This window comes from Ziziphus jujuba, chromosome 10 (assembly GCF_031755915.1).
Source record: "Ziziphus jujuba cultivar Dongzao chromosome 10, ASM3175591v1".
Classification (NCBI taxonomy): Eukaryota; Viridiplantae; Streptophyta; class Magnoliopsida; order Rosales; family Rhamnaceae; genus Ziziphus; species Ziziphus jujuba.
In genome coordinates this window covers 8018241-8139078 of record NC_083388.1, presented here as the reverse complement: position 1 = coordinate 8139078, position 120838 = coordinate 8018241, and the positions used below count along the sequence as shown (strand labels likewise).

The 120838-nt window shown below is 33.3% G+C and overlaps 15 protein-coding genes and 2 long non-coding RNA genes across 40 annotated transcripts; 14 read left to right on the top strand and 3 right to left on the bottom strand.

Annotated features, from left to right (window-relative positions):
* The first annotated feature begins 2059 nt into the window (after positions 1 to 2059).
* Positions 2060 to 2834, top strand: LOC125420772 (18.5 kDa class I heat shock protein). Its single transcript, XM_048467829.2, has one exon. It carries the CDS (start codon positions 2189 to 2191, stop codon positions 2669 to 2671), a length of 483 nt encoding a protein of 160 aa, XP_048323786.2. The 5' UTR covers positions 2060 to 2188; the 3' UTR covers positions 2672 to 2834.
* Positions 2835 to 4048: 1214 nt separating this feature from the next.
* LOC125421170 (uncharacterized) lies at positions 4049 to 7048 on the top strand. Of its 2 annotated transcripts, XM_048469142.2 has the most exons (4): positions 4049 to 5451; positions 5545 to 5688; positions 5949 to 6204; positions 6275 to 7046. In XM_048469142.2, exons 3-4 carry the CDS (start codon positions 6058 to 6060, stop codon positions 6740 to 6742), a joined length of 615 nt encoding a protein of 204 aa, XP_048325099.2. In that variant the 5' UTR covers positions 4049 to 5451; positions 5545 to 5688; positions 5949 to 6057; the 3' UTR covers positions 6743 to 7046. The 2 variants fall into 2 exon arrangements, with proteins under 2 accessions (XP_048325099.2, XP_048325098.2); XM_048469141.2 differs by lacking the exons at positions 4049 to 5451; positions 5545 to 5688 and having other exon boundaries at positions 5738 to 6204; positions 6275 to 7048.
* A 5435-nt stretch (positions 7049 to 12483) lies between these two features.
* Positions 12484 to 13346, top strand: LOC107410913 (18.5 kDa class I heat shock protein). The gene has a single exon (XM_060812271.1). The coding sequence runs from the start codon at positions 12680 to 12682 to the stop codon at positions 13157 to 13159; it is 480 nt and encodes a 159-aa protein (XP_060668254.1). The 5' UTR covers positions 12484 to 12679; the 3' UTR covers positions 13160 to 13346.
* Positions 13347 to 22785: 9439 nt separating this feature from the next.
* On the top strand, positions 22786 to 23786 carry LOC107410934 (18.5 kDa class I heat shock protein). The gene has a single exon (XM_048467845.2). The coding sequence runs from the start codon at positions 23009 to 23011 to the stop codon at positions 23486 to 23488; it is 480 nt and encodes a 159-aa protein (XP_048323802.2). The 5' UTR covers positions 22786 to 23008; the 3' UTR covers positions 23489 to 23786.
* A 3419-nt stretch (positions 23787 to 27205) lies between these two features.
* On the top strand, positions 27206 to 27972 carry LOC107410933 (18.5 kDa class I heat shock protein-like). Its single transcript, XM_016018419.4, has one exon. It carries the CDS (start codon positions 27327 to 27329, stop codon positions 27807 to 27809), a length of 483 nt encoding a protein of 160 aa, XP_015873905.2. The 5' UTR covers positions 27206 to 27326; the 3' UTR covers positions 27810 to 27972.
* A 3391-nt stretch (positions 27973 to 31363) lies between these two features.
* Positions 31364 to 32197, top strand: LOC107410965 (18.5 kDa class I heat shock protein). Its single transcript, XM_016018467.4, has one exon. The coding sequence runs from the start codon at positions 31536 to 31538 to the stop codon at positions 32013 to 32015; it is 480 nt and encodes a 159-aa protein (XP_015873953.2). The 5' UTR covers positions 31364 to 31535; the 3' UTR covers positions 32016 to 32197.
* Positions 32198 to 33673: 1476 nt separating this feature from the next.
* Positions 33674 to 34926, bottom strand: LOC132799760 (uncharacterized). Its single transcript, XR_009634597.1, has 3 exons — positions 34368 to 34926; positions 34174 to 34231; positions 33674 to 34027 (listed from the first exon to the last, which is right to left on the bottom strand). It is a non-coding gene; the product is annotated as an uncharacterized LOC132799760 (long non-coding RNA).
* A 3232-nt stretch (positions 34927 to 38158) lies between these two features.
* Positions 38159 to 39258, top strand: LOC132799796 (uncharacterized). The gene is made up of 3 exons (XR_009634669.1): positions 38159 to 38289; positions 38428 to 38529; positions 38912 to 39258. It is a non-coding gene; the product is annotated as an uncharacterized LOC132799796 (long non-coding RNA).
* Positions 39259 to 44934: 5676 nt separating this feature from the next.
* Positions 44935 to 45748, top strand: LOC107410963 (18.5 kDa class I heat shock protein). Its single transcript, XM_016018465.4, has one exon. It carries the CDS (start codon positions 45075 to 45077, stop codon positions 45558 to 45560), a length of 486 nt encoding a protein of 161 aa, XP_015873951.2. The 5' UTR covers positions 44935 to 45074; the 3' UTR covers positions 45561 to 45748.
* A 15686-nt stretch (positions 45749 to 61434) lies between these two features.
* Positions 61435 to 62215, top strand: LOC107410945 (18.5 kDa class I heat shock protein). The gene has a single exon (XM_048469097.2). The coding sequence runs from the start codon at positions 61567 to 61569 to the stop codon at positions 62044 to 62046; it is 480 nt and encodes a 159-aa protein (XP_048325054.2). The 5' UTR covers positions 61435 to 61566; the 3' UTR covers positions 62047 to 62215.
* A 2887-nt stretch (positions 62216 to 65102) lies between these two features.
* LOC107410940 (18.5 kDa class I heat shock protein) lies at positions 65103 to 66085 on the top strand. Its single transcript, XM_016018430.4, has one exon. It carries the CDS (start codon positions 65430 to 65432, stop codon positions 65913 to 65915), a length of 486 nt encoding a protein of 161 aa, XP_015873916.3. The 5' UTR covers positions 65103 to 65429; the 3' UTR covers positions 65916 to 66085.
* Positions 66086 to 70193: 4108 nt separating this feature from the next.
* Positions 70194 to 75924, top strand: LOC107410954 (uncharacterized). Of its 3 annotated transcripts, none has more exons than XM_016018452.4 (3): positions 70194 to 70688; positions 72680 to 75269; positions 75367 to 75924. In XM_016018452.4, exons 2-3 carry the CDS (start codon positions 72849 to 72851, stop codon positions 75658 to 75660), a joined length of 2715 nt encoding a protein of 904 aa, XP_015873938.1. In that variant the 5' UTR covers positions 70194 to 70688; positions 72680 to 72848; the 3' UTR covers positions 75661 to 75924. The 3 variants fall into 3 exon arrangements, with proteins under 3 accessions (XP_015873938.1, XP_024926489.1, XP_015873940.1); XM_025070721.3 differs by lacking the exon at positions 70194 to 70688 and adding an exon at positions 71519 to 71801; XM_016018454.4 differs by lacking the exon at positions 70194 to 70688 and adding an exon at positions 71809 to 72064.
* Positions 75925 to 77572: 1648 nt separating this feature from the next.
* Positions 77573 to 85021, top strand: LOC107410944 (phosphatidylinositol:ceramide inositolphosphotransferase 1). 3 transcript variants are annotated; one of them, XM_048468988.2, is made up of 12 exons: positions 77573 to 78217; positions 78385 to 78474; positions 78946 to 79032; positions 79124 to 79192; positions 80021 to 80101; positions 81485 to 81556; positions 81710 to 81770; positions 81865 to 81967; positions 82180 to 82275; positions 82366 to 82412; positions 82643 to 82780; positions 83302 to 85021. In XM_048468988.2, the coding sequence occupies exons 1-11, from the start codon at positions 78185 to 78187 to the stop codon at positions 82765 to 82767; spliced, it is 864 nt and encodes a 287-aa protein (XP_048324945.2). In that variant the 5' UTR covers positions 77573 to 78184; the 3' UTR covers positions 82768 to 82780; positions 83302 to 85021. The 3 variants fall into 3 exon arrangements, 2 of the variants coding, with proteins under 2 accessions (XP_048324945.2, XP_015873922.2); XR_007239304.2 differs by having other exon boundaries at positions 77580 to 78217; positions 82643 to 82968; positions 83302 to 84276; XM_016018436.4 differs by lacking the exon at positions 83302 to 85021 and having other exon boundaries at positions 77580 to 78217; positions 82643 to 83073.
* Positions 85022 to 87346: 2325 nt separating this feature from the next.
* LOC107410949 (serine/threonine-protein kinase BSK5) lies at positions 87347 to 91885 on the top strand. Of its 2 annotated transcripts, none has more exons than XM_016018441.4 (10): positions 87347 to 87833; positions 87982 to 88202; positions 88372 to 88507; positions 89080 to 89213; positions 89315 to 89420; positions 89781 to 89866; positions 90109 to 90297; positions 90450 to 90614; positions 90902 to 91015; positions 91344 to 91885. In XM_016018441.4, exons 1-10 carry the CDS (start codon positions 87752 to 87754, stop codon positions 91584 to 91586), a joined length of 1476 nt encoding a protein of 491 aa, XP_015873927.1. In that variant the 5' UTR covers positions 87347 to 87751; the 3' UTR covers positions 91587 to 91885. The 2 variants fall into 2 exon arrangements, with proteins under 2 accessions (XP_015873927.1, XP_015873928.1); XM_016018442.4 differs by having other exon boundaries at positions 87349 to 87833; positions 90453 to 90614.
* LOC107410951 (mitochondrial import inner membrane translocase subunit TIM10) lies at positions 91840 to 95279 on the bottom strand. Of its 8 annotated transcripts, none has more exons than XR_007239032.2 (8): positions 95131 to 95279; positions 94919 to 94969; positions 94489 to 94541; positions 93621 to 93659; positions 93382 to 93451; positions 92811 to 92901; positions 92248 to 92374; positions 91840 to 92141 (listed from the first exon to the last, which is right to left on the bottom strand). XR_007239032.2 is itself a non-coding variant. In XM_016018444.4 (7 exons), the coding sequence occupies exons 2-6, from the start codon at positions 94961 to 94963 to the stop codon at positions 92851 to 92853; spliced, it is 258 nt and encodes an 85-aa protein (XP_015873930.1). In that variant the 5' UTR covers positions 94964 to 94969; positions 95131 to 95279; the 3' UTR covers positions 91840 to 92141; positions 92811 to 92850. The 8 variants fall into 8 exon arrangements, 4 of the variants coding, with proteins under 4 accessions (XP_015873930.1, XP_015873931.1, XP_015873929.1 ...); XR_003054839.3 differs by having other exon boundaries at positions 91840 to 92130; XR_007239033.2 differs by having other exon boundaries at positions 92248 to 92306.
* A 146-nt stretch (positions 95280 to 95425) lies between these two features.
* Positions 95426 to 97146, top strand: LOC107410946 (DNA-directed RNA polymerases I and III subunit RPAC2). Its single transcript, XM_016018438.4, has 4 exons — positions 95426 to 95585; positions 95914 to 96033; positions 96656 to 96732; positions 96896 to 97146. Exons 2-4 carry the CDS (start codon positions 95933 to 95935, stop codon positions 97030 to 97032), a joined length of 315 nt encoding a protein of 104 aa, XP_015873924.1. The 5' UTR covers positions 95426 to 95585; positions 95914 to 95932; the 3' UTR covers positions 97033 to 97146.
* Positions 97147 to 97650: 504 nt separating this feature from the next.
* LOC107410952 (uncharacterized) lies at positions 97651 to 110482 on the bottom strand. Of its 11 annotated transcripts, none has more exons than XR_007239027.2 (9): positions 110335 to 110482; positions 110133 to 110198; positions 109301 to 109696; positions 108995 to 109210; positions 105032 to 108865; positions 104596 to 104777; positions 104162 to 104448; positions 101824 to 101920; positions 97651 to 100360 (listed from the first exon to the last, which is right to left on the bottom strand). XR_007239027.2 is itself a non-coding variant. In XM_048467886.2 (7 exons), exons 3-7 carry the CDS (start codon positions 109505 to 109507, stop codon positions 104367 to 104369), a joined length of 4521 nt encoding a protein of 1506 aa, XP_048323843.2. In that variant the 5' UTR covers positions 109508 to 109696; positions 110133 to 110198; positions 110335 to 110482; the 3' UTR covers positions 103915 to 104366. The 11 variants fall into 11 exon arrangements, 4 of the variants coding, with proteins under 4 accessions (XP_048323843.2, XP_048323847.2, XP_048323845.2 ...); XR_007239026.2 differs by having other exon boundaries at positions 97651 to 100302; XR_007239028.2 differs by having other exon boundaries at positions 97651 to 101920; positions 104162 to 104211; positions 104279 to 104448.
* Positions 110483 to 120838: the final 10356 nt, after the last annotated feature.

Here is a 120838-nt window from a genome sequence, read left to right as displayed (position 1 = left end):
GGTTGCAAATTGTTATTGAATAGCTTTTGGAGGTTTCCATCTATCCCATTTGATATATCTACAACTTGTTTCCATCTATCCCATTTGGTATATCTACAACTTGTTTTTTCATCGTAGCTTCGATAACATCCAAATGTCGTACTGTGCCATTCAATAATAGTAAATCTGATATTATATCTTCTTGTGAACATTTGCATTTCTTCGGTTCATATAGCCTCGCTAAGCAAAGCAACTCCTTCCATTTGGAATATTACTAAAGTACCTTAGAGCTCATCTGAATTTTTTTCCTTTTTCCCCATACACTTCGTATTATTACAATACCATAGTGGTTGAATTACATAATCTGTTTCCAATATACAAAATCTACAAATACAATCTTTATTACTCTTTTTATAATGTCATTTTCTGTGGCCGATATATATATATATATATATATATATATATATATATATGCATGCATAGTTTTTGAAAAACATAAATTTCATGGAAATGGACAACCTATCGGGACATTATTAAAATTTCCATTTATATTGGTCAAAGAAAATTTTTAATCTTATTTGAAACTTTTAATTGCTAAATAGGTTTCTCTCTAACTTTTTTTCTTTCATGAGTCTTAAATACCGTCTAATATCTAAATTTTACTAAATAAACTTTAGAATTTGTATAAATCAAGCTCAAAAATTGAGTTTCACAATTTATTCACATGGGGTATCTAAGTTTGAAACTCTCAAATATTTATGTAACATAAATACGTTGTTGTTGTTGTTGTTTTTTTTTTTTTTTTTTTTCATAACTGATGTAAATATGATTTTGAAATTTATATAGGAAGTTATTGCATTACGGTAACAAATTAACTAAATTTTGAAACAATGAAGGTAACTTATGGATTAAAAAACACATATCATTCCTTTCAGATGACAAATTGTCATAATTAAAAAAAAAATTTAATTTTAATAACTAAATAATATTGTTGTACCCGCATGAGCATTTATTTTATACTTTCCAGCTCTTGGAGTTTTATTTTCTTTTTTCCTTTAATTATTTTTTTAATTTTTATGTGAATAGCTGTTGAAGGTTTCCACACTTTCTCATCTGTCCTATTTGGTATCTCTACAATTTGTTTTTTCGTTGTAGCTTCAATAAAATCCAAATGAAGTGCAGTTCAATAATGGTAAATCTGATTTTATATCTTTCAATGTTCAGAAAAAATTAGTGTAAATTAGTGTGTATAAAAGTAAGTACTAAATTAAATATAAATGTGATTAAATTTTTATTTAAGACGCTTGCAAATAAAATAATAGTATATAGTAAGTAGAACTTATAGAAAAATCAGTATTAGATTGACTTCATTGGCATTTATGCTACTTGTAGGAGCATTTTCTAGTAATTTTGGGTCTTTTTTCTTCCTTTTTTTTTTGGGGGGGGGGGGACTAATTTTCAATTTTCACGCTGGGGACGAACATTCTGATAATTTAATTCCAAGAATATTTTAGGGACTTCATGAAACATCCATTTTTGCGCCCCTGTGGTCGACAAATCCCTGTATTTTCGCGAATTTTATAGGGACCTACTTCTCTTGTGGGCTTGAATAGGTCAAACAAATCCTGGTAAGATTATGGGCTACTGGTTTTGTTTAATGTTTAACCAACCGAAATTAAAATATGTTAAAAGACTCATGTAGTCACCACTTGTGTAACAAATTATATTTCTTGTGCATTGATTATTTTCCAAATTAATAAAAATGGGCCAAATTTTATATCCTTCATTTTTTTATTTTGTGAAAGAAAATGATATAATAGTGTTAATTTTTTTTACCTTCTTAATATAAATTTTGACTCTAAAATATCAATCAAAATAATATAAAATAATTATTCCGTGAGTAGAATGTAATTAAAATGTATATTTCTTGAAGAAACTTAAATGGGCCACATATTTTCACTTCAATGCCCATAGGAAAGTTCTAAACAAGCCTGGAAGCGTCCTCACCTTAATCACAAAACCAACTATGGGCCTATATCCGAAGAAGAGTCTGGAACATTCATGCACCATCATAAATACCCAAGCCATCCTTGTCTTGCCTCCAACGAAAAACTAAGCGATTATCGGCGGTCCGCAAAATCTTTAGACGAGCACTTGAATTTACGAAGTTCGAATTATTCAATCACAGTCCAAGCAAAAGCAAAAGAAGATGTCGTTGATTCCAAGCTTCTTCGGTGGCAGACGAAGCAGTGGGGTCGATCCCTTCTCTCTCGACATTTGGGACCCCTTCAAGAATCTTCCTTCTTCTTCCTTGATTTCTTCAAATTTCCCTGAGTTTTCCCGGGAAAACTCTGCCTTCGTCAGCACTCGGATCGATTGGAAGGAGACCCCAGAAGCCCATGTGTTCAAGGCCGATGTTCCAGGGCTCAGGAAAGAAGAAGTGAAGGTGGAGGTTGAAGATGATCGCGTGCTCCAGATCAGCGGTGAGAGGAACGTGGAGAAGGAGGACAAGAACGATACTTGGCATCGAGTTGAGCGCAGCAGCGGGAAGTTCTTGAGGAGGTTTAGGCTTCCAGAGAATGCCAAATTGGATCAGATTAAGGCTGCTATGGAGAATGGGGTTCTTACTGTGACTGTACCTAAAGAGGAGGTCAAAAAGCCTGACATCAAGTCCATTGAAATCTCTGGTTAAATCCTTATCCGCTTTGCTTAATTGAGAGTGGTCTTCTGGTTGTCTTGTGGGAGTGTGAATAAGATAGCGTTTTGTAATTGTTTGTGGTTCTTTGTTCTTTCATGTATAAATGGTGTTTGTGGTAATGTAAAGCTGAACGTCGTTTCGCATTGTTGTTACTAAATTGTCTGATTGAATTTTCTAACGTAAAGATTTAAAGAGTAGTAGTTTCATACAAAGCTTAAATATATGAAGTTTCATATTTGATAGAACATTTTAAATTATGAATGATAAGAATTGATAAAATATGGTTTAGAAATTTAGATAGGAAATTATTTCATTATAATAACAAATGAATTAAATTTTGAAACAGCAGAAGTGACATAAAATTGTGTTATAAATTGTCATAATTGAAAAAATTAATTATTATAATAACTAAATATTATTGTTGTACCTGCATCAGCATTTGTATTATACTTTCCCGCTGTTGGAGGTTTTATTTTGATTTTGATTTTTGTTTTTGAATAGCTCTTTGGAGGTTTCCATCTATCACTTGGTATTTCTACAATTTGTTTTTTCATTGTAGCTTCAAAAAATATCCAAATGTAGTGCTGGTGTACCATCCAATAATAGTAAATCTGATTTTATATTTTCCCATGAACATTTGCATTTCTTCGGCTTCATATAGCCCTGCTGAGCAGAGCAAATCCTTCCATTTAGAATGCTAGTCAAGTACCTTAGAGTCCAACCTATGAGATTCGCAAGAGATCTGAAGTTTATTCCATTATCAGAAAATCCATCTCTTTCCATGTACGTTTTGTATATTACAATAGCATAATCCATACACACATGTATGTGCACGTATAGTTTTTGGAAAACATAAATTTTCATGGTCAAATAGATCATCTGAAAATTTGAAGTTATTGAAAATTTGATTTTATATTTTATTAAAGAAAAATTTTAATTTTATTTGAAATTTTCACTTACCAAATAGGCTTCTCTCCGAAAATTTTTCTCCTATGAGTTTTCAGTACAATCTAATATCTAGATTGTACTAAATAAACTTTAAATTCAAGCTTAATAATTAAAGTGCACAGTCTATTTACATGGGATATTTTGATTGCAATTCTCAAATATTTATATGAGTAGTATACCTTATATTTTTCATTTTTATAAAATACAAGCTCGACGATTCAGGTTCACAATCTATCCACATAGAATATTCTGATTAATACTCTCAAATATTTATATGAGTAACATAAATACATTTTCATCGTTTTTATGTTATATTTTCACTTTTAAATTTTGTGTTATTTGGTGCGACAGAAATGTTTGTGTTGCATGGTAAGAATGTGAAATGTGAAATTAAAACTATTATGAAGTTGTGTTTTTGTTTGAATTTAATGAGAGGTTTAAATGTGAAACCATAATGATTAATATGTGTTAGAACCATAGGTTATCCTTAGGAAGCAATGTTATATGCGCATGGTTGGTTTGTTGCCTAATGTATAATGTACACTAATATATAGAAAATATTGTAGGTTTTAAATCCACGTATGTGCTGGTTCGAAAAGTTTTTTTAGCCATTTTCATTCTAATTTTGCACAAACCCCATTAGGTATATGTCATTTGTAGGTTCTGGAAAAATTTTCCTCCAGTCGGAAAATTTTTCCTTCAGGCGAAATTTTTTTTCCTCCAGGCGGAAAATTTTGCCTCTAGGCGGAAAAAAGTTTCTCGTGTCGAAAAAAATGTTTCCTCCTATTTGAAAGAAATTTCCTCCTGACAGAAAGCGTTTCCTCGTGTCGGAAAGAAATTTCCTCCTGGCAGAAAGCGTTTTCCTCCTGTTGGAAATTATTTTCCTCCTGTCGGAAAGAAAATTTTCTCTCGTCGGAAAACAGATTCCTCTAGTTCAAAAATTGTTTCCAATAGATGCATAAATATCTTTTTGTTCTAAACTTTCAAATTGTAATTGTTTGGCGGAATTTTTGTTAGATTTTTATTTTTTACTATTTAATATGTTTTTGGTCATTTTGATTTTGCTGTCCATAAGCAAGCCATATGTTATGATTTGTTATTCTTATTTGATTTGCAGATAAATGGATTTAGAATACCAAAGAAGGTTTTGGGACTCTAAGATATCTAAAGCAAAGGTTAATTGTAAATCGAACTTCTGGAAAGCCGTGTCGGATATTAAGTTCAAGCTGATTCTATCCCAAATAAAGAAGTTCGAGGATAGCTGTTTTGGCCACTTTTTGAAGGCCAACAATATACAATTTAGTGGCCACATCGTCAACAGCATGTTGTATAGGCAGTGTGTTTGCAATGACAAGGATTTTATGGTATTCCATTTTGGACGGTGTGGTGCTAGATTTACACGGAGAGACTTCGCCATAATTATAGGTCTACGGTTTGGTTACCAACCAAATAGGCGAGTTAACATCTTTACACGTATTAGTGACACATTTTTTGGTGGAAAGCAAAAGGTCACTAACTCGGAGATAATCGAAGCTTTCATGACCGCACAGTGTCAAGATGATGATGAAGCCGATGATGATAGATTGAAGTTGGCTTTATTATATTTCCTAGAGACGGTTCTTCTAGGCAAAGAAAGCATGGCCACCGCACCCCATAATCACTTGGAGATGGTGGACGATTTATAGTACTTCAATAACTATCCATGGGGTACTTTATCATACACCACCACCATTAGATCGTTGAAGAGTGCTTTTGAGCATAGAGAATCCATGGCTTTAAACAAGTCAAAGAGTTACAGTGTTTGTGGGTTTCCTTTGGCTTTCATGGTAAGTTTATTACACTATTATTTAAAGTTTGTTACAGTTGTATTTATGGTGTGTATTTCTTTACTTATTCATTATTAATTTATTGTTTGACAGATTTGGGGTTTTGAGACAATTCCTTCATTAGGTCAAGCATTTGGAAAGAAATTGCCGAACATGGCATTCCCTCAAATTCTCAATTGACATATTTCACAAGTGCCAAGATTTGAGAAGGCCACTAAACTCTTCGATCATCGTGATGTAGGTATATGAGTTCTTCCACTTATATATACATATATATTTATATATATATATATAAATATACATTCCAACTTAGTAATATTATTTATAGACTTTTGCAGTATTTGTAGTAATATTAGTATTACTTAATAATCACTTCATGATAATCTCTTTTGGCTTTTGCAATATCCCGTTTATGGCTTAATGAATGTAACTGAATTTGAGCGTGCATATATTGGCAAAATTGCATGGGATGTACATCATGACCGTACTCTATACAGTGTTGTACCTGCTGTCAGAGACAAGCTACCACAGGGAAGTCATGGTGAAAGAGATGAAGGTGTTCCACTTACAAGTAGTGGAAGAAGTAAGAAAAGAAAACAGGCGTCTATGGAATGTAAGGGTAAAGGAGGGAGGCGGCGAATGGGAGATAAGCAGACAGATCGGCCTTCATCATCGACTGCAGAAGTTGCTGCTCATGTTCATGTTAAACCATCGACTCCATCCCAACCTCCAACAACTCCATCTTATGATGAGGTTTGAATAAATTGTATGAATGTTTATCTTTTTTATTATTGCAAGTACTAATCATTATTGTTTCTTTTAGGTACCTTTGAGAGAGAGATTAACTATCCTTGAAGGTGAAGTGACTAATGTACAGCAAGACGTTAAGGATTTAAGAATCGCCATGCTTAGAAAGTTTGCAAGTTTGGAGACCAAGCTTGATAAGTTAATGAAGCACCAAGGAGTGGAAGTTGGTGCTGACGGTTTGGGAGATGGGATGGAAGCGGACTTTGAAGGGGATGAAAAGAAAGAAGAATTTGGTCCCGATGCAACCCTTGTTGATAGACAGTCATGTCCATCCGTTGTAGACGATGCAGGACCAAATGTTAAGATTATCGAGAAAGTATCTCCATCAAAGTTTCCGGCCGGGAGACGTGCAAGAAAGGTAGCAGCTGCTAAGCAAAGTATAGATATTGGGAGGTGGGATAGGAAGGCGGTAGTAGCTATTACAGTGTTGGAGGCTTGCGGAAAAAACTACAACGCACTTTACCCGGTGCATCTTCTACTTTGAAGTTCGATCCATACAAACCAGTACCCACTCGACTTGTAAAAAATTTTGACCAATTTATGAAGTCCGATTGGGCAACAAAGGTTGATATGGTCATTTTGTCCGCGAGTAAAAAAATTTTCCAATTGCTTATAACCAGTGAGAGGTGGCTGAATCACGATGTAAATATTTTTTGATCAAGATTTTTATTTTATAATTTGATAAATTCCATAGATTGTCGTTCAACTGCATGGATGTAATTTAAAATTAACTCGTCTTTCAATGCAGCATATGGAAGTCCTGCCTTACTTATTTTGTGTATGTGCCAATCGATTCCCTAATATTTTTTATCCTAGTTTTGAGGTGATAGATGGAGGATTTTGGATAAGTAAAGAAGTTTTAAAGGACAGGTATCCTATATGTGGCTATTGTGATTTTGGGTAACTAATAATTTATTTTGTTGTAGGTATACATTGAGCAGGTTATGAAAAGTTCCGCGCCAATCCATCTAATTTCCAATTCTCATATGCAATGCATGAATATGTATTGGGGATTCGAATGAAGAAGTCGGATCCATGGAAATGCGTAAATCATGTACAATATACATGTCCAAATTGTGTAATGTAAACTATTCATTTATTTATGTGCCTTCCTTTATTTGTTATGCTAACTGAAATTCTGTAATGTACTAACAGTTGTTGATTCTACTAAACAAGTGCAACATACATTGGCTTCTAGGGCATGTGGACTTAAAAGAGTGTCGTATGACTGTATATGACTCAGATAAGACTAGCAACCGAAACAGGAGAGAAACGTATTTCAAGAAATTATGCATTTTGTTACCTTATTTACTGAGGTCTGCATCCTTTTATGAGTAGCGGACGAATCTTGTAAACTCCGTTAATGAGTTTACATGTGAATTGGCACAAAATTCCCCTCGGCAAAGTAACAGGTAAAGCCCCTTAATACGTATTTGTTTGTTAAATAAATATTAACTATTTAATATGGTTCCAATAATGTTATTGTCTCGTTATAATAATTGTTTTTTTGTAGTGGTGACTGTGGTATGTTTACATTCAAGACCATCGAGTTTTTACATGCTAGATTACCAGTGACATTCACACAAGATGACATAGAGTTCTTTAGGATGAAGTATGCATATGAGTCTTACAACAAAGAACTAAGCATATGAGCTGGGTGGTAATGTATTTTTCTTTTCTTTTGTCATTTTATAGATGCCTATTCTTTATTATATTAGACTTTTAATTGTAAATATAATGGTGACTTATAATATTCATTTAACAAAGATAACGATGTGTTATTAATGTAAGGATAACTTATTGACCTTATAGAAAATGTGTCATGTTTATTTATTAGAATTCCATTATGCACAAATATCTTACGAGCTCAATTGCAGATTCTAAAAAATTTTCCGCTTGTTGGAAAATATTTCCTCTAGGCGGAAAACTTTTCCTCCTGGAGGAAAAATTTTCCTCCAATTGGAAATTCCATATGGAAATCAATCGAAGCTTCTGGATAATTTTCCGCCAGGCGGAAAAATTTTTCCTGCAAGTGGAAATCGTTTTTCTCCGATTGGAAATTTTTCCTCCAAGCGGAAATCGTTTTCCTCCTGTTGGAAAAAATTTCCTCCAAGCGGAAATTGTTGAATAGTTTTTACTCCTATCAGAAACTAATTTCCTATACTTGAAAAATCAATTTCTAATAGATTATTTAAGTTAATAGTGGGGTAAAAAAATTGAGAGTGGAGACAAATATTATATAAGATGAAGATGGATTTAACAAAAAATGTATTGACATTTAAAATCAATAACCATTTTAAAGAAAAGAAAAAATGATATATATTTGTTTTTCTTTTCAAAATCATTTTGGACATTTCATAAAATGAGATGTAAACTAAAGATTTAAAATCAACTTCAGAAAGCTTCTTTTCATTTGGGACTAAATTAAAAAAAAAAATAATTGCTAATAATCTTCCACCGTCGAGTAGAAAATATAATATCCAATATATGAAATAATTATCAAAACATATTAAACCATAACACTAAATTAAAACTTCCTAATTCGAAGCATAAGAAAATGGATTTGTATATCTCTGCCTATAATGTCCAACACCACCGCATCGACACAATCTACATCCAATAACATCTTCACCTTCGGATGGTATGCGTTGCATCCTCGGCCTACCGGCTTGCCTACATGTCCATCTTAGTGGAAGAACAATACGACTTGCCACGTCATCCAGGGCATGCCATTGTTTTCATCTAACACAGGGTAAATAGACTCAGCATAAGTTGCACGATATGCATCCGCGGTGTAGTAATGAAAACACATGTCATAAGGAGCAATTTTGCGATCTCTGCAAACGGCAATACAATGATCACAAGGATATTGATCAAGATCGAAGACTTTGCATAAGCATATTTTTTATTGGAGATTAACTATACCCCTCAATCTTCCATTCCACAAGAAATTCATGCATATTAATGGCTTTAACACGTAGTCCGATGGACTCCAAATTTCATAGTTTGAGTTGCTCTTCCATATGGTCAGTCACATGCTTTGTCAATTTTGCACCTGCAGTACATCCCTTATAAAACCACATTTACAGTAAATCCCGTATATACTCAATTAATGCTACTATTGGCATCTCTTTAGCATCTAGCAAAATACCATTTAAGCTTTCTGCAAAATTAGTGGTCATGATAGTGTACCTTCTACATGGAGAAAGAGAACGTGCCTACCTTGTAGGGTCATATGATCGAATGTACTGGGTAGTCCTACTGTTTTTTACCTCAATTTGCCTCATATAAAACTCAAAATCTTCAACCAAGTATGCACTAGCTGTTGGCATGAAACATTATATTATTGTTTCATCTTTCGCATGTCCATTTGTTTTAATATTTTTGCTTATATGGTACGTGCACAGTGCATGGTATGCATTGAGAAAAACTTTGTGTAATGCCCTTTCAATAGCGGGATATCTATCACTCACAAACACCAAATCTGGAAAATCTCCAATGGCATCCTTGAGGTTTTGGAAAAACTATGTATATGCTTGCTCGTTCTCTCCATCTCTAATGCCGAAAGCCAAAGGATATATTTGCTTATTGCCATCCATGGCCAATGCAATATACATGTACCATTTGTATTTTTCTTTCAATGTAGTCCCATCAACAGCCAACACGGGTCTTATGTGGGATATAAATCCCCTAATGCTTGCTTCAATCGCCATAATTAAATATACAAAATTGTTATTATCGTCTGTTTTGATACATATAAGAGTCCTAGGGTTCTTTGACACTAACTCATAACAGTAAGCAGGCAACTTAGCAAAATTCTCCTCTGGAGATCCCCTAACACTGTTAAGTGCATACTTTTTACCTCTCCATGCTTTGTCGTAGCTTATATTCACCCCATATTTTTGCAAAAAATCATGTTGAATTTCTTTGGGTGTGTAAACACGTGCAATACCTTCATATTTAGATTTGATACATTGCCTGATAACCCGGCTACTGGCCTGCTTATGTTCTCGATGCACGATATCTAACGAGCAACTGTGTACATTATCAAAAATTCTCATAACAAATATTTCTCCATTTTTAAATGTGGTTGCACGTAGTCACCATTTACAAGTATTTTCCAAGCATACAACCTCATACCGTTATGTAGTTGACCATGTCACCTTGAACTCCTTATTTTCACACATGCAATAAATACTCAGTTTATTCTATAAGTCACATTTGTTGCGAAATAATTATCCAACTACTATGCTCTCACAGCCAGTGAACTTTGATGAAAATATGGCCATAGAACCACTTCTATTGCTCGATGATATGTTGTCACTTGCAACACGATGAACCCTAACATCATCAACTCCTTCATTGCTCATTTCAGGATGCATATCATTATCATTGTCATGCAACTTACGATCAAAATCTACATCACTATGATCAACATCATCCCCTGCTGCATTGTAATTCTCATCATGATCAATATTATACAACTGCTCATACTCCTCATCGTTAGGAAACTGTTCAACATAGTCACCTCGAACATCAACTACTTTGTGGATGTTAAATGATGTCCAAGCCCCACGAACATCAACTTGATCTCTAGACTGAGTTTCTTGAACCATAATTTCTTGAGATGTAGCCTGAATAGGTTCAGTACCGGAAACTTATGGTAGACGAGCGCCAATTGGAGGACAAGAAAAAGAATGAAGATTACTCCCCCTATCCGAAGCAAAGGCTGTTTGATGAATATTTCTAGATACATGTTCAACTTTCAAAATCACCTCAACATACAATGGAGGCTGCATCATTGTCATCCCTCAATTCCTCACTTCTTGAAGAAAGCATTTCACATCCCTATTACAATGTATTTCTGTAGGATCCAACTTTTCTGCACATCATCCATATATCCATTTTAACTTTAGCAAATATTCATTTCGATTTATCTCAATAGAATTGAAAATCTCATCCTCTAACTCTGATTTTGTGCATCTCTTGCCGACGAAAACCATTATATTTTTACCATTTCGATATTCCCAATTACTACCATCAGTTTGTACTAATATTCCATTATATAAAACCGCAATTACAATATCATCATCTTCCAATTTATTACAAAATTAAATGAATAACGTTAAACTAAATCAATAAATATATAAAAATTTGAATAATACTAAACAAACATATTAACTGTATTAAAAAAGTTGATTCTATTTTTTTTTCCGCCACATATAGCTTTTTTTTACTGGCAGAAAACTAGCGGAAAACTTGCGAAAACTGACAAACTAGAAGAAAATAACGGAAGTTCATCTTTTTAGTCAAATTTCCTTCGTTTTTACTGTTTTTTGCAAATTTTCCCCTATTTTCAAACCATATGCCACCTAAGTATCTGTAAACTCACATACAACAGCTCATAAATTAATTTCTTGCATACCCATATTAAATAAAAAGCTTAAAAATTCCAAAACTAACAAAAAATACAAGAAAAAAGAGAAAGAAAAAAAACACATATTTTCTCAGTTGCATCTAATAAGAAAAAAGATAAATTTTTTATCTGAATTTAGTTTCAGATATGAGAAAATACAAAAAAATAAGAATGAGAGGAGATGAGATGCAAAAAATGTTTGTGGCCTGTTAGAGAAACTCTTGCACAAAACATGAATGGGTGTGTAAAAGAAGAAAGAAATGGTAAAAAAATCATATTGCGTAATTTTCAATTTTGTCAAAAATATTTTTGTTCCAAAATGACTAGTTGTTTTTTTTTTAAAAAAATTGATATTGTTCAAAAAAACCATTTACGCATAACCTGGTAAGATTATGGGCTCCTGGTTTTGGTTGATAATTGACAAACCCAAATTAAATTATGATGACTCATGCGGTCACCAGTTGAAATAAATCATAATTTTTGTGCATGGATGATATTCATACGGAAATTCATGAAAGTGGGACAGATTTTATATGTTAATTTTTTATTTTCTAAAATTAAATGATATGATGGTATTAATTCTTTTTACCATCTTAGTATAAATTTTAATTCTAAAATATCAATTCAAATTATTCCATGTGTACAATGAAGTAACTAAAATGCATATTTCTTGACCAGAAAAAAATGGTAAATGGGAGTACTTGTCTTTACCTTAAAGAAACTTGAATGGGCCATACATTTTCCCATCAAGGCCCATAGGAAGGTTCTAAACATGTCTAAGAGCGTCCTCAAACCAAACCAGAAACCACAAAACCGACTACGGGCCTAAAGCCCCAGAAGATACTGGAACATTCATCCACTACATAAATTCTCAACCCATTCCCTCCTTTCCTCCAACGAAAAGTTAAGCGGTAATCAGCAATCATCAAAATCTTAAATCTCTACGCCCATTTGCATTGACGAAGCTCGAATTCAATCGCTGTCCAAAGCAAAAACGAAAGAAAGATGTCGTTGATTCCAAGCTTCTTCGGTGGCCGACGAAGCAGCGTCTTCGATCCTTTCTCTCTCGACATTTGGGACCCCTTCAAGGATTTTCCTTCCTCCTCGCTCTCTGCAAATTTCCCAGAGTTTTCTAGGGAAAATTCTGCCTTCTTGAGCACCCAAATCGATTGGAAGGAGACACCAGAAGCCCATGTGTTCAAGGCCGATGTTCCAGGTCTCAGGAAGGAAGAAGTGAAGGTGGAGGTTGAAGATGATCGGGTGCTACAGATCAGCGGTGAGAGGAACGTGGAGAAGGAAGACAAGAACGATACTTGGCATCGGGTTGAGCGCAGCAGCGGGAAGTTCTTGAGGAGTTTTAGGCTTCCAGAGAATGCCAAGTTGGATCAGATTAGAGCTGCCATGGAGAATGGGGTTCTGACTGTTACTGTTCCTAAAGAGGATGTCAAAAAGCCCGACATCAAGTCCATTGAAGTCTCTGGTTAAAACTTTGTCCGCTTTGATTAACTGAGAGTAGTCTACAGGGTATATTTGTGGGACTATAAATTAGATAGCGTTTTGTAACTGTTTGTGGTTCATTGTTGTACAGATGGTGTTTGTGGTAGTGTCAAGCTCTACTACTTTCCTATTGTTATTATGAAAAACAAAGTTTGACCAAAGAAAAAAAATCACATTTGAGAAATTGTATGAAGCTATCAGTCTAGCTAGCTATGTAAATATTAATAGCCAAGTGTCCTTTATGGCAAATCAAAATACAAGTTTTCCCTCCAGTAAATGAACTATTTATTTTGCTCCGGTTAAATTTCGGAATTTGGTATATAAGAATTGAACAAAGTTTCTATTCTTCAATAAATGCATTAAATTATTGACCCATCAAAATATTAATTAGAAAAATAAGTAGGCAAAATGTATAATGTGGGTCTGGAGGGTTCTATATGGCTACCGGGTTTTATTTTGAAGTACAGCTGTCAGGATATATTATGCCTGTTCTGTGTCTAGGTAACACGTACGATACATGTGTCTATGAGAAGCAGACTATATATGATTCTCAATTTTAAGCAGGAATTTTTAAGCTTATTTAGATGTCTGAAGTAGATTATATATGATTCTCAGTTTTAAGTAGTAATTCTTAAGTTTATTTAGATGTTAGAAACCTTAAAAAAATAAAAAAGAGAAGAGGAATATAAAAATATATATTTATATTAATGGAATTAGGATGCGAATTGTATTAAAATTGATTTTTTTGTTTTTTAAAAAAAATTGATTTTGCTGTTATATATGTAAAGTTGATTCTTTTTCTTAAAAATATCGGTTATGATGTGGATTTATATGCGAACGGATGGTATCATAAAATTTACATACAAATGAAACTCTGTTGTGTCTCCTTGTATATATATATATATATATTTTTTTTTTTTCCATCCCAATTTTCCTTTAAGCCAAACACTACTAGAATTATTCTTTTTTCCCTTTAGTTTCCTCACTAAAATCCTAGCTCCAAACATACATTACGTGAAAATTGATATCCACTGACACTCACTTAGCGATGCCACAAAATAAACACATTTGAAAAAATAAAACCGGCACTCTAAGGTTAAGGTTAATGCGTCAGTAAAAATTTAATAAATTAATAATGCATCCCAAAACATTCGATGTCAAACAGTCGCTAAAAACAACAACACGAGACACATCCGTTAAGAATCGTTGAATATGAGGCTGAATAGAATCGTTTTTAATACTGTGCATATATTTTATCTGAATTATATTATTTAAATGCTACACTTATGAAAAATGATTAACCATCAACTTATCTATGTTTGCATAATAACAAAATTTAATTATATAAGGTTGTTGTTCATTTATATAATTTTTCATGTACAGTTTATTCTTGCAAATCTCTTAAATAACATTCTTTTTTTTTTTTTTTAAGATATTGGTAACAGGCGACGCACAAAAGTCATTCCGAGTTGGCTGTTCCCCCTTTTTTTTTAAAAAAAAAAAATCAACTTGATTTTCTTGAAAACTGCAAATAACCAGTGAAAATATTTAAACTATATAATTGAACTGGTTTTTTTTTTTCTTTTAAATATAGGTAATAGGCGACGCACAGTCTTCATTATGCATCACTTGTTCTTTTTTTTTTTTTTTTGGTTTTTTTAATCAATCTAATGTTATTTCAACTTCAAATAACCAGTGAAAATATTATAGCAATATAACTAAAGCAACATAATTGAGTTGGTTTTTTTTGTTTTTTTTTGTTTTTAAATATAGGCAACAGGCGACCCACATTCTCCTTTATGCATCGCTTGTTATCTTTTTTTTTTTTTTTTTGTTCTTTTGATCAATATAATTTTATTTCAACTACAAATAACCAGTGAAAATATTAGAGCAACATAACTGAGCTGATTTTTTTTCTTCTTTTTTTTAAAAGATTTTGGTAGCAGGCAATGCACAATGAAGATTGTGCATCGCCTGTTTCCCTTTTTTTTTTTTTGTTCTTTTAGTCAATCTAATTTTATTTCAACTACAAATAACCAGTGACTCAGTTATGTTGCTTTAATATTTTCACTGGTTATTTGTAGTTGAAATAAAATTAAATTGACTAAAAAAATTGAAAAAAAAAAACAGGCGAAACACAATCTTCATTGAGCGTTGCCTGTTAACAAAATTTATAAAATAAAAAAAATAAAAAACAAGCTCAGTTATGTTACTTTAATATTTTCACTGATTATTTGTAATTGAAATAAAATTAGATTAACTAAAAGAACAAAAAAAAAAAAAAGGAGAATAGGCAACGCACAATGAAGATTGTGCGTCACCTGTTAACAAAATTTAAAAAAGAAAGAAAGAAAAACCAGCTCAGTTATATTATTCTAATATTTTCATTGGTTATTTGTAGTTGAAATGAAATTAGATTGACTTAAAGAACCAAAAAAAAAAAAAAGAGAACAGGCGACGCATAATGCCTGTTAACAAAATAAATAAAAAAAAAACCAGCTTAGTTATGTTGCTCTGATATTTTCACTGGTTATTTGTAATTGAAATAAAATTAGATTGACTAAAAGAACAAAAAAAAAAAAAAAAAGAACAGGCGACGCACAATCTTCATTGTGCGTTGCCTGTTACCAAAATCTTTAAAAAAAAAAAAAAAGGCTCAATTATGTTGCTCTAATATTTTCACTTGTTATTTATAGTTGAAAAAAAAAAATTAGATTGATTAAAAGAAAAAAAAAAAAAAAAAAGGCAACGCACAATGGAGCCTGTGAGTCGCCTATTACCAAAATCTAAAAAAAAAACAAAAAAAAAAACACCTTAGTTATGTTGCTATAATATTTTCACTGGTTATTTGTAGTTGAAATAAAATTAGATTGACTAAAAAAACCAAAAAAAAAAAAAAATTTGAACCCAAGACCTCTTACACTCTGAAGGAATCACCACACTACCAGACCAAATGACTTGGATGTAATAATACAACAAGAACTAGCTTAATATAGTTTTACACGATGCATTCTTTTAACAAAAAATCGCCAAATAGATGAAAAGGCGACTCATTTGCAACAACTGCGTCGCCTTTTCAATTAACCAATTTTTAACTTTTTTTTGAATTTGAAAATTGTTTTTAGTAATTTTTTAATTTTACAAATATGTTTTTTTTTTTAATTTGTAGATGAGCAATCAACAAAACTAATTAAAGATCAAAAAAATAATAATAAAACATGAAATAGGTGACGTGTTTTAATGGAATTGCATCGCCTGTTCCTTCAATTTTTTTTTATTTTTTATTTTTAAGCAAAAATAATTTAATAAACTTTCAATTTTTAAAAACAAGTAAGCTATCATTGACCATAAACACATGAAAATTAAGCTCATTTAACATACTTATGTAGATAAATTGGTCAATAAATGCTTGTTGAATTAGAATTCTATATTCGGTACTCTATCTCAAATTAGATCTTGAGATATTTTGTGTCTCGTCTATACACATATATGTGAATAATTGAGAAAAGCATTGACAAAACTATTTTCTATTTTTAGAACAATGGAATTTATGTTCATTGAATTGCTACATGAATATATTTGTAGATGAACAATTAAAAAATTATTTAAAAATTACAAAGAAAATATAAAAATTGGAACAGGCGACGCTTTTCGACCATAATTCGTCGCTTGATCCCACAATTCAAGAACAGGCGACTCTTCTTGAAGAGAATGTGTCGCCTGTTCTCTCAATTAAAAAAATAAAAATTTTAAAAGACATGTAAATTTTATAAAGAATAAAGGTGTACTTGAAAAACAAAAAAATAAACAGCAATCTTTGATATTTTGCTTCTCATTTTTAAGAAATATTTTCAGTTTTTATTTGTAAATGAAAACTAAAAAATTAATCAAAGAAAAAGAAATGAAATTGAGAGAAAAGGTGCATTTTTGCCATTTTTTGAAAATTTTTGACGCGTTTTGAAATTTTTACCATTACTTTTGAATCCCTTTTCTTTTTTAAGACTACATCAAGTACACTATCTAATAGATATTAGATTTGGAAGCAATCTAAGAAAGACTTAAAGAGTGGGATATTTCGGATTTCATTTTTCATTTGCCTATATTGTAGTCGGCAGAGAAGCTGGATTTTTCTGTGTTACGTGATTTTTTGGGTTTTTTCTTTCTACGTCTCCATCGTTTAGGTGAGTTTCTTTTTTCTTTATGGTTGGCGGAGACATGTGGTGGGTTGAATTTTTTTTTTCCAATTTTAACTACAGGTTAGATTCGTTGGGTTTTATTAATCTTGCTTTTGTAGAAATTTTGTTTGTGATATTGCTTGACATTTTGCTAAGTTCAACAAGTATTTTATGTTGAAGATCAACTTGATTCGAGATGGTTTGTTGTTTTAACTTCACCACGACATCGTACTTTTGTTGAAGAAGATGTTCTTGGGGATACTATGCTGGCTCACAATCCATTTGTCATATAGTTGTCAAGTATCAATAAAAATGATAATGAGGATGAATGTGAGAGTTACTATATTTGTAATGATTGTAAGGGGATATGGAGAAACAATATCTTCTAAATAAATTGGTACTTATATTTATTAACTTATGTTTTAACTAATATTTATAACATTTATTATTATTCATTTAATTATTTTTTTGATCCGCTTCATTATGTGTTTTCCACTTTTAATTAAGAGAAATGCACCTTGCCAAATCTTAAGAACGATGGTAATATTCTTTAAATTTTTATTTACTAAATTACAAATTTAATAATGATTAATATTTTATTTATTCTGCATAAGTGTTAATAACTTTTTTAATTTTTCCATATTCAGTATGAGGGTGTAATATTGTCAACAAGAGGACGTCAACTTCCATTTCAATGAGTATGCATTCACGAAAGTTTAATTAATATTAAATTTGTTATGAAAAAATACAATAGTTTACAAATTATGTCAAAATATGTCAATGAGTTAATATTCAATTTATTTGATAAGTAATTTGTCATGAAAAAATATGTATTTTAAATTTTTGTATTCTAATTATTTTGGATGAAGCTCATTTTAGTTTTTTTGTATTTTAATTATTTTTATATTTTTACTATTTTAATAATATTCACAAAATTAAAAATTAAAAAACGAATGGGTGACGCATAAAAAAGAAACAAGATCGCCTAAAATATTTGGCAACCTTTACTTGCCTATCTTTAGTGACTAACAAATCTAGCGATGCTTAAAACAGAGTTGCTAATATCTATTTTAGCGATTTTTCTAAAGATAAATACAGAGTCGCTATAAGTAATGAAAACTACGTCACTAAAATCCTTCATGGTTGCTAAAAAGGCAACTCTACTTATAAGTCGCTTGTAATATCTTTATTTAGCAACTCTATACAAAACAGTCGCTCGAAAATACATCGCTATAAGTGGATCGAAAATAATGAGTCGTTAAAGTTTAGATGCGTCGCTAAAAACTCATATATAGGTGACTTATATAATGCGTCGTTAAAATAAATAAATGTCGCTAAAAACCCAAATAAAGATACTCTCATAAAGAATCGCTAAAAGTCGATCTATGTCGCTAAAAATTCTAAGTCAATGACTCAAATAATGCGTCACGAAAAGCGTATATTGTCGCTAAAAATGGAAATATAGGGGACTCTGATAATAAATCGCTAAACGTCAATGGTTATTGTCGCTAAAAATGGAAATATAGGGGACTCTGATAATAAATCGCTAAACGTCAATGGTTATTAGTAAAAACTTTAATATCGGTGATTCACATAATGTGTCGCTAAAAGTAACATGTATCCCTAAAAATTGACGTATAGGCGACTCTCATAATGAGTCGTTAAATGTCTCTCATAATGAGTCGTTAAATGTTTCTCATAATGAGTCGTTAAATGTCTATTTAAATCGTTAAAAACTCAAGAATAGACGACTCTGATAATGGGTCGCTAAATGTCTACATTTCGCGATAGGATGTTAGACTACTCATTGGAATACGTCGTTGTTTATTTTTTACGATGCATTTATTGCATCATTTATCAATGCAATTCTTGTAGTAATATAGAATAAAGCATTATGTACCCTCTAGTAAAAGGAAAATATAACCAAATTAGAAAAATGCAGAATCGGTGGCCAACCGGCCGCAATCTTTTTTTTTTTTCTTTTTTTTGGGTAAATTCCAATTCCACTTGTTTTGATAGTACAAAATTATTATAAAACCGCGATGTGTAAACTCGTTATCACCTTAGTCCTTTTAGCATTCTATTTATTATAATTTAAAGGTTTCCTATTCTCTTTTAGATGATTTTCCTTTTTTCTTTTCCAAACCAATTTCTATTTTCACTTTTTCTTTGTCACGTATTATTTTGATCTATCTTTTACTTGGGCATGCGTTCTTCTATTGCTTCTATATTCATCAACTCGATCACAATGATGAAGAGGAAACGCAGATATCAAGAGGCTTTGGAATTGGAACCTCCAGCTTTCTCACACTTTCCAAACGAGTTGACTGCTGAAATCTTGGCCCGGCTTGTTTCCTCTTCTCAAATTGATTACTTCAATACCAAAAACTGGTACGCAAGAATTAATTTTAATTAATTTTGTCTATATTTCTCTCTATCTTGTCTTTATTAACTTGTGTTTACTAAATTATATACAAGAAAAACCAACAATTTTCTTTTTTATGTTTTCCAAAAAAAATACATATACATTTCTTCAAGAAAGTATTGACAACTATTAACGTAAGTAATTTTAGTATTTGAACTAGGCACTTGGATACATTTAAGGTACCGAAAGTAAACAACTCTTGATTAGTTAAGTTTTGTGATAAAAGGACCGCGTGTTATTTGCATCGTTTTTGGTTTTAAACTACCTTTTTTTTTTTTTTCAGCTGTAAATCTTTTAAAAAGGTTGGTGAAGATGACTATGTTTATTGGCATATGTCGCTTGGCAAATTGAAGCATATTGCATGGGAGAGACGGAATGAAGTAAAAAACGTTTATAACACCTGCAAGAAAAGTGGACATCCAGAAGTATTGTATGAAGAAGGAGGTGTGTCTCTATCTTAACTTGATAATTTTGTCAATTTTTTTTAATATATATATATATAAAATTGAAATTTTAATATTTATTTCTAATATTAAATATAAATATTTCAGATGGAATATTTGAATGTTAAGTCAAAAACAGCAAATTCAGGACTAGATCTTTTAAAAAGAGCTGCACATTTAGGACACCAAGGAGCTTCTTACATATTTGGGATCATCCTTATTTGCAGTGGAGAAGAGCGCAAGGGAATAAAATTGCTTTCCAGTATTAAAACAAAAAGTGAATTGAAATAATGCCGAAGCAAATTATGTGAAGTATTAAGTGGATTCATAAACGACGTAGATTTGTTCTACAACCTGTCCTACTTTATTGGCCGATCCAACATATAACAAAGAAAAATACAGGATGTATAAGTGAATGGTGCGAAGAAGATGAACGTGAAAGTTGTGACAGATGCATATGGAATCAAGAAATCGTTTACGTATGCAATCTGTAATGTTTGATCTTACTATATATTAAAGCAATAGTAAGAAAAACTCCTAATATTTAATATATTTTTATAAAATGTCAAATTATTGTTTTTATAGTTATACAGAATTATGTATGTTATTTGTCCTTTCACGTGTTTTGCATGTAACTTGAGCCTTGTTCTTTATTATGAAAAATTAAAAAAATAAAATAAAATAAAAGATACAAATTTTAATTAGGTTTGGGTTTGAAGAAAACTAGAGTTCCTCTTTTAGCTGTCTGGTTTTTGTTCTTTCTTTCTTTTTCTTATTTATTCAATTATTTATGATTCTCCTTTCTTTTTTTTTTTTTTTTTTTTCTTTTTTTGGGTGATGAATTTATAGTTCTCCTTTTGGATGCTCAATTCTCTAGCTTTTTTTGCTGCCTTCTCATCGAGTTATCATTTCTTTAATGCCAATTTAAAGTACAAGCCACGGCCGACGTCTACTAGTGCTTGTAGCATGACTATGTATTTATTTATGTAGAGTTTGTTATAATACGTATTCATCTCAATTTATCTGGTAGTAATTAACGAATGATGCATAGGATTGATTAAATTTTGGATCAGCACACGGAAGAGAAAGAAGGGAACATTTTTCTTCTCATACAACACGTGCATGGAAGAGGTGGCAATTTTATCTTGCCATCACAATCTTGCGTTTCTTTTTCCATGTATATATCTATATATATAAACCATGACTATATATTAATCAATCTAACAAAACAACTCAATTAATTTCAACAAGTTCCCTTAGAACATTTATAATGGTGATAATCCCAAATCCGAGTTTAAGATCTGGTGCATAATTTCCCCTCCTCAATTTATCAAAAAATAATATTTATTTTTAAAAAATTACTTACTAATTTTTTCTCTCATATATATATATATATACATATGTTTTTGACATGCGCCTGTATAGATTTATTTGTGCGGTGTATAACAACTACTCTAAGTCTCCATATTAGGCTATTGCATAGAATTGGTTGGCTTAATCAGGCCATTTTTAATTTGGAATTGCTAAATACAGACGAAATAATAAAACAACGGAGCCATCATAGTATTTTTTAACTACTCCAAAAGGAAAGTTGGTTAGTGGATCAGTTACAACCAATAACCCGTCAAATTCACATTTTATTTGATCTTCAGTTTCGAGCTCAAAGTCAATAATAGAGAAAAACCCTTATATTACGAGTACTACTACAGGTACTACAGGCATTTGAGGTATTTTCTATTGAATAGTACATAATTCTACATGGACAACCAAAAAGAAAAGAAGAAAGAAATTATCGAACACTTCATTTCAATACAGATTGTAAAATTTCATTGCTATGTTGGAAGAAGGATAGCTATATTGATTCGGTAAACTCTAAAGACACCCTTGGTACAATATTGACGATCTCACAAAGAAAAGATTCGATTTTAGTAAATGGAAATTTACTAATTTCAAGTTTTGGGGAAGCGATCTTCCTTCGATTCTGGGTTATTCATAGTATTACTATACCTTTTCTATTCATTGTGGGTTGGTTATTCGTCAGCACCAGTTTAGCTTATAATGTATTTGAAAGCCCTCGTCCAAACAAATATTTGACAGAGAGCCGACAAGGAATCCCATTAATAGCTAGCCATTTTGATCCTTTGGAACAACTTGATGAATTTAGTAAATCTTCTACTAGTTTTGTTTGATGCTTAACCAATCCAAATTAAAATGCGTTGACTCATGTAGTCACCACTTGTAACAAATAATATTTCTTATGCATGCATTGATTATTTTCAAAATCAATAAAAATCGACCAAATTTTATATCCTTCATTCTTTATTTTGTAGAAGAAAATGATATGATTTTGTTAATTTTTTGACTTAGAATATCAATCAAAATAATATAAAATAATTATTGCATGTGTATAATGTAATTAAAATGTATATATCTTGACTAGAATGAGTGGCACATGGAATGACTTGTCTTTATCTTTAAAAAATAACTTAAATGGGCCACACATTTTCACATCAAAACCCACAGGAAAGTTCTGCACAAGTCTGGAAACAGCCTCACCTTAAACACAAAACCGAAAACCGACTATGGGCCTAAAGCCCTAGAAGATTCTGGGCCTAAAGCCTAGAAGATTCTGGAACATTCATCCACTACCATAAATACCCAAGCCATCCTCCTCTTTTCTCGGACGAGAAACTAAGCAATTATTAATTATCAGTAATCACCGAAAATCTAGACGCAGATTTGAATTCACGAATTTCGAATTTTTCGATCACAGTCCAAGCAAAAGCAAAAGAAGATGTCGTTGATTCCAAGCTTCTTCGGTGGCCGACGAAGCAGCGTCTTCGATCCCTTCTCTCTCGACATTTGGGATCCCTTCAAGGATTTTCCTTCCTCCTCGCTGTCTGCAAATTTCCCAGCGTTTTCTAGGGAAAACTCTGCCTTCTTAAGCACCCGAATCGATTGGAAGGAGACCCCAGAAGCCCATGTGTTCAAGGCCGATATTCCAGGGCTCAGGAAAGAAGAAGTGAAGGTGGAAGTTGAAGATGATCGGGTGCTCCAGATCAGCGGTGAGAGGAACGTGGAGAAGGAGGACAAGAACGATACTTGGCATCGAGTTGAGCGCAGCAGCGGGAAGTTCTTGAGGAGGTTTAGGCTTCCAGAGAATGCCAAATTGGATAAGATTAAGGCCGCTATGGAGAATGGGGTTCTTACTGTGACTGTCCCTAAAGAGGAGGTCAAAAACCCCGACGTCAAGTCCATTGAAATCTCTGGTTAAATCTTTGTCCGCTTTGATTAACTGAGAGTGGTCTTCTGGGTTTAGTGTGGGAGCGTGAATAAGATAGTGTTTTATAATGGTTTATGGTTCTGTGTTCTTGTATAAATGTTGTTTGTGGTAATGTCAAGCTGAACTTCTTTTCACATTGTTATTACATAGTTTGACCGAAAAAATATCAAATTTTAGAAATTGTATAAGGCTATTAGTCTAGCTAACTAGGTAATTATTATTATTATAATCTGGTTGTCTTTTATGGTAAATCAAAATACAAGTTGTGATTTTACTATTTGATTTTTCATATGTGATTTTTATCTTTTAATTTTTTAATGTAAAAAAATAGTCTGGTTGAATTTTTTAACACGAAGTATTAAATCAAAATACAAGTTGTGATTTTACTATTTGAATTTTCATATGTGATTTTTATCTTTTAAGTTTTTAATGTAAAAAGATAGTCTGGTTGAATTTTCTAACACAAAGTACTAAAGAACAATAGTTTATATGAAGTTTTATATCTTTTTAGGCTTAAATATATAAAGTTTCATATTCGATAGGTCATTCTGAAATGTGAATGATAATAATTGATATAATATGGTTTCAAAATTTATATCGGAAGTTTTGAAACAGTAAAAATGATTGTGGGTTGCAAATTGTTATCGAATAGCTTTTGGAGGTTTCCATCTATCCCATTTGATATATCTACAACTTGTTTCCATCTATCCCATTTGGTATATCTACAACTTGTTTTTTCATCGTAGCTTCGATAACATCCAAATGTCGTACTGCGCCATTCAATAATAGTAAATCTGATATTATATCTTCTCGTGAACATTTGCATTTCTTCGGTTCATATAGCCTCGCTAAGCAAAGCAACTCCTTCCATTTGGAATATTAATAAAGTACCTTAAAGCTCATCTGAATTTTTTTCCTTTTTCCATATACATTTTGTATTATTACAATACCATAATGGTTGAATTACATAATCTGTTTTCAATCTACAAAATCCACAAATACAATCCTTTATTACTCTTTTTATAATGTTATTTTCTGTGGCCGATATATATATATACAATGTTATTTTATAATGTCATATATATATATATATATATATGCATGCATAGTTTTTGAAAAATGTCAATTTCATAGAAATGGACAATCTATCGGGATATTATTAAAATTTTCATTTATGCTTGTCAAAGAAAAATTTTAATCTTATTTAAAACTTTTAATTGCTAAATAGGTTTTTCTCTAACGTTTTTTCTCTAATGAGTCTTAAGTACCGTCTAATATCTAAATTTTACTAAATAAGCTTTAGAATTTGTATAAATCAAGCTCAAAAATTGAGTTTCACAATTTATTCACATGGGGTATCTAAGTTTGAAACTCTCAAATATTTATGTAACATAAATACGTTGTTGTTGTTGTTTTTTTTTTTTTTTTTTCATAACTGATGTAAATATGATTTTGAAATTTATATAGGAAGTTATTGCATTACGGTAACAAATTAACTAAATTTTGAAACAATGAAGGTAACTTATGGATTAAAAAACACATATCATTCCTTTCAGATGACAAATTGTCATAATTAAAAAAAAAAATTAATTTTAATAACTAAATAATATTGTTGTACCCGCATGAGCATTTATTTTATACTTTCCAGCTCTTGGAGTTTTATTTTCTTTTTTCCTTTAATTATTTTTTTAATTTTTATGTGAATAGCTGTTGAAGGTTTCCACACTTTCTCATCTGTCCTATTTGGTATCTCTACAATTTGTTTTTTCGTTGTAGCTTCAATAAAATCCAAATGAAGTGCAGTTCAATAATGGTAAATCTGATTTTATATCTTTCAATGTTCAGAAAAAATTAGTGTAAATTAGTGTGTATAAAAGTAAGTACTAAATTAAATATAAATGTGATTAAATTTTTATTTAAGACGCTTGCAAATAAAATAATAGTATATAGTAAGTAGAACTTATAGAAAAATCAGTATTAGATTGACTTCATTGGCATTTATGCTACTTGTAGGAGCATTTTCTAGTAATTTTGGGTCTTTTTTCTTCCTTTTTTTTTTTTTGGGGGGGGGGGAACTAATTTTCAATTTTCACGCTGGGGACGAACATTCTGATAATTTAATTCCAAGAATATTTTAGGGACTTCATGAAACATCCATTTTTGCGCCCCTGTGGTCGACAAATCCCAGTATTTTCGCGAATTTTGTAGGGACTTACTTCTCTTGTGGGCTTGAATAGGTCAAACAAAGCCTGGTAAGATTATGGGCTACTTGTTTTGTTTGACCAACCCAAATTAAAATATGTTAAAAGACTCAGGTAGTCACCACTTGTGTAACAAATTATATTTCTTGTGCATTGATTATTTTCCAAATTAATAAAAATGGGCCAAATTTTATATCCTTCATTTTTTTATTTTGTGAAAGAAAATGATATAATAGTGTTAATTGTTTTACCTTCTTAATATAAATTTTGACTCTAAAATATCAATCAAAATAATATAAAATAATTATTCCGCGAGTAGAATGTAATTAAAATGTATATTTCTTGAAGAAACTTAAATGGGCCATACATTTTCACTTCAATGCACATAGGAAAGTTATCCGAAGAAGAGTCTGGAACATTCATGCACCATCATAAATAGGGTTTTTTCGATAAATAGACACCTTACAATTCCATTTTAGAAAAATAGCAAAAAAAAATTTTTTTTAAAAAAACTAGCCACTTTAGGACAAAAATACCCTTGATAAAATTGAAAATTACGCAAAAGGTTTTTTTTTTTACCCTTTCCTTTCTTCCTCTACACAGCCGTTCATGGGGTTTCTACACAACCGTTCGTGGGGTTTCTCTAAGGTCACTCTTTGCATCTCATCGCCTCTCACTCTCATTTTTTTGTATTTTCTCATATCTCAAACTAAAATCAGGTAAAAATTTTATCTTTTTTCTTATTAGATGAAAGTAAGGAAATATGTGTTTTTTTTGTTTTTTCTCTTTCTCTTTTTTCTTGTAAGTTTTATTAGTTTAGGGTTTTTTAAGCTTTTTATTTGATATGGGTATGCAAGAAATTAATTTATGAGATGTTATATGTGATTTTAAAGATACTTAGGTGGCATATGGTTTGAAAATGGGAGAAATTTTGTGTAAAACAAAAAAATCGCGAAAAACAGTAAAAACGGAGGAAATTCGGCGAAAAAGATGAACTTCCACCAATTTCCTCCAGTTTGTCAATTTTCGCAAAATTTCCGCCAATTTTCCGCTTTTCCGCCAGTTTTTCACCAATTTTCCGCCATTTTTCTGCCAGTTCGTGGAAAATGGCGCTGCTTCTGAAGGAAAAGGGAAAATGACGCTACTGGTGTGCTTCTAAAGGGAAAGGGAAAATGACGCTGCTTCTAAAGGGAAAGGGAAAATGGCGCTGCTGGTGTGTTTTTTGCTTGAAGTGAAAATGGCGCTGCTGGTGTGTTTCTAAAGGGAAAGGGAAAGCTTTGTTTTTATGCCCTAGTTCTGTTTCAAAAGGAAAAGGGAATGGAGGAAAAAAAAAAAAACCAAAAACAACAAACTAAAACAAAGTTGCATTTCGGTAGAGAAAATAGACCAAAAAAAAGTACAAAAGAGTATTTTGGTCTTGATGTACTAAAAGGTGGTTATTTTTTATAAAAAAAATTGTTTTTGCTATTTTTCTAAAATGAAATTGTAAAGTGGCTATTTTTCGAAAAAACCCTCATACATACCCAAGCCATCCTTGTCTTGCCTCCAACGAAAAACATCGTTAGACGCGCACTTGAATTTACGAAGTTCGCATTATTCAATCACAGTCCAAGCAAAAGCAAAAGAAGATGTCGTTGATTCCAAGCTTCTTCAGTGGCCGACGAAGCAGTGGCGTCGATCCCTTCTCTCTCGACATTTGGGACCCCTTCAAGAATTTTCCTTCTTCTTCCTTGATTTCTTCAAATTTCCTTGAGTTTTCCCGGGAAAACTCTGCCTTCGTCAGCACTCGGATCGATTGGAAGGAGACCCCAGAAGCCCATGTGTTCAAGGCCGATGTTCCAGGGCTCAGGAAAGAAGAAGTGAAGGTGGAGGTTGAAGATGATCGCGTGCTCCAGATCAGCGGTGAGAGGAACGTGGAGAAGGAGGACAAGAACGATACATGGCATCGAGTTGAGCGCAGCAGCGGGAAGTTCTTGAGGAGGTTTAGGCTTCCAGAGAATGCCAAATTGGATCAGATTAAGGCTGCTATGGAGAATGGGGTTCTTACTGTGACTGTACCTAAAGAGGAGGTCAAAAAGCCCGACATCAAGTCCATTGAAATCTCTGGTTAAATCCTTATCCGTTTTGCTTAATTGAGAGTGGTCTTCTGGTTGTCTTGTGGGAGTGTGAATAAGATAGCGTTTTGTAATTGTTTGTGGTTCTTTGTTCTTTCATGTATAAATGGTGTTTGTGGTAATGTCAAGCTGAACGTCGTTTCGCATTGTTGTTACTAAATTGTCTGATTGAATTTTCTAACGCAAAGATTTAAAGAGTAGTAGTTTCATACAAAGCTTAAATATATGAAGTTTCGGATTTGATAGAACATTTTAAATTATGAATGATAAGAATTGATAAAATATGGTTTAGAAATTTAGATAGGAAATTATTTCATTATAATAACAAATGAATTAAATTTGGAAACCGCAGAAGTGACAGAAAATTGTGTTGTAAATTGTCATAATTGAAAAAATTAATTATTATAATAACCAAATATTTACCGTTGTACCCGCATCAGCATTTGTGTTATCCTTTCCCGCTGTTGGAGGTTTTATTTTTATTTTTATTTTTGTTTTTGAATAGCTCTTTGGAGGTTTCCATCTATCACTTGGTATCTCTACAATTTGTTTTTTCACTGTAGCTTTAAAAAAATCCAAATGTAGTGCTGTTGTACCATCCAATAATAGTAAATCTGATTTTTATATCTTCCCATGAACATTTGCATTTCTTCGGTTTCATATAGCCCTGCTAAGCAGAGCAAATCCTTCCATTTAGAATGCTGGTCAAGTACCTTAGAGTCCAACCTATGCGATTCACAAGAGATCTGAAGTCCAACCTATGTGCACGTATAGTTTTTGGAAAACATAAATTTTCATGGTCAAATATATAATCTATCATTAAGTTATTGAAAATTTGATTTTATATTTATTAAAGAAAAATTTTAATTTTATTTGAAATTTTCACTTACCAAATAGGCTTCTCTCCGAAAATTTTTCTCTTATGAGTTTTCAGTACAATCTAATATCTAGATTGTACTAAATAAACTTTAAATTCAAGCTTAATAATTAAAGTGCACAGTCTATTTAGATGGGATATTTTGATTGCAATTCTCAAATATTTATATGAGTAGTATAAATTATATTTTTCATTTTTATAAAATACAAGCTCGACGATTCAGGTTCAGAATCTATCCACATAGAATATTCTGATTAAAACTCTCAAATATTTATATGAGTAACATAAATACATTTTCATCGTTTTTATGTTATATTTTCACTTTTATCAAATTTTTTTTTTTGTTCGTGAAAGTGCCTATCATTTTATTTTATTTTATTTTTTTTGCATTCTAAACTTTAAACATAATCTTAAAATAAATGTGTATCGTTAATTCTTATCATGTGTATTGCTAAAAAAAAATTCTTTTAAACTAAATTTTCCTAAAGTTTGGTTTAACTAAAGCTAATAAAAAACAAAAAAATGTTTCAAGATGCCTAATGAATGTTAAAAAGAAGGAAGAGCAAAAAATAAATAAATTAATAAATAATAATAAAACAAGGAAGCAAGAACTAGTTGTATATATAATATATACAACCAGATCCACATTAGGAAAAACTACCCAAACTTTATTTTATAGTCTTTTAGATTGCATCAGTAATAAGATTTAAAAATATATTTCTTATTTATTAAATTTCAACAATTTTTTTTTTTAAATAAAATTTTAATATATTACTATATTTATATTCGATTAATAATTAAATTTTAAATTCTAATATTTTATATGATCTAAATATTAATAAAAAGAGATAAGATTTGACATTAAAATTATTAAATTACCATGAAGTGAGTTTAAATTATAATATATATATATATATATATATATATTTTTTCTTATGATTATGTTATCATAGTTTTCCATTAATATTTTATTTATCAGTTTTTAAATTATTTCAAAATCTGAATTTTAAATATATAATTTGGACTAAAATAATATCAAGATAAAATTCAATTTATTTTTTTAAGATTATAGTATATCACAAAATTCATTAGAATATCTTCAAATCTCAACTCTTAAAGAAGTTGATAGGCCTCTATGTTTTTCCTTGTTTAGCAAATAGAGAGTGGGATGTTCACTATGTCTTAGAAAATCTATAAATAGTTGTCTTCATGTAAAGTTCAAGGTGTGTAGAAGTTGTGATTATCTAGTACCCAATTAAAAGGCTTTGAATGTTTTTCTTCTTTGTTTCTTGTTTCAAATATAGACTATTTCCTAATCTATTATTATTAATTTTTTTTTTTTTTCTAACAGATACTGACTAAGAATAACGTCAAGACTTCGAGAAATATCCATTTTTGAGATCCTCTGCTTAACATATCCTAGTATTTCCGTGAACTTTGGGTCGGCTTCAATTTTGAGCTTCAACAGGTCAAACAAAGCCTGCTAAGATTTTGAGCTACTATTTTTTTTTACTACTTAACTGGTCAAATTGATTTTTTTTTTTTTTTTTGGGTCCACGTACCAATGTTTTCTTTTAAAAAGAAAAGAAAAGAACGTTTTGCTGTAACAGCATGATTTTATGATTCTTTTATTTTTGAAAAAAATAAAAAAGAATATCCTTTTACAAGTTATATACTTTTAATAGTTTTTGTAGCATTTTGGTTAACGAAATAAATATAGGAATATAATATAAGAACAGAATATATATTCTATAGATTTTATTTTTTGTACATTTGGTAAATTTTTAAATTTGACAATATATATTCTATAAGATTAGATATGTTTCCATCTGAATTAATAAAATTCATTTTCAAAATCTCAAAATTTATATTTCTATGTTTTAATTTGGATAAACTTTTAAATATCTTTCTCATATTTAAATTTACATTGATTATCACATACTAAAAATATATAAATAAATATAAAATTTAATTTTTAATAAATTTTTACTGGATTTGAATATTTTTAAAAAATATATATATAAAGCTAAACATTAATTTTAAATCAATATTTTTATCAAATATATAAATAGAAATTAATTTTTTTTTCATTTTCTATTCCTATTAATAGCTATTTTTATTTTTAAAAGAATGTTATTTTGTATACCAAATATATATATATTTTTTTTGAAACATAGATTTTCATTTAATTTTGACTTTTTATAAATAAAAAATTTGAATATGAACAAATGAAACTTAAAAATTATCAAATAGAATGTGCCAAATTCATGCTCACCAATTTTGGACAAACAACAATTTTTTGTATGTGGATATTGTGAAAAACAACATTTTTTTAATAAATGGATTACTTTTATATATAAATTAATTAAAGTGGGACAAGTTTTATTATCTTCATTTTTTATTTTGTAAAAGAAAAGGCTATACGGTCGTAACTTAAATTTTAAATTCTAAAATATTAAAAACCAAATAATGTTAAATAATAATTCCCTCTTACTTTGTTTAATGTGTAATATTATTGAAATGAAAATTTCTTAACAAGCAAGAAATGTTAAAAGGCTAGCCTTTTCTTTTTGTTATGGGCCATATATTTTCACATCAAGACCCACAGGAACTAGGAAGGTTCTAAAGAAGTCTGGGAACGTCTTCACCATAGGCACAAAACCGCCTATGGGCCTCAGGTCCTGGAAGATACTGGAACATTCATCCACTACTATAAAATAATATCCAACCCAACCTCTTCCTTACACCAACGAATATCAGCAGTCAGCGAAATCTTAAATCGCTACGCCCATTTGCATTTACGAAGCTCGAATTCAATCACGGTCCAAAGCCAAACCGAAAGAAAGATGTCGCTGATTCCAAGCTTTTTCGGGGGCCGACGAAGCAGCGTCTTCGATCCCTTCCCTCTCGACACTTGGGACCCCTTCAAGGATTTTCCTTCCTCCTCGCTCTCTGCAAATCTCCCAGAGTTTTCTAGGGAAAATTCTGCCTTCTTAAGCACCCGAATTGATTGGAAGGAGACCCCAGAAGCGCATGTGTTCAAGGCGGATGTTCCAGGGCTCAGGAAAGAAGAAGTGAAGGTGGAAGTTGAAGATGATCGGGTGCTCCAGATCAGCGGTGAGAGGAACGTGGAGAAGGAGGACAAGAATGATACGTGGCATCGTGTTGAGCGAAGCAGCGGGAAGTTCTTGAGGAGGTTTAGGCTTCCAGAGAATGCTAAATTGGATAAGATTAAGGCTGGCATGGAGAATGGGGTTCTTACTGTTACTGTTCCTAAAGAGGAAGTCAAAAAGCCCGATGTCAAGTCCATTGAAATCTCTGGTTAAAACTTGTTTTAGATGGACTGAGTGTGGTCTTCTGTGTCTACTGGGAGAATGCAAATAAGATGGCGTTTTTGTAGTTGTTCTGTTTGTGAGGTTATTTGGAATATCTGTCTCTCTGTTTTTCTTGTATAAATGGTGCTTGTGGTAATCTGGAGATTATATTTTATATCGTTTTTATTTTTATTTTTTTATTGTTATTATAATTATTATTTCCTTTAATTTGGATTTAGTTACGGTACTCGCAAAATTTCGGAAAAAGCATATTTGGGAAATTGGTGAATTACTAGATTAACTAATAATGGACATAGATCAACAGAAGCTCTAAACATCAATTGAAGTTCCCTTATGCATCTGAAATGCCTCAAAAAGATGCAAGTTCTCTTATGCATCTTAAATAGACATTTACGTAGACAAAGTTCTGTATACATGTCAATCATATCTTTTCCGGACTTAAAATTTTGTCCTGATCATCATGCCACCGTTAGAATGCCTTCGGCTAGGATGATGTGTAAAAACCTCAGCAGTATCGGTGATCCCATGTGAGAATCCAATCTTTCTTTGACTCTTATGGATATTTTGTGGAGATATGAATTTTGGATTGTGGGTTGCTGTCACTTGTGATTTCTGTAACCAAGGAGGGTGTGAAATTTTTCTACAATACGTAATATAGGAACTGCTAACATAGTTTGCAAGCAAAGTACTCCGGTTTAAAAGGTATTGCGGCTATGTATTTCAATTCTTTCGTCATATAATTTATGCAGACTGTTGCATTACAGAGATTTTTGCACATAATGATCATATGTTATTGAATTAATATTGATTTTAAAAGTTTAAATTTATGAAAGTTATATTTTAATTTAATTTTTTTTATATATGTTTTTTCATGGGACGTGTATTTTTATTTTATTTATATATTTTTTTAATATTCTTTTTCATATGTAAGTTTTTTTCTTTTTAGGTTTGTTTTTTGGTTTTTAATTTTTTTTTTCTCTTTTTTGGGATCGGTATGGATTCCTTCCTTGTTGATAATGAAGCCAAAAAAAAGAAGTCGATCAATGGCAAATTTACACTTGTGAATGCTAAGGTATAGCTTATTCTCCCTCAACACTTGTATGACCTTTTTTAGATGAGTTAAGTGGTCTTTTTTGGATTTGCTAAACACCAAAATGTCATCAAAGCATACCACCATAAATTGGCCAATAAAAGGTTTGAGAATTTGGTTCATGAGTTTCATGAATATACTTGGAGCATTGCAAAGGGCAAATGGCATCACTTGCCACTCATACAAGCCTTCTCAGGTAGGGGTAGGTTCGGTGCGGATTGATTCGGTTTTTGGGGTTTTTTTAAACCTAACCGACCAATTCGGTTTGGGTTGGTTACATAACCGAACCGAACCGAACCCAATACAAAAATCGAACCGAACCGAACCGACCATACTTGATCGGTTTGGGTTGTGTTTGCGGGTTGGGCCGGTCTGGGCTTCGTGTTGGGCCTCGGCCCAAATTGTATATATATATATATATATATATTTCGAATTTGGTATTTTTTGGACCAAAATTGTATAAAAAAAATTTTAGACCTTTTTGATCATCAATCTATATTTTAAATTAGATATTCTTTTCAAATTATTCTTTAAATTAAATAATTTTAACATACATCCATCCACCTAAACAAAAATACCAAATAAGTTAATTATTAAGCATCAAACATATTAAATAATACAACACATAATCATACAACTATAATACAAATCTACAACTACCACCACCCAATTATAAACCATACATCAACAAATAAAGTATATAACAAGTCTACAACCATTATTAGCTACAAAATAAAATACAACCCATATTTGAAATCTAAAATTTTAAAATAAACTTATAATTAAATAAACTAATAATCCATAAAAATAAAAATTAGTTTAAATATTGTTTTCTTCCACATTCTCCATTGCATGAAAAGCCACCAGCAGCAACCACAAGCTCACTACCTCAATAAACCAAATTCCATTCATCCTTCAACAAATATTAAAATTATAAATAAACATTAAACATTAAGCATTAAATGTAAAGAATTAGCAATCAATAAACATTAAGTGTATTACTAAAATATTATCTAACTTAAAAGATTATTGATGATTTGGAATTAACAACAAACTTACCAAGTAATCATATATCAATTAGGTGGAGGTAAACTTTGTTTTGTAACCCAAGATGCTCCTAAACAAATTAAAATATGATATTAGATTAATTAGTAAGCTAAAAGAAGTTGTAAATATTACTAAAAAATTCTAAAAACTCTAAAATAGATAATAAAAATAAAATTACAAATAATAATAATAAAAAAAATTCTTACCCGATTCAATAGAATCATAATATGCGACATCTTCTATTGGTATTTCAACTCTATAATCATACGTCATAGGCTTTGATTGCAACCAATTTTGAGAACAAATCAAAGCCTCCACCATTTTTGGACCCAATGAACTTCGGAATGCATCAAGAATACGCCCTCCGGTACTAAAAGCAGATTCGGATGCTACTGTAGAAACTGGAATGGCGTATACATCTCTTGCAATTTGAGATAAAATTCGATATTTTGTCCAATTATTTTTCCACCAAGCCAAAATATCAAATTTCTCACTCTCCACATCCTCACATGGATCAAACAAAAATTTATCAACCTCATTCTTTATTTCCAATTCATTTTTTTTCCATTTTTCTTTTTTTAAATTGTGATTCTTTCAAACGCCGACGATCATCTATGCTTCCATCATCCAATGAATCCATCATCATCCCACTTTGTTGTGCTTGCATTGATTGACCATCATTTGAATTTGATACTTTAGAACTCCCATTCATAGAATCAATTTCCTTATAGAAGTTGTAAAGGTTAACAAAAGTATCTTTTACATCCCTAGTCAAAGATTCAACCATACCACTTTCATAAACATCCTCAAAAAGATATGATACATATTCCAGCTTATATCGTGGATCAAGCACAATGGCAATAAGCAACAACTTGTTGACATTTCCAAGTGAACCCCAATATTTGTCAAACTTTATCAACATTTTCTTTGCCATATCGGCCATCAAATGATTTTGACTATTACTCCATTCAACAAGTGCATTATACATCAAACTCAATTCATGAAAACATATATTAGAAGTAACAGTCAAAGAGGCACTAAACTTTAAGGTAACTTCATAAAAAGTAGCAAGAAATTTCACAAAAACCCTTGCACTATCCCAATCTTTAATTAGAGGTGGTCCGGCTCTCTTCCTTCCTACTTCATCTTCCTCAAAATATCCAAGATAATGCCCATCAGCATCTATCATCCTATCAAAACCTTTTTGATACTTCAAAGCCGTGTTCAACATCAAATAGGTGGAATTCCACCTAGTAGACACATCCAAAACCACGGTTTCTTTATATTCAATTTTCTCCTTCTCTACACATTCTTTAAATTTGTTTAACCTTGAAGGAGATGATCGAACATATCTAATAGCATTACGAATTCCAGCAATACTATCATGGATTTCCTTTAATCCAAATGTCACAATTAAATTTACAATATGTGCAGCACAACGAACATGTAAAAACTCACCATCCAAAACATTTCCTTTCCAATAATTTAATTTTTCTTTCAAAAAATTAACAGCCACATCATTTGAAGAAGCATTATCAACCGTTATTGTGAAAACCCTTTCAATACCCCATTCAATCAAACAATTTTCTATAACCTTACCAATTGTCTCACCCTTATGATTTTGCACAATACAAAAATTTAAAATTCTCTTATGCAACTTCCAATCATCATCAATGAAATGAGCGGTAAGAGTCATGTAATTGTTATTTTGAATGGAAGTCCATGTGTCTGTAGTAAGACAAACCCTTTGCTTCCTCAATGAAAACACACTCTTCAAAATTTTTTTCTCATCTAAGTACAACTGAAACACATCTCTAGAAATTGTTCTACGAGATGGCGGTTCAAACTTAGGGTTCAAAGCATTACAAAACTTTCTAAACCCTTCTCCTTCAACGTGGCTAAATGGTAACTCGTCCATGATGATCATTTCTGCACATGCAAGCCTACATGCCTCTTTACTAAATGTTGTACTCATAGAGACCAATTGCTACTACCACTTTCAAATGAAAGAACTTGTTGCTTTTTATCCTCCATCCTATTAGGGTATTTTTTGCATTGGTTCATCAAATGGTTTCGCAATGTACTAGTTCCACATCTCTTGGTATTACATGCATAATCTACCCCACGATGTTTACATTTGCACCTAGGATTATTTGGATCATAATCTGGAATTTTTTCAAAATGTTCCCAAACCCAAGATGGAGCCCTAGAAGGTTTTCTCTTTTGCGTTTTATAAGGTTTATCCAACTGTGAAGGTTGAGATTCAGCTTTATCTGATTCATTTAAATACTCTTCCAATTCATTAATATCATACAAATCATTGTGGCCCTCATCCATCTAGAACCTATTAAAAACAAAATAAACATATACATATATGTATATATATATATATACAAATATATATACATATAGCTGTCAAAATCAGCAGGCCAGGTTATATTAACAACTTCACAGCAATCAAGTCACACATCACTTCACAATCTCCAAACTTCACAGCAAACAATTTCACAGCCTATGCTTCACTACACTTTCCAAAAGCAATTTTTGACCTTCCCACATGCAAAAATAACGAGAAAAAGGCTAAGTAACTTACCTCCAAATAATAGACAATCACACAATTGTTTGTGATCTTGGAATTAAACGAAGAAAAGAAATGCTATTCGATTTATGCAAGTCACGATAGGCTGTTTGATTTTATCTACAAAACAGGGGAAAAAAATATATTAGACCACAAAGCAAAATAAAAAAAAATAAAATTGCAATACTAATTAGAAAAAACAGAAAAAAAAAAAGTTTGCTATACACTTCTTCCATCCAAACTCCTGGTGTTAAGACTGATTAGAAAAAACAGCATTCCATAGTTTCCATGTATAATATTTTATGTATTTAAAATAGCATAGATTCTTTAAGTAATGGGAAACAACCACCAAAGGAAATTAAAAGAGAATAAATTCCAGAGAATTAGAAGCTTATCAAACCTGCCACATCTGTTCTACCATTTGGAGAGGAATTAGATTCACTGTCCAAATTAGTGCTGACTGCTGAGAGTTTGAGAAGCCTGTCCAACAGGTGATTCAGGCAAGCTGTTTGGTCCTTGAAGGTGACTGAAGAAGTAGCTTTCTTCCAATATATTCTGCAATTGTGAACAAAAAATGCAGGTTAAGGTTTTTATTCATATTTATCAAGACAAAAAGTTTTAGTTATGCATAAATAATTTTAAGTGACTTGAGGAAAAGAACCTCATATATAATTATATATAAATATATAAATAAATAAAAAAAATATATATATATATATATATATATGCAGCTTGTACTTTAAGTTTAGCTTGTACATAATTATGAACATTATTATGATGAATTTATATAATAATTGGACAGATACTGCCAAGTCCACCATTCAACAAAATAAGCCATTTGAATCAAACAAACAACAATATAAACACTCTGATTTGCATAAGATTTTAGGGCATAAATATAAATGAATTGAAATAAAAAAATAATATTTATTTTCCATCATTCATGCAAATGACATAATTGAGTACAAGTATGCATTTTTAACCATTAAGAGCAAGAATCAAATTGGCAATGACAGATTGTTCAACAAAGAAATTAATTTTCAAATATTTTTAAAGTTCTAGATTCAAAATTACTATTATTTGATAAAGAAATTGTACATAACCCAAAAAGTTTCCACTTATTAGTTTTCTTAATCATTGTTCTTTTTTATATCACTTATCCCCAACCAAATCATTCTGCACCTACACCATTACACAAGAAAAGAATAAACTTAAACATCACCCAAATAACAGGAAAAGAAAAAAAGTGAAATTTGACTATCTTTTAAGAGGAAAAACCAGGTGAATATTTTTATTGAATTAAAAAAAAAAAAAAGGAGAAAGGTTTTTTGTCCATTTAATTCTCTAAAATGTAAAATTTAGAAAATATATTTAAAGAACTCTTAACATTGACTAGTCTGAGTCAATACTCAATATTTTATTGGATTACCGGGTTTTAGACAAGAGCATGAAAAAGTAATGAATTAACTGCCTTCTATGGCAGTCTTTAACTCTTTTTAAGCCAGCAAAAGCTCCGCTACTCACTCTTTTAAATAGATCACAGCAACTGGGTATTTTCTACTTTTCGTTTTCAGTTCTCTGTATTTGCTTTCTCTGAATCTGTTTTTTTTTTTTTGGGTGTTTCCAGAAAGTAATAAAAATACTATTTTTCTGTTTTTTTGCTTGTGTTTGTTTTTTCTCTAAATCAGAATCAGATGGTGCCATTCTCATCTTGTTGCTGTATCGATTGAGATGAGAGGAGCTTCTCCGAGTCCCGTGGAGCCCAGACTCCGTTTGTCTGCTTCAGCTAAGTCAGTCTCTTTTTGTCTCTGTCTCTTTGTTTTCTGTGTTTCATTGCTTTCATTTCTGGGTTTTTAGCTTAATTGGGTTGTGAAGGATGATTGCAATTTCCCGGAAAATTGTTTAATTTGTGCATAGGTGTTTCAGTGTTTGTGTAATTAGGATGTAGAGTGAGCCTCGTGAAAGTGTTGAGTGTTACAAGATTTGAATTGTGTGAGATGCAAAGATCTATTTAATTTTCCAATCCGAAGGGAAGCAGAAAGGAACGAAAAAAAAATAAAATAGAAGTTGCTAACTCGAAATAAAATAAAATTATGAAAGATTTCCTTTCAATTTCAATCAATCAATAATCACTATAATAATAATAAGAAATATAATGATTTTTACCTGCAGAGCTTGGGACTTGGGAGGGCGACGAGTGGTGGCGAATGGCGATCGGCGAGAGGGCGACGAGTGGACTGGGTCCGGTGCCGGCGGTTGTTCAAGTGGTGGCGTTGATTGGGAGTTCAATCGGGTGGTGGCTGGCCGGAGGATGCTGCCTGCGAGTGGCGATTGGCGACGCGAATGCTAGGGCTTCAATTTCGTTTTGTGAGAATCTGAGATTGTGTTGACTGTTGAGTGCTGTCACTGTTGTGTATTGTGTTTTCATCTTGAAATCCAACGGTGGTAATTAGATGGTGAGAGATCAATGGCTTACAAAATTTCATAGAAATAATTTAATGAAAATAATTTTTGCAAAATGGCTCTTTGGTTATGAAACGGTTCGGTTCGGGTTGGGTGGGTTAAAATTCCTTCCAACCCGTAATCCGAACCGAAAATCTAACATTTTTATATGTATAACCCGACCCAAACCGACTAAACAATAAAAACCAACCCAAACCGACCCAAATTCTTCGGTTTGGTCGGTTTTGTCGGGTCAGGTCGGTTTTTGCCCACTCCTATTCTCAGGTTTTGAATACGGTCTTTCACTCATTCCGTGGTCGGATTCTAATATGGTGGTAGCCATTTTTGAGGTCCAATCTAGAGAAGATGTTAGAGCCTTCAAGTTTGTCCAGCATGTCTTCTAATCATGGAATTGGGAACTTATAATTAATGGTGATTTTGTTAATGGCTCGGCTATCTACACACATACGCCATGTTTTGTCTTTCTTTGGGACCAAGAGGGCTGGAACGGCACATGAACTAAGGCTTGGATGTACCAAGTTTTTTGACAAGAAGTCATCTACTATACCTTGCAAGATTGCATGTTCTTTGGGGCTCATTCGGTAATGGGGCAGATTTGGAAGACTTGCACAAGGAAGTAAGTCAATATTATGTTGTAGATCACAGAAAGGAGGTAATTCATTTGAAAGATCAGTTGGTGAGAGGTCACTATATTCTTTAAGGAGTGGTTGAATGGTTGGTGGGATAGTAATGTTACTCTCTGTCATCTCTGCATCCTTGATAATAAAGGCAATTAAAGCATGAGAGTGGTTGTGTTGTGAGGAATCTTGTGTAGCACTAAGAGTGTTAAGTTGGTCCAACAAGTCTTGATGTGGGTGTCTCAGCTTATCTCTAGAAGTTTTGTGTGAACCTGTTCCTAGTGGAGTTGGTGGTAAGAGGACAATATTGTTATTATGCCAAATGAATGAGTATGTGTTTTGCCTCCTATTGTGTTGCACATTTCGGTCAAAAAGCTATGATCTCCCTAATAGTATGTGGCAAGTATCCATACGAATTATGTCACACTCAATAGTATGAATATAGTTGTTGCTAATAGAAAATGTGATATTGCTTATTTCGGTTACCTGAATTCCGAAGTCTTGCTTAACCCAATCAATCTTGTAAGGTTCAAGATGAGGTTTAGTGGGTAATTGTAAAGCATTAACTAATGCTTTTGAAATAACATTCTCGGTGTTGCCTCCATCTATGATTACTTCACACACTTTGCCATTGGTGGTGCACTTGGTTTTGAAGAGTGCATGCCGTTGGGTAGATGCGAGCTTCTTGGCTGAATAGAGCATTTTCTGCAATATGCATATCACAGGCTCTCCCCCAATGTCATCCCCATAACCTCATCAATTGCTTTTACAAATTCAGCACCTATTTCATCCCCTTCGTCACCAATTTCTTCCAATTCCTCATGCATATGAATCAATTTCCATTGAGGAGGCTCATTGAACCTATGTTCGAATTGATTGCATTTAAAACATTTGATTGGGTATGACTGTGCATAAGGATTGGCATTTGTGGGGTGATTGGATGGTCTTGGAGGTTGGTTGTAATTGGGTTGGAATAATGGTGCTTTCCGTGCAGCTTTGGTGTTCTGTTCGTGTAGTTGTTTGGAGTTGGTATGGGCAGGATATGAAGTGGAATTGATTGATTTATGGTGCTGTTGATATGGTCTTGGTTTATCGGAGTAGAAGTCCGAGAGAGGTTTCCATTTGTGGGGAGGTCGGGTAGCTGAATTCGGGACTAACAATTGCCTCTCTACTCTGTTTGCTAAATTGACAACTGCATTAAAGTTAGCAATGGGGCTTAAATGGAGCTTCTCTTTAATTGGTTTTTGAAGCCCATGGATATATTGAGCCACTTGTTGACGTTTTGTCTCTTGCAAGTTATTACGGGAGCTCAAACGAAAGAATTCAGTAGTGTAGTCATTTACAGTTCTATTACCTTGGTGGCAACTATGGTACGGTTCATAGAGCAATTGGTCATAATCCTCTGGCAAGAACCGTGCCTTGAGCAATTGCTTCATTCGGTGTCAAGATCCAACAGGTTCCTTTCCTTCTTTCCTTCTATTGGCTTGCAATTGCTCACACCAAGCAAAAGCACCTCCCTTGAGCTTATAAGCCACCAATTTGACCTGTTGTGCTTCGGTGATTTTCATGTAGTCTAAGAATGACTTAACATTTTGAACCCAATCTAGGAAGCTTTCTATATCAATTTGACCATCTAACATAGGCAGATCAATTTTAATTTTATAATCTATATGTCGGTGTTGATTGTACCTGGGTGGAGCTCCTGGCTGTCCAAAATGGTGGTTAGGGAAGGGATCTCCATGCCTACGTCGTAGTTGGTCAAAGAGAGTTACCTCAATGTCATCATCTGAGTCGGTGTTCAGCAATGGGAGCTGGTTGGGGTAAAAATTTCACGGAGAGTGAGGTGGTGGTGGTGGATCTGTTGCCAAGGAAAAATCTAGTCATGGCTGGGTGGTTTGGGTCCGAATTTGTGCTTGTGGGTGGCGAGCTAGCTCTCGCACTCTCGATCCAGCAACCGGTGGTGTTAAAGGTGGTGGTGAGGTTTGTTAAAACAAGGATTGTTGGATAACTAAGGCAAGATTCTCGATCTGCTGCTCCACACCTCAGATGGCTGCCAAAGTGGCCTTTGTACTCTAGTCTTCTCCATTGGTACGGCTGCTCCCTTCATCGAAATTGGCCATAACAGGATTCTTGGCGATGTCCGAGCTCTGATACCAATTTGATGTAGGAGCTTTCAATTAAACAAGAAAAATGAATTTACCATTCACAAACAACCAGCAAAGGAAGCTGCTGGAAACTCAGCTTGGTCACCAAGCTATTTCATATGTTGAAGAAGATAAAATTGTCTACTCGAAAGGTGGCAAACTATTAGATATATAAACCTAAATGAAAATAGTGCATTTTAAACAATTATTCTAGAAAGACTAAAATGGTGTGTTTTTTATTTAGGTCACATGAACCTTGGCACATGCAAGCTAACGACCACAAGATTTAAATTGGGACCACAAGATTTAAATTGGGTTTCATTTGTATGGTACTGTAGCACTCTGTTCTCCCCTGTTTTAACATCTGCTACTGTTAAAAAATAATAAAGTTGCTGCTGTTTTGAGCTTGCTGGTGCTGCTGTGTTGTTGCTAGTGCTGCATTGTTGCTGCTGGTGCTGTTGCTAGTGCTGCTGAGCTTGTGTTGCTGCTGCCGAGCTAGCTATGTTGCTGCTGCCGAGCTAGCTATGTTGCTGCCGAGCTATATTGTTGTTGGCGCTGCCAAGTTTGTTGTTGCTGCTACCGAGCTTGCTGTGTTGCTGCCGAGCTACTGTGCTGCTGCCGAGCTATGTTGCTGCACCTCCATCAGTTTGTTTTTTGGGTTTTTAATGTGTTTTTATTTTTTATTTTTTATTTTTTTAACTTTTAAGATAGAGTTGTTGAATTTTAAATTTGAATCTTTTAAATATCTGACTTTGATACCATAAAAAATATTATTAATCTAATAAGATAACTAAAGGTGATTCATTGTTATTGAACTTGAATTTTAAATTTGAATCTTTTAAATATCTGACTTTGATACCATAAAAAAATATTATTAATCTAATAAGATAACTAAAGGTGATTCATTGTTATTGAACGTGCAAGGCATAATCAATGATAGGCTTATCTAAAGCCATTTTACACTAATTAGATAAATATAAATTACTTAGCTGATACATCATTATATATATATATATATACTTATAATAACAGACTTATGATTATATACATACAAACAATAAGATAAACATAATTTTATCCAAGCCAATTATTCATTTTATCCGTTACACTATCTCTTATATATTTATAATAACAGACTTATGAATATACACAACCAATAAGATAAAAGACAATTTTATCCAAGCCAATTGTTCATTTTTATCTGTTATATTATCTATTATACTGATGTTGATTGGGCATGTTATATTGATGATGTCGATTGGGCATCCAATATTGATGATCACAAATCTACTAGTGGTTATTATATCTATCTTGGAAATACATTTATTTCTTGGTCTTTAAGAAAACAGAATCTGGTGGCCCGCTCCAACATTGAATTAGAGTACACCGCTCTTGCACTTGCTGCTGCTGAAATTTCTTAGCTTCAACAGTTATAAGTATCCTCTTCATCTGCCTCTGTCATTTGGTTTGACAATATAGGTGCAGGATCCTTAGCTACGAATCTGTTCTTCCATAATCGTACGAAGCACATTAAAATCGATGATAGTGAATCGTCTCTAGTTATTTTATTGGGTTAATAATATTTTTCATAGGCAATGTAATGTGTAACTAGCTTTCGGTGATTTGTGGGAATTGCAGCCAGAAAAAGCAACAGTTGTTGACGTTATTTTAGGCCATCATAAAGCGATAGATGCAAAGGCTCATTGTGCAAATTGTGCAACATGCTATATTTAGGCCATGTTAATAAGGCATATTTGCTTGTGCACTTAACTTGCACTGTATTCTTACTTTGAGCTGTTTTAATCCATATCCATCCATTGTTTTTCTTAGTAGTCTTAATATGCATGAAAACCGGAACGCGGAAGATTTTACAAACATGTTAAATGTACTGTACTTGTTATTAATCGGTTTAAGCAATATTCAGGTTTTTACCTGCCCATTGTTCATTCGGTTCTAATAATTAGGAGAATTAAACTAAAGATAGGGTGTGGCTCTTGGTAATGATGATGTGATGATGATATTATTATATATTTACATACATGCTCGTGGTTTAGACCCATTTATGTATAGGCAAATTGGAGTTCCAATCTGCAGTTTGTACTGTTTTCGTTCATAGTACTGGTGTATTGGGATTCCGAAACTGTCGTGATTTGACCCTGAAAAGAAGCTTTTGTTGATAAGCATCCAAAGTTTGCTGAGATTACAAATTAGGTGGCAATGCCAACTGCATTTTCAAACGTAGTGAGGACTGCTACTTCTTACTAGATTGAGCTTTCTTTAGTTCTTACACATTCTTTAAGAGCGTTATTTTGACACCGTATTCATTATAGTAAAGCAACCAATAAAGACGTAAAAGAGAATAGCTTCGATATAATTCAATAATCACTTTATGGATTCATCCTTTTCACCCTTGTTAATGTATACCATGGAAAATAGTCCAGTGCGGCTCAATCATGAGGGGGATGCCTAGGATGCAAATCTTTGATTTTCTCCTTTTTTTTTCTTTTGTTTTTTTTGGGTCAGTTTTGAAAATATGGTCTAAATGTAATTCAAGTCAAAGATAGATCTTTAGAATATCTTTCTATGTCACAAGGACTAGTCTATATTTTAAAATATAATTTTAAAACATTAAAGCAAAATAAGAATAAAAATAAGAGCTCATAATTATATATCCTACTAATTGCGAGATTTGAATATTGGAATTTACATTTGTACGAATAAAAAAATTAGGGAACGAATTTTGTTCCATAATTATTTTAAGAACTTGAAAGCGTCTTAAAAAATAAATAAATAAACTCACTGGGCCATTTAGCCTCACGCAGTCATACAAAAGCCCAAACAGAAGGTTCGACACAGATCTGGAAACAGCATCCCTATTGCTTTTTGGATACTTCTGGAAACATCACCTTATGACCCAAGCCTGAAGCCTGGATGATACTGGAACAGTCACGATCACCTTTTACCTCTATAAAAGCCACCATCTTCTTCTTCCCTCCAACGTGAAAAACCAAAAAAGAAAGTCTGATCAGCTAGTTGTAAAGTTAATTCTATTCTCGCTTTTAATAGAAGTTCGAATTATTCAATCATAGTTCAAAGCAAAAGCCAAAGAAGATGTCGCTGATTCCAAGCTTCTTCGGTGGCCGACGAAGCAGCGTCTTCGATCCCTTCTCTCTCGACGTTTGGGACCCCTTCAAGGATTTTACTTCTCCTTCCTCGCTAATTTCTGCAAATCTCCCTGAGTTTTCGAGGGAAAATTCTGCCTTCGTCAGCACCAGGATCGATTGGAAGGAGACCCCAGAAGCCCATGTGTTCAAGGCGGATGTTCCAGGTCTCAGGAAGGAAGAAGTGAAGGTGGAGGTTGAAGATGATCGGGTGCTCCAGATCAGCGGAGAGAGGAATATGGAGAAGGAGGACAAGAACGATACTTGGCATAGGGTTGAGCGAAGCAGCGGGAAGTTCTTGAGGAGGTTTAGGCTTCCGGAGAACGCCAAATTGGATCAGATTAAGGCTGCCATGGAGAATGGGGTTTTGACTATCACTGTTCCTAAAGAGGAGCTCAAGAAGCCCGACGTCAAGTCCATTGAAATCTCTGGTTAAAATTTGTTCGCTTTGATTGACTGAGAGTGGTCTTTCTGTGTCTATTGCGAGAGAGTCCTACTATGATTGTGTTTTGTAACTGTTTCATTCTGTTTTTCTGTTTTTTGGTCTTTTTGCGTCAATGGTGTTTGTGATAATGTAAAGTGGTATTTTGCAATCAATTTTATATATTATATATTGGTTTTTTTTTTTTTTTCCCCGCATGATTTATAATTTTAGTTTTTTGGTAGTAATTCAGAATTTTAGTTACGACGACAACACAATTTCTTAAAAATCACATTTGCGAAATTAGTGAATTACAAACTTAGCTGGTAATGGACATAGAATAAAAGAAGTTATAAACCTGAAATTCAAGCTCCATTTCGCAGCCGAAGTGGAAGGAGCTCAGTTGTTTGGGCTTTTCAAAGAGTGCTAGTTATGAAAAATGATAATGACGTCATTTACTATTTGTTTTGTTAGTAACTTTGACTTGTACTTTCTTTTTCATTCGCTACTTGGTGCCATAAGTATGGTTCAACGAATATAATCTTTTTTTTTTAAATAATAAATTTTTATGAACTATTAAATTGTATTGATGATATGTCATACTGTTTTTTTTGTGTTTTTTTTTTTTTTTTTAAAGCCCAAGTAAGGTAAACAATTTGGACTGGGGAATTTGGACTTTCATAAGGGTAATTTGGTCCAATGTTTCTTTTAGAAGGGTTATGATGATATATATCCTCTCATCGGTTAATTTTTTTTTTTTTTTACCTTTTAATATCTATTATATTTTAAAAAAAAAATTAAAAGATTTGTATGTCTTTTATTTTAGATTTAATATAAGAAAATCTTTTATGGCTCCTTCGATTTGGTTTTTGCATTCTCATAAAAAACCAATGTTGAGATTAGAAAGAAAACCAAATCTAAAGACAACAGGCTTAGAGTTCGAAGAAAGCAATGCTCAGATCTTCAGGCTAATGCTCGACGATGCCCATCTTCAATCCCGCCTTTATTTCTACGAATATCGGAATGCTTTTACCTTTTCACTTGTGGTTGTTTCTTTTCTGCTGCTTTAGAAATACTTGAATGGTGGATTGGAAGAATCTGAATCTCTAGCAAATGGTGGTTTTGTTCCGGTTCTACTAGGATTTGTGGGTGTTTTTAAGTTTCTAACATTGCTCGCCAAGGTTTCTTTTGAAAAATCAGCATCAAGGAGGCTGGAGAAGCCATGAATAGAATCACCAAAAATTCTGAAAATGTTATCAAATTGGCAAAAAAATTTGATTACTGTACAGCATTCGGTAATTATTGATGAAACCTACGATAATCAATTTGTCCTTGCTAGAAACATTACCGTAGGTTTCATCAGTAATTATCGAAATCCCCGTGGTAATTACATTTTATCCATTTTTTTACCTCCACAAGTCCCCTAATGTGTGTTAAATGCAACAACATGCAAAATATACATTCTTCACTGATCCTAAGGAGAAAAAATTTCAAAAGTTCGGAAAAAGTTCTCAAATTACCAAAAAAAATTTATTACCGTACGGTCTTCGGTAATTACCGATGCAATCTACAGTAATCAATTTGTCCTTGCTGGAAATATTACCGTAGGTTTCAACGGTAATTACCAAAACTCCTGTGGTAATCACATTTTATCAATTTTTTAACGCCCACAAGTCCCCTAATGTGTGTTAAATGTAACAACATGCAAAATATACTTTCTTCAATGATCCTAAAGAGAAAAAACCCTAAAAATTCTGAAAAAGTTCTCAAATGGGCACAAAAATTTGATTACCGTAGGGCGTTCGGTAATTACCAATGAAACCTACGATAATCAATTTGTAGCTACTGGAAAAATTACTGTAGGTTTCATCGGTAATTACCGAAACCCCTATGGTTATCATATTTTACCCATTTTTTGGCCCCCACAAGTCCCCTAATGTGTGTTAAATGCAATAACATGCAAAATATACATTCTTTAATGATCCTAAGGAGAAAAAATTCAAACAATTCTGAAAAAGTTCTCAAATTGCCAAAAAAAATTTATTACCTTAGGGTTTTCAGTAATTACCGATGCAACCTATAGTAATCAATTTGTCATTGCTGGAAAAATTACCATAGGTTTCATCAGTAATTACCAAAATTCCTGTGGTAATCACATTTTATCAATTTTTTGGCCCCCACAAGTCCCCTAATGTGTGTTAAATGCAACAACATGTAAAATATACATTCTTCAATGATCCTAAATAGACAAAATCCCAAAAGTTCTGAAAAAGTTCTCAAATTGACACAAAAATTTGATTACCGTAGGGCCTTCGGTAATTACCAATGAAACCTATAGTAATCAATTTGTAGTTGCTGGAAAAATTACCGTAGATTTCATCGGTAATTATCGAAACCCCTATGGTTATCACATTTTATCAATTTTTTGGCCCCCACAAGTCCCCTAATGCGTGTTAAATGCAACAACATGCAAAATATTTTCCACTTTATTCGACAGTTAATGAGAAATGAGGGTAGATGAGAAATGGAAGATGGTTCCATTTATTCGACACTTTCATATCCATTTATTTAAATATTTTCCACAACTGCAGAATTAATTCCCTCTTGACTACTCTCTTTTGGACATACTACCACGGAGCCGCATTTTAAAAGAGATTGGAAGAAGCTTTTAAGCTGGGAATAGTCTCCAATTTAAAACTAACTAAATTTCAATGCATACCATTCAAACAAGTTCAAATGGTCCCAAACTAGAGAGCCAATATTTGAGAACTTAATTACCATCCATTTAAATTCTCATTCTTCTTATTTCTTGCTTTTTCACATCTCAAACAATATGGAGAATTTAATAATGAAATTGGATCGTTACACTTCATCTTGACATGAGAATCATATAGAAAAACTAAAAACTAAATCTAAATTAGCAAGAGAAAAATGTACAAGTGTTTTATGAATAAAATCTAGAGAATATTACAACTCCTACAAAAGGCTCTGTTGGTATCAATCCTAATTTGACCCAAAGTTCCCCATTAATGTCAAAATCTCAAACACCAATTGGCACCAAAATTGGTATAGTGCCAAACTTTAGTGACAGCATTAAAAGCATACAGGGCACCTCCACTATAACGAAGACCGATTTGATACCTGGATGAAATCAAACGAAATATCTACGGTTAGTTACAATATTTAGCATACAAGTTTCAAAGAAAATAATTAAATACCTAGAGTATCCATAAAGAAGTGTAAAGATTCAAATCTAACAATTGAGGCAATAGCTCATACCCAGTAATGATAGAGGAAAGTAGTAAAACACACGTGCCTTTATGAACATTAAGGTAAGACCCAATTCCGTGGCCTGTACCATGCAGATAATCAAGACCATTTTTCTATAGTGGAACTCAAGCAAGAATGTCTAGGGCATTACCTGTAGGAAAATGAACATGTACCTTCCTATCACACAATCTTACAAGAATATGGTCAATACATTTCACTTAAAATGAAATACATAATTTAAAAAATAAAATAAAATACCGTTGGTTCCATTAGGAAATTGACCATTCCCAAGTGCAATATGACCCTTGAGGACCTGTAAAATGAAGCAAAGAAAATTACTTTGCAAGACTGAAAAAATATAATAATAATAATGATAATAAAAAGGAAAAATAAAATAGATTAGCACTTACTGCAGTATAGCATGCTTTAAATAGATTAGCACTCACTGCAATATAGCGTTTTCAACTATATCACTTTTTAACAAGAATATTTAAAAGTAGTTGATAAAGTAGGAATTAACATATCCATGTCAAAGTTCATTTTAAAAGTGGAAAACCCTTTATTTCTCTTGATATATTGGAATTTGTTATGCATAGAATGTCATGCTAGCTTTTGAAAGTGGTTGCTAAAGTAGGAATTAGCATATCCATGTCAAAGTTCATTTGAAATTGGAAAACACTTTATTTATCTTTATATGGTGAAATTTTCCATGCTTGCTTCAAAAGTAGGTTGTGCCTATGCAATACAACTTAAAAACCATTACCACTCATGTGCATAAATGACAATGTCAGAGATACCTCTTTTGAAGTTCACAGATATCATATAGAATTTTCAACCATTACCACTTATTATCATCTAGAATTTTCATTTGAAGTTCACAGTACCTTTATTATCATATAGAATTATCATATAAGTTTGCTTTTTTCAAACCTTCCAACTCCACTAGGTTCTAAGTTTTTAAATTATCATTTGTAAATAAAAAAAGGAAAAATCAGAATTCAAACCAAATAAATTGATTGCAAAAAATTTATTCATTCTAAGATATCAAATTGCAAATAGAAAATTAAACGTGACATGTTTTTACTGGAAAATGAACAAAAGTCAAATCCTTGGATAAAATCATAGGTTTAATTATATCAAGTGTTTAAACATTTTAAATTTCCTCATTATAAAGGGTTGTCTGACTATTTGAGGGCTATCTCTAATTTGTGTTGCCACCTTGTCTTTTAAAAGGCAAGGTATAAAGTTCAATAAAGCATCTAGGATAAGAAGTAACCATCCCTTGAAAAGAACAAACTTGTAAGAACTACCAAATTTAAAAATAACTTCTTGTCTTCTACATATTGTTTAAGAAATATGAAATGGACATTTTACATATTACATCTTGACATATGTCCAACTGTACGCACCAATCAAAATATGTATCTTAAATATGAACATAAATCCATGACAAGAAATGCACGGTCAAGTTTAACATACCTATCAAACATGCTCTGTAGTATGCACCAATTTAAGGTCCTGCAACAGCCCAGACCACCCGCATCAGGATATTGTCCTCTTTGGCCCAGGGTTCACACCCTCTCTCCCCCCTGGCCTCAAGGTTTTGCTCACAAAACGCATCCTGAAGGGAGAGGTATCCACAGCCTTATAAAGACCGCTTCGTGCCCCTCTCCAACTGATGTGGGATGTTACAATCCTCCCCCCTTGGGGCCCAGCGTCCTCGCTGGCACACCGATCCGGGTACTGGCTCTGATACCACTGTAACAGTCCAGACCACCCGCATCAGGATATTGTCCTCTTTAGCCCAGGGTTCACACCCTCTCTCCCCCCTGGCCTCAAGGTTTTGCTCACAAAACGCGTCCTGAAGCGAGAGGTATCCACAGCCTTATAAAGACCGCTTCGTGCCCCTCTCCAACCGATGTGGGATGTTACAGTCCACTCAAGGGTTTTAGTCAATATCAAACGATGGCGCTTTCCCTTTGAACCAGACTTGACAGTTGGACCAGCACTAGGAGTATAGAAGAAAAACAACCTCAAACTTTCCTTGCTTTTGAAAAATTGAACATATGGTGTACCCATAATACTAGCTGCTTCTGCTATTTCCAGATTTTCCTCAATATCAGTTTCAACAAAGTATGCATTTTGATCTAACTTGTCAATCACCTGCCATAAAAGAAAGTTATTAAAAAGAGGTTACTGCATTCTATATGAGGCATCAACACTAAAATAGACAGATACAGTAAAGCATGTGTTTCTTCACACAATGAGATGTTACCACATAAAATTGGTTTTTCATCATGTCATCCCAAATATTTCTTGCCACCTCCAAATCACATTAGACATCAATCATTGTAAGAGTTGATAGTGGCATTGAGATTGAACGTCATGCAAAAGTGAAACATTTTTTTATTTGGATACCTTACTAAGAATTGGCTTCAAAGTCCTACATGGACCATATGTTGGAGCTACATAGAGTACGCATATAAGCCTTGGACTTTCATGGTACAACTTACTTAAAAAAAGGAAAGAAAAAAAAAAAGAAAAAAAAAGGAAAGAAATTTTACAAGATTTGACCTAATAAAATATATCAAACTCTCAATAAATAATAGAACACAATATTCATTATATAAATGTAACATCAAGGACAAAGAAAATACACCTACCCTTTATGTTTTGTAAGAGTAATGTCAAAACCCTTTTGAACATCCCTGTCTGTGAGTTCCTTCTTAACCACCTGAGTTTTGGGCTGTCAAAAGTAAAACTTATGAGGCCAAATTTTAAGGACATTCATAGAGCTCGGAATATAACACAGCTTTGAATTGAAACTAAACAATAAAATTTCTATAATGATTCATATGCATTTAACATTATTGGAGGAGAATAATTGAAAACCAATTCAGTGCATTATAAATTTTCAGATAATAATAAATTTTTTTGATAAAATGAGATTTGCACTCTTCATGTTATTTAGTTGTCAAAATTTTGTCTTACAACCCTAGCAACATTAATGCAGTTGTACATCGGACTTATTATTATCATATAGCAAATACACCTTCTGTCAGGACCCATCCAAAATTCCTCACTGGAACCCTAGACAAGTCCTGATCCCAGGAAAACCCCACCAGATCCTCCAATGGAAAATCCGGCAGAACCTCCCCTAAGGGTTGGACTTACCACAAATTTCCTGCACTGAAAACACATTTCTATATGCATCCCCTTATTCCTCCCACATTACTGCAATTTAATCCACAACTTTCAGCATTCCGATAAAATAAACAGGAAATTCATGCAGTATTGATACAATAGGTCCAGTAAATATACAGAGCATTATACAAATAAATATGAAATTTATTCAATGTCAGATAAGGAAGTAATACAAGATGAAGAGAAAAAATGGAGAAAATGCTTCTTGGACTTTCGATAATGAACTGAGACGTCGAGTTCGCCCGGACGATCAACGTCTCCCAACCTGGACCTAGGGGAACGAAATTTAAAAATATGAGATGCTAATCATCTCAGTGAGTGACCCTATCTACTGTACACTTTTAATATTAATAATATAACAATAAAAGGAATTTAATTACTCAATACCAAACAATTAAATTAATAAATAAATAATTCATTAAAAATAATATTTTCTCTGAAAATCTTCACTATTCACTCCGTTGGAAAGGTTCCCCTTTTAAAACATTTTCGCAAAACCCATTATTCGTATGCCCCAAAATCAAGGAATCGTTAATTTAATAAATAATAATTAAATGATCCAAATATAAATAAAATGTAATAAAATATAATAAATAATTTTAGAATACTTTAGGGTTTGAAATTTCTATCTGAAAATTTATACTTGACGCACCACACCATATACCAGTGATACCCTCCGATACCCAGCGTCCTGAGCACCGTCTGGGGGGGGGGGGGGGTTAAAGAGAGAAACTTGCATACGGTCGCTTCGGCGTCCCGACAGCGCCGCTGCTAAAACCGTCATCCCGGCCATGCAGGGGGGCAACTCACGAGAGACATTATAAAACTTGCCTACCCTCGGTCCAACGGCAACTCACGAAAGACATTATAACTTGCGCGCTCATCCACATATACAGTACAGAACACCAGTAATGTATGAGTGCGTCTGAAATAAATAACCAAATTTTATTATAAAAAGATACGCAAACTTTTTCAAAATCCACCGTGGGAATTATACCATTTTTTGAACTCAACCTCCCACATTTTTCTTTAACATTTCTAGTACAAATCCACCGATAACCATGTACAAATAATTTTTCTCGTATCACAAAATCCATCAAATAATATTCCACGGGCATAATTATAAAATTTGAAACCACCAATTTAAACCAATATTTTCCTTGAAATATTTAAAATCAAATCATGCCCAAAAATAATAATACTAAAATCACATGAATTTCATATATAATTTAATCCCACAAATCCTCAATACCATAAAATAATTTCCACAGTGCATAATTTATATAAATGCATTTTTTATAAATCAAAATAAACTCACAAATAAATTCCACAATAAATCAATTAATATTAAAATCACAATTCCTTTAAATATCAAATTTCCATAAAATCCAAATTTCCATAATTTGTCAAAAATCAAAATATGATTTAATGCACATATACATTTCAATTTATTCAACTTGTGCCATCAAAATTTCAAATATAAACTTACTAAATATTCAACACATCAAACGTATTTTTCAAACAACCAATTTACACAAAATTTATATATCTTAACATCCCAAAATAAATTTGGAGGTAGGTCACTCACCTGGAACACGCAATTAAACCATGATCCACCATAGGATCGATTCGTCAATCCACACGTGTTCCTAAAATAACAATTTACACACAGTCAAATAAAATAATATTTTATTCAGGTAAATAATATCCGGTACCCGGGGGAAAAACACAAACGTTAACCAAAATTGACGAGAAATATACCGAATCGAAGCTTGAGTGACGAGGATTACGAATCCGGTCTTACTTCCCGGCGATCGGACCGATGGTGACTGGAATCTCACCGGAAAGCTCTCGGCCTTTAGAGCCTCGATTCTCCCAAACCATCGCGAATTGGAGGAAAAGGACACCAGATTTGGATTCAGGGGGTCGAAATTAGTGGGGAGGGACCAACGGTGCAACTGGGTACTCGTCAGAACTGGATTTTCCGGTGAGCCGCCGAATCCCAACGGAAACCATCACTACCGGTGGTGCGTCCAGTGGCTGGTGGCCGAGATTTTTGGGGGTTTTGTAGATCGAGGGGAGAGGGTTCCAACGGACCACCGGTAAGGCAAATGGAGGTCGGAATTGGAAGAAATCTGGGTTTAAAGATTTTCGACCCCTCGTCGGAAAATACTCCGATCCCGGGGCGTCGGAGGTCCGGTAGCCATGAAATTTGGTGGGCTGGTCACAAATGAGGAGGTAGTGAGGGGTGGCTGGTGCGTGTGGCCTGAAAATGGCCGGAAATGGGTCAAACAGCGGTGGCCGGTGGTGGAGGGGGAAAATGGCCGTCGCTGGAAAACGCTCCGATCCCGGCACGTTACCGGCCGGTTGGCCGTGAGATTTGGGTGGCCGGTCAGAATTGAGGAGGCGGAGGTAGTGGGGTGGCGCGTGTGGCCCTCCAGTGGCCGGACGATGGGCAACCGGTGGTGGCCGGTGTTTCTCCCCCTCTCTTTCTCTCTCCTCCTTCTCTCTCCACTCTCCCCCCCCCCTCTCTTCTCTCCCACCTCACCTAAGAAAAACCATGTGGGTGCCATTGTGCACTCACAGGAACGGCTAAGATCGCGACACGTGGTGTTTCACTGTTCACCGATTCAAAAATATTAAAATATTACGGTATTTGGAAAACTTTGCATGTCCATAACTTTCAAACCACATGTCCAAATCGGATGTGCCGCTAGTCTACGGACTCGTATCGGCGAGTAATTCACAACCATGCATGAGTTAAAGCTCAACTTTGCATGAATAAAAAGTCAACTCCAGCATCCCTTGGACAGTTTGGACCTCAACTTGTTTTGCTCATAACTTTCAAATCGTAGCTCCTTTTCAACGTGCTACTAGTCTACGAACTCGTGCCAACGTGTACTTCGTAACGGTACCTCAGTCAACCTAGAATTCCATCCGAGTCAAAAAGTCAACTTTTGACCCCTTCGGTCAACGGTCAACATCGGTCAAAGTTGGAAATTTTCCGTTGTACTTTGAGACGGGGTGTTACACCTTCCTTTCGCAAATTTGTTTGAGGTAGATTACCACCAAGAAATATAACTGCTATCAGAATTCTTATGGTGAAATACCTGCTCTATGTAGAATTCAAATAATCAACTCACAGAGTTTACTATAGTTGATAGAAGATCTTCAAAACTCTTCAACTGAGGTGCAACCATTATGCAGAATTTGTTAGGAGTCAAATTTCAAATGTACAAAACTAGTATCTCAACCTAACCACAAAAATTAAATGTTTTTCAATGTAGAAAACATATGAATATTAATTTGAGCAACAAATGAAATATAATGTCTGACTCTTATCCAATATCACAAGGCAAAGAATATTAACTCCAAAATATATAATCTTCATGATGATTATTGGAGAAACTTCCAATTGGATCATCAAAATTTGCAAGTGGGATAGTTTGAGGGGGCTTAATATAGAAAAATGGAATAGGCCTTAAAATTTTCTAATATGTGATCATCACATTCTGCCATCAATATGTATTTGCAGCAACCTAAGAACTAAAATTATGATTTAATATATACCTTTTTTTCTTGAATGAATCATGACTAAAAACTCTGTAAAGGTAAATGAAATAGGAATATATTCCAAATATTTATGTCTTTCATTGATAGTAAAGTTGTGTAAAGTTCATTTAAATATACTTTTGGTTTAATATTATACCTCCTTTTTTGAGCCACCAATCTCCACAATAACTTATTATGTCTTGGCAAGATGAAGAATGCAATCCTAAGATAAACCAAGCCCATGAGTTATCCTTTGAAAAAAACATTATAACCCATTGTTACCAATGCATGTAATATATATATATATATATATATATATATATATATATATATATATATATATATATATATATATATATATTTATATATAATAGTTTGTGCATGAAAGAAATAAAAAATAGGGGTGTAAATTTACTCTTTCACTAATTAAAATAGAAGATGAAAGAATGGATTTATATATTGCCTTTAGGCAATCCTATCCATAAATGTTAGAACCATTTGCTTTCAACTGTTAAAAAATCCATTTATTTTTCCAAAAATACCAACGCATAAAATAGAAATTTCACATAAAAATTAAAGTCATTCTTCCTCTGTTTCCAATGGTACATTTCAAGAACCCAACATCCCATTATTTTCAATCAACATCTCCAACTAGATAAAAAAAAGTAGTGGTTAATCTCCAGTTGATCATAACATATTGAAATTACTTAAGAATTCATAATTCATATTAAAAAATATATATATAGTTTACAATCAAGTACCTTGATGCATGTTTGGAGTTGAGGCAATGGATTCAGAAAGCCATTGGCTTTAGATGTTGGAATTGTTTCATAGACAGATTTGAAGAAGCAAGATTTGAGGTAGAGAGGAAATGAAAGAGAGTCAAACTAAGATTGAAAACTGTTGAAAGTACATATATGTGAAAATCTTGCTAATCATAATAGTCTGCCTCAAAACCATATCTTCTTCAATATATATATATATATATATATATATTTATATATTCATCATAGTCAATATTCTCGTACAAACAAATAATCGTTGAAACTAAATTTAGAATCTTATTCAAATCTAAATTTGTTTTAATTTTGAAGATCTTAAAAAGCTAATAGAAAAATTATGACTAGATTCAACAATCTCATTATGATCATATAAGAACCATTGCTTCCCCTCTAAAAAATTCCCAAAACTATGTTTTACTTTTTCCACAAAGATCATAAAATAAAACTGATACTCTAAAAAAATTCTCAAAACTATATTTTACTTTTTCCACAAAGATCACAAAATAAAAATGATATTTCCTATCAAACAGCCCTTTGTTCCTTAAACCTCATTCATTTTTCATTCAACGTCTCCACCTTGATATAAGGCATTGGGACTATAAATTATATCTCCAAAAATATAACATATCTTTCACATTTTTTAGATAACTTTTAAAGACCATAAAAACCTATAATGAATCAAATGAAAATTAACAGTTACCTTTTTCTTCTTCCAATATTGCAATACCTGAAGGGTGGGTCTTGAAATGATGTTTTATGATGCTGTTAATATCTGTGATGTTATTGACTTCCACGGTTGTCTAACCATCCAGTTGTGGTCTATTCAGTTTTGAGGTGCTTATAACACAATGAACAAAGAAACTCTGCATCTCAAAGCATCCACTCCTTCGCACCTAGTTAACTCACCCTATCTCCTTGACCCATCCCCCCGATGCCAAAATCCCAAACCCCCATCTAATTATTCCCCAACAGCTGATAAAAGCAAAATAAAAGCAGACCCAGAAGAAGAGAAGGAGGAAGGACCAAGGGTTTTGTTGTAGATCTGCTCGCCGACTAAGTAGAATGCTAAGGCAGTGAGTCCAAGGCCAAGACCCAGAAGAATGTGGCAGAGCTAAAAGAACTCTCCGGTAGCTACCTCACCATTCTCTCTCACTTTCTATTCCTCTATTCTTCATGTCCTGTTAAAGGGAAAAAATGAAATAGCTTTTCTATTTTAAAAGGATAAAACGAAAAAATTTGAGAGGAGGTGGGTAGATTTCGTTAAGGGCTTTCCAATAGGGGTATAGGGCCAAATTCCCCCTTTCAGAATTGTAAAGTTCTATTTTGGGAGTTGAAAATAAATTAATCAAAAAAGAAACTTCAAGTTCTCGTTGAGAGTAGAAAAGTTTCAGCATCCATACCTTTTCAAATATTTATGCTCGCCTTCAAGAATCAAAATTAAGAAAGATTTTTTTAATTAAATTATATCTATATATACATATATAAATATTAACATTCTAACAATATGAAAGATATTATGCTTTGCATAAATGAAATTTCAAACGTAGGGCCCGTTTCAGATTTGAATTATTTGGGAAACCTGGTTTCTTTCATTGTGTTGAGTAAACTTTGTTATAAAAATTCATATTGGATAGATCCATTTTGAAATATGAATGACAATGATTGATATAATATGGATTTCAAAATTTATATACGAAATTATTGCATTACAATAACAAATGAACTAAATTTTGAAAGAGAGGGTAACTTATAAAATTGTAGGTTATAAAACATGTCTCATTCCTCTTAACGAGGTTTCCACACTGTTCCTACAATATTTTCTTTTTTTTTTTTTTTTTTCTTTTTTTTTTGGCTTGAAACTCTTCCTAAAATTTTGTTTTTTAACTGCAGCTTCAATAAAATTCAAATGTAGTGCTGTTGTACCATGAGATAATAGTAAATCTGATTTTATATCATCCCCTAAACATTTGCATTTCTTCGGCTCCATATAGCCCTTCTAAGCAAAGCAAATACTTCCGTTTGGAATGCTAGTCAAGTATCTGAGGGCCCATCCTATGAGATCCACAAAAAGACTGAAATTTATTCCTTTGTAATAAAATCCAGCTCTTTCGTGATGTGGCATTTGCGTGAAACACTCTTTTATGAGTAACATAAATTCTTTTTTCTTTTTTTTCATTTTTATCACTTTTTTTTTTTTTTTTTGGTTCCCTGAAATTGCCTTTTTTTATCATTCTATTTTTTTATTTTTTATTTTTAGCAATCTAAACTTCAAACGTAAAATAAATATATATTGTTAATTCTTATAATGTAATTTTCCTAAAAATTTTGTTTCAAACTTAATTTTCCTAAGGTTCGGTTTAACTAAAGCTAATAAAAACAAAACAATGGTTCAAGATACCTGATGAATGTTAAATAGAAGGAACAACAAAAATAAATAAATTAACAAATAATAACTAAAGAAGGAAACAAAAAATAATTGTATATACAGACATAATATATACAACCAGGCACATATAAGCTTGTTCTGATACTAAAAAACCATCCTCTTTTTTTTTTTTTTTTTTTTTTTTAGCCTTTTAGATTGCATCAATAACGAGATTTAAAAATATAGTTACTAATCACTAATTTACAACAGGGTCCAAAAAGCATTTAGTAATTGAATTTTAAATTCTAGTATTTTATATGATTAAAATACTAATAAAAGAATATCAAGTCTCATATTAAAGCTATTAAATTGTCATGATATGAAACTTACTCATAATATATATATATATATATATATATTCTTCTATTAAGATGTCTTTATAATTTTTTCTATCATTATTTTACTTATCAGTTGTTAAAAATTTAAAGATATAATTGAAACTTAAATGATATCCAGATAGAATTCATTTTTTTTTTTAAATTTTAATATATCATTAAATTAATATAGTTTATCATAATATTTTTAAATCTCAACTTTTAAAATAATTAAATAGTGGCTAATAATAAAGGTTTCAATTAGAAAACCATTAAAACACTACAATACAAGACTGTAAATATTTTCATTAAATTTTAAAAAAAAATGGAATATCCTAGTTTGTGTTTTCATGCATTCCTGAACTGTCAATTTCTCTTATTATATTGTGTTTACGTTAATTTCTTCAAGTGATTAACCGAAAGAATGGAAAAAATTAAAAAATTTGAGTTTGATCCATATTGTATATTCCATATGTATTAAGATCAATAGCTTAATACTTTCAAATTTTAGACTCTTGCAGATGCACGTGCACTTATGGACCTGCAGCACTACGGTATTGGCTCCCTCCTAGACAATTTGCAATGGCAATTAAGTTATGCATAACAAATTTATATATATATTAATTCCAAAACAAAACATTACATTTTAAACTCAACAAATCTATTATTTAATGGCAATTACGTTATGCATAACAAATTTATATATATATATATATATATATAAATATATATTAATTCCAAAACAAAGCGTTACATTTCAAACTCAACAAATCTATTGTTTTGTTCTAATTTTCGCACCATGATATATAATTATATATCATAATAAAGGATAATTTATATATCTACAGCCAGAGATTTGAATGGCTTTGACATCAGACTCCTTGACCTCCATTTTAGCAATGGTAACAGTGAGAACTCCATTCTCCATGGCAGGCTTGACACCATCCATGTTGGCATTCTCAAGTAGCCAGTATTTCCTCACGAATTTCCCGTCGTTGTGCTCCATCCGATGCCAAGTCTCGTTCTTTTCCTCTTTCTCGATCTTCCTCTCTCCGCTGATCTGAAGCACTTTGTCATCTTCAACCTCCACCTTCACCTCCTACTTCTTTCTTTAACTCCGGAGGATGAGCCTTGAAAATGTGGCTTCTTGTCTCTCCTTCCAATTGATTCGGGTGTTTACTATAGCCGAAGTTTCCCGAGAAAATTTGGGAAAGTAGGTGGATAGAGAGGAAGGGAAAGGAAACCAGGTATCCAAGGTGTTGTTGCTTCGTGGACCACCAAAGAAGCTTGGTATGATCGACATTTTCTAAGTTTAGGAAGCTAATTTGAAAGGATTTATTAGCAGAATATACTATTACAATGCTTCAAGATCAAATGTGCCACTTGACAATGCCAGGAAGTTTGGATGTGATTAATATTTATACTAATATGTGAATTCTCTAGTGCTTTCCTGGTTTTTTTCTCAGCTAATTCCCAATTTTATTAATGGTTGACGAACATTTTGATACTTAGTAAGAATATTGTTGAGACTTTGAGAAACATCTATCTTTGCAATCCCCTGCTTAACATATCCTAGTATTTTCGTGAATTTGTAATGACTTCGGATTTGGACTTCAATAGGTCAAACAAAGCCTATTAAGATTTTGAGCTACTAAGTTTTTTTTTTTTCAACATTTAACGGGTCAAATTGATTTTTTTTTTTTTCCACATACCAATGTTTTCTTTTCTTTCTTTTTTTTTCTTTTTTTTTTTTTCAAGAGAAAACAATGGTTTGGTGTAACGGCTTGTTATATATATATATATATATATTATTTTTTTTTGGTAAATATTATGGTCATACAAGTTATTCTATGAACAAAATGAATCTTAAAAATGGCCAAATAAAATGTGACAGACACATGGTTAGCAACAAACAAAAATTTTTTGTAAGTGGATAATTGTGAAAAACAACATTTTTTTTTATAAATGGATTACTTTGGGCGAAGTTTTATATCTTCATTTTTTGAGTTTTTTAAAGGAAAGGATATACCATCGTAATTTAAATTTTAAACTCTAAAATATTAAAATCCAAGTAATATTAAATAATAATTCCCATCTTACTTGGGTTAATGTGTAATATTTATTGAAATGAATATTTCTTTGCTAGAAAGAAATGTTAGATGGAATGGCTTGTCTTTCTGTTAGAGTAACTAAAATGGGCCATATATTTTCACATTAAAGCCCACAGGAACTAGGAAGGTTCTACACAAGTCTGGGAAGGTCATCACCTTAAGCACAAAATCGCCTTTGGGCCTAAGGTCCTGGAAGATACTGGAACATTCATCCACTATTATGAAATACCCAACCCAACCTCTACTTTCCTCCAACGAAAAGTTCAGCGGTTACCAGCAATCAGCAAAATCTTACACCTCTACGCTCATTTGCATTTACGAACCTCGAATTCAATCACAGCCCAAAGCAAAAGCGAAAGAAAGATGTCGCTGATTCCAAGCGTCTTCGGTGGCCGACGAAGCAGCGTCTTCGATCCCTTCTCTCTCGACATGTGGGATCCCTTCAAGGATTTTCCTTCCTCCTCGCTGTCTGCAAATTTCCCAGAGTTTTCTAGGGAAAACTCTGCCTTCTTAAGCACCCGAATCGATTGGAAGGAGACCCCAGAAGCCCATGTATTCAAGGCGGATGTTCCAGGGCTCAGGAAAGAAGAAGTGAAGGTGGAAGTTGAAGATGATCGGGTGCTTCAGATCAGCGGTGAGAGGAACGTGGAGAAGGAGGACAAGAACGATACGTGGCATCGGGTTGAGCGCAGCAGCGGGAAGTTCTTGAGGAGGTTTAGGCTTCCAGAGAATGCCAAATTGGATAAGATTAAGGCTGGCATGGAGAATGGGGTTCTTACTGTCACTATTCCTAAAGAGGAGGTCAAGAAGCCCGATGTCAAGTCCATTGAAATCTCTGGTTAAAACTTAGTTTTTGACTAAATGAGAGTGGTGTTCTGTGTCTACTGGGAGAGTGAAAATAAGATGGCGTTTTAGTTATTGCTCTGTTTATGAGGCTCTTTGGAATGTCTGTTTCTCTGTTTTTCTTGTATAAATGGTGTTTGTGGTAATGTGAATCTTATATTTTATATCATTTTTACTTATTATTGTTTCCTTTAATTTAGATTTAGTTACGACACTTGCGAAATTTCGGAAAAATCATATTTGGGAAATTGATGAATAACTAGTTTAGCTGATAATGCACGTAGAATAACAGAAGCGCTAAACATCAAATGCGAGTTCCCTTATGCATCTTAAATGCCTTTAAAAGAGGGAAGGGAGTTCAGTTAGTTGGGCATGAAGAAGAGTGGCCAACTATCAAAAATGAGCATGACATGAAAATAGCAACCCTGGATACAGATTGAATCTGTTCAAAGAAAAAGATCAAACTGTTTCTTTTTTTTTTTTTTTAATATGTAAATGACGATTTCAACGGTGCTTACTTGATCATGTCTAAATACTCGCAAACTCAATTAAACGTTCTTCAATGCTCTCTACTCCCCATTCAACACGGTTCTTCAAAGCGAACCAACTGCAAAAAACTTTGGCTTGTAAGTCTCGCACTTTACCTAAAGGAAAAAAAAAAAAAAAAAAAAAAAAAAAAAAAACCCATCCCTAGACCTAATGCTAAAAACCCCTTCAAATAAGTAGACTTTTAACGTACTGATCATAAGCTTTTATCTCATATTTGAGTCAGAGTGGTAGAAGGAAGAGCTATAACTATATTATACATATAATGGTTCCTCTCAGACTAGCTATTTATCAAATATTGCTCTGATATGAAGCATTTGGCCAAAAAAAAAAAAAAAAAGGCATAGCTTTGCAGATGGATACAATGTTATTTGGAGGCCAACTTTCCGTCAATAAAGTAAAGCTTGTTAAAGGTATGTTGTTTCAAAAGCTTAGAAAATGGAACACTGAAATGTGCAAGAAAAACAAAACTTTTTTTTTTATTTTTTTTATTTTTTAAGGAACATTATTCTCTATGAAAGATATTATGCTTAGCATAAGTGAAATTTCAAATGTAGGCCCCGTTTAAGATTTGAATTATTTGTGAAATCTGTTTAAGATTTGAATTAGTAGTGAAATCTAGTTTCTTTCATTGTACTGGGCAAACCTTGTTCCTAGATTATTCTAAATGATGATCACTTCTCACATTTCATTGAAAGAAAAGAGTGTCATCAACAGGAAATTGTGGACCCAAAAAGAGGAAAGTTGTGAGTGCAGACACAAGAATTTCTTTGATGATAGGGATGGCAAATTAGAGGATTGTTGTGAGATCAATTGATGAACATGGAAATTATTTCTACATTGTGAACCCGTGGAGTAGATTAAAAACACTAAATGGAAGAGTAATTAACACACAATTGAGTATAAAAGGACGACCTGGTTGTACTTTGCCAGTCGTTCTCCTCTGCAAGGTTCTGTTACTGTCCCAATCTGATTTATCTAAATTTGAATGACAGAATATTAATTGAAAAGCTAAACTCGGTGATACGAAATATGAAACTTTAAATGCAGTCAAAGTCTTCTCAAGAAATGCATTATATAAGTCAAAGACAGGATTAATAAAACAAGGTTACTTCAAAAATACATTACAGGACTAAGATATTCTCATGTTTTGATCCAACTATTGGCTTTCTTGACGAGAGGAGCAATGCAATATGAAAAGAAAAGAGTTGAATTGTGGAAGTTTTACAGAGAATGTTGCACATAATGCTTCTAGTGCAACGTAATTGTAACTTGCTTTTGCTGATTTGTGGGAATTGGAGCCAGAAGAAGCAGCAGTTGTTGATGTTATATTAGACCATCTTAACGCGTTCGATGCAAAGCCTCAATGAGCAACATGCTATATTAGGCCACGTTAATAAGGCATATTTGCTTGAGAACTTGAATTGCACTGTATTCTTGCTTTGAGATGTTTGTGTACATATCCATACAATGTTTTTCTTAGTAGTCTTATAAGCATGCAAATCGGTAGGTGGAAGGTTTTACTAACATGTTTAAAGTACTGTACTTGTTGTTACTCGGTTTAAGCAATCTTCAGCTTTTTACCTGTCCATTGCTTCATTCGGTTCTAATAATTAGGAGAATTTAACCAAAGATAGGGTATGGCTCTTAGTGATGATGATGATGATGATGATGATATTAATTACATACATACTGGTTGTTTAGATCCGTTTATGTATAGGCAAATTGGAGTTCCAAATAGTTGCAAGTGCCTGCAGTTTATACTGTTTCGTTCATAGTACTAGTAGATTGGGATCTGAAACTGACGTGACTTGACATGAAAAGAAGCTTTTGTTGATAAGCATCCAAAGTTTGCTGAGACTACAAATTAGTTGGCAATGCCAATTGCAATTTCTACTGTATTTGAGTACTGCAACGAGCTTCTTTAATTCTTACACATTCTCTAAGGGCGTTATTTTGACACTGTATTCATCATAGTAAAGCAACCAATAAAGATGTAAAAGAGAATAACTTCTGTATAATTCATTAATCACTTTATGGATTCATCATTATTTGTCCTTTTCACCCTTGTTAGTATAATTCATTAATCACTTTATGGATTCATCATTATTTTCCCTTTTCACCCATGTTAATGAATAGATTATAGCATCGAAAATAATATAGTGCGGCTCAATCATGAGGGATGGAATCTTTGATTTCTTCTTCTTTTTCTTTTTTTCTTTTTTTTCTGGGAAAGAAAATTTTGCTTGAAAAGTTTTGAAAATATGGTCTAATCTTTAGAAATGATATCGCACCTAGAATTAAATAGGTACTTTCTATTTCACAGGGACTAGTCTATATTTTAAAACATCAAATCAAAATAAAAACAAAAATAAGGGCTCATAATTATATATCCTACTAATTAAGGGATTTGTATATTAGAATTTACATTTTATAAATAAATAAAAAATTATGGATCGAATTTTGTTCCATCTCTCGGAAAAACTTGAAAGCATATTAAAAAATAATAAAAATAAAATAAATAAATTAACACATTGGGCTATATGGCCTCACGCAGTCATAGAAAAGCCCAAACAGAAGGTTCGAAACAGATCTGGAAACATCGCTCCTTTTGCTTTTTGGAGACTTCTAGAAACATCACCTTATGACCCAAGGCTGAAGCCTGGATGATACTGGAACAGTCATGATCACCTTCTACATATATATAACCCACCATCTTCTTCTTCCCTCCAACGTGAAAAATCAAAAAAGAAGTCTGATCAGCTATCAATAAAGTTAATACTATTCTCGCTCTTAATCGAAGCTCGGAAGTGTTCAATCATAGTAAGCCAAAGGAGATGTCGCTGATTCCAAGCTTCTTCGGTGGCCGACGAAGCAGCGTCTTCGATCCCTTCTCTCTCGACGTTTGGGACCCCTTCAAGGATTTTCCTTCTCCTTCCTCGCTGATTTCTGCAAATTTCCCTGAGCTTTCTAGGGAAAACTCTGCCTTCGTCAGCACCAGAATCGACTGGAAGGAGACCCCAGAAGCCCATGTGTTCAAGGCCGATGTTCCAGGTCTCAGGAAGGAAGAAGTGAAGGTAGAGGTTGAAGATGATCGGGTGCTGCAGATCAGCGGAGAGAGGAACGTGGAGAAGGAGGACAAGAACGATACTTGGCATAGGGTTGAGCGAAGCAGCGGGAAGTTCTTGAGGAGGTTTAGGCTTCCAGAGAATGCCAAATTGGATCAGATTAGAGCTGCCATGGAGAATGGGATTCTGACTATCACGGTTCCTAAAGAGGAGGTCAAAAAGCCCGACGTCAAGTCCATTGAAATCTCTGGCTAAAACATGTTTGCTTTGATTAACTCATAGTGGTCTTTAGCGTTTTGTAATTGTTACATTTGTTTTGGACTGTCTGTTTGTATGTGTGTTTCTTGTTGTTCCTGTTGTATAAATGGTGTTTGTGGTATTTAAGCCAAAAATAAATAAATAAATAAAAATGGTGTTTGTGGTAATGGCAAACTGAAGTTCTGTGAGTTTTGGAATCAATTTTTCAATTTTCAATTTTCAATTTACAAGCCACATCGAAAGAATAAATCTTTTAGCATAGTAGTTTAATATAAAAATCATGTTGCATTATAATAATAAATTTTTACTATGATCAAAATAATAATAATAATAAATAGATAAAAATTGAAACGGTCATAGATTAATTATTTAAAAACGAAAAGTCACTCGCCTCAAATAGTTCTTTCTAAAATTATAAATATTATAAATATGCCATCTATCATCTAAATGAATGAAAATCTTGTAACTATATTCAATCAAATTTAATTTAGATTTAGTTAAATTTGGTTGGACCCGTTTAATCCAATCCAATCCCATATTTTATGAATTTCCAACCAATTAATTGATTGATAAATTATTAAAGAAATTTTGTGAGAATTACTTGTAGGCTTTTTTTTTATTTATTAAATGTATTTTATATTTATTTATATTTTACCTGTGAACATAGAATTTGGTATCCCAGTTTTGTCTTATTTGGAAATTCAGATGCAGTGCAATTGGGTGAATGCATTAATGGGCTAGTACTGGCTACAACCTGGTTAGCTCAAATCTTGGTCCGTGTTCATTCCCTCTTTTTTTAAAAAAAAAAAAAAAAAAAACAAAGTCAAACGTCGGTGCTCATATTAAGCATTATTTTATTGCAATTTGTGCAAATCTATAAAATAACATTTTTACAATTTGTCCACTTGTATTCTGTAGTTGTAAATTATAAAAAATAAATTGGTTTTTTTACCTAAAAAAATATATATATTTTTTTTTATTTTATTTATATGGACATCAGGCAATAAAAGGGAAAAATTAGCATGACTTATAGGAAGCGTTTAGCTCAACTGTAAAGTAAAAATTAATAAATATACACATATGAACATTTTCTTCAAATATCACAAATATGAATTTTGATTTGTTGCGATTGTAGCTCTTACCTTTGAATTATGAGATTGTTACTTGCCCAGTTTAATTTTACTAGTTAATTCATAAATTAAGGTGTCACATTTATCACATTTTTCACCTTTCTTTTTTTTTTTTTTTTTTTTTAGCTGAAGATTTTTCACCTATTATGTCAATATTTTTCCACCATAACATATGTACATAAATATACACCTACTTTTTATTCAAAATTATTTGGTAAGTGAGAGATGGAGTTCAGAGAATCCTAGGAAAGTAGAAGCAGAAATTCAGCTAAAGCGTTTAACTTTTATTCCAACTTCCCAATACAGTAGAACATCCTACTCAACGACACCAAGTATGTAATCCAACTTATTTACCTAAAGAAAAATAGTATATAATTCAAAAATGAGGGCCTTGGAGATTCTGCATGTTCCAATTCCCCAACATTTGTAATTTACAAAAAGTTCCATTTTTTATACCTTAATATATCCAAATCTTTGTGATTCGTGGATCTAATCCCCTTTGTATCTTAACCCCTTGTAACCTAATTATTCCTGCACCTACCCACCCCGCTGATCCTACTTTATCCCCACACCTTTTAACTTTTTTAGCCACATAAAAATACCCAACAGATGGTCCCTCTGGGTGGATGACCCAATCTCAGATTCCAATCGTACATATAATGATAATGACCCATTTCGTGGCACTCACATGGTTACAAATATTGCACCAATTTAAGTATCAAACCAAATCATGGCGAATTTACTACAACTTGGAAAATCTCTCTAATATTGTAATCATATGAGGATCATCATGCAGATTTAATGGTCTTAAACTAAATAAGTTTTTGGCAAAATCATGAGGTTATTGATAAGTTGATAAATTCTATACAAATTTCTCTTCTGAAATTGATTATATATATATATATATATATAAGCTAGTATCTGTTTGAGATTTGTCTCATTATATCCCTAAGCAAATTGTAAATTGCTAAATGGGATCCGTGCAAAAGTTGACCGACTTTGGTGATGAATTCTTGGACGAGCAATCTTTTTCAACTTAGAAATTAATTACAAGGCGTTAATTTCTCTGAGGGCTAGCCGATCGAAGCCACTTGTGACTTCACACCAAATTTCAAACCCATAAATGCCTAGCCACCAGTCCTCCCTCAGAGAGTACTATGTCATATGTAATGTATATGGGTATATGAAACTTAGGGTTCTGAATTTCTATTTTCCGCGCTATGTATATTTGAGTGTTGGGCAAAAAAAGACTACTTTGTGGTTTCAATGTCCACTTCAAGGTGCATTATTTGAAGCCTTTGCTTCAATGCACCAGACAAGTACCTGCTACATCAACAGTGACATTTTCGTAATATATATTTCACCTAATGGTTGGTTTGTTTGTTGTTAGTTTTCTAATCATATTTAAATGAGAATAAGATGTAAGGTACTCAGGTTTTAATAGTTCTATAGAAAAGTTGTTGAGCATACCAACATATGTAGTCAATAAGACAATTATAAATATCGCATGGATTTTGCATTCCAACCAATTAAACAGCGCCGGTAGATTAAGAGTTATCATCTTCTACGATAGTAAAAAGCATATTAGCATAACCAATCCCCATCCACCAACACCCCAAAAATAAATAAAATAAAATTACGCACCGAATGTGAAAGGTATTCATAACAAATTAAGACATTAAAAACTAAAAATATATATTATTTAACACTAAATATTGATTCCCATATGTAATTTGATAAAAATTACATAAAAGTATTATTCAATGATTAATCATTCAGAGTGAAATAAAAAAAAAAATTATATATATATATATATATATATATATATATGTTTAGCACCATAATACCCATATGATCATATGAATGATATCTGATTACATTTTGCTATTTCAATATAATTATTATTACATTGGATTTATCATCAACCTAGTAATTATGATGTTCAGGCTTATACCCCTGTCATTTGTACCATGCCCAATCCTGGTTCTTTCTTTTCCTTTATCTTTTTGCACACTTCTTTTTGGACTCGAAAAGTGGCAACTTTATTAGCAGGCGCTCCCCTTTTCTCTATCACGAAAGCATATATATATATATATTTTTTAAATTATTATTATTATTTTTTTCCTTTTCATTAAAAAATTTCAATATCCTACTAGATGAAAAAAATTGAAACTTTTTTGAATTACTTAAAGGACTCTACGAATAAATAAATAAAATAAATCATATGGCTTAAAGGAGACATTTTTTTTCTTTGAAAACCTTAAAGTAGATAATTAAGAGGCTGGTATTAAAAACAAATGCAGTGTGTTTTGTTTGGTAACAACCATATAATATTAAATGAATGGACATATATATAAATATGTAGTTTATTATTATTTTTTGATAAATTATACAATAGTGCATTAATGCATTTTAGATTGAATTTTAATAGAATTATGACTATAAAACTTTAAACTTTCATTGGATGACACCATTTCAAAGATAATTTATCAATAATATTAATAAACAAAATGGATCTTTATTATATGTTTTTCTTATAGTAAATTGGATAGTGAAATTTTAACACCAAACCTAATCAAGCCTACAATTTAAAGGCTATCACTGGTGGTTGCTACCATGTATAGTCCATGTTAATTAGTAAGATTAGCTATAAAATTAAATCGCAAGAAAATGAAACAAAACTGAGAACCAAAGAAATGATGCAAAAACAGCAAGAGTATGGTGTGGCGAAAAGACGATCGTAACCCCAATCTCACCCAAATCCTAGACCCCATCCTCCAGTCCAATGACAACGTTGCAAGTTGCAACCCACTAGTGGGGCCCACGATTTGGATCCGATATCATTTTAAAGAAAATCTTTTTTGTTTTTATTTTTTATTTTTCTTTTGTGCCGAGAAAATTATTAATCAACAGGTAGAAACAAATAAATATGGTGGGGTTCCAAGTGGGTCCCAAGCTCCTCCTCCTCCTCCTCCTCCTCCTTCAGGATCATGCTTTTACTATATCCGCGCCATTTGTGATGTGACCACCTAATCATCCCAACTCTCCCTTATTTTTTAGCCGTCTGATGAAAACGATTGCCCTCCCATCGTATTTTTGTCCTTTTATCTCTCTTACTCGGCTTTTGACTGTAGGTACCGCACAAAACAAAAACCAAATAAAACTGACTGATCGAGCAACTGCTAGAAGAAAATTACTAAATACACTCACAGCTCACTTCCCCAGTTTCCCGCACGCTCACATCCTCACACGCACAATGTTCTCTCTCTCTCTCTCTCTCTCTCTCTCTGAAGCAGTGCTTGTGAATCTCTGAGCCTAAATATTCTCGCAGGCTTTGGAGTTTGGTGACGAAGTAAAAAAGGTCGAGGACATTGGGATTACGAGGCCGATTTTTTTTGTTTTTTCACTCTCCGCTTGGTCTTAGCCTTGCGTGCCTCTCTCTCTCTCTCTCTTCAACTTGTTCTTCTTCTCTAATAGCTGATCTCTTATACTTATTTTTTTTCCCTGCGTTCACATTCTAATGGAGCACCGACACGTAACTCTTCGTCTTCTTTGAGGAGGTCGTCTTGGTTTCCGTCAATGGCCTTTTTTTTTTTTTTCCTGACTCTTGCTTCTCTGCATTGTCAAGATTGATACTCTGGTATGTGACTATTTCATCCAACGCTTGCAGTATTTCTAAAAGAGTGGTAAAATTTCCCATATGATTTTTTGTTTTGTTTGCAAAGAAAATTCGTTCGCTGTGAATTAGAATTGTATTATATGAATTTTATTTTTTGACTTTTCTAGTTGCTAATTTTTTTTTTTTTTTTGGGTACATTTTTTGGTTCTGGATTTTTCATCTTTTAGCTTGGAGAGAGAGAGAGAGAGAGAGAGAGAGAGAGAGAGAGAGAGAAGGGGGGGGGGGATTTTGTCCTTCTGATAGTTTGAATTTCTACAGGCCGTTTGGTATCTAGGAGAGTGGAAGAAGAGGAAAAAGAAAAGGAAATGATTCTTTTTCAAGGGCTTCCTTTTTCTTTCACTTTCAGCCTTGTATGAGGACCAAACGAATCCCTACTGTTACGTAATTTTTGAAAATGAGTTCACTCTGGTTTTGAATAGCTGTTGAACTTTGTCTCTTCCGTTAGCTTTTTGTTGGCAAGATAGCCTTAGCGGCAACTATGAGAACTGGTCGTTTCCTTATCCTAAAATTTTTGAAAATGGGTTTTTAATGGACCACCTCAACTCTTGCTTTTCTGTATTTTTCGCAATTACTCATCTTTGTCCACATTACCGCCTCATTGTCTTATTGCATCAGGTTTGGTTTTGCGTTTGCGATTTTAAAGATTTCAATTGCTCAGGCTTCGTTTTCTGATGTTTACTGCTCTGTTTATGTTACTTGCTTCTCAGTGTAGCTGTGCTATGTGGCTGACAATTTTCACTGCATTTTTTATGTTATAAACTCCCCCCCCCCCCCCCCCCCCCCCCCAACACAAAAAAAAGGAGAGAGGTGAAAATGTTATCAGATAACAGAAAAATCGTGACCACTGAAAATTTTTTTTCTGATGGTTTTTGTCATTTTGGGAGGGGTAGACTAGTTTCATGGTCGTTTTCTCCTCGATTAGAGGTGGAAAATGTCTATTTTTGAATCCTTGATAGTGACTTCGCCTTGAGATGCTGAATATTTTGGTTATATAAGTGTTATTCAACTCAGCAAAGTAAATAATGCTTGGCTATTGCTAGAAGATTTTTTTTTGCGATCGGAAAGGATACAAAAGTGAGTTTAGGCTGATGATTATACAATTGATAGACTGCTGTTTTGAAGTCTCTAGTGCCATATATTTGTAGTATAGTTGGCAAGAAGAAATAAGTGTTCAATGAAAAGAAAGATCTACAGATAGTATATCCAACTCATCCTATTGAGCACAACTTTCATGAAAGTTAATTGTTATACCTCTATTATTTCACCTGGAAATTGGTGATCTGTCTTTTGTTTCTTCCTTTTGTCGACAGCTTGACATGTCAAAAGCAAGATGTATTGTAAGTACCTGGAGAATATACTAATTTGCTCAATGCACACATGCTCTTCCTTATTGCAATAATCCAAAATGGAAAATTCAGGCATTACCTATGTCCTTAGCCTTTTTGGAAAAGCGCTAACTAATAGTTAAATCTTTTAAGACTTTTACCGCTTAAAGAGAGTTAACTACATTAATTAATGATCTGGGTATGTTTGATAAACATGATGCTTGTAGAATTAAACAATTGTTATAGTTTGTTTTCTGTATTTGTCATCATGATTTTTGAATAAGAGAACTTGACAGTGGATATGTCGTTATTATAGTTACTAGAACTAAAATGTAAGAATGTGGTTAACATTCCAGCTACATGGCTGTAGGCTTTTGTTTTTGTTACTTGGGTTGGTTGTCTTGCATTAATAAAAATTTATGCCATTTAGTTAATGGCAAAGGAAGAAAAATCTCCTTGGTACTAGTACAACAAATTGGATTTCTTAGCACTGCTATATGTAGTCATGGTAGCATAGCTTTTCATTTCTTTTAAGGGCCTTTATTTCCATCTATACAATATTTGTTCTATGGTGTTGAATTTCATATTTGTGTAAGAATAACCTGCATTTTATGTGAATCAATTCAGATGTGCAACTGACAAGAATATTAGGAGCGTCTTCGTTGCAAGTTCTTGCAAGCTCAAGAAACTGATACACTACAACAACACGAGTCTCCAAAGCCTACTCTATCAATTGCATATCATTGAAAGCCCAAAAGGAACATAAGCAAGCAACAATCTCTAGGGAGTTTGGGGTATGTTGCCACAGCAATACAAGTTTAAACCTAATATGTCATATGCTGATCTCCATCTTGAAATTACAAAAAATGTAAAAGATATCCCACAGAAAACTGCTGGGGATCATCAAAAGCAACAGCTTGGTGGAAAGGCAGTTAATGAAGAAGAGCTTGTTAAGTACATGTCAAAATTGCCAAGTTATCTGGAGAGAGGAGAAAAGTTACAGGAGAAAGTTTTGAATGTTGGGGTCCTTGACTGGGGACGCCTAGAAAAATGGCAGTATAGCCATAAGCAAATACCATATAAACGTAGCGGGTTTTCGGCACCCAGTAGTAATACATCCCCGTCTTTCTCAACAGATGGATCGTCTAGCTTTTCGAGCAGAGGGCATAGCTGCTCTCCTGCGCATCAAAGGATACACCGTCCTTCACTCCAATTTCATCTGATGGCATCTCCTATAGAAGGGCATTCTCAAGTTGTCAATTCCTTTGGAGAAGGTGTTGGAAAGATTCAAGATATTAAAACTTCTGAGAGTAACACCTTGAATGGGCAGGAAAAGTTTATGAGCACAGCTCCAGCTTTTTACAAAAACCGAACAGATGTAAAGCTGGAAGAATGCAAGCAAAGTTACTCAGAGACAATGCCTGGTCCAGGAACTGGAACGTTGCAAAACATCTCAAGTGGTGAGATGCCCTCATGTCAAAAGGTAAAGTTGAAGTGTCAAGATGGTGAATTTACAAAGAGAGAGGAAAATCTGCACAAGCCCTATCTTAAAAATGTGAAACAAGATGTCCCTGAAGGATGCAAAACAGTTGTTCTCCTTTTGCCTAGAAGTCGCATGGAAAGTAGTCATTCTGGTATGTCTTACAATCCTAATGCAGCTCCGTTCTGTGGCCGAAGATCAGCAGAAGCATCTAGAAGAAGCTTTTCAGATAGACGTGTCCATGCCGATCTGAATTCTAATATCCCACACTCGTGCCCACTTCCTAGGGAAGTTAGCAGTGAAGAGTCTCAGGTAAAAAAGCCCAGCTCCGTAGATGCAGCACAGCTCAATTTTTCATCTGTTTCATCTGACTCAGAATTACAGTTGAGGAAAATGGCAAAGAATCCATCCAAAGATAGAAGTTCAGAAGAGAAAAAATCAACAACAATACCCTCATGTTTGCTGCCAAATGAGCCTTCCAAAGTGTTAGATCCAAAACCAAGCAAGGCTGAAAAACCACGAAGTACTTCACCATTTTGTCGATTTAGCAGTGCAGTGGGCAAGACAGGTAAAAGTTCCGGTGTAAAAGATGTTTCAGATATTCATAACCTGCGATCGATGGATGTTTCTGCGAAATCTGGTTCAGAGAATGTCATGGCTTCTGTTTGCTTGGATGCTTCAAGCAATGACAAACCCACTGCTACTAGCAGAGCCAGGTCCAGTCCTCTGAGGCGGTTACTAGAACCACTACTGAAGCCAAAGGCAGAGAACAGTGGCCGCTCAGTAGTAGACCCATTAGAGAGGCGCTCAGTATCTAGAGAGAGGGCTTGCAAATCATTGGATGGGCAACCTGGTTCCTCTGCTGTGCAGTCAGGGAAAGTAAAATTAGACATGATTGGTTGTAAGACGATTAACGTCAATAATACAGCCAAGGATAAGAAGGATGGACCTCGATCAGCAGTTCAAGCTCTCTTGAGAGTGGTAGTTAAGAATGGCTTACCTCTGTTAACATTTGCAGTTGACAAAGAGAGTGACATCCTTGCTGCCACAATGAAGAGGTTAAATCCCACGGTAATGGATGATTATAGCTGCATGTATACGTTCTTTACCATTAGAGAAGTCAAGAAAAAGAATGGCAGTTGGATAAATCAAGGAGGGAAAGGAAAAGCTCATGATTACATCCATAATGTTGTTGCACAAATGAAGGTTTCTGATTCACAGATGTCTAATTTGACTCCACAGAATCAGTTAAGCATGAGAGAATTTGTTTTATTTTCTGTGGACCTGAGACAAGCAGATAATCAAACCTCGGTCTTCCAGCCAAATGATGAGCTTGCAGCTATAGTAGTCAAAATCCTGAGAAAGATCATTCCAAGTTCCATAAAACATGAGCACCATAACAATAACCATAACTTGTCTCGGGAAAATCTGAAAGACTATTCCTCAGGGAGGGATTATCACCCAAATTCAGGGGAGAATGTACGGAGTCAGAACTTTCTTAGCAGTCAAGATTTTGTTAACACAACAGTAATACTTCCAAGTGGTATTCATAGTCTACCCAGTAAAGGAGGACCATCGTCACTGATCGAACGTTGGAATACAGGTGGATCATGTGATTGTGGGGGTTGGGACTTGGGATGCAAACTCAGGATTCTTGCCGATCAGAATCAAGTCCTTAAGAAATTAAGTTCACCCAGGGGTTCCCCAATCACTGATAGAGTAGAGCTTTATCCTGAGGTACTGGTTTTTCACTCCATACTAACCTAATTTTCTATATTATTATACAGAAAGTTGTTTACTTATGATGTTTTTGGTTTTGAATACTTGTCAACAGGGAGGAGCGCAAGAAAACCAGCCTCTTTTCTGTTTGGCTCCATTCAAGGATGGTGTCTATTCAGTTGAGTTCAGTTCTTCACTCTCAAATTTACAAGCATTCTCCATTTGTATAGCAGTGTTAGATAGTAGGAATCTACGTGAGCTTTTAGAATCATGCAACACATATGAAGAAAAAACTTATGTGGAAACCATGTCAGTTCAAAATTCCGGAATATGTACTGCTACTCAAATCGAAGGGGAGGCTCCTAGATATGTCTCATATCCACCTCTTTCTCCGGTTGGCAGGGTCTAGCTTTGGTGAAAAATGATCTCATAGTAGTATTATATTTCTGATGATCGATATGTTTTGCAGCCAAATGAAAGTTTTACCTTTAAAACCTGTGATGTCCGCCCTGGATAGGAAAAGGTAGGTGGAGATCAAAATCCATATATTACTTTTTAAGTTTAGACCAAATAAATAACGTCGAATGTATCAATTGTATTATTTAGAGAAAACTGTCTTCATCATATTAAGTGTGCATATAGTGAGTGAATGTATATTTTCTTTCAGCCCTAATCTATGATTTGCATTATTTTAGATTAGCAATGACATTGTCCACCTAGTGTTGGGTGCAAGCCCCTCTTCTTCTAACAGCGACCGCTAACATGCTCATACATTCTCAGGAAGATATGTAATGTGGAGTCATGATCTGGTTTCACATAAGGTCGGAATAGATCTGGCAATGAGTCCTGTGTTGTGTTATTAAGAAATTTAGTTAATCCAAATACAATTCAATAAATTTTTGTATGAAAATAGGCAAATTCAAACTTATTCATTAAATTATTATATAACCCATCAACTTTAGTAATATATACAAATTTTTAAATTCAAATTTAATTTAGTTTTTAAATAATAAAATGATGTTTAAAAAAAATTGTAAATAGAATTGTTTGTTTTTATATATTTAAAAAATAATCTAAAAAGAACAAATTAATATCTGTTTAATACTAAATTAAATATTTTTAATATTAAAAAACTTACATAATTATAATTTTTTAATGGATTTAATGAATTTATCGTATATTATTATATTTTAGTCGTTAAAATCTATTAATTTATTGAATTTTATTGGATAATACTGATATGAATTTAATACGATATCAGTAATCCAAACCTATAAATTAAATTGTCGTGTAAATTTATATCGTATTATTATATTGTGTCAGATTTTGCTATGTTTAGATAGAATCATGTTTATGTGTTAATTGCTCTGTATCATTTAAATTAAATTAATAATTAAAAAAGAAAAAGAAAAGAAAAAAAAAATCTAGTTGAACATATAACAATTTTTAGTACTTGCCATATCAATATGTTTCTAACAAATCAAAATGGTGGATGTTATAAAGATCTTTTTTTTTAAAAAAAAAAAAATTGATCAGACTTGTTGTAAATACATATACATTTTTATTTATTTATTTATTTATTTATTTGGGTAACAATAGACTTGTATATTTGGAATGCAAGCCGGTTCTCTTTTGCATTATTTTGGGGTCTATAAGTTCCCAAATATGGAAAAGATGACCCCTAAATGATAATGCCAAAATGTTCTAGTTCATAGGGAACATCAATTTGGATGCTCAGAGTAATAATTTCAAACTACCATTCTTGGCTGCAACGGTAAGAAAAATTGGCTTGCTTATACGTGAATCCACTACACGCTTAGATCGAAAGCCAAGCAGAACAAACACTGAGGTGGTCTGTTGGTTTTTATTTTTATTTTTATTTTTAAGAAATTCTACTGAATTTGCTTTTTAAGTTAGGCCTGACCAAAGATTAGGCATGGTAATTGTCTTTTTGGTTGGCTAGACCCATACACACAAAGGGGAATAAAAATAAAGCGAATTACGAAATACCATAAAACTATTATTAAATATAATTAAAAAAATAAAAAAAACTATATATATTACAATCTCTGTAGGCCCATTTGACTTTGGTTCTCAACCAGATTTTCATCGACTCTTGGGCCCCGATTAGAAGCCCATCAAACTTAATCAAGCATTGTAAACCGCATGTTTGGCATTGAATTAGTAATAAAAATCAGGTGCATATGTTTCTATTTTTCGCTCTTTCATCAAATCGATTAGAACGCGGGATGCTGACCGTCTCGTCTTGGTCTTCTTTTCGAACGACCCCGATCTTACTCTCTTAAGAAACAGAAAAAAGACGAGCTCCTTGGAATAATTTTTGCCTGACGAAATTAGAAAATAAAATTCAAATCCCGAGAAAACTTTTTTTTTTTTAAGTTTTTATTTTGAAAAATGATCGTTACCCGGAAAAAAAGTTAACCGCCTTTTTCTCTGTGCCTCTTCTCGAAGAAAAAATTATAGTAGAAATAAAAAAGTAAAATTGAAGAAAATTATCTATTATGCTGAATTTTTATTATTATTATTATTATTGTTAATTATTTCTTTGGATTTTCCACCAAAATTTTAAACTTTTCTCCTCAACTGCCATCTCCGAGAAAGTGAAACAGACAGAGAGAAAAATAGTGTTTTATTTGGTTTTGAATTTGGTGAAAAAATCTGTTTGGAGTATTAGATTCGAATTTTTTTATTATCTGTAATCGGCTTTTCAAAATTAATATTAGTTTTGATCCGTTGAGTGTTTCTTTTTACCTGTCATTCTGTAATTTTAATTTTTTTTTAAAGTTTTTGTTATCAAGTCAGAAAGATTTCAAAATTCGAATTTGGAGCGGTTTGTATGGAAAATTTCGAATGCGGAAATGACGAGAGCTTTTTATGGTGATTGATGTCGAATTTTGGTTTCGCATTCAAAAATGGTGGTCAACGTCAATCGTGAGGCTCCTAAGGTTATCAAATCTGTTCCGTTTTTATTTTTATTTTCTTTCCTTTTTTCAGTTTTTATTTTAATTTTAATTTTTTTTTTCTAATTCGATTTTGTTAAACTTTGCTTTACTATGGTTTTTCTAAAAATAAATTTTGGGATAGATTATTAATTTGTTGTTTAAATGTGAAGCTATGGCGGAAAATATCCACAGAGTTATTCGTAGAGATTTCACTTCTTGCAGAGAATTGGAAGTACCTTCTGGCCGGAATTTTTTTTCAGGTTATTCTATATTTTGTCTTTGAATTTTGTTCATGTGCTAGTTATTATTATCATTTTTCTTTTTTTTTCTTTTTTTTTTGGTCGTTTTGGTTTTAATTTAGAAGAACGACTAAATTACGTGCATGATGTAGTTTGCCTTGCCATTAAACTAAATAAATTGTCTATTAAAAATTTATATCGTTTTCCTTAAGTGGAATTATTTTTCTCTAATGTTAATAGTTATTTAATACAAACACCACTTTTAGTTATTACCTTCCTATTTAGTTTGTTATTAAGTTTCTGACAATCTAGATTAATGGGAAGCCTAAAGAAATCCATATCTTTTGTGTGTGTGTGTGTGTGTGTGTGTGTGTGTGTGTGTGTGTGTGTGTGTTTTAATTGTTCTATCTTTATTCGATTGTAGGTGCAAGATTTATAAATATGAATTATTTAGATGTTTATCTGAGTACTGAGTAGGTTCTTGGTTTTCAGTATCTTCATGGATTAGCTGCCCATGGTATACATTACTTGCACCGCCCTGGACCAACACTTCAGGATGCCGGTTTTTTCTTTCTACCGGTGGGTACCGTGGTGCTAATCATACTCTGATTTTATAATTGTTTGTTTACAATTTGTAATAACATTTCCTTTCATTATTGTATTATCTTAGGAACTTGGTAAACAAAGAGCTTATATGAGTGAGAGTCTCTTTTCTACTATCTTTTGTTCTTTTGCCTTGGTAAGTTTTAATGCTGTCTTTTTTAAGTTATGAAAGCTTCTCTATGTTATTCTTCAAGTTGTAATTATTTTCTTATTCTGGTTCATCTTTTATTTATATCTGTAGCTATACACATAAATCTATACGATGGATTTTCAGATGCCTATTTTTCCTTTTTCTTTTTATATCATTTTAGTATGAGATGCAACTTTCTTTTTGTTTGTAGACATTATATGTACTTGTGTTAGGTAACAGTGGCAGTCACTAGATAAAATGTCTTCTGCAAAGAAGTGTTTATTGAATATGTTATAAAATTCCTATTGTCAACATGCCTGCATTCATTATAGTGGAACTTGGAAGTGGGTTTTGATGTAAGTTTTATCTGTTATGCTGAAATTAGAGGTGCATGGTTTGGGTTAGAAAATACAGTTTTATTGTGCATATCTATTAATGTGTATCGGTGCCACATCAATATGACTGATCTACAAAAGGCAGCAGTTGCAATTTAGGTTTTCAGAATATGACTTTTGAAGCCATGGGTTCTACCTAGGTTCAGTGTCAAGTTAGTAAATTAAACCCAACACGCATTTATGATGTTCTTTCTAAATACTGCAATCTTAACAATTTGGTTGTGGAGTAGTTACTTCATGAAGCTAGGACTAACGTTAGGTGTAATGCATTATTTCTCTTAACTAGTTTATCTTCACCCTGCTATGAAGTTGAGCTAGCTTTCTTCACTATTAGTATGCTAACTGTAGCTTTCAATTGTTAATTGATATAAGACAGTGCCTTTTATTTAGTTATTTAAATATTTTTCCTGTTAATCAGCTAGTGCCTTTTGTTTTGCAGTGGACTTTTCACCCTTTCATTTTTCAGAGCAAAAAAATCTACACAGTTCTTGTGTGGTGTAGGGTTCTTGCCTTTTTGGTTGTAAGTACACATTGTTTATTAGCATTGTTATTGTTGTAGTACAAAACAGGTTTGTTTAAAACTACATGGTTTATTGCTTAATACATTTATAGCTTATTGTTAGAAGTGTCTTCCCCTAAAGACTGGCCCTTTTCAAGTTCTGCAGCCACATTCTCCAGTTTTGCCAAAAGTTTAATTTGATGAATTTCAGATATGTGTGCTTGTTTGATTCAATTTTCAAACTTTTCTCTTAACATACAATTTTCAACCTTTTGATAAGCAATAAAATGCTAAAATTTTGATCAATGTTCTTAAATTCCCTAGCAAATTCATAACTTACTTTCAGGTGACAGTCTATTCTGCAGCCATATTCTTAGTATTTGCAGAAATATTGTGTTTCATATTTTCATCTTTAATAAGCAATAGAATGATAATATCCCTAGTTTTGATACAATATTCTTAACTTTCCTACCAAATTCACTCTAATTCTACTTGAAAAAACTTCACTCACTTTAAATATAGAGTCTGTGGTAATGCCTACACTGAAGAATTGGTTGAACAGTTATAACCCAACTCCAATATTAGCATGTGCAGAAGAGATATATTCAGTGATATGAAAACAATCTTTTCTTTAATGATGTAATTTAACTCACTAAAAGTTTATGTAGTTTTAAAGTGAATTTTGGACATTTTTTCTTCCCTAAGAGCTGCTTCTCATTGTTCGATGTCAACTTATATTACTTACAAGGAACACACTTGTATTCTTTCAAAGAGGTTGCTTGCTAAACCAATGCAGCAAGGTGCATGTTACATACCTATTTTTCGTTTTCCTTCCGATATCTGTCCCTAAAGAAAAGAATGATTTGTGCATATAGTGTAAATAATATATCTATACTTCTGGTAATAATTGCACCAAAAAAAAAAAAAAAATCATTTATGAGATGTCTTTTACAAACAAAGGATTTTAATCGCATTCAGTAAAATGAGGATTAGTTTAACTAGTCTCATCTCTCTCTTTGCAAAATCTTGTTTTGGATAAGTGATCTGATATGATGACACTAATTCTGGGGCTTATATTTTCCTAGGCATCTAGGTCGGAATTCCTCTTAGGAAATTCTCTCTGTCCAAACCTGAACATTGTTGCATAGCTCATCTGTAAAGAAGCACCCAAGCTCCTGAAACAAGACTATTTTTCAATATCATTTCACTTTTTTACTGTCTGCACGCAACATTAACTTTTGTTGTCTCAGTGTTGCTTTTTGTTTCTATTTTCTTCACTCATAATTGGATCTACTTGCTTATCTCAAGTTCACAAGATAGAGAATAAGTGATTTTTAATCGTCATATGCTGTCCTGCTATACTCACTGACAACTCCTGGTGTATTTCACATTTTCTTTCTTTAGGCTTGTCAAAGTCTCCGGATAATCACATTCTATTCCACTCATCTTCCTGGTCCAAACTACCATTGTCGTGAGGTAATTTAATCAAAATTTGCATGACATTTCGTCAATTTGAAGTAATCTGGACTTGTCATGCTGCCCCCTTTCATGAAAAGTTCGTTTTACATTATTATTCAGTTCTTGTGATTAAAGTAATTTTTTACAATCAGGTACAACTGTCTCTTTCAGGGCTCAAAACTTGCTCGGCTGCCCCCTCCACAGAGTGTACTTGAAGTCCTCTTAATAAACTGTTAGTTATAAATTAGTCTATTCTTTTAACACAATGCTCAACTGATTCAGATAATTATCGCAGTGATGCTTACGTGATTTATCTTAATGTGCAGTTCCCCGAGGAGTTATATATGGCTGTGGTGATTTGATTTTTTCCTCACATATGATTTTCACCTTAGTATTTGTGCGCACATATCAAATTTATGGATCAAAAAGGTTAAAATGAAAAAATCTTTATTATGTGCATCTAGTTGCCATTTGTGATAATTAAATGCTTTTCTTTTTCTTTTTTCCCTAGTACCAAGTGGGTAACGTGTAATGGCAGTGAGGTTGTATGCATAAGTATACTGCTTATAGGAGAATTTTCCCACCTACTAACACCTGTTTTTATGTCTGATCTTGCTGCACTATTGTGGCTATTCTTACAGATGCATTAAGCAGTTTGGTTGGGTACTTGCTGTGATCCAAAGCCTTCTGATTATAGCTTCACGCAAGCATTATACGGTTGACGTTGTTGTCGCATGGTAACAGGGAATCTATTACTCTCTTGAAGAAAATACTCTGTAATTTCTTTTTACATAATTGTTGAAGTCAGGTGTTTTTATCTTATGCAGGTATACCGTCAATTTGGTAGTATTCTTCCTTGATAAAAGACTGCCAGGTTAGCAAAATGTATTTAAGAAAGCTGCCTTACTTTTGAGAGTTGATAATAATCTCATGAATTAGGCTTGAACTTGTTTCTATCCTCGTTTCCTTGTGTATATAGGTTCTGGTGTTAATTCACTTTCATATGTTAAGAACTAGATGAAGCTTTAATGTATAACGTTTGATAGTTAAGCTGCTGCATAACAAATACCATATAATTGGTTACACTGCTTGTCTTCTTCACAGAAATGCCTGACCGGTCTTCAGGTTCTACATCTATACTTCCACTGACCAACAAAGATAAAGATAGCAAGAACAAAGAAGAGCTGCAAAAACTCACTGACATCAACTCTGTTGGTCCAACAGACTGAATATGGAAAATCAGTAAATATTTTAGTCATTAAATCCATTGTTACATTATCTTCACTCGATGATTTTCATGCTTAATGCAATTTTTTCCCTTGCCATAAGACAGATGGATCGCAAGATTCGAGATAGGAATTATAGGTAGCAGTATAGAGTACATAGATTAACAGCAAAAGCTGAAGATAGCTTTGCTGTTACAATATTAGGTATGTGGTAGAATGTCTAAATATGCAACCTGAATTATTTCAGCTGTGCTGATAGACCTTATTTTGTGTTTTTCTTTTTGAAATGAAATCGAATGGAATTCTTAAGTTTGACCTCCAACTGTTATTCCCCTTCTGCTGTCTTATTTTATTTTATTTTATTTTTTATTGTTTGATGAATGTGCTTCAGTTTTCCAATTTTCTTTGATATTAAAAAAAAAAAAAAATAAGGGACAGAAAAGCTATTCATATTTCATAGATATGGATGAAGAGTAAAGTTGTTATCTTACAATCATATTAGCCTTAAATTCAAGCTATACAGCCTTATGGTACCAGGTTGTCATGTTTGAAGATAAATGAAGCAATATCTGGACCACGAAATTGTATAGCTGATTTGGGTTATGTGGAAGAAGAGGATCATGGTACTCTTATGGTGTCACATAAAGTACAGAATGGCGTAACGCTTTGGGAGATACAGTGGCCAGAGGGGGGAGATGCAGGCATGTGATGCCTCTTTTAAGCAATTAGGGCTGGCATGAACCAATGATTCAATTTAATAATGCTTCTTGTCGAGGTCCGAAGGTCCCACATCGGACCACAACCACCACCACCTTAGCTTTTCAATGCCTTTTTTTTTTTTTTCCCTTTACCCCCATGTATATTCTCTTTTCATAGGGATGTTGAAACATATCAATTGGAGACAGCAGTTGTTACATCACGTGCCTCCTCTTGGTTTTCCCATCCTTATTATCAAAGGTACTGTTCTTCCTTTCCTTTTTTCTCCATCTGTGGTACAATTCTGATTTCTATGCAGTGCTACCAATGTCAAACATGTCAAAAAGAAAGAGGAATTTATTATATATTTTCTTACAGTTCCCTTTTCTGGGTTTGTTTTGTGGAACCCAAAAAACTGGGTGAGCAACCCCTTTTTGTTCTGAATAAATTACTTTGCTGTTTCTCTAGCCAGTGGCAACAAGCACTGGCATTGGCTGTGCTGTTGTTGTTTTTGTAGTTGTTTCTATAATTATTATGTCATTAAAATAGAGAGGGAAAAAAAAAAAAAAACTTGTTGTGAGATCAATAATCAACTGGTCCCCTTTCCTACACCCTGTTCCCTATCAAAAAATTAAATAAAAGAACAAGAAGAATTTCCAGTAGTTTTATCCTTGTATATCTGGGTTATGTATTACTTTTTGAAATTAATGAATTTTTGGTACAGAACTGTAGTTAATAATGTAGTATTAAAATCAGAGTTCTTTTTCATTTTTTGCTTCCTTTATAGAAATCAGAACACCTTTTGTTGATTATGTTATTTTCAAGTGGTCCAAATAGACTCTTTATATATATATATATATATACACACACACACACACATTAAGTTAAATAAGATACATGGGACATTCATGAGGTGAGAATAGCTTTATCTCTCCTCTTTCAGCCAAAAAAAAAAAAAAAAATGCTTTATCTCTCCTCTAATCCTTCCCTAAATCCGAGAACCATCTTACAGAGAGTCATGTTGGAAAGTTCCCAAACAGACCCTTGAAAGTATCCTCTGTGTCTGTACTGAAATCTTAGCACAGTTAGCAAAGTAGTATTAAATTAAATTAGGGCTCTAATCAGATACTCTGGCTTTGCCTATATAGATCTTCTACTACATGTAGATGTATTTCCTTGTCGGCGTGGGGGTGTTTTTGTATACACTATGTACATAATGAGGCAGCTGTGTCAACGGTAAAATTCTACTACATGTAGATGTATTTTTTCCTTGTCGGCGTGGGGGTGTTTTTGTATACACCATATACATAATGAGGCAGCTGTGTCAACGGCAAAATTTTTTCTTTTCTTTTCTTTTTTATACCCAAGTCTTTTTGTAATATTTTGAAGCAGAAATGAGGTGAAAAAGTGGTCAATGGGGGTCGAGATCAGGTTGAATGCAACCTTCGTCACTTTAGGCATAAAAATAAAAGACCTTTAATATACTTATTATTAAAGCTGTCTCTGAATAGAACTTCATGTAAGGAATTTGTTTGACATATCGATGATGTGGAGAGGGGCTTAAGCATCTTCAACAGTATGCCATTGAAATTTTCTTGTTTTTTTCTTGCCACTTTTCTTTAATAAATGCTCTTCTAGTAAATGGTATTCAATCTCTCATGGCGAAAATGATAATAAATTAAAATGGAAGAGATATAATTTCTGAAAACATTTTATCCATTCAAGTGCATAGTAATTTATGGTTGTAGGTGAATCTATATCCTGTATATTGGGAAGCATTTATTTTATTTTATTTATATATATATATATATATATATATATATATATATATATAATGATTATTCGTTACTTTTAGAATTTAGTACTCTCACTTGTTAATAAAAACTAAAATAAATTTAAAGGTGAACATTATTTTTCGTATTAAGAAATATAAATTCATATTATCATGGAAGTATTGAATATTTTAGTTTTTAAAATTACTGTTTTTTTGAATATTTAGGTTATTGTAACATTGTTCAATGATAATTGATTTCTTTGCTACAAATATATATATATATATATATATATATTAAAAAAAGAGAAAATTTAATTGGTTTTTTCTTGCCTTTTATTCTGGAGAGGAACGGGTAAACCAACTTAAATGGCCTTCACGAATGGAATGATAATATAAGCCACACATTAAAAGCAGTTCATTCACAGTTTGACCGATTATTAAAGGGAATATAATTGAATAATTTAAGCTTAATGACTTGGTCTTACCTGTTTTAGTTGAGTCTTAAGTGATGATGTCCATGATAAAAAAAGAAAAAAAAAAAGAAAAAAAGAAAAAAAAAAAAAGAGTGATGATGTCTTTTCGAACTAGGAATTTGTGTCTTTTTCCATTGACATGTCGCTTTTAAACAAATGAAACAATCAAACGATGGAAACCATCTTGTGAAATTATGTCAAAAACTTTAATGATCCTTTGTCATTTGCAATTTGCTATTTATTGATAAATAATAATTATTTTTAAAAAAAATGATGGATTATTGTCTTCCCAACCTCTGTTGTCTTTGTTCTCAATGACAATAATTTAACTTGCATATTTTATTTCTTCCTCCTTCAAGTCGCAAAAATTTTATACGTAACTTTTACATTAACTGACGTGATGTGAAAAAAATTCACAATTGATCATTTAAAAGTTATTTTTCTAATGCTCATATGCTTTTATTTTTTCCGTCAGTTTTTTGAGTTTTTATTTTTTTTTTTTTCTAGTTCAAATTCCTTCTAATTCAACTGCCTAGCCACCAAATAGACATTTTGCAATTAAACTTTGAATATTCTTTTTAACTTTAATGTTTACGTAGATTTAAAGAAACGATAGTTGAATTTTTTTAAATGCTAGGAAATATTATTTTGTACGATGTATCATTGGATAGAGAATTTTTTCTATTGAGTGCAATGGTTGGAAATTTTAGGGTTTTAAATTTGAGTGGATTTGCTTTTCATAGTTTAAATATATACGCAAAAAAATACTTTTTCATTCTTTTGAATTTTTCGATTTTCATACATGATAAGAAGCTCAAAATACCACCAAATCTATTTGGGAAAAAAAAAAAAAAAGAAAGTCAAATCAAAGAGGTCAATAATCTCTTATGGCATCAACATCTTAAAAAAAAAAAAAAAAAAAGGTGAAAACAAAAGCAAAATGAAAAGAATTTCAACTTTTACTAGCAAAAAGTTAGCCAAGAGTAAAATCACCTCTTTACCAACCCATCCACAATTTCTCCCCCAAAATCATGTCAAAGCTTTTTATATGATATTGCAATAAAAAGGAATTATGAAGTTCCCAAGCATAGGATGTCGATGATAAGCTCACCAAATTAAAAAAAAAAAATATCATCCACTAAATGCAACTTTACCTAAAACAAAGTTATACAAAAGAATTCCTATTTTGCTACTTTTTTGACTTTGACCTCTCCATGAAAACCATGTCATTCGGCGACTAATCGCCCCAATACCGCTGATGAATTTCTCGTCCCCACACGGTCCCTCACATCCTCCAACTTAACAGCGTTATAAGATTATAAAAAAATAATAATAAAAAAAAACTTAACCGCGTTATAATCGAAAACTTTGAAAATTATTAAAATAAATTAAAAAACAAAAAACACGTAACCAATAAATTCAAGATTAACGAAAATGACAACCCAGAATAACGGGCAAAAAAAAAAAAAAAAAAAAAAACTCTACGTCTACGCGTGGCGGGAAATCTCCTCCGTAAGGCCAACGTGTCTCAGACAAATAAGGATAGCGTGTGATCACGCTCTGAAATAAGCGTGGTAAATGATAGGTGATTATCATTTAAAAAAAAAAAATTAAACAAATTGTGGGGGATAAAAAAGCAGAGAGACGAGGGAATGATGAGGTGGTGAGAAAGCACATGGGATGGGAGAGGAACAGCAAAACCTTGGATCCAAAAAAGTTCCCATTTTTATTTTTTATTTATTTTTATTTTCCTATATTTTCTCACTTACTTTCTCGTTTCCCAAACAAAAAAAAAAAAAAGAAAAAAAAAGAAAAAGGCAGCAATATATTTTCTTGGTTTTTATTTATCTTCCTCTTTCGCATTACACTACCCTATCCTCCTCCCTATCCACCTTTTCCGTCTTAAGTCCCTTACAAAACCTCTTAATAGTCCCCGAGAAAGTGACAGAAAGAGAGAGAAATTTTTAGAGAGAGAGAGTGAGGCACTTGCATTTGCTTCTCTTTGTAGGATTTGGTTTCTCTTTTTGTTGTTTTTGATCAGGCAATGGGAGCTCGTTGCTCCAAATTCTCTCTTTGCTTCTGGCCTTCTAATATCAAATCGAATATCAATGATTCCTCTGATATCGGTGAGGTTATATATATATATATATATATATATATATATTTTTTTTTTTTTAAGTTTCTTTTTTTCTGTTTACATGGAGAAAATTCTGATTGTTCTCTCATTTTTGTATTTGTTGGATTTGGATTCGTCTTTCTTGGTTTTGGATGCAGAGAATGGGAGCAATAACGAGAAAGACTCATTGCCTGGATTTAGCGAGTTCAGCTTGGACCAGCTCAGAGCGGCTACTTCTGGATTTTCGTCGGAGAACATTGTGTCGGAGCACGGTGAGAAAGCTCCTAATGTTGTGTACAAAGGCAAGCTCGAAGACGATCGGTGGATCGCCGTGAAGCGGTTCAACAAGTCGGCCTGGCCCGATACTCGGCAATTCCTGGTGCTTAGCTCTGAAATTTTTCATTAATGGCAGAATTTAAATTTGCTGGTTTTTTTTTTTTCTTTTTTTTCTTTTTTTTTTGGTACAAGTATGTTTTAGTACTTTTTGCATTATTTGTTTGGTGAGCATTTTAAAAAAATAAAAAAATTTGCATTGTTGGGTTTTGTAGGAGGAAGCCAGAGCTGTCGGACTGCTAAGAAGTGAGCGGTTAGCGAATTTGATTGGTTGTTGCTGCGATGGCGATGAGAGACTGCTAGTTGCGGAGTTTATGCCTAATGAGACTCTCTCCAAGCATCTTTTCCATTGTACATTCTCTCTTCCACCCTTTTTTTTTTTTTTTTTTTTTGTTTTTTTGTTTTTTGGGTTTTTTAATTCCCCTATCTCTGTTTTTCCTTACTGGCTATGATGTGGAAATTTTGTACTCAAGCTACGTTTTTTTTCACCTTATTGTTGTTCGCTGAGAAAATAAATCAAATGGAACTTATAAAGCTACTAAGATCAATGATTTAATGGCATAATCTCACATTGAGTGAGCTTTAGTTAAATGGGTTGTGCTTAAAGAAGTAAAGAGTATTCTTTTGTTTAAAGATATTGAATTTTTTTGTCTTTGCTAAATTTTTATGTGAAGAAGTGGATCTTATACTCAGTACCGTGGCCTCTTAATTGTATTATCTGATATATTATGGATTCATCAATATTTTTAAAACATATTGAGAAAGAAAGGTATGCTTTAGGCTATAAGGGATCTAATTCAAAGGGAAATAAAGAATAAATAAATAAAAACTTTGATTTTTTAATTTTATGTTTTTATTTTGTGCTCTGCGAATTCTTGTAATTTAATGCTTCTATAAATTTTATTAATTCATGATGGGTTCAGGGGAAAACCAGCCGATGAAATGGGCAATGAGGCTGCGAGTGGCTTTGTATCTGGCACAAGCTTTGGAATACTGCAGCAGTAAAGGGCGAGGATTATATCACGACCTTAATGCATATAGGATCTTGTTCGATCAGGTACTCTGGCTTTTTAAATCCCTTAAGGCTTTTGCTCTTTTCATACATATTATCTACCATGCTTTGTGGGCTTTTTCTTGTATTGATTCGATGCTTGACAGGATGGTAATCCCAGACTCTCCTGCTTTGGTCTTATGAAAAATAGTAGAGATGGCAAGAGCTATAGTACTAACCTGGCCTTCACCCCTCCAGAATATTTAAGGACTGGTAAGTCCATCATAGTTAGATAAGAGAAACAGTATTCAACTTAATATAACAGTATAAATTGATTTTGGGTTAAAGCTGTTGTAGGAAATTGGACTTCACATAATTTTCACATTCAATAGTGTGGTTGTTTTGCAAAGAATCACCTGTTCCGGTGAATATGAAAGGGGAAAAGTCTGAAAATGCTGATAGAACTAATCTCTTTGATGCATTTTTATGCTTAATTAGTAGTTTGGACTGCTTTTAATGCTTATTTCCTGACGTGGTGAAACAATAATTTCTTCTAGCATTCTGTGTATGAACCATCAAAAGGCTTCCTTGAATTCACAGTCTTTAATTGAATTTATTCACTGTCTCTGGCAGGAAGAGTGACACCAGAAAGTGTGGTTTACAGTTTTGGCACCCTATTGCTTGATCTACTAAGTGGCAAACATATACCTCCCAGTCATGTAAGTTCTCTTAAATGATTGCTCATTCATTTTTATTGTCACTCAGATGAAAATTTTGACCAATAAATGCAAATTACTTTGGATGGAATTATTGTTGCTGCTATTTGGTCGTTGCTTATTCTGAGAATAAAATTGACTTAAAATGCTTCTTAACTAGATTTTTGTTTACAAATGCCAATTTCTTTCTGATAGCCAAATTAATATGTTAAGCTAAAAGCCTTCCTAATTTCCTTTCTTGTTAGGCACTTGACCTCATACGTGGCAAAAATTTTTTGATGCTGATGGACTCATGCTTGGAAGGTCATTTCTCAAACGATGATGGAACTGAACTCGTACGGTTAGCTTCACGGTGTTTACAATATGAACCTCGTGAGAGGCCAAATGCCAAGTCTCTTGTCATTGCTCTCTCTCCTCTTCAAAAAGAATCCGAGGTCTGCCAAACTATCTTTCCCATATAGTTGCTGAATTTATAACATGTTTTTAGTATTACGGAACTTTAATTTGTTTGCCTCTCTTTATATTGGTGCTCCTAATGGACTAGTAGCTTGTAAATAGATTGTTTGTCTTATTCAGTTGTATGTAGCAGGTTCCATCATACGTTTTAATGGGCATTCCACATGGAAACACACCCCAAAAGCAAACACAACTGTCACCTCTTGGTGAAGCTTGCTCAAGATTAGATCTTACTGCAATTCATGAAATATTGGAGAAGGTCGGATACAAGGATGATGAGGGAGTTGCAAATGAGGTCAGTTATCTTTCATGCTAAATTTCTATTTCCCTGCCACCAGCAAAGGGGAAACGGTGCTTTAAGATCTCATAGTCATTTTTTCAATATAACTTTTCATCATTCGTGTTAGGTGTTAATCACATTTTTTTTTTTTTTTTTTTTGGGGTAAAAAGGCGTCAAACACATTAGTTAATAATTTTTGCTAGAATATTATTTAATTTATTGGTCTTTGCTGTTATTTTTGCTAGAAGAGATAAAATAATTTGTGTTTTACTGAAAATTTTCATTTTTACTATACCGTGCAGCTTTCTTTCCAAATGTGGACAAATCAAATACAAGAGACACTGAATTCTAAGAAGCATGGAGATACTGCATTTCGAGCTAAAGACTTCATGACTGCCATAGATTCTTACACTCAAGTAAGTTACTGATTAGTGATTATAATAGATAGCAATATCATTTTGCCTGGGCTTTTCTCATTGGAATCCAAAATCATATCCAAATTCACGATGATAAGGGAAAAGTGACCCTGATGATGATAAAGGCACTAATGCCAAACCTAGTAGATTATTACCTCTCATAACCCCCAGTGAACCTAGCGTTTTAAATTGAGTCTCTTTTGTCATTCGAATTTGTCAGCTACAAGTTGATATATTATCTTTACCAGCGTAGTTATTCTCATGCTAGGAACAGATGATACAATTAGAATGCTTTTACTCAGGAGGAATCTTCTTTCTTATTATGCAGTTCATTGATGGTGGGACCATGATATCACCGACTGTGTTTGCGAGGCGTTGCTTGTGTTACTTGATGAGTGACATGCCACAAGCAGCGCTTGGGGATGCAATGCAAGCCCAAGTGGTAAACCCTGAGTGGCCTACTGCTTTCTATCTTCAGGCGGCTGCTTTGAAGAGCCTGGGGATGGAAAACGATGCACTGGAAATTCTAAAAGATGGTGTATCCTTGGAAAGCAAAAAGCATAGAAACTGAAAGTGTATAGATTATTTTTTTGTTTTGTTTTGTTTCCTTTTCCGCCCTCTTTCATTTTAGTTCTGTATCTAAATCTGTCCATTCCCTCTTTGGCATTCAAGGTTATGCATCAGCAAAGCATCAATTATAACAAACTTTATGCTGGTCTTGGTGTATCTTTTCAATTGTCTTGATCTATAGGAGCGTTTGTACCATTAACAGAACAGGAGCTGCAACATTTTCTAGTGTATCCTCAGCCATATTGGATTAGTGATGATATATCATTATATGATATCAATTATGAGTTTCGTATTCCACAAGTTGTAATGCTGGACATATCAGTTCCTTAAAATGACCAATGATAAGAGCTTCTGACATCAAAATGAAATAAAAATAAATAATATGGTCTTAAGAAATCAGCAATAAATTTTTTTGGCTAGGAAAACAAATGAGCCTCTGTAGGATTCAACTACTTGATCAGTACACCTCTAGATCTTCTTTTACAACTTGGTGGGAGTCCAAATCTCGGATCCACAAGGTGATGGGAACCAGGGTTTCCTTCCATCTGCTCCATCCCTTTGAGTGTAAGAAATCAATATAAAACATTTAAAATAGTCAAAAAAACATAAAATCAGAAGGAAAATGGGAGGGGAAGTGGAGATTAGCAAAGTTTCGACTCTACACTATAAATTCGGCACCAAATACTTCCATAGTAGGTGCAACAGCAACTTCTGGTTTTGACTGTAAGGGCAAAATAATCAAGGGCTCTCCATATATGTATATATTGTATAGCATAAGGAACCAGAACACTGCAAGTTCCCAAGGATCAACTAACTAATTACTAATCCCACAAAGAAAACAGAAAAAAGTACAAATAATCATTCAAGGCCGATGAATTTTAGATGAAAGATTAGTGTTTTTATTTTCAAGGGTCAAGATGAACAACTAGTTTGAATGAGCTGAACCAAACAACCACTGTTCCTGAATTGCTTCATTGTGCCGCAAGTATAAAAGCAACTCAGAATGCAAAAATATAGAGATTTATTCAAGATTTGAGAATAATTTTCAAAATGGTTGCTCAATTCTATTACAGACTTGTGCCTATGGCAGCATAAATTAAAACCTGCCATTAAATCTTTCTTAGAAATCAAAATGGAGTCATCTCATAAAAAGTTTTAGAACAAATAAAAAGAAACTAGACAATTACAATCTTCATCTTCACCTGACAGCAACCAAAGATTATACCTACTGAAGAATAAATCTCAATCAACATGCTTTAAATTCTTCACATGGGAGGTCGACCAGAACCAAGCAGCTGGCCAATTAAATTAGTAACCTGAAAATAAAATAGATTTCTCTGATTATAAGCCCATTAAAAGATGACTTTCGAACAATTTGAAGACAGCAATTCTATAACATGGCATTCCAAGGTTGCAGCCTTGTAACCATAGAATTGACTAAACTTAGTTTAAAGACTTAAAAAGGATATTCTAGACAAAGATCGAGCGCCTCTAAGCATCCAAGTCCTTTCAAAGCGACATTAGACCTTATACCCAAACGAAGCACTACTTAGGTTTCAATCCCAAAACTTCTGAATTCAGACAAAAGAAGAGCTTGTGAATACTGCATGACTATGGAGGGGTAAACAATCAGTTTCACCACCGCACCATCAAAGTATAATAACTAGAGTTAAAAGTCAATTAAATGTTTCAAAAGTTAACTGGACACAAGAATGACCTCTTAGCTTCCAGTTAATAGCAATTCAGTTTAAAGTATCATAGCAATAAAGCCATATGCAACACCACTGTTAGCTTACATGCCAATACTTTGATACACAGCGATCAATGCAACTATTTTCACCCATATTTAGTTCAGACTCCTTGTACCTGGAAACAGATGGAATTACAATATCAGTCACTTCCTATCCACTAGAAAGTAAGACTGAATACCTTAGTAATAACATAAGTCGTTAAATAAGAATGAAAGCAACAGAAAAGCCAAATCCAGGAAATCAAGGAAAACCTTTTATAAGAAGATAAAGAGAAGTTGACTTACTTTTTATCAACGCACTTGTTGAAACATGTGTGTGTAAGCCTGATTCAAATAGATAAATTAAGAGCAACTAACAAAGAAAAACAAGTAGAACTCACGGTTCATGCATCGGATAGGAAAATGCATTATAACAATCAAGAATATTCACAATAACTTGACTCGGGACCTTAATAAATGTGCTAGACATTTGCAAGCTTTTGAAAATACAAGAATTTTATGATTGGCAAAACAAAGCAACAAATTAAAAGCGTCTTCTGCAATAGGAAGCACATGATGCATATGAAAGTTAAAAGGGATTAAATTATACTATTAACTAACAAAAATTTATCAAAACTTAATGTCATACTAGTTACTTTACTAGAAAGGAAACTAAGTATTCAGTGGTGATTACAAAAATTCATTCTCCCTAAAAATGTTCAATGTTCAAGTAGATGGAACTGATCTACAATACACATGAAGGAGTCGGTCCATTATTTCCAAGTCAACAGGAAGGCAGATAGACAAGCACCATTGGTCACACAAACGAGAATTGGGAAGTAGTAGAATTATTGACAATAAAATACCATCCACCACACTAGTACCATCAAGGCTACCTAGTCAGGTGGCAATGAAAGTTCTTATCCAAAATAACTGAGGTCAATCAACAAAGCCCATTCTCCAAGTAGATGAATCCTAAGACTATTGATTTTAAAACAACACCGTGCCTCTGGCATAGAAAATGCAAAAAAGCATCGCAAAAATTAAAGTTTGAGCTTGAAAAGCTGCTTTTAGAAGGATAGTTTTTGCAAAAATAGTCCTGCCTTTCCATATCTGGACTTCAAACAAGCTGACCACTGCCCTATGACATTATTATTCAATACATAAAACTTACTTGTTAAACAACTCGACCCTGTACTCCATCTCCTTCTCTGCCATTCCAAAGATCTGCACAATTAACAAAAAAAGAAAAAGAAAAAAAAAAAAAGGCCAACAAAAATGCTTTAAGTTTTTCCTCCATGGAGAAGGTGCGTTAAAGCACGAACATATACAGATATTCAAACCACCATTTATAGGAGCCTACAGGTAAGTATAAGGTTACAACCAGCTCTACAGGAAATTTGGCTTTACAGATCCCTTTAACCATACAATGCAGAAACTTATCCAATTGCATAAAATAAGATAAAAGGAATCAAATAATAAATAAATAATTAAAGACCCATTTTCAGCTCTTCTACACATTTACTTTTTAATACCAATACTGGAATTCCTTTCCAGATTCTGACGGCAGGAAACTAAAATCAGCAAAAACGGAAAGTGCCTACCTGCTCTTTTTCCAAAGCATTTGGGGCATTGCTATTAGAAGCCATTGAACCCTGAAAAAACCCAAACAATTTAAAACAAAACTCTTTCAAAAGCTATAAAAAAAAAAAAAACCCAATCGCATGCAAATAATATAATTTGCTTTAAAATCATGAAAAAATAAATAAATAAAAACAATTAATTTTGGTGCCGCATAAACAAATTCTCGATCAACCTTACTCAGTTAGACGGAAAACAGTGCACTGATCCGGAGCCCTCTGCTTATTCAGGGTTTTAGAGATCCGGGACTATAAGCTTTACCAAAAGGAAAAAAAAATGAAAACCTACCAATTTATAAATATAATATCCACGAACTAGGGTTTTAGGAGTGCATCTAACGTGTATATGAGATAGACGGGAACGTGAAATATAATAAAACAAAATCCAATTAGAAATTGCCACCTCTCTATCCTAGTCAACGCCTTTTAAAAGTACTATACGAATTGGCTTTTGAGCCAGCAAGGGGAAGAGGGAGTAAAGTGTAATTTTAAAATCCAATCCTCAGGGAAACAAAGCAGTTCCTATATAAAATGTAAATGGTTACGGGTGTAGAGAAGAACGAAAGTTGAAGGTGGTCGTCAGCTCCTAAACCCCATTCCTCAGTCTTTTGCTTCAGCTTATACGCCACTGGTATGCTCTCTCTCTCTCTCTCTCTATATATATATATATATATTTATATATATTAAAAGTTCAATCTTGTGGGGATTGTAGTGTTTTCCTTTTGGTTGCTGAGAAAATAAAACAAACCAAAATAAAGATTTTGGGTCTCAGAGGAAATCAGTGATCATTAGGTTATTTGGGGAAACCAAACAGAACTCAGTATAGACCTTAATATTTAAATAAATAAATAAAAAAAGAGACTTGGGTTTTTGTATCCAAGTAAAGACCAAGATCAGGGCAGAATCAGTTGTTGAATTGCATTTTTTCGGTTTTTTTATTTTTGTAATTCTGTTTGCAGAGTTTGTCTGAAGGTAGTAATGGAACACGGGTCCATCTCAGATCCAAGCAAATCGACGTTTTCTTTAACGGATGAGGATCACACTCTCGCAAATGCCCTCAGGTTCACTGTGAATCAGGAGTAAGTTTCTCTTTACATGATGATATGTAAGTTCAGCTTTATAAAAACTATTCGACTCCGCATATTATACCCTTTTTCCCTAATTCTTTATGGGGGATAATCATTAGTTGTCAAAGCCATGAATTGTATTTTCCATTTAAATTGTATATCTTAATGTTAAAATATATAATATCATTGAGAAAAGCTCAGTATGGAGACAAATATATACTGCCACTTTGCATTTGAAAAGGAGGGCAGAGATAGAATTTATGGTAAGTTTCAGGAATGCTATTAGCAAATGAAAGGCCAGAGAGTTCAATCCCCAAAACTACCAAAGCTACTATTCTCTTGTGAAAGTCTTGTGGAAGCAAAGAAGTAGATCATGATTAATTTATGATCCAGGCTTTTGTATGTAGAGGATAGTGAAAGACCCAAGCAGCCAAAAATAAGAAAAGAAAGTTAATATTTCTTTCCAACAGTCAAGGATGTACTACAGTATTTAGCAGTTTATAAACTCTCGAGTCTTGCCCTTTGTAATTTAATTATGGGATTTGGATTTACCCTTTTAACTGTTATGCATCTTAAAAATCAATTATATTTGGTCTTTTTATGGAAACGAGGAAGTAATGTTATGATGTTGCAGTCCAAGGGTAGCATTCTGCGGATACAGCATTCCTCATCCTTCAGATAATCGAGTAAATATTCGAATTCAAACAACAGGTAGCGCACACATTGATTGCTTTTATGTTTTTGGATTGCAATTATACCACTTGGAAATTAATTTCTCCAAATAAAGCTTATCTATAATATGTGTTTCTTTCATGACAAATGTTCTCTCTCTCGCTTTTTTTTTTTTTTTTTTTTTGGTTTTTTGTTTCTTCAGGTGAATCAGCAAAAGATGTACTTAAAGATGCATGCCAGGATCTAATGCTAATGTGCCATCATGTGAGAAGCACCTTTGACAAAGCTGTTGGTGATTTCAAAATCAGTCAAACTGTTAAGGACATGCATATCAAATAGCTTCTTAATTTTCAATTTGCTCTTCTCACTTTGATATATTTTGTTTGATTCCTTTTACTTTTAAGCCTTTTTTATTTTTTGGTGGGTAATAAGATGTGTAAGCTATTTGTTCAATCATGAAAGTACGAAGATAATACCGTCTGTGTCTCAATATGAATCATTTGAGCGGTTTTCCAATATATATGATAATAAATTGAATATAAAAAACAATATGACCTATTTAGCGACCCAAAAGAAAAAAAAAAAAAAAAAAAAAAAAAAAAAAAAAAAAACAATATGACCTTTCCCATTCCTTTCTTCAGTGATTTAATAAAATCAGGAGATGCTTTACAGAAATTGTTTTTTTTTTTTTTTAATATGAAATAGAGATTAGAGCGGTTGAGAGCAGTTATTTTGGTTCTCTATTCCAAAGCATTGCGGTTCGTTTAGTGCTAGGGTTTTATATACGAATGTATGAAGAATTGAGTTTTAGGTGTTTAGCTAAAATATATTATAATTTTGAACCAAAAAAAGGAGGAAAAAAAAAAAAAGGGAGAGAAAAATACATATATCCTAATAGAACAAGTTATTTAATAATTTCCAAGTTCTAAACATAAACCGAGAGATATAAGGAATAGCTACGAGAAGAACTGAAGAAATCTATCATTAAGCTGAGAAATTTTAGTAATGTTTTTACAAAATATATATACATATGTGTTCAAAGCAATGAAAATAAATAAGGGAAATAACAGAGTGAGCAATAGTCACTTCTGAAGCATAGAGATCCGTGCCAAGAAAAATCTTCCATCTCATCGTCACCAACTTGGAGGGACCCACCAAACCAGCAGTGAGTGCTTCAAGAAAACGTTAGCAAAAGTAAAGCACAGGAGGGCATATCCTAGTTTAGTAGCACACCCTAGGCATCAAATATGACCCCCATTTTTCCACTAATCCCGTAAACCCCACCAACCTCTGTCTGCATTAAATTTTTTTTTTTTTTTTTTTTTTAAATTTTTTTCCCCCCCAATGTTTCGTAAGTAGCCTTGGAATGGAGTTCTATTAGAATGCCCTTTTCATTGTCAGCTAGAATTGTTAAAAAATCTATAAATTACCTAGTCACCGATTTTTTCTATTTAGTGAAAAAAATTACCCAGCTACTGCTTAATTACCCTTTAGATTATTTTTCTAATCTCCCTAGGTTTTTTCTTCACACTTTCTTCTTTCTTTAAAGATATATACAGTCTAATTAACTTCACTAATAAAATTTATCGTTAGGGGCATTTTTGTCAAACTAATATTGATAATCAAATAAATTTGACGTCTTAGTTTCAGAAATTTTGATCCACAATTAATTACTAGAGTCAACCAAACAATGAAATCAAATTTTTTTTTTTTTTTCATTCATTCCATTCATCAATAGTTCTCCTTTCAATATTCACCACCAAAAGGGAAAGGAAAAAAAAAAAAAAGTTCTTTCAATTTTGATTATATTCCTATTTACAATCCATTTCAACCAAACATATGTTTCACAAATATATATATATATATATATATATATATTATAGCATTATATTCATGATCCACAAATATCTACAAATAAATAGAAGGGCATTCCTCGTTTATGCCATTCAACAACCACCACTTGCTCTCAAAATTCTAAAAGAAAAGAGTGACTATTTTAGTCTCTATAATTTGTGCAAATATGCCTACTCTTGTTGTATTGGTGAACTTTTGGATAGTTTTCTACAGAACACGAATTCAGCACCTTCCCTTCCAACTCTATTACCTAAAGAAACTCTATAATTGCACAAATATTGACAACTATTTATGGAGCACTATGAAAGCAAACGCTAACATACAAACCGTCTTGCTCATTAAAACCTTTCAAGAGGAATAGCAATCAAAAACCTCACATTCAAACCAAAAATTGCTTTTTGACCCACTTTTTAAAGAAATAGCAGTGTCCGTATTGTATCTATAAGTCGTTCAAACCTATGCCTTTGCCACCTACTACTCTAGAAATGTTGTAAAATAAAGGAAAAGCAAAACAAAAACAATAGATCTTACATAAAAAAATCTGACTTACAATGACAACGGGATGCGAAGTTTAAGGTAAACAAAATTGATAGATCAAAATACCAAGCACCTTCCTAAAGCTAATAAGGAAGACTTGAAATGAATAATGGATTAAATATTAGAACATTCAAATAGACATATGACCGACAGTAGCCCAAAAAAACAAAAAATAATAATAAAATAAAAGAAAGGAGCTAATAGATAAAATTTAAAAACTATAAATGATATAAACCCCCTACAATTATCAAACTTCGATAGACACCAATAAAATCGTCCCTGGTAACTAAACACTGAAAGAACTTTGAAGCAACTCCAAAACTACATTTTTTTTCCCCCCAAAAAAAAAATATGAAGTTCCAAAAATTAGAAAATGAAGTGATTAAAGAACATTATTATTCTCAAATTAACAAAAAGCACTAAATCAAAAGATCTTAAATAATTGGTGGCAATAATACTTATTCCAATGAGACTATATTTCAAATTGAACCTTATTTCTCATATTCTACGATTTTTGCAGGGTAAGGAGAAAAGCAGGAAAGGCATCAGAATTGATAAATCTAAAAACAGAAGGAAATTGCACTCAACCAATCCTTTAGATAGAAGCAAAACAGAAGAATATCCTTGCTCTTCAGGGAGGGAAGATGGGTAAGGAGAGAGACTTTTTCTGTATGTTCTAATCTATCTAGACCACTGTTAGTTCTATTTGACTATATGGTCAACCAAATATATACTAAGAACAAAATCTCATAAAGTAATTAATTACCAGGGTTTAGTTACGACATACACATCATGATGAGGTAAGATTGGGAAACAACCATGTCCATCAAGCCATATTCTAACATGCTAACTACACAGAGACAAATGAAAAATGGATAAGAAGAAACCGTCCTTCATCATAAACTTGTTGGTTAGAATTTGGAAAAATAAGCCACTTGACAAACTATATTTGTTTTAAACATACAAGACATTGATAGACATAAATGTAGCAAAACAAAAGGCAATCAGTTATGCAACTTAAAGGCAAAAATAAAATTAAAACCAGATTGAAAAAACAGCTGAAAAAAAAACATATCACTCTAGGATTCACATCATAACACAAAACTGAAATGCCAAAAGTAAAAAACTTTAAAAAAAGACACAAACCTGGTACAAAAACAACAAAGCAGGATTTGAAGTGCAGAACTCCCATCCAACATTAAGAATGCAGCTCATTAACTACAATGGAAGCCCAAGCAATACAAAAGGATGGAAACTTTCATGAACCATTGGAGATCTTTAATGGAATACATAATGTGAGAGCCAGCAGAAGAAAAATGTATGAGTCAAGGTCATATAGTAGTCAATTATGTTAGTTGTTATAAAGGAATTATGAACAAACATCATGAGCAGAGAGGTTTATATCTACTCAACCAGAGATGTAGAAATTTCAAATTTGGATTACCAAATTAGTTGATACCAGAAACTAACTATACATGTAATTCTTAGGTTTGGTGATTGAAATTACAAGACAAATAAAAGCTTACACCAAGAAAAAATCAATCATTATGATATATTTGAATCAATAGTATTCCTCTGTAAGCATTTATGCTAACGAGAAGTTAAACCACAGTTGAGGGGTGGCAATCCAAATTTACTATTCAAATTTTACCATGATTTGAGTCTATTCTAATGTTATTATAGCTTAATGGATAACACTACATATAAAAAAGATAAATAACCATAGCATTTCCTGCTTGCTAGATGGTTTACCAGTATTTGAAAAAATATATATAAATAAAAGGATTCGAGTTAAGTGTCAGGTTTGACATGTCCAAAAGACAAGCACAACAATTTGTATAAGTGCAATATGCCTATCTAGCACAAACAGACAAAACCTCCATTTATACAATTTATTTTATTCCTCCCAAAAAAAAAAAAAAAAAAAAAAAAAAAACCTAGATATGAGTGGCTCCAACAATCAAAAGATACGAATTCAACAAAACTTAATGCACCCACCAATAATACCACCATCGGTTAACATGATTTGAACTCCTCAAAGAAGACAATGTAAAATGTAAATTATTTTTAACAGACTTATAGCCTTCTATGTGACTAAAACAAATTTTATCCAGCTAGTGTCTAGAGTTCAAATAGCAGACTACTGTCTCCTTCATAATTACTAATTGTTTCACTAAGGAAGTCAAAAGTGTAATAAAAAGCAACTCCCAAATTTAAGATCTGTTTTGTCAAATTTAAATGACAACTGATTTGTAGATACATGGTCAAAGTCTCAGCGTATAAATTCATTCCTCAAACTGGTAATTCCCACACACAACAATTAAGCTAAGGCTATAGTGTCCAACACATTATCCAACATAATGCATTCTTCAGCTTCTTCCTAAGAATAAGCTAACTAACCAAGAGAGTTGAAAAGCATGTCAGAAATTTCTAGAAACAGATAAAAGAGCACCAGTTTAATTTCTGAAAAAGATAAAAAGAGTAGTAATTTCAAGTATGATCTAAAAAATTATAGAAAAAACTAATGCCTAAAGGTGGAATGTGAGCCAAGCATTCTTTGCAAAGCATCTAAGATAACAAAACTGATAAGTAACTGCCCTAGTCATTTGGAAAACAGTACTTAATCATATGTATCTAAAGAAACAAACAAAATGCCCAACACATCTCCAATTTTGCAAAATAAATACTAAGCAGTAAACACCGCCACAAACAAAATCTGTACACTTAACACAATCTTACCACATTAAAATAGATGATCGTGTAAACCTTTCCACTGAACTTTCAGCCTTTATGTTGTCTTCTTCGCCCAAAAAATGACAGGTCGAATTGAAAAGATCTATTATAAAAAAAAAATTTCACCAAAAATAAAAATCAACTATTAAGAATTGATCGCAAAAGCTTAAATATATGGTGATAGTATTATGCACTAGACCTCACGTCAGTAAACAATTAGAAATGGTAACAAATTTACTTATGGGAACACTACAGAAATAAGTCTTTTCAGTTTTCACAGAATGCAACTATAATAGTTCACTCCGATTCGCCATACAACATAGACAGAAGCTTTTTTTAAAACCAAAATAGTATTATAAAAGGATGGTAACTAAATATCAACGTCAGCTTCTAATAGGTAAGAAAAAAGTACCTAAGTGATGCAGAACAGGGTACTTTTCGCTGGTCAAAATAGTTGAAGTTCACCATAATCTTAATGATAAAGCTTAATCATAGAATTCTAACCAACAGGACTAACAGCTCTTAAAATTAACATTGTTCTCATACTAATTTATCAGGAAAAACTAAATTATTGCATTAATGATGATTTAGAAGCCTCATACCTGATAATATAGTTTCTACACTGCTGTTGTCCAAAAGCAGCATCATGAATCTACCTCCACCTCACATGATAGTTTCTATTCTAAAACCATTTTATATATAACAAATAAACCAACTTCTCCTGCCACTTCCTCTAACTTTTAAACTTTCACTAACATCTTATTGCTCAGGACGTGGTGCCAATTATCAAAAATTTTATGCAAAAACTAAAGCTTTCCAGTTGACTTCTTTCAGAGAATACTCCCCATAACTTTTCTTAACTCAAATAACATAGAAAAGAATCCAAGAAATAAAATATCCCAAGCTTGATCAATTTCACAACCCACTTCTTTTCGTGAGCATCATATTAACTCCTCAAAAGAGCTACAACTGAACAGAGAACTGAGGGAAGAAAACAATACGTTCAATCGCTACAATTACCGAAGTTTATATAGATTATTAATGTCATTCCATAGGAACGTGCTCTTATGGCTGTGGCTGGGAAGAATAAGGCACATTATAGCATAAGTACTAAGAAATTTAAACAGATTTTTAATCTCATACAATGGAAACACATTCCTCATCTTATGAGAGGAAAGAAAAAGGGCATGTTAAGTATTTAAAAATCGGATTCACATACATAAATTTTAATATTTGACAATTAGATTATTCATTGAACATAATTGTTAAAACTTCATGAAGTTACAAGAGTTATCTTCTAAGTGTACAAGAAAGAAGTTGATTATGACTTTCGGTAGATTATTGATGTTCTAAAGGTAAACCATTCCTGAAAGTTTTATAGCAATGGGATCATTATAGCAATAGTAGTTGTGTTGTTGTTGTCATTTTTATTATCATTACTATCATCCATAGCACCACCACATTCATTATTGTAATACTATTAATCTTCTCCTCCTCATCTTTCTTTGTTGTTATTCTAACATCACGCTGTTGCCATTACTATTATTACAGTTCTCTACGAACATCTCTCTAACATGATACAAGATTTCCTACACATGCTATGTATTTATAACTTATAATCTGCTACTCTTTGGTAATTCCAATTTTCCAGTCAGTCACCAGAATTCAAAAGTCTAATCTGTGCAAATGCAGAGAAAATTCTCCTCGATAGTAATCTGAAGTGCAAATCAACCACAACGAGTGTTTAAGGAATGAAAAATGAGTTCAAAAGATTTGATAGAAGACACTCAATAAGGAAGGAAGAATGGGCTGCCAATTTCTAAGACGCATACTAACCAACATTTCAAAAGTGAATAAAATGGTAAGATTAATGAAAAGTAAAACCATGACGAAAGTGGAAACATTGAAGCTTGAGTCAATATAATGAGTAATGTTCAGAGAAACTAGAGGATTACACAAGGTCCACTACTCTAATTTTGGAACAAAGATGAGCTAGAAACGAAGAATTAAAAGCAGGAGAGACTGTTTGAACTGGCTCCTTTCTGACAACAAGAGCTATAACCCACAAAGCCCATGATAAGGTTGGAGCAAGCCATATTGGAACAAAGAAATCGTTTTTAATACATAGTTATTATTGTAGATTCTCTAAAGCACAGATCAATATCAAATCCTATACAAATAGTCACAGAAGTATTTAGCAAAATGCTATCTCAACAGATACCATATAAACGGGGAAAAAAAATGTGATGGCAAGGTACCATTTTTGACATTATAATGCTAATGTGAGAGAAAACCTATCCAGCACTAATATAAAGATTTGAGAACAAAAACCAACAAACTTAACTGCCACTGAACTTCTGTTCCATAAACCATCTCCATTAACATGGCAGCAACCTGAAATGACAAAACTAGCATAAACCAACCCCAAAAGTAGAGAAAGAGGCAGGGAAGGGTGAATCACCTATATGCTAATGGCATATATCAAAGAAACAAATTCAACCCCAAGTCAATCGAAACTAGAGAGATCCACATTGCAGCATCATCAATAACTAATTATTTTTCGCACGTCCCTCAGCACCAGCATTCCTTGACTTGCTTGCATCTCCAAGTGATGAATGATCACCAGATGTTCTACAAATTGATACAAAACACAATAAGATAAAAAGATTTCTAAAGCCAATGAAAACAAAAAGGGAAAAAAAAAAAATATATATATATATATATATATCAAAATTCAAAGTGAAAGAGTGAACAATGAAATGCCATCATATAACTTACAATTTCTGTTTCTTTGCCGTTTGCTTGATGCTCAGTACCATATCCATACTCAGCTTCTGGTGCTCTCTTGTTTGTGAATGCAAGTCCAAGCCTTCAACTGTTTCGCAGTCAACTTTACAGATTCGACACCATCCTGAGCTAGCAGGTTTTCTCTTCCTCCAATTGTGAAACTCCATGTCTCCCTGACAATATTAATAGAGTCAGAAATCAAAATCAAAACAAAGATCTTAAAAAGCAACTTGAATAATATGATCCTAAGTTTGCAGTCGACACAGATAACAGTAAAAATATATTAAGTACAAACAGTAAAAATATGTTAAGTACAAGGTTCAATAGGTCAGTCCTCCATACCGAAACTTAGAAAATTAAATTAAGTAAAATTGGATGGACTGCAAATAAAGCAAAATATTGACTTATTTGTAAATAAGCACTTAACTGTGTAAGATCCACCATCATTTGGAAACCCTTGAAGTGAAAAGCTGCTCCTAAACCCAGGCTCACCAAGACGAGGATAACTTGGTCTATTACCTCCAGCAAATGACTCAAAACTCCCAGGCCCAGCCATTCCCCCAATCTGTGCGTGACGAGGGTGGCCGCCAAAACCAACTGGCTCCCCAAAGTGCAAATGACCATGCAAGTTATGAGGACCCAAGTGCTCTCCCCTCCGAAGATGACTAGGCAGGTTATCTTGACCAATGAAATCACTCCTGAAATGCTCACCCATTCGCATGTTTCCAGGAACCTCAAACTCACCCCTGCGCAGATGGCCAGGTAACATGGTAAACCTCCCTTCATGGAATGCATTGCCAACAGGTTCACCGAATCGATGTAATTCCCTGCCATCGAAATCATCATATCCAGAACCTCCAAAACCACGTGAAGAGATACCAGGGTATTCTCGAGATGGACTTTGTGGCGGCAAACTATCCATATGATGACGACCATATGCAGGAACAGGACCAAAAAAATCTGGATGGCCATGATTAGGTTCTGCTCTCCTAATAATATCTTCATGAAGGCCAACTGGTCTCTCTCCTACCTCATTGGCCTGTAAGGCACCTCCACGATGGTAGGGGGACAAGAATCTAGAAGAAGTGGACCCAGTCCCAGGATCCAATTTCAAACCAGCATCATACTTTCCCTCAGGGGGTCCCCTATCATAGGGTCTAGAAGATATATTCCTGAATTTGGGAATAGGCTCAGCATCAAGAACAGGGAACTGCTTTAGATCATCTTCAAACTCTGCATGATCAAAACCACGACGATCTGGACCTGGTGGCAATGGCATAGAATTTAATCGTTCATCCAGCAATGGCTTAAACCTTTCATCCCTTGAACCAAGTGTAGATGAGGAATCAAAACCTGGAGTCCCATTCATTCTCATCAGATTTTGGTGGATGCTGGATGGCTGTGCAAGACTTCCCTGTTCCAAAGACCCAGGGATAAAAGGATCACGCCGTCTACCATTCATGTGATCGGGCCCTTGATTTGGAAACATTTCTGGTTCTAGTGCATCTGGAGGGTGTTGTAAACTCATCCGACCTTCAGGACCATGAGGAATTGCTCTCGCCATAACTCCCCCATGCGAATCAAAAGCACTTGGAGGCACAGCACCAAATGGCAGCGCTGGCACATGTCCTTGATTGTATGTCCCTGGAGGAGCACCAGACTGCACATCAAAGCTCCGATGTGCAGGGCCATACTGACCAGGTCCTCTTCCAAAGGTTGCCGTGAAGCCTCTTTCTTGTGTGCCACTGGGTGGGTGAAAAGGCTGTCCTGGTACATGCCCTGGTCCTTGAGGCCTAAAATGAGTTGGAGGGTGCCCCAGCCCCTGTGATTGATGTGGAGGACCTGGAGGAGGTGCTTGTAACAAAGAAGGTGCACCAGGCCTTTGTGGGAGAGTAGAGGACCCATAGTGAGGCCTTCCTGAATCAGACATGGGAAGTGGATGAGAAGGTTCCCCAATGCCACCTTTGTCCAGAAAACCATATTGATTAGACTGTATTTTTTCATTCCCAAGAACAGTTCCTCCCGATGAAGCATTCTGAGCTGGACAACCAACTGTTGGAGCTGAAGCAGCAGATGCAGCTTTCAAGCCCTCATCAGATCCACTGATAGGATCCTTCTGCAACTTCCCACCCTGTTCTTCATGAAGTTTTGCTACTTGTAATGGAGGATTTTTCGGTTGAGAGCCATCCATAATCTCCTTCTTTTCAAGAACAGAGTGCTCACTTTGTCTGGTCTCTACATCAAGAACATCTTTGGTGTCCTCACCTACCACGTCCCCTGATTTACCATTTGTTGAATGCGTCAGGGTACTTTCATGTTTTACTTCCTCCATTACTGGCCTAATTTTAGGTTCCCCATTTTCCATATGATGTGACTCACGTTCTATGCTCATCTCTGTAGACTGCAGAATCTTCTTTTGACTAGTTTTATCTTCAACCTTGGATTTATGTTCATTGTCCTTGAACTTCATATCAGTTTCAGACTTCTCAATTTTTACCTCACCCACATCAGCTTCCGAACCAGGTGCTGATTCCACATCATTTGCAACAATTTTACCGGTTTTTGGAGGAAGTACTTCAGTTTCTTGCAGGGGCAAGCTTTTCTCAAATAAAGGATCACCTTGCCTCTCAGATATTATTGGTCTAGTGTTTCCACCAGAATGTTGTTCAGAAGGCAATTGAACTTGGCCATTTGCTTTGAGCATATTATTCTGGTTTGCAGATTGTTGGTTTCCACCTACATACACTGGCCTTGCCTGAACTTCCCCAGCAGATTGTGGATATGGCTGAGATTGCACTCCTTGATTTGGCATCAAAGGCCTCCCTACAGGATTTTGTGACTGCACATGTTGCAAGCCATGTGATAGTGCAACATTTGGTGGTGGTTGTGGATAGACATGAGTGTGATGTAGGAATGGATGAGGCTGTCCCGGGTGACGCAACTGTGATGTCATAGCCACCTGGTGTTGGGCATAAGGCTGCGGCTGCTGATAATATGGCTGAGCCATGGGTTGCTGAACTGGCTGCATAACAGGACGTTGCTGCACTGGATGTCCAGGTTGTTGAGAATGAGAATGAACAGACTGCTGTTTTGAAGGAGTGATATCTTGGACTTGACCTGGTGACGGTAATAAAGCTGGCTGCTGGCTCGGAATTGTAGCATGAGAATGGGGTGGCCTCATCAGTAAAGGCTGCTGAGGGAAGTGACTCTGCATATGACTGGCATTTTGTGACTGAGGTGCAGGCCCAAATTGAGGTTGTGCATGCACATGATACTGTTGTGCAGTTCCAGCCTGCATTTGCTGGTGAGGATGAGGTTGAGGTTGAGGATACGAGTGATGACCTGTCACAGCCTGGGCAGATGGATGCTGTGCCTGAGGCTGGATATTAGCATTTGGGGGTCGATTGGGCTGAGGAAGATGGAATTGAGGAGGATGTTGAAGCTGTCCTTGTGGCTGAGCTTGAGAAGGAGGATTATGCTGCGGCAGGATCTGTGGTTGTTGGGTCTGTTGTTGAACTTGAGGGGGATGTTGCATCTGAGGATGAAGCTGCTGATACTGAGGAATTTGACCATGTTGAGGAGGCTGTGGTTGGGAGTATGGCTGAGGTTGAGGATTTGGATGACCATGAGCTGGCGGATAAGTCTGTGATTGGGTTTGCGAAGGCACCATAGTGAGTACTTGCAGCTGTGGGTTGCCTTGAGCCTGGTTCTGGGGTTGAGCAGGCACAGAAACCTGAACTTGTGGCGCCTGAGGCTGTGGCTGGGGTTGAGGCTGTACTTGAGATTGAGGTTGGTTCTGAGATTGAGGCTGAACAAGTTGTTGGGGCTGTAGTTGAGATTGAGGTTGAGGCTGCATGTACACCTGAGGTTGATGCTGTCCAGCCACTTGTTGTGCTTGAGCCTGCAGATGCTGTTGCTGGTATTGGGGAACAGCTGCCTGTTGATAGGGATGGTAGCTAGGATAGTGCTGTTGATATGGATCATATCCAGGATATTGCTGATAGTACTGTTGATATTGTTGCTGTTGTTGTTGTTGATACCACTGCTCAGCAGTTGGCACAGCTGCTTGAGTTTGAGAGCTTGAGTTGGCTTGCTGACTGGAATCCTGTCCAGGTGTTGTGGTAACTGTACTTTGAGAAGTCTGAGATTGAGCTGACACTGCTGCCACTTGAGTGGTCAGGGTCTGATCAGCAGTAGTTGCTGTGCCAGCAGATGATGTGTCTGTTGTAACCTCTGACTGCTGTCCTTGTGGCTGCACACCCTGTCAATGAAGGACATAAAGATTTCAGTTAACAAAACTGTTTGTGTAACTTATTATCTTCTAACAAAAAAAATAATTGAAAAACAAAAAAGGAAAAATTGAATGTTAAAGACACGGGTTGAGTCTCACAGGACAATTTTGTGCATGCTCCTGTACTTGACGATGCACAATCTGGATTCCACACCGGTTGCACACAACAGGAGAATTGCCAAATGCACACCCAGAACAATGAGATGTGCACTCAGATAAAGGTCCCTGCCATGTGCATCCACTCCTGTGATATAGACAATGAACTACTATTTTGCCTATAATTTCAGCAAGAGCCTTATTTGATTCAAGAAGTGGCTGCAAAAAAGCAGTTAAAATAAGTTAATAAATGCATTGATAATACTTGGTCATAAGTAAACATAAGACCTCTACAGTAGAATAAATAACCTTGGAATCTGCTTCTGTCACCAAGTAGCCATCATAAGGACAAGCCCGGGTAGTGCTCACAACATAAGTCAAACAGGGTTTGCAATATAGATGAGTGCACTGTGACTGTAATGCTTCATTTGGGTATACCAGTAGACGACAAACAGGACAAAAGTACTCTCCAGCAAGGGATTGAATGTTCAGTATACACTCATTATCGAATCCCATACTGCCTTGTAAACTCAGAGTGAGTGCTTCAACTTCAACTCTTCCTGATGCGGTACTACCAACCTAAATACACAGGTATCGCGTAACACAGGCCGTACATTGGACTATCACGGCAATGCTTCCTACAATTCCAATGCAAATGCCAACAGCTATTGAATTGTCCCACAATGATAAAAGACCCTTCTAGCACTGGCCAATAACACAGAGGGATTAAAAACATAGATATCACAAGAACTACAAACTAACAGCATAAAAATAAATACAAGACCTTTTCTTTAAACCTCTAGGAACTACAGGATATGTATACAGCAAAAACCAAAAAAAATATAATTTTCGGAGACCCAAAAAAGAACAAAAACCCAAGGTATGAATCAGTAAAAAACACGATGATATAAAATTAAATATAAAGGCAACCAATCGGATATCATAGACAAGTGAACAAAATTTATGTATCAGTCTCTGTTCCGAAACTTAATCCTAGTTATCTTCCCAAAGTTTCTCAGCAACCAAATAGAGTACTCCAGTTCAAGCATAATATATATATATATATATATATATAATATAAAAATTAAGTGCACCACAACAACAAAACGGCAATGCAAGTTTGTAGGTGGAGATTTCATACCTAAAACCTTCACTAACAGTTCAACGATTGGATTGAATACCTTAAAACCCTCAAGCAAACAAGAATCTGAAAAAAAAAAAGAAGAAAAAAAAAAGGGAAAATAATAGAAAGAAAAAGGTTTAGGGTTTGCAAAGATCCAAAATGGTTGTGGGCAAGTAATTAATTGAGAAAAAACAATTTTTGGAAGCAAAAAGATTGTTACGGGTTCGTGCTGATTGCTCGAGAAAGCAGGGTCTAGCGGCGCGCGAGAGAAACCCAAATGCAATAGCAAACAGTAAAACCACAAGAAATGCGTCCAAAAAGGCTGTGCCATTTGCATCAGATGCGATCGTTTGGGTATTTATTTCGATTTGCTCGTTCGATTCGTCTCTGATACATGACGGCGTCACTGTTTCACATTAACGCCCCTACCGTCCTTGACGACAGACGTTATCTTTAATTTTTTTTTTTAATTTATTTTTTCTTTTATGATTTTAACTTATTATATCAACAATATAATATGCCACATGGAAATTGAAAATAATAAAAAAAAAAATTCAAGGTATCCAAATTTAACGTTAACAAAAGAGATATAAAAATAAAATAATTATTTTATTGGTTTAGTTTTTTAAATTTAAAAATAATTATTTTATAAAAATAGATAAATATTTATTTCAAACAAATAATTATTCCTTTAAAAAAATTTCAAAATTGTTATTTCTGTCTTTTAATTTAAATAAATCTCAAGATCATATTTTAATAAATTTATGTTTTAATATATCATGTAGTAAAAATAAATAAATAAATATAAAAATAATTTTTTAAAATAATATTACAAAATTTTAAAATTTTTTAAAAAAATTTATAATGAATAAATTTGATTTATTCAATATTTTTACCAAATATATAAATAAAAATAGAAATAGAAATAGAAATGATTATTTTTTTCTTCTTTTTCATTCTCATTAATAACCATTTCTATTTTAACACGAACAACTATTATGTATACCAATTATATTTACCAAACGTGCTTTAAAAAAACTTTTATTTTACATTTTTTTTCAACACATTATTTTCAACTAAATTATTTTTTTTACTAGCTAAAAAAAATAAATTAAAACTCTAATAACTTTATATAATTTACTTACCAAACTAATAATAAATAAAATTTGATAAATTAATAATTATATATCATTAATTATTTAAATATGAGACCCTTATGGTTATATTGTTTCTTTTTAAGTTAGAACTTTTTTTAATTTTTTCATTACTGTTTTCCCCGTTCTCTTTTCTTTAACTAACCATACATATTTATTCATTTTCAAATATTATTGTTACCTTTGTGTTATTAAATAGTACTACTTAGGTAAATACACTAATAATTTTTGTTTTTGTAATCAGATATAAATGAACAACTGTCAATTTGTAATAAAATTGGATATACTGTGTTAAATTAAATATAGACATGTGAAATAAAATGCTTTATTATCTATGCAAGTATTTTTGTTAGTATTTAATTAATTTGGTTGCACCCTTCCATTAGCATTTATACAAAGTATAGGTCTGATTTTATATATATATATATATATATATATATATATATGTATATAGTGTTGGTCTTTGTACCCTTCTATTTTCTTTTTCTGTTTGTTTTTTGGTTAGATTACATAATACCTTTTCTATTTCTTTTTGTTTTTTGGGAAAATTACATAATACCTTTTGAGCTTTCACTCAAGTTTCAATTTCCTCCCCAAACCTTTTTTTTTTTTTTTTTTGGTTACCAATGTCCCCTTTTAATTTTGATATAATATTAATTTGCTCCATTTTTAAATTTTCTTGTTAGAATTTGAGAAAAATAGTTGGCCAGTATTAAAATTGCTTGCTTATATTTATAAGATATATCTCAAACAAAACTTTTTTAAGCAAAGTTACTAAAAAAGTAAACCAAAAACAATATACTCTTAGTATTATCTTTTATTTTTTTATTAAATTTGATCAAAACAAAATTTTATTATAATAATGTTAAAATTTTCGAAATGTTTATCAAATATTCTATGGTAATAATTAAATGATTTTTTTATTTTTTTGTTCATTTAAAAGTTCACTTATTCATATATAAATTATTTTGATATTTTACTAATAATATATGAACACATATCATTTGATAAAAATTTTTAATAAAAAATTTCTAATACTAATGATTTTGCTAATATAAACAAGCAATTTCAAAATTATCTAATAATTTTGTCAATTCTAATAATAAAAAACTTTAAAGGGGGCAAATTGATATTATGTCAAAGTTTAGGGAGTATATTGTAAAAAAAAAGTTCTGTGGAGCAAATTGAAACTTTAGGATAGTTTTATGCATTTTTCTATATAGAATACATGATATTATATATATATATATATTGGAATGGTTGTATGAGAAAATAGTGAATTTTATTGTTCCAAAGCATATGTAATGGTTTTTATAAAAAGGTAAAAATAAATGAGATTGATGTTTTTCATAATGGTATGTTGTAGCCACTAGCTACTGCAAACTTTGCAACCAACTTTAAAAATTATGGCGTCTAATTGGTCCTGCATCTTTAATTAACACTATGTATATATCCAGGAAAAATAAACACTATCATATGAAAAGTTATTATTATCATATTTTAACATTGACAATTTGACAATTATATATTTCAATTTGTTTAAAAATGTAATATATTTAACAATATCATTTCAAATATCAAACATAATATTGAAGATGGAGACATTACCATCTTGTGTCATGATATTTCTATTTTCTCTTTGCTATATGCATATATGCATTATAAGAGAGGTGGTGTCAATTTTAGCATATAAGTTTAACCTTTTTTTTTTTTTCTTTATCTATTGTACATGCATTTTAGTACATATTTTCATTTCAATTTCTTTTTTAAGGAAAATAAAATTTTATTTTTTAATAATAATAATAATAATAATAATAGAAAGCTTGACCAACATTGACTTGCACTTCTGCCTGTATGTTATTTCTTTCCGGTTAAGTTTTTTCTTCGTCAAAAGTAAACGATGACCAATATTGACTATCAACTTTCCCTTTATGCCAAAAAGCCCATATGGCCATTACTCGATGTCCAAAACCTATACTTTTCTTTTTCTTATTTATATTCATTATCCATCATGCATTTTTCTGCCTCGGGCATTTGTTTACCAATCCCAGGTATGTGCTAAAAGTGAATATCTGAAAATGGTTCTTTATTCAGTGGCACAATTCTTTTATTTACTCGTTTTACTGAGGTTCGATGAAAAACAAGGTTCTTTTTTCAGTAGCCTAATTTAGTATGCTTGATTTTGTAAATTTATATATGGAGTTTGTTTCTTCCTTGAATTAGCTATATTTGAAAGAGTTCACTGACATGGGGCCTAGTTATAAGTTAATTGCTCCCTAGAATCCAGATCATCACCATATTTTTGGTTTTATTTTTGCTGAAGTTATCATCTTTATATTTATTAATTTTGTTAGGAAATTGAGGTATAAAACTCGCAATTGCAGCTGAAGTATAAATGATAAAAGTGAGAATTTGTGTGCAAAATATTCAAATAAAATACACACAAATAATTGATAACTATAGAAGGATTTTATTAAAGCAAAAGAATAAAATAATTTCTCTTTAAAATAAAAAAAAGCACAAATAACAATACCCTCTCTCTTATAATAGGAGAAAACCTACACACTCTCTTACAAAGGAAAAACACAAATATTTAGGAAAAATCTTTTCTTAATTTTCTCTATAATACTCTCCTTCTCTCTCTTTGTTTCTATGTATATTTCTCACACCAAAATGGAATCTATCTTTACAAGGAAGAGAAAGACATATATATAGAGACATATGGCGATAGAAAGAGGTGGTAGAGGTTGTAAAATTCAAATTGAACTCCTTTCCTAGCTGTAGAGAGCTTGCTGCCGTGCCACCTATATTCCTTGCATTAATTGTTCCTTTTTGGTCAAACAGATTGGCGTAAGGATAAGAAGAGTTGCTGCCACCTTAGTAGAAGTATAAAGAAGTTTGAATAAGCAAGAAGAAGCTTGCAATAATTACAGCACCTGATGTGATTCCGTCCGAGCCCGCTCCACCGATAACCCGCTGGGGTGTTGACTCGACACGGATGAAGACTAGGCCAATCACAAGAGCTCAAATTAAGAAATTTAAGGGCAACCTGGGAGTATTTATACAGAGGGTAATCAATCTCAACAGAGCTTGTCCATACTTGAAGATACAAAGCCTATTCGAAGCATCCAAGTGGTGGAAGCCGATACGGACCCGGGTGACGGTTTTGGTACATTTTTGGAGTCCGGGAAGCACGAAATGGTTCCAATGCTTTATGGGTTCAATACATATGCCTAAGAGGTCATGGAATCAAGTTAAAGCAGCCTCAAATGCAATCAAAAAGGGCTTGTACGGACAGCATCAACAATTTGGCCGAATTTGCTGTATTGCTTGCTGGCTTTACTGTATTTTATTGTATTAGCCTTTTCTTATTTTTCCAAGCATGGGCAACGTGTGGGACTTCATATTCAGCTTATTTGGCATCCTAAAAAGAATCTAGAAGCTGATTTGAAGCTCAAAGAGGTCAAATATTGATCAAAGTCAACTTGATCAAAAGGCTAGCATTTTTAGTTTTCTAATTTGTTTTACTTTTTGTTTTATGAAACTACCATTACTTTTTGGATTTTATTTATTTATTTTCTGGACAAATAACTTTAGGAAGGTTTTTATTTTATTCTTTCCATTGTAAATTAATTAATTCCTAATTTAATATAAAGGAATTAATTAATCAAACTTAGATTAGGAAAGGAAGTATAGTTTCGGCCAACTAGGTTTCTTTATGTGTGTGGTTGATTTTACCTAGGGTTTTTAGGGTTTATTTTGTTTCTTTCAAAGCCTATTTAAAGGTTGATTTTTCAATAAGAATAAAACTTTGATTTGATTGAGAAAATACTTGTGAGATTAATTATCTCTTTGTTATTTGAGAACACCTAAAACACCATTAGAGAATTGGTTGTTTTAGCTTGACTTATCAATAGGTTTTCCATCCCTTATTGTGGCGTCTACATTGTACCAAGGTTTCTAACCACAGGTTGGTTAGGGGTTGAGGTCCATTCCATTAGAACTTGAACTTAATTAAGATCCGGGCTAATATAATACGGGTTTAGGAGCAGGTCGTCCTAGGTTCGTATCATTTGGTATCAGAGCTAAGTTTTGTTCAGGTTTGATCTATCTTTATTTGCTTTATTTGTTTTTGTGTTATTCTACAATTTTAGCATTAGGTTAAGGTTGCATCCATCCCATACACATTCTGCATCTTTTAAAAAAAAAAAAAATTCATTCCTAGTTGAATTAGGTTTCCTAGTTTTACCATATTTTTGTTTCCTAATTTGTTGGTTGTCTCTTATCATTGTTCTTGATAATTTTGGTTTTTGTTGATTTTCCTTTGCTGTTTTAGTCTTAAATATTTGCATTCATATATTCAAAAAAAAAAAAAAAGTTTGCGGCAACATTTAAAAAAAAAAAAAATTGTACATTTTGTTTATTTGGAGGTCACGGGTTTGGTGTTTGTTTTGGAGTTGGAATTGCAATTTTGGTACTTAATCTTGCTACTGCAGTTGTTTATGTTCTGTGAGTAAAAAAAAAAACAAAAAAAAAAGAAGAAGAGGTAAAGCCGATATAAAAATAAAAAAAATATTTCGGTTTGTTGGAGTTTGATTTGTTTGCTGGAAATTTGTTGGAGCTGCGGTTTTTTTGATTATTTATTCAATATTTGAGTTGCTGGAGAATTATTTTTGCTGCTGGATATTTGGAGTTTGAGTGCTAAATTATTTGGATTAAAATTAGTTAAGGGATTTGATACAAAAACTTGAATTACAAGAACAACAACCAACAACTATTCTATATTTTTGTTCAATTTGATTCTTGTTCGTATTTGAATTTCTTTTTCTGGAATTTTATTCTTGAACTCATAATCTACTACCATTTGGTGCAGTTTTAAAAAATTCCAACGTTTTCCCATTATTTTGTGTTTTCTTGTCTAGAAAGCCGAAAAATTAGGATTTGTTGGATTCTTTCGGTATTGCCTACTTTTGCTACTGTTTTGTTGATAAGTTTAATTAAAACATACTAGTGATCTAATTGCTGTTTTGTGGGTGTTTTAATTAGAACTTTGAGATAAATCATTGAGTGGAAAAAAGGCAAGAGTGTGTGAGCTTAAAAGAGGGAAAAAGCCAAAACAAGTGTGCAAACACGAGTGTTGAGTCCTTATTTAAGTGAAACACGTAAGGGAGTGAAATTGGTAAGGTCCTATTTTATTTTTATTGCATTATTATATTAACATGATAGAATCAAGAATGAGGAGAGGAAATCCACCTTTGAGGATCAATGAGGAGGAGTCCGTAGCATTCCATTGCGATGCCCGAGCTACTGGGAATGGAAACCAAGTGGACATGAGAGCTGTTTTGGAGTCAATACTGCTGGTTAGTGCTCAAGTTGAGCATGTGAATCAAAGGATGGAAAGGCTAGAAGTTTCCCAAGGAATTCCGAACACAAGAAAGAGGCAAGAATTCCATGGAGGGTGAGGCCGAGGACGAGGAGGTCGCGAGAGACCGAGAGAGGAATTTGATGAGGAGCCATTTGGTGGAGACTTTGAGGAAGGTATGGATGAAACTTTTGCTGTCCAAGATAGAGCTAGCCATGGAAGATATAGGAGGGAAGAAACAGATGACAATCTTAGCAATATCAAGATCAACATCCCACCATTCATGGGAAAAAGTGACCCCGAAGCATATTTGGAGTGGGAAGAAAAGATGGAGATGATATTTGACCGCCATAATTATTCGGAGGCTAAGAAGGTGAAATTGGCAGCAATGGAGTTTGGACATTATGCACTCCAATGGTGGACCAATGAGCAAAACACCCAAAGGAGAGTTGGTGATGACTTGATTACTACATGGCGACAAATGAAAGGAGCCATGAGGAAGCGATTCGTACCATCACACTATCATAGGTTGCTGCATCAAAGACTTCAATCTTTATCTCAACGACATGGATCCGTGGAGGATTATTACAAGGAGATATCTATCTTTTCAGAGCTATCGTCCCACTAAAAAAAATATTCTTGTGATAGGTCCTGTTCCTGGTCAGAAATATAGTGAAATCACCTTTCCTATTCTTTCTCCGGACCCCGCTACTAAGAAAGATGTGCACTTCTTAAAATATCCCATATACGTAGGCGGCAACAGGGGACGGGGTCAGATTTATCCCGACGGAAACAAGAGTAACAATAATGTTTATAATGCTACAGCGTCGGGTATAGTAAGCAAAATCATACGAAAAGAAAAAGGGGGATACGAAATAACCATAGTGGATGCAGGAGATGCTTATGATGAGATTGAACTTGAATGAAGATAGGGAAGCAACCATGGCAAGGTTTCTTGGTGGTTTGAATCGTGAAATAGCCAATCAACTAGAATTGCAACAATATGTGGAATTGGAGGAGATGTTGCATGTGGCTATTAAATTAGAGCATCAATTCAAGAGGAGGGGTGTAAGATCATGGTTTGGAGGTGTTTCCAACAGTGGAAGGTCCAATTCACGTGGCTGGAGGAACAATCCCATCTATGAAAGCAAGCCAAAGCCGAAAGTCAAAGAAGAAAGTTCAAACTGGCCAAGGTAGGAGACTAGAATCAAATCTGTCCAAGCACCAAAGAATGAGATAAAATTAGATCCTAAACCTTCTAGAACTCATGATGTTGTGTGTTTTAAGTGCCAGGGAGGAGGACACATTGCTATCCAATGCCCGAATAGAAGAATCATGGTGTTAAAGGGCAATGACGAGCTAGAATCGAAAAGTGAAGAAAGTGAGGATGAAGCCAAGCAAGAGGAGGAGGACTTGGAGGATGAACCCGAAACCTTGCAAGCATCCAATGCTGAATTAAACTTGCTTTCTAGGAGAGTACTTGCTGCATACAAAGATGAGGATGAAATTCAAAGAGAGAACATCTTCCACACTCGATGTGAAATTCAAGGTAAGATTTGTAGTATGATTATTGATAGTAGAAGTTGTACTAATGTAATAAGTAACATTGTAGTTGATAAATTAGGCTTAATAACTATTAAACATCCAGAACCTTATAGATTACAATGGCTTAATGATGGTGGTGAAATAAAAGTGAATAAACAAGCCAAAGTAAAATTTAATATAGGTAGATATGAGGATGTAGTTTTATGTGATATTGTACCCATGATTGCTGGACATATACTATTAGGTAGACCATGGCAATTTAATAAAGATGCTACTCATTTTGGTCGAGAAAATAGTATTTTTTTCAGGTTTAAAGGGAAGAAGGTCAAGCTGGAACCATTATCTCCTAAAGAGGTTTACAAAGACCAATTACAAATGCAACAAAGGAGAGAAGCCGAAAAGCTCAAGGAAAAAGTAAGTATGGCACCAACGGCTTCACCATCCTTTCAAGAAGGTAAGAATGAGGTTGTTGATCAACGTAAGGTTTCTAAGGCTCATATTGAGTGGAAAGATCAAGGGAAAGCCGAAAGAGAGGGGAAAGAAAGTGGCAAACCCGAGAGCTTGGAGAAGGAAAGGAAATCCGAAGGTTTGCGCCAATCCAAGGGGGAAAAAGAAAAAGAAAGAAAAGAAAGGTTAAGTAGCAATTTTTATTTGAGTGTAGGGGATATTAATAAGGTTATTGAGTGTAAGAAACCTTTGCTGGTCATGATTTATAAAGAAAATTATTTTAATGATCAAACTAACTTTGAAGAACCTGAATTGCCAAGTTCAATGATTTCTCTTTTGAAGGAATTTGGAGATGTCTTCCCAAATGAAATTCCAAGTGGACTACCATCCAATCAAGAGGGAAAAGGTGAGCTTGCTGTCCAAGGTAAGCCTTCTAATACTCAAGTTGTGTGGAAAAATTTTAATAAAACCAAGAGTAAGAAATTTGGTGCAAAAGCCGAGAGTGAGGAAGGTGAGATGGCTGTGAGTGAGAAAGGAAAAGGAAGACAAGAAAGGGAAAATATAAATTTTTATCTTAGCTTTGGTGATGTTAATAAAGTAATTATGAATAAGAAATCATTGCTGACCATGAATTTTAAAGATACTTATTTAAAGATGTCTTTATTGCATAGAAGTTTATCTGCATTGTTGAGAGCTTTACTTAGTGGTAATTTGAAAATTTGGGAAATATTGTTTGCTAACTTTAAAAATTGTAATTTTTACCATAATGAGCATGTATTTCTAGATTTTGTTGTAATAGTATTTGACCCAGGAGAATTGGTTTGGTTGCACTTATGAAAGGAAAGGTTTCCTAAACAAAGAAAGTCAAAGCTCATGCCGTCTATAGATGGACTTTTTCAAGTTTTGAAGCCGAATAACAAGAATGCCTACAAGCTTGATTTACCGGGTGAGTATAACATGAGTGCTGCATTTAATGTTGCTGATTTAACTCCTTTTGCTCCAGGTGATGATCTTGATTTGAGGACAAATCCTTTTCAAGAGGAGGGGAATGATGTGATTCCGCCCGAGCCCGCTCCACCGATAACCTGCTGGGGTGCTGACTCGACACGGATGAAGACTAGGCCAATCACAAGAGCTCAAATTAAGAAATTTAAGGGCAACCTGGGAGTATTTATACAGAGGGTAATCAATCTCAACAGAGCTTGTCCATACTTGAAGATACAAAGCCTATTCGAAGCATCCAAGTGGTGGAAGCCGATACGGACCCGGGTGACGGTTTTGGTACATTTTTGGAGTCCGGGAAGCACGAAATGGTTCCAATGCTTTATGGGTTCAATACATATGCCTAAGAGGTCATGGAATCAAGTTAAAGCAGCCTCAAATGCAATCAAAAAGGGCTTGTACAGACAGCATCAACAATTTGGCCGAATTTGCTGTATTGCTTGCTGGCTTTACTGTATTTTATTGTATTAGCCTTTTCTTATTTTTCCAAGCATGGGCAACGTGTGGGACTTCATATTCAGCTTATTTGGCATCCTAAAAAGAATCTAGAAGCTGATTTGAAGCTCAAAGAGGTCAAAGATTGATCAAAGTCAACTTGATCAAAAGGCTAGCATTTTTAGTTTTCTAATTTGTTTTACTTTTTGTTTTATGAAACTACCATTACTTTTTGGATTTTATTTATTTATTTTCTGGACAAATAACTTTAGGAAGGTTTTTATTTTATTCTTTCCATTGTAAATTAATTAATTCCTAATTTAATATAAAGGAATTAATTAATCAAACTTAGATTAGGAAAGGAAGTATAGTTTCGGCCAACTAGGTTTCTTTATCTGTGTGGCTGATTTTACCTAGGGTTTTTAGGGTTTATTTTGTTTCTTTCAAAGCCTATTTAAAGGCTGATTTTTCAATAAGAATAAAACTTTGATTTGATTGAGAAAATACTTGTGAGATTAATTATCTCTTTGTTATTTGAGAACACCTAAAACACCATTAGAGAATTGGTTATTTTAGCTTGACTTATCAATAGGTTTTCCATCCCCTATTGTGGCGTCTACATTATACCAAGGTTTTTAACCACATGTTGGTTAGGGGTTGAGGTCCATTCCATTAGAACTTGAACTTAATTAAGATCCGAGCTAATATAATACGGGTTTAGGAGCAGGTCGTCCTAGGTTCGTGTCAGCACCTCCTTTGACGGGTCAAGTTTCTTAATT

Excerpts from the sequence above, each read along its gene's own strand:
- LOC125420772 (XM_048467829.2), top strand. The coding sequence starts at position 2,189 with ATGTCGTTGATTCCAAGCTTCTTCGGTGGCAGACGAAGCAGTGGGGTC.
- LOC125421170 (XM_048469141.2), top strand. The coding sequence starts at position 5,872 with ATGAATGTAACTGAATTTGAGCGTGCATATATTGGCAAAATTGCATGG. Across the intron at positions 6,205-6,274 it reads CAACTCCATCTTATGATGAG|GTACCTTTGAGAGAGAGATT; the intron begins GTTTGAATAAAT and ends TGTTTCTTTTAG.
- LOC107410913 (XM_060812271.1), top strand. The coding sequence starts at position 12,680 with ATGTCGTTGATTCCAAGCTTCTTCGGTGGCCGACGAAGCAGCGTCTTC.
- LOC107410934 (XM_048467845.2), top strand. The coding sequence starts at position 23,009 with ATGTCGTTGATTCCAAGCTTCTTCGGTGGCCGACGAAGCAGCGTCTTC.
- LOC107410933 (XM_016018419.4), top strand. The coding sequence starts at position 27,327 with ATGTCGTTGATTCCAAGCTTCTTCAGTGGCCGACGAAGCAGTGGCGTC.
- LOC107410965 (XM_016018467.4), top strand. The coding sequence starts at position 31,536 with ATGTCGCTGATTCCAAGCTTTTTCGGGGGCCGACGAAGCAGCGTCTTC.
- LOC107410963 (XM_016018465.4), top strand. The coding sequence starts at position 45,075 with ATGTCGCTGATTCCAAGCTTCTTCGGTGGCCGACGAAGCAGCGTCTTC.
- LOC107410945 (XM_048469097.2), top strand. The coding sequence starts at position 61,567 with ATGTCGCTGATTCCAAGCGTCTTCGGTGGCCGACGAAGCAGCGTCTTC.
- LOC107410940 (XM_016018430.4), top strand. The coding sequence starts at position 65,430 with ATGTCGCTGATTCCAAGCTTCTTCGGTGGCCGACGAAGCAGCGTCTTC.
- LOC107410954 (XM_016018452.4), top strand. The coding sequence starts at position 72,849 with ATGTTGCCACAGCAATACAAGTTTAAACCTAATATGTCATATGCTGAT. Across the intron at positions 75,270-75,366 it reads GAGTAGAGCTTTATCCTGAG|GGAGGAGCGCAAGAAAACCA; the intron begins GTACTGGTTTTT and ends ACTTGTCAACAG.
- LOC107410944 (XM_048468988.2), top strand. The coding sequence starts at position 78,185 with ATGGTGGTCAACGTCAATCGTGAGGCTCCTAAG. Across the intron at positions 79,033-79,123 it reads CCGGTTTTTTCTTTCTACCG|GAACTTGGTAAACAAAGAGC; the intron begins GTGGGTACCGTG and ends GTATTATCTTAG. Across the intron at positions 80,102-81,484 it reads GGGTTCTTGCCTTTTTGGTT|GCTTGTCAAAGTCTCCGGAT; the intron begins GTAAGTACACAT and ends TTCTTTCTTTAG.
- LOC107410949 (XM_016018441.4), top strand. The coding sequence starts at position 87,752 with ATGGGAGCTCGTTGCTCCAAATTCTCTCTTTGCTTCTGGCCTTCTAAT. Across the intron at positions 88,203-88,371 it reads CCGATACTCGGCAATTCCTG|GAGGAAGCCAGAGCTGTCGG; the intron begins GTGCTTAGCTCT and ends TGGGTTTTGTAG. Across the intron at positions 89,214-89,314 it reads ATAGGATCTTGTTCGATCAG|GATGGTAATCCCAGACTCTC; the intron begins GTACTCTGGCTT and ends GATGCTTGACAG.
- LOC107410951 (XM_016018444.4), bottom strand. The coding sequence starts at position 94,963 with ATGGCTTCTAATAGCAATGCCCCAAATGCTTTGGAAAAAGAGCAG. Across the intron at positions 94,542-94,918 it reads ATGCTTTGGAAAAAGAGCAG|ATCTTTGGAATGGCAGAGAA; the intron begins GTAGGCACTTTC and ends TTAATTGTGCAG. Across the intron at positions 93,452-93,620 it reads AACAAGTGCGTTGATAAAAA|GTACAAGGAGTCTGAACTAA; the intron begins GTAAGTCAACTT and ends ATCTGTTTCCAG.
- LOC107410946 (XM_016018438.4), top strand. The coding sequence starts at position 95,933 with ATGGAACACGGGTCCATCTCAGATCCAAGCAAATCGACGTTTTCTTTA. Across the intron at positions 96,034-96,655 it reads AGGTTCACTGTGAATCAGGA|TCCAAGGGTAGCATTCTGCG; the intron begins GTAAGTTTCTCT and ends ATGATGTTGCAG. Across the intron at positions 96,733-96,895 it reads TATTCGAATTCAAACAACAG|GTGAATCAGCAAAAGATGTA; the intron begins GTAGCGCACACA and ends TTGTTTCTTCAG.
- LOC107410952 (XM_048467886.2), bottom strand. The coding sequence starts at position 109,507 with ATGGGATTCGATAATGAGTGTATACTGAACATTCAATCCCTTGCTGGA. Across the intron at positions 108,866-108,994 it reads AGCATGCACAAAATTGTCCT|GGTGTGCAGCCACAAGGACA; the intron begins GTGAGACTCAAC and ends CTTCATTGACAG. Across the intron at positions 104,778-105,031 it reads ATGATGGTGGATCTTACACA|GGAGACATGGAGTTTCACAA; the intron begins GTTAAGTGCTTA and ends TAATATTGTCAG.